This window comes from Zingiber officinale, chromosome 1A (genome assembly GCF_018446385.1).
Source record: "Zingiber officinale cultivar Zhangliang chromosome 1A, Zo_v1.1, whole genome shotgun sequence".
Classification (NCBI taxonomy): domain Eukaryota; kingdom Viridiplantae; phylum Streptophyta; class Magnoliopsida; order Zingiberales; family Zingiberaceae; genus Zingiber; species Zingiber officinale.
Genome location: NC_055987.1, coordinates 128,710,027 through 128,852,035, shown reverse-complemented (window position 1 = coordinate 128,852,035; position 142,009 = coordinate 128,710,027). Strand labels below are relative to the sequence as shown.

Sequence of the window (142,009 nt, the reverse complement as noted above, 5' to 3'; positions counted from 1 at the left end):
CAAGGAAAAGAGGGAGAAAAATAATAGAGATTGTTCACCATGAAGGCACCCCTACCCCTTCTTTTATATTCCTTGGCTTTGGCAAATAAGGAAATTTATTTATAATAAATTTCCTTAACTTTCCTTGACAACAATTAATTAAGAAAAAATTAAATAAATTTTCCTAATTAATTGTATGTGGTCGGCCACCTCATGTAGAGCAAATAGGATAATTTTAATCAACAATTAAAACTTCCTTTTTTGTCTTTGGAAATTTTAAAAAATAAAATTTCCTTTTAAAATCCCTTCATGGTTGATAAAAAGAAATTTTTATAATTTTAATTTTCAACATGTGAATAATTTTCAGAGAGAAAAATAAAATATCTTTCCAATCTACAAATAAGGAAGAGATCTAATCTCTTTCTTTTAATCTTTTGTAGATCTTTTAAAGAGAGATATTTTAATTTTAATTCTCTGTAATAAATTATATCTTCCACATAATAAAAATTAAAATTAAAATTCTTTTAATTTAATGGGGTCGGCCACCTAAGCTTGGATCGGCCACCCATGAACCAAGGCTTGGCCGGCCCTACCTTGAACCACAAGCTAGCTTGGCCGACCCCTTTCTCATGGGTATGAAGGTGGGTATAGGTGGGTATAGTACTTTATAAATAAGAGGCTACGATAGGGACCGAGAGGAGGAATTGGTTTTGGTCTCCGATAAAATTAAGCATCCGTTTGCCCCTAACACACAACTTAATTTTATCAATAATAATTCATTCCACTAGAGAACTATTATTGAACTACCGCACCAATCCCAAATTACATTTTGGGCTCCTTCTTATTATGAGTGTGTTAGTCTCCCTATGTTTAAGATATCGAATGTCCACTAATTAAGTGAGTTACTGACAACTCATTTAATTAATATCTTAGTCCAAGAGTAGTACCACTCAACCTTATTATCATGTCGGACTAAGTCCACCTGCAGGGTTTAACATGACAATCCTTATGAGCTCCTCTTGAGGACATTATCAACCTAGTATCTCTAGGACACAGTTTCCTTCTATAATCAACAACACACACTATAAGTGATACCATTTCCCAACTTATCGGGCTTATTGATTTATCGAACTAAATCTCACCCATTGATAAATTAAAGAAATAAATATCAAATATATGTGCTTGTTATTATATTAGGATTAAGAGCACACACTTCCATAATAACTGAGGTCTTTATTTCTTTATAAAGTCAGTATAAAAGAAACGACCTCAAATGGTCCTACTCAATACACTCTGAGTGTACTAGTGTAATTATACAGTCAAGATAAACTGATACCTAATTACACTATGACCTTCCAATGGTTTGTTCCTTTCCATTATGGTCGTGAGCTACTGTTTATAATTTATAAGATACTGATAACATGATCCTCTGTGTGTGACACCACACACCATGTTATCTACAATATAAATTAATTGAACAACTATATTTATCATAAATGTAGACATTTGACCAATGTGATTCTTATTTCTAGATAAATGTTTATACCAAAAGCTAAGCTTTTAGTATACACTCTAACAATCTCCCACTTATACTAAAAGACTAAGCTGCTATATCTGCTACCATACATCTGATTCCTAACCCTTCAACATGTCCATCAAAAGCTCTTGCCTTAAGGACCTCGGTGGAAGGATCTATAGGTCATCACCTGATGCAATCTAGGCAGCAACAACTTCTCCTCGTTTATATGATTTCTCGTATTGGGTGGTACTTGCGCTCTATTGTGTTTACTTGCCTTTATAGACTTATGATTTCTTTGAGTTTGCTACTGCACCAATATTATTACAATAAATTGTAATAATCTTTGGACAAACCAGAAATCATATCTAAGTCTATCTTGAGATTATTGAGTCATTCAGCTTTTATAGCTACCTCAGAGGCTTGCCATATACTAATCTTCTATGGTGGTGTCCAGAAAAACACCTATGCTTATCACTCTTCCATAGTTATGACTTTACCTCCTAAAGTAAACACAAAACCCCGAGGTTAACTTATTATTGTCCCTATCCGATTGGAAGTCAAAATCCATGCAACCCACAAGGACCAAATTAACTGCCTTGTAAGCTAACATATAATCTCTAGTGCCTCTAAGGTACTTCAATATATGCTTTACTACAATCCACTGTCCTTGTCCAGAGTTATTTTGATATTTGCCAACTATGCCCTTGGCAAAACAGATTTCTTATCTCGTGCATAGCATTCATTAGGCTTCCGACAGCCGAAGCATAAAGAACTGCCTTTATTTCCTTTATCTCCTTTGATGTCTACAGAGACATATCTTTAGATAAAGTTACTCCATCCTGAAAAGGTAAGAAACCTTTCTTGGAGTTTTGCATGCTTTAAAACGAGCAAGGATTTTTCCGATGTATGAAGCTTGGGATAAGTAAAATATTCTTTTCTTGCGATCCCTTATTACTTTGATCTCAAGAATATATTCATTCTTCCAAGTCCTTTATATCGAATTGTTTGGACAACCATACCCTTACTTCTGACAATATTTTGATATTGTTTCCAACTACCAAAAATGTTATCTACGTATAGTACAAGAAATACCACCACGCTTCCATCACACCTTTTGTATACACAAGACTTACCCGGTTACTAAATAAATCCATAGGTCTGAATTACTTTGATAAACCGGATGTTCCAAGACCTTGAAGCTTTGCCTCAGTCCATAGACTGATTGAGCTTTACACAAGATGCTCTTAGCCCTTTGCAATGAACCCTTCTGGTTGCTTTATATGGATGCTTTCTTTAAGACTTCCATTAAGGAATGCTGTCTTGACATCCACTTGCCAAATAGATAAAAGAATCCGGATAGACTTAAGCATGGCTACCAGTGAAAAAAATTTCCTTTTTCATCAAGCCTTGCTTTGAAGGTTTCTACCTCCCTGTCTATCCCTCTTTTTTCCTATTATAGACCTTTTACACCCAAAGGCTTTTACACCACTTGGTGGTTCTACAAGCTTCCAGATTTTATTAGAATACATATATTCTAATTATATTAATCATTACTCTTTGCCAAGATGCTGCATATTTATCTTGGAGTGCTTCGTCATATGTCCGGAGATCAGGTTCATGTCCTTCAGGGATCGAGTTCAAAAACTCTCCCAAAACATGAATCTTTTAAGGTTGCTTAACAACCCTCCCACTACGACAAGGCATTTTCTGCAATTGTGTATCATTTGTGATACGTGTTGCAGTTTTCTTGTGGTATCTCATCTTGTATAGTTGGTACTAGATTAGACATGTCTTTTATTATTTCCTTAAGAACAAATTTACTTATGAGTACGTGGTTCATTATATAGTCCTTTTAAAATCAGTCATTGATGCTAACAATGACCTTCTGATTTTTAAGACTATAAACCTACTTTTGTTTATCTAGGATAACTTACAAACAAGTGAACTCCTATCCAACTTATTATTATCTCTCTTTAACATATGTGCTGGATTACCCGAATCCGAATATGCTTCAAAATAGGCTTACGCATATTCAGCAATTCTATATGAGTAGAGAGTTCTAACTTGGAAGGTACTATGTTCACTTTCGTTTTCAGAGTTTTATCCTTAAAACAAATTTGGTAATTTTCTGAATAACTCATCTATCTAATTATTTCATAAGAGTCCTTTACCTTCTTTCTACTACACCATTCTGTTGGGGTGTACCAGATGCAGTTAGTTGAGATTGAAATCCAACTACTGATAAGTGACTCCTAAAATCTCTCAAGAGGTACTTGCCACTACGATCTTCCATAGTGACTTTTTACTTTAACATTTCTCCGCATCAACCTTGTACTCTTTGAACTAATCAAAGTACTTAGTCTTGCGGTACATTAAGTAAATTTATTTTTATCTTAAATAGTTGTCTATAAAATAGACAAAATATTCAATACTACCTCTTGTCTGGATAGTCATAGGATCACACAAATCAGAATGAACCGATTTCAACATATCTTTGACTCCATACCCCTTGGACTTAAAAGCTTCTTGGTTATTTTCCTTCCAAGTAAGACTCGCAGGTTGGAAATATTTCCACTACCAATGAACCCAAAAGTTCATTAGCTACCAATGAATCCTACTCAAGTATAACCTAGCTTTTAGATGCCAAAGATATAATTGGTTCATTTCCGAAGGTTACTTTCTCTTAAAATTAGAAGATGTGTTACTAATTTTCATTTGTTGCATCGTGGGAGTTATTGGATTATAAATTGTCAACCATCATACTAGAATAGATAACTTCCCTATTTTTCTTGATAACAACTTTGTTATCAAAATAGACACAATATCTATAATAGTTTAGAAACTGAAATCAGGTTCTTTCTAAACTTGGTACGTAAAGACAATTACTTAAAATCCATATTTTATTCTTATCAAAGGATAAACATCTCCCACTGCAATAGCTACCACTTTTACAGTAGTGCCCATGTGGACGGTGATTTACCTTTCATTTAGTTGTCGGGTTTCCTGGAACCCTGCAATGAATTGCAGACATGATTAATGGCATCTTGTATCTACACTCCAGGTTCTGGTAGATAACACCACTAGACATGTTTCAACTAATGAATAAATACACATAAATTGTTCTTAGTTCTAAGAAGACAGTCTACCTTAATGTCCAAGTCCTATTTCCAATCATTACAATTGGGACTACTAAGTCTTTTTCTATAGTATGACTACTAGGGATTGACAAACATCCTAAGAATCACAAAAATATTTGGTCAAGATCAACTCCTTAAAATCTCCATAAATTTTATGATACAAAATCGAAGAGGAGATTTTATTCATTAATTTTATTATCTCGTCAACTTTACTTTATGACGAATAAAATTAATAGTTGATCTGTCTTTGATCAAATATTTGGTCAAAACTCTTTGAATTTAAAATAACATTGATTCCTCAAACAATATTATTTAAATTCACCAACACCTCAAACACCGTGAATTTTGCATGCCACGTTAGTGTGGACGTATACAAATTCATCATTTGTAAGAGGAGGGTTTTACCCATTGACTATCTTGTCAATATAACCTTTTGACAAATAAAATTACCTCAAACACCATGAATCTTGTATGTCACGTTAGTGTGGACGTATACAAATTCAAACATTTGTAAGAGGGGTTTATTAATTTTATTATATTGCCAATCTAATTTTATGACAAATCAATAGTTGGTTTCCCTTTGGTCACACAAGTGATAGTAGTGACTCCGTTGGGGAGGATACTATTAAATGTGTCTAAGTGTATACCATTACTTGACACTAAGTCCATTAATAAGATTATGCCCCTTCCGATGGGGAAGATCACACGCTCTTAATTAACTTCCTATAGTCATCCAAAAATGGAAGTCTGTTCTAGTGATCCACAAACAAGCTCATCCGTTATGGAGGAAGGCACTCATAGCCAACGCGCAAGCTTGTTTGCATCACTTACAAACCAGTAATGGAGACCATGGGATTTACTTAAAAATCCCTCTCCCACTTAGTTATTTATAAATGAGGAATTTTAACTATGCTAGCCTACTAAACTAACATGCACACACAGCACAATATAAAAGCAATAAATAGAAAATCTAATTTTCAACTATTATGACTTTTATCTCTAGTTGTCCTCCGTGTGTTGTCATCCCAAGCTGCTGCCATATTTGGCCACCGCCACCAGGACTAGCTGTCATCCATCTTTTCCGCTGCCCTCTGGTCCTTAGAAGGTTCCACGCTTTGCAAGATTCGATCCATGACATAAATAGAATTTTACATTTTGATCCTATATTCCATAAAAGGAATGTACATGTATCTAGATCAAAATAAAATCCTAATAAAACTAAATACAGCTCCTGTATTTTATAATACAATCATGCACACATATAAATGCCCTTGACATGTCCAAGGGTCCAATCACACACATAATAACTAAAAGCCATAATAGTTGGATCCTGATCCACAAAGTTAGCACATCCTACTATTAACCCGCCTAAATTATGTATGACATGTGCATAATTAAACTAATACCAAATACACAGAGGAAACTCTATCTCGATACCAATTGTTGGTTGCTACTGGGAAAACCGTAGTTCATGCAAAAATTTTGTACAAAGGTCTGAACCTTTTCCAAGCTACCATGTGTTCTTTAAATTAAATTTTGGATCGCTATGAACTTAACACGCTTGATCCAAAACTTATCTATTTGTTCTTTAGGTTTTGACTTGGATCTCCTCATGGAACTTAACACGTTCGATCCAAATCACCTTAAGTTATTAATTCCATTAAATATTATTCCATAATTGGTTCCCAAGATCGACGTGGCGAGGCACACGACCTTCTTGGATATGGGAGCAACCACCACCGACTAGACAAAACCTTTTATAGAAAGCTAATATTTAATTTCCTAAAATAACTTTAGGTTAACCGAAAAGAACAATCAAATCACAAGGAAAAGAAAAAACAAAAGAACACAACATTGAAAAACATATTCGAAATTCTAGAATCGTAAGCCTCTTGTATTTGGTATTATTTCCATAAATAACTAGTATGATGCGGAAAGAAAAATTACTAGTTATACCTTGTAGAAAAACCTCTTGATCTTCTACCGTATTCCTCTTCTAACCTCGGACGTTGTGTGGGCAACGATCTTCCGAGATGAGAAACCACCAAGCACCTTCTTCTTCTCCTAGCTAGGTTCGGCCAACACAAAGAAGCTTCACCAAGGATGAAGAACAAAACACCAACCAAGCTCCAAGGGATACAAGCTTTCTCTCCTTCTTCTTCTTCTCCAAGTAGTATCCGGCCACCACAAGAACTCCAAGCAAGAGATAAGTTTCGGCCACCACAAAAGAGGAAGAAAGGAAGAGGATGGCCGGCCACAATAATTTTCTTCAAGGATGAATAATTTCGGCCACCACCAATGCTCCAAGGGATGCTAGAGATGAGACTTGCTTTCTCTCCTTCTTCCCCTTCCTTGATCCGGCCACAAACAAAAGCTCCACCAAGAAGATAGGTTTCGGCAAACAAGAGGAGAAGAGAGAAAGGGAAGGGCCGGCCACCACACCAAGGAAAAGAGGGAGAAAAATAATAGAGATTGTTCACCATGAAGGCACCCCTACCCCTTCTTTTATATTCCTTGGCTTTGGCAAATAAGGAAATTTATTTATAATAAATTTTCCTTAACTTTCCTTGACAACAATTAATTAAGAAAAAATTAAATAAATTTTCCTAATTAATTGTATGTGGCCGGCCACCTCATGTAGAGCAAATAGGATAATTTTAATCAACAATTAAAACTTCCTTTTTTGTCTTTGGAAATTTTAAAAAATAAAATTTCCTTTTAAAATCCCTTCATGGTTGATAAAAAGAAATTTCTATAATTTTAATTTTCAACATGTGAATAATTTTTCAGAGAGAAAAAATAAAATATCTTTCCAATCTACAAATAAGGAAAGAGATCTAATCTCTTTCTTTTAATCTTTTTGTAGATATTTTTAAAGAGAGATATTTTAATTTTAATTCTCTGTAATAAATTATATCTTCCACATAATAAAAATTAAAATTAAAATTCTTTTTAATTTAATGGGGGCCGGCCACCTAAGCTTGGGTTCAAGCTAGGGTCGGCCACCCATGAACCAAGGCTTGGCCGGCCCTAGCTTGAACCACAAGCTAGCTTGGCCGACCCCTTTCTCATGGGTATGAAGGTGGGTATAGGTGGGTATAGTACTCTATAAATAAGAGGCTACGATAGGGACCGAGAGGAGGAATTGGTTTTGGTCTCCCGATAAAATTAAGCATCCCGTGTTCGCCCCGAACACACAACTTAATTTTATCAATAATAATTCATTCCACTAGAGAACTATTATTAAACTACCGCACCAATCCCAAATTACATTTTTGGGCTCCTTCTTATTATGAGTGTGTTAGTCTCCCCGTGTTTAAGATATCGAATGTCCACTAATTAAGTGAGTTACTGACAACTCATTTAATTAATATCTTAGTCCAAGAGTAGTACCACTCAACCTTATTATTATGTCGGACTAAGTCCTGCAGGGTTTAACATGACAATCCTTATGAGCTCCTCTTGAGGACATTATCAACCTAGTATCTCTAGGACACGTTTCCTTTTATAATCAACAACACACTATAAGTGATATCATTTCCCAACTTATCGGGCTTATTGATTTATCGAACTAAATCTCACCCATTGATAAATTAAAGAAATAAATATCAAATATATGTGCTTGTTATTATATTAGGATTAAGAGCACACACTTCCATAATAACCGAGGTCTTTGTTTCTTTATAAAGTCAGTATAAAAGAAACGACCTCAAATGGTCCTACTCAATACACTCTGAGTGTACTAGTGTAATTATACAGTCAAGATAAACTGATACCTAATTACACTACGACCTTCCAATGGTTTGTTCCTTTCCATTATGGTCGTGAGCTACTGTTTATAATTTATAAGATACTGATAACATGATCCTCTGTGTGTGACACCACACACCATGTTATCTACAATATAAATTAATTGAACAACTACATTTATCATAAATGTAGACATTTGACCAATGTGATTCTTATTTCTAGATAAATGTTTATACCAAAAGCTAAGCTTTTAGTATACACTCTAACAATATCCTGCCATACATCTGTTTCCCAACCCTTCAACATGTCCATCAAAAGCTCTTGCCTTAAGGACCTTAGCGAAAAGATCTCTCAGGTTATCATCTAATGCAATCTAGGTGGCAACAACTTCTTCTCGTTATACGATGTCTCGTATTGGGTGGTACTTGCGCTCTATTGTGTTTACTTGCCTTATGGGCTCGTGATTCCTTCGAGTTTGCTACTGCACCAAATAATTTTGGGCAAACCAAGAATCATATCTAATCCATCATGAAGTTACTGAGTCATTCAGCTTCTATGACTGCCTCAGAGGTTATCATATGCTCAGCTTCTATGGTGGAGTCCGAAAAACATCTATGCTTAACACTCCTCTATTGTTATGGCTTTACCTCCTAAAGTAAACACAAAACCCCGAGGTCGACTTACTATTGTACCTTCTTATTTGAAGTCAAAATCCGTGTAACCCACAGGGAGCAAATCATCTGCTTTGTAAGCTAGCATATAATCTTTAGTCCCTCTCAGGTACTTTAATATATGCATTACAGCAGTCCAATGTCCTTGTCCAGGGTTACTTTGATATCTGCTAACCATGTCTATGGAAAAATAGATATCCAGTCTCGTACACAGCATTGCATACATTCGGCATCCGACAGCCGAAACATAAGGAACTGTCTTCATATCCTCTATCTCCTTTGATGTCTTCGGAGACATCTCTTTAGATAAAGTTACTCCATGTCTAAAAGGTAGAAAACCTTTCTTGGAGTCTTGCATGCTAAAACGAGCTAGGATCGTATCGATATATGAAGCTTGGGATAATCATAATATTCTTTTCTTGCGATCCCTTATTACTTTGATCCCAAGAATATGTGCATTTTCCCAAGTCCTTCATATCGAATTGTTTGGACAACTATACCCTTACTTCTGACAATACTTTGATATTATTTCCAACTACCAAATATGTCATCTACGTATAGTACAAGAAATACCACCACGTTTCCATCACACTTCTTATATACACAAGACTCATCCGGACACTGAATAAATCCATAGGTCTGGATTACTTCATTAAACCGGATGTTCCAAGACCTTGAAGCTTTCTATCACACTTCCCTTACATGGTGGATGTCATTAACTTTCTCATTGCCTCTTTCCTAGCAGTCCGATTCTGGTGTCCGAAGAGTTCTTTGAGATTGTTCATTATATCATAAGTCGTTGGTAAGTCCTGATGCTGATGTTGCAATACATTTGACATCGAAGTCAAAATGTAACACCACGCCATCTCATCTGTTTTTACCCATTTCTTATGATACTCAATCTTCTCTTCACTAGAATCACTATTAGGTGTATTAGGGCAGACCTCTGTCAGTACAAACTTATAACTTTCAGCAGTTAGGACAATATCCAGGTTTCTTTTCCAATCTATATAGTTTAGACCAGTAAGTTTATTTTCTTTCAATATAATGGCCAGTGGTTTGAAAGTCATCCTAAGAATCACAAAATAAACTTTGGTCAAGATTCTAAATTTAGAATAATATTGATTTCTCAAGCAATACTATTTAAATTTACCAACACCTTAAAACACCGGGAATATTGCATGCCACGTTAGTGTGGACGTATACAAATTCAACATTTGTAAGAGGAAGTTTTATCCATTAATTTCATTATCTTGTCATCCTAACTTTATGACAAATAAAATTAATAGTTGGTTTTCCTTTGGTCACGCAAAACAATAGCAGTGACTCCGTTGGGGAGGATACTATTGAATGCGTCTAAGTGTATACCATTACTTGATACTTAATCCATTAAATAGGATTGTGCCCCTTCAGTTGGAGAAGATCACACGCTTCTAAATAATTTCCTATAACCATCCATAAAGGAAGTTTGATCTAGTGATCAGCAACAAACTCATCCGTTGTGGAGGGAGGCACTCAGAGCCAACACGCAAGCTTGTTGCATCACTTACAAACCAGTAATGGAGACCGTAGAATTTATTTAAAAATCTCTCTCCCACTTAATTATTTAAGGTGAGGAATTTTAACCTAGCTAGCACACATCACACACATAATAGTAAATAAAAGTAATAAATATGAAAATTAATTTTCCAACTATTATGACCTTTTCCATCACTGTCCTTCACGTACTGCCAGCCCTAGGGTTCATGTCGTCAGGTCCATCGAGATTCCTTTTTCGCTGCGTCTCTGGTCCTTCAATAGCACCACGCCTCACAAGGATACGATCCGCAACAGAAAATAAAATTTTACATACATCGATCCTATATTCTACAAGAGAATGTACATCAAGTCTAAATCGAACATAAATGTAAAATTCTAGGGCTAATATAGCTCCTGTTATATTAGTTAAATACAATCATGCACACACAATAATATGCCCTTGACATGTCCAAGGGTCCAATCACACACAATAATCATAAGCCATAATAGTTGGAGCCTGCAACCACAGAGTTAGCATATCCTACTATTATCCTACCTAAATTATGTATGACATGTGCATAATTAAACTGAAAACCAAACACACAGAGGCAAACCTAGCTCTGATACCAATTGTTGGTTGGTCCTAGGAAGATCGTATCGGTTCCACTGTACAAAAATTTGTACAAGTCCTGAACCTTTCCTAACAACCTATTGTGTTATTTAGAAATTAAATTCGGAATCACAAACGAAACTTAACATTATTGATTCCAAATTTAACTTATATATTCTTAATGGTTTAGATTTGGATCGCAAACAATACTTAACATTATTGATCTAAATCCACTTATGTTATAAATTTAATTAAATATTAATTTCTAAAATTGGCTTCCAGGATTGCATGACGAGGCACTAGTTCTTCTTGGGTATGAGATCATCCACCACTGCCTAGACAAAGCCTTTTAAAGAAATCTAATATTTAATTTCCTTATATAACTCTAGGTTTAACCAATAGGAACAATCGAATCACAAATTCAAAAAATAAAACAAAAGAAACACAACTTCGAATATCTAATCCGAAAATCTAGAATCTCTAGCCTCTTGTGTTTGGAATTCATAAAAAGAAAAACTAGTATGATGTGGAAAAGAATTACTAGTTATACCTTTCTTTGTATGCAACGACCTCTTGATCTTATACCGTATTCCTCTTTTTATCTCAGACGTTGTGTGGGCAACGATCTACCGAGATGAGAATCACCCAAACCCTTCTTCTTCCTTCTTGAAAGTTTCGGCCAAGCACTTCTCTTTGGGATGAAGAGTTTCGGCCACCACCACCAAGCTCCAAGGGATGCTCGAAACAAAACCTCCTTTCTCTCCTTCTTCTCTTAGCTAGAATCGGCCACCAACAAAAGCTCTAAGAGAGGGATGAAACCGGCCACTAAAGAAGAAGAGAAGAGGAGAAGAGCAAGGTCTAGGGCCAGCACCACCAAGGAAGGGAGGGAGGAAACTAGAATAAAGTTGTGTCTCATGAAGGCACCCCTACCCCCTCTTTTATATTCCTTAATCTTAGCAAATAAGGAAAAATTAAATAAAACCTTCCTTATTTTCTTTGCCATGAAAAGGAAAATTTTAATTGATTAAAACCAATTTCCTTTTCCTAAATATCATGGTTGGCCACCTCATTGCTCCAAGCAATGAAAGTTTTAACACAAAATTAAAACTTCCTAATTCGTTTCCAGAAATTTTAAAATAAAAATTTCTCTAATAATTTTTCCCTTCATCGTTGCCTATAAAAGGAATTTTATAAATTAAAATATCTCTATTAAAACATGTGGACGATTTCCAAAAAGGAAAATTATCTTTTAAAATTAAAATCTTCCTCTCAATCGACAAATAAGGAAAGATATCAAATCTTTTCTTAATCTTTTGTAGAAACTTATAAAAGGAAAAATTTATAATTTTAAAACTCTCTTTTAAATCATGAACATGATTACAAAAAAGGAAAGTTTTCTCAAAATTAAAATCTTCCTTTCAGTCTACAAATAAGGAAAGATATCAAATCTTTTCTTAATCTTTTATATAAAGTTATAAAAGGAAAGATTTATAATTTTAAACTCTCTTTTAAAACCATGGAATCCACATAAGAAAAAATTTTAAAAATTAAAATCCTTTTAATTTGATGCGGTCGGCCACACCAAGCTTGGGTTCAAGCTAGGGTCGGCCACACAACTTGACTCATCCTATTTGCTTGGCCGACCCAAGTTTGGGTTCCAAGCTTGCTTGTCCGACCACCTTAGGATGGGTATAAAGGTGGGTATAGGTGGATATAATTCTTTATAAATAAGAGGCTACGATAGGGGCAGAGAGGAGGAATTGGTTTTGGTCTCCCGATGAAATTAAGCTTCCCGTGTTCGCCCCAAACACTCAACTTAATTTCATCAATAATAATTCATACCACTAACGTATTATTATTGAACTACCGCACCAATCCAAAATTACATTTTGGGCTCCTTCTTATTATGAGTGTGTTAATCTCCCTATGTTTAAGATGTCGAATGTCCACTAATTAAATGAGTTACTGACAACTCACTTCAATTAATATCTTAGTCCAAGAGTAGTACCACTCAACCTTATCGTCATGTTGGACTAAGTCCACCTGCAGGGTTTAACATGACAATCCTTATGAGCTCCTCTTGGGGGCATTATCAACCTAGATTACTAGGACACAGTTTCCTTCTATAATCAACAACACACACTATAAGTAATATCATTCCCCAACTTATCGGGCCTGTTGATTTATCGAGCTAAATCTCACCCTTTGATAAGTTAAAGAAATAAATACTAAATATATGTACTTGTTATTATATTAGGATTAAGAGCACATACTTCCATAATAATTAAGGTCTTGTTCTTTTATTAAGTCAGTATTAAAGGAACTTACCTTAAATGGTTCTGCTCAATACACTTAGAGTGTACTAGTGTAATTTATTAGTCAAGATAAACTAATACTTAATTACACTACGACTATTCCAATGGTTTGTTCTTTTCCATATTAGTTGCGAGCTACTGTTTATAATTTATAAAGAACCGATAACATGATCTTCTGTGTGTGACACCACACACCATGTTATCTACAATATAAATTAATTGAACAACTACACTTAGCACATAAATGTAGACATTTTTGACCAATGTGATTCTTTATTTCAAAATAAATGTTTACAAAAACTAGGCTTTTAGTATACATTCTAACAGATGCGGCGTTGGGATCTTGCCTACCAGGGTCCTCCTCCTCCTCCTTCTTCACATGATGATGCTTCTGCGTAGTGTCTATGTTCTGTTGGTTGGTGTCGGGTGCATTTTTGGCTCTGACTTGTTTCTTATCTATCACCTCGAACACCTTTGATGTTGTTATCTCTTTTGACTATGTCTCTTACGAACTTTGCATATCTATCTGTGTATGACTGTTATGTTTATGACTTTTAGGTTTTTATGGTTGACTGTTAGTTTCTATTCATATGCGCCTGTGCTTACTTAGTTGATGTCTATTATTTTTTCTGATTGGTTATTTGGAGGGGTACCCTGTGTCTTTGGGCTTTCTTTTAGTTAAAAGGCATGCTGGAATTGTTGCTTCCTCTATTTTTTGATGTTTGTCAAAGGGGGAGGATGAGACAAGTTTAAGTTAGGAAGTTATTCTTTTTAATAGAGCATAGGTAAAGGGGGAGTTTGGAGTTTATGTTTCATAATTTAACGTTATGTGGTAGAGCATAAGTAAAGGGGGTTTTGGATCTTATGCTTTATGATTACACTATGCTTACAACTTTAAATGCTCTATGCTTGCTTCATGATCCAAATACGTATGCTTTATGATTACACTACGTTGAACTTTAAATGTTCAAGTTATGGATGTTATGTTTCATGTTTAGAACTTTAAATGTTCAAGTTATGGATGTTATGTTTCATGTTTACATTATGTCTATTTTTTTTATGCCTAACTTAAACGTATTGCCACACATCAAAAAAGGAAGAGATTGTTGATACAATCTGTTAGGGCAATTTCCCTAAGTCAAGTTTGACTAGTTTGATTAAGCTTGAGTTGAGTCAAGCTTGAGTCAGGATTTGAGTTTTGATGTTTGACAATACAAGGAGATTGCTAGAGCAATCGTTCGATTATGGAGATGGTCAAAGGGTTGACCAGGTTGATGAGAATACAAGTCAAGTAGGTCAAGGTTGATAGGAGACTTGACTGGGAAAGTCCTAGTGAGAAGCTAGGCAGGAGAAAGTCCTGGTGAGGAGCCAGGCAATGGGAAAGTCCTAGTGAGGAGCTAGGCGAGAGAAAGTCCTGGTGAGGAGCCAGGCAATTGGAAAGTCCAAGTGTGATCTTGGCAAAGGGTGTAAGTCCTGGTATGACTTGGCAAGGAAGACCCGACAACTAGGATAAGGCCGAAGGAAGCTCCTGAAGGCAAGGCGTGAAGGATGGGGAGATATCCGAGGGACACAAGGCTGATGGAGGAGGCTAGAAGGCTAGTTCGAGGTTGGTCGGGTGTGGTCAAATGCTAGGCATGGAGACCCAACAGGTCACGGTTGATCAGAAGTTGGGTTTGGGACTTTGGACTTGAGTTTGAGTCAAGTCCAGGCTGGTCAATCGATCGGGTGATTGATTGAACCAGGGTCTAATCGATCTACTGATCGATTAGAGTGTGTTGTGATTATGGGAAGGCCCAATCGATCGGTCGATCGATTGAGATGTGGAATCGCGAGCACAGAGGCTTTCCCAATCGATCGGTCAAAGCCAAAAGGTTTTGACTTCTTGGATGATAGAAGTTGAGATTGTGAAAAATTCACATGTTGTTTTCTTATTCCTATTGCCTTTCATTAAATGTTGAGATTGTGAAAATTTCATATGCAGTGCCTTTTCAGATATTTTAAAGGTGAATAAAGGTATTCAGAAACTCTAGCTAAATAGCTTGGGTATAGATGATTATAGGAGCAATAACTACATGATATATGGCACTGCGCCCGAACCTCAAGGGTGTGAATGGAAAGCACTTCGACGAAGAACTATCAAGAAGGCTTTGGGATTTAAGTGAGAAGATGGTTAAAGCCAATGAGTAAAGAACATTCTGTTGATGCAACCTTAGGTCAAGGTTGACCTGGTTGACCCGACTCGAGTTGACCTGACTCGAGTTGTATTTTGATGTTTGACGAGAATAGAAAAGTTCTATTCTGATGTTTGACGAGAGTAGAAAAGTTGTATTCTGATGTTTGACAGAATACAAACTTGGGAGATTGCGGGTGCAATCTTTGGTCAAGGTTGACCTGGTTGACCCGAGGTGAGTCGACCTGATTCGGGAAATCCTGGTGAGTGAAGCCAGGTGAAAGTCCTGGTGAGTGAAGCCAGGCAAGGGAAAGTCCTGGTGAGTGAAGTCAGGCAGTTGGAAAGTCCTGGTGAGTGAAGCCAGGCAAGGGAAATCCAGATAGGTCAAGATTGACCGACATCTGGTGAAAAGTCCAAGCAGGAGCTTGGCACGAGAAAAGTCCAAGTATGGAGACTTGGCAAAAAGTCCAAGCAGGGAGCTTGGCACGGAAAAGTCCAAGTATGGAGACTTGGCACGAAAAGTCCAAGTATGGAAACTTGGCATGGGAAGTCGGAGAGGGCTTGGGAGCCTGTTCTCCGAACTGTGGTCGAGAGGGCTCAGTAGCTCGCTCTCCGGACCGGATGGAGTCGGAGAGGGCTCTGTAGCTCGTTCTCCGACCGACGGTCGAGAGGGCCTCGTAGCTCGCTCGGACTAGGTCGAGAGGGCCGTAGCTCGCTCGACCAAATGAAGTCTGAGAGGGCTCGTAGCTTGTTCTCCTGACTAGGCGAGAGGGCCCAGCTCGCTCGGACCGATGAAGTCGGAGAGGCTCGGAGCTCGTTCTCCGCACTAGGCCGAGAGGGCCTGTAGCTCATTCTCTCGACCGGACATGGAAGTCGGAGAGGGCTCGTAGCTCGTTCTCCGCACTAGGTCCGAGAGGGCTCTGAGCTCGCTCAGACCGTAGGGTTTAGGGCCGAGCTCTAAACCGGATCGGCCGGTGACCGATCTAGTGATACGTTGGCTGTCGACTGATCGGTCGCACCGGACCGATCCAGAGGGGTCCCGATCGGTCCGGTGACCGATCAGTACAGAAGCGAAGAAGATCGGGAGAAGAAAGAGGGGGATCGGTCCACCTGAGTCCTGATCGGTCCACAGACCGATCAGAGAGTTCGACAACTCTCTGTGAAGCGTGCTGATCGGTCTGGGGACCGATCAGCATAGGTCCTGATCGGTCCCCAAGACCGATCAGAGAAGGTCTGGACCGATCAGGGTGGAGCCTGATCGGTCCAGCTCTAGCCGTTGAGTCACAACGGCTAGCTTTCTGCTGTATCCTCTGCCCTCTTTGCAGGTTCGCAGGTTCAGGGATATAAATGGGTCGAGTGCCTCTACAGTAGTAGGAGCCTCTCTTTTCTTTCTGATCTTACTACAATCAGAGCTTTGCTGAGCTCTCATTTTCCTGAAGCTTCGTGGAAGCTTCCTTCGGCTGGTTCCTGCTATTGTAGATGTTTCGTGAAGTTGCTGCTTCATCCAGTCGACGAGAAGGCAAGCTGTGTTTTTACATTCTTACTGCCTTTGTATTGTGTTGTATCTTTGTACTCCTATCTTGCTGTTGCAAGAAGTTTGTGGCGAGGTTTCTCCACCCAGAAGGAGTTTCTATTAGCCGATTTTCCGAGGTCTCATCCACCGACAGATTGATAGGCTTCGTCCACCTTACGGACACGCCGAGGAGTAGGAGTATCATCTCCGAACCTCGTTACATCATCGTGTTTGAGGTTTGATCTTCTCCACTTTCGTTTCTACATTATATTTCCGCTGCGCTAACCTAAATTGTAGGAAGAAACGAAAATTTGGGGTCGGTTATTCACACCCCCCCCCCTCTCTAGCCGCATCCGAAGGTCCTAACAAGTGGTATCAGAGCGAGGTTGCTCTTCGACAGATTAACACCCGGGGGAGCACAAGCTAGAGAATGGATCGACTTGGAGAAGACATCACGATTCCACTCTTCTACGATCGCGACGACTTCGCGTATTGGAAGGTAAGAATGAAGTATTTTCTTATGACTAACCTAGTAAATTGGAATTGTGTACAAGTAGGTTTTATTCCTCCGGTGGATAAAGAAGGAGAACCTCTTGAGAAGAAGAAGTGGACGAAGGAACAAATCCACTAATCCACAATCAACGACGAGGTAACAAAAATCTTTGAATTTTCATTACCTAATGATATCTTGTGTAAGATAGGTGGATACAATGATGCCAAGGAGTTGTGGAACAACTTGGCTAAGTTCCATGAGGAGAGCTCCAATTCAAGTCATGAAGAGGAGTCAGGTGAGCCAAGTAGCTCACATCATGGAGGTATGGAATTAGAAGTTGATGGCTACTCAACATCTAAGGAAGAAGAGGAGGAGAGTTCTTCATCAAGATTGGTGCAAGAAGAAGCCTCTACCTCCGGAAGGGATGAAGAAGAGAGCGTATATCCATCCTCAACCCTAGGTAACTCAAGCAACTTAATTTCAAATAAATTACATATAATGTGCTTTGAGTGTAGGGAATATGGGCATTACAAGAGTAAATGTCCAAAGAGGATTAGGAAGACTCCACCGGCGCCAAAGGTCAAGGAAGCCGGAGTCCCGATACGCAAGGGCAAGGAGCACGTGGTGTGCTTCCAATGCAAGCAAAGGGGACATTATAGGAGCCAATGTCCGAGGGGGAGGCAACCTCACAAGGACAAGAGACCAAGCACATCTATAGGGGGAGCTAAGGTAAACCCTAAGGTACCCTTTAAGGCACATTATTGCAATTCTAATAAGAAACATGCTAGTAGCTTTATTGCAATTGCCAATGATGATAAGCATGATAACCATAGAAACCGATACATGTGCTTAGGTGCCAAACATGTTAGTCTAGGTAAGGATAATACTAGAAATGCCAACCCTAGAATTAATTCATCTAAGGTTAAGGAAAACCTAGATAGGAATCCCAAAACAACTAGACATATGCCTAGGAATACTTCAAAGAAAAATGACAAATTAACACTTGAGGTATTAGAGAAGGAAAATCAAGTCTTGAGGTCAAGACTTGACACCTTAGAAAAGACTCTTAAGAATTTGGAGAAGTCAATTCTAGGGTCTAAGGGTCAAAAGCAAAAGCCCAAGGACATGAGAGGTTTGAGTCACAAACCTAAGTCTCAAATGGTCAAGCTCACTTACCATAATGTTCCATTCGATTATGGAACAAGACCTAGGGCTAGGAAGACCATCACCAAGGTCACAAGGGGAGTCACCCCTAGAGTTGATCTTGATGAGTCCCAAATGACCAAGGCTTTAAAGCCTAGGAGGGTCATTAGGAGGGTTGCTAGGGAAGTCATCCCTAGTGAATATTTAGTGAACCCAATGAGCTCAAATAGGTTTTGGGTTCCTAGGAGCGTGATTTCATCACGCTAGATGGTTTAGGGTGTGCCCACCTTATTTGGATAGGTAGTTAACCTAATCATGGCAAAAGGTGGCATTTTAGGAAGTTTCAAGGTATAACCAAGCCTTGAAAATGAAATTTTAAAAAAAAAAATTATTCCTAAGGTGATTAGGATGTGCCAACCACACTTGAGGAATTTTCTAGGGTCAATCTAATTGGCACATAGTGATCTAAAAATCTTTAGTATATGATTTTAGATCTATTACACTTAGGAATATAGAATTTATGGCAAAATGATCAAAATTATCAAAAATGACAACTAAAGCTAGAATTAGGTATTTTCTATACCTTTATATGTTATTTGTCATATATTGTTTGTCATATGCCATGTCATGACATCATATCTAATTTACTATCATTTGAAATGTCATGATAATGCTTAGGTTAGTTATATGTCATGCCTTATTTAAGTTTCATACTTTATGCCATGACATCATGACATTGGCACATGTTTCCACTTATGATATTATTTTATGCCATGTCATCATCTCTTGCATGTATGATCAATTAAATTGATTTAAGGATAAACACACAATTTGATATGGAGATCAAATTGTTGTTTAGAAAATGCATGAGAAGTTAGCTTAAGATGACCTAAACCCATATCTCACATCAAAATTGACTTGGATGTGTTTGATACACCTTAGATGTGTGTGAGATATTAGGATTACGAGTTAGGATCAAGGTGCATAGTTCTTGTACCTAGATGAGCCTAATTCGAAATTGAGGATCATAGGGAAAGCTTGCGTACAAGTCATGTACACTTAGCCCTAAGATTGTGGTCCTAAATTAAATGGTTTAAAATCATTTCAAAATTGATTTGAAAAACCTTGATGAAGCTTTTCTAGTGATAGCATTCATCATTGAGCAAGTTGATACAAAGATGGATTAACCTTGAGCTATTTCAAAGTTTTTCGAACTTTGTATCAAGATTTAAAAATGGAAGCTATTTTCATAGAAAACTATTTTTCCATGATAATATATGTTATGAGGAATGTATCCTCAAAATTTTACAAATTTTGGAATTTTCTGTGATCTTTTAGGGGTTTCTGAATTTCGGGAGAAAACTCAGAAATCCCTATCAGAGATTTGTGGACCGATCAGAGAGGATGCTGATGTTGATACAGTCTGACCTGGCTATTGTTTTGATGTTGACACTGATTTAAGTTTGTATCAGATATTAATTAAACTCAGACTGATTATTGATCAAGGTTGATCATGAGAAGAGGAAAAGTCCAAGTACGGATACTTGGCACGTGAAGTCGGAAAGGGCTCGGCAGCTCGTTCTCCGAACTAGGTCAGAGAGGGCTCGGTAGCTCGTTCTCTGGACCGGACGAAGTCGGAGAGGGCTCGGCAGCTCGTTCTCTGGACTAGATCAGAGACGGCTCGGTAGCTCGTTCTCTGGACCGGACAAAGTCGGAGAGGGATCGGCAGCTCGTTCTCCGGACTAGGTCAGAGAGGGCTCGGTAGCTCGTTCTCTGGACCAAGAAGACGTTAGAGTTTAGGGCTGGGAAGCTCTAAAACTAACTCAGGGACTTTGGATCGGTCAACAGATCGATCCAGTGATACTCTGTGTGACTGGATCGGTCGACAGACCGATCCAGTGATACTTGAAGTCTCTGATCAGTCTATGGACCGATCAGAAACCACACAGAGAGTTTCTGTGGGTTATCTGATCGGTCTGTGGACCGATCAGTTACCACACAGAAGCTTCTGTGGGCTATCTGATCGGTCTACTGACCGATCAGCAACAATTAACGGAGCTCAGAATCGAAGGGGCGATCGGTCTGTGCACCGATCCACCCATAGTCTGATCGGTCCACAGACCGATCAGACTCCTTCCAGACCGATCAGGAGAAATCCTGATCGGTTCAGAGATCTATGGATCGGTCTGCTGACCGATCCGCAACATGTCGTTTGTGTCTGCTGCTTCTCTGATTTTGCTGATTCACTTCTGATTCACTTCTTATTCACCTGATCGAATTATCTGCTGTGAGATCTTTAAGTTACAGGTTGCAGGTATCATGCCATTGGTTAATTTCAAATGAAGCCCCATCAGAAGAATAAGAACAAGTGACCTTTATGCTGTATTTCGCTGCAAGTGATGCAATTCGAGCTTCAACGTTCACTGACCGCGATCAGTTGGACTCTTGCTCATTGGTTCGAGCTCAGAGACACCAGAGAAGACCATGGATGGTATTGGTGTGAGTTCAGAGAACCAGGTGAGGAGCAAGAGTGATTGGCAACGCCTGGTTTGGTTGCAGTGATCCGATACAGGTGACAGCGATTCTCTACGGTAAGCAAGCAGAATAAGAAGAAGGAAGAAGAGAGGTTTGAAAAAGGTTCTGGAAAAACTCTCTCTGTCGATCAAGCAAGAGGCTGTGTGTGTTGTTGAGCTCTTGGCTGATTCCTTCGGTCTTTGTTTTTCTGCTTCGTGGCTGTAAGTTAAACTGTTCAATCTTTTAGCCACACTCTGTAAGTAATTGTGCTTCACTTTCAAATCTACTTTTGTGATCTTTGTGGAGAGGTTACTCCACCGAGAAGGAGAGATTCTTAGCCGGAATTTGTTCGGGGTGTGATCTACCGAAAGATCAAGGGATCGTCCACCTTACGGACACGCTGAGGAGTAGGGGCAAGTTATCCCCGAACCTCGTACATCATTGTGTTAGTGGTGTTTTGTTTTCTTCCTTGTATTAGTTTGTTTTTGCTTATTTCCGCTGTGCTAACAAAGTTCTGGAAGAAAATTTGTGTAAGTTTGCGAAGAGGCTATTCACACCCCCCTCTCTAGCCATCCGAAGGTCCTAACAAGTGGTATCAGAGCTTGGCGCTCTTCATCCTGACTAACACCCTAAAGAGCAAGAAGATGGCTATGAAGGAAGGCTTTAGCACCAATCGTCCACCCTACTTCGACGGAGCGGATTTCCAATATTGGAAGAGCCGCATGGAGTATTACCTCAAGACCGACATCTCCATGTGGTTCTTGGTCAAGGGAGGGTTCACACCTCCAAAGGACGAAGAAGGTAAGGAACTAGACTCGTCAAGGTGGTCGGCCGAGCAAACCCGCAAAGGACAAGCCGATGCCAAGGCGGTGGTAACCCTACAATGTGGAATAGACAAAGATCAACTTGTCAAGGTAGGCTCATTTGTGAGTGCAAAGGACTTGTGGAACAAGCTCATCGAGCTCCAAGAAGGAACTCGAGACTCTCGGATCGCCAAGAGAGACTTGTTCCTCAACCAACTACAAAATCTTTCCATGAAGGAGAGTGAAACGGTAAGTGAACTACACGGAAGGTTCAAAGAGATCATCAATGGTCTTCATTCCGTGGATGAACGCGTAGAGAATCGCGATCTCGTAAGGTACGCTCTCAAAGCTTTTCCAAGGAATGCCTTGTGGTCATCTATGGTAGATGCCTACAAGGTTTCCAAGGACCTTTCAATTGTTAAGTTAGATGAATTTTTCTGTGAAATGGAACTTCATGAACTTGCTAATAAAGGTCAAAAAGAGAAAGGTATTGCCTTAGTTGCAGGAGAAAAGAGCAAGGATGGAAGAAGAAAGAAAGAAAAGAAGAAGGAGAAAGAGATCCCTACATCCTCATCCTCCTCCGAGTCCGATGATGAAGGTGAATCATCATCAAGCGAGATGGCCAACTTCGTGAGAAGAATCATGAGAAGGAGCCGAAGATACAAAGGGAAAGGTAAGCCTATTGATCAAAATATTGATAAGACTAACGTTACTTGTTATGAGTGTAGCAAGAAAGGACACTATCGGAGCGAGTGTCCGAAACTCAAGAAGAAGGAAGAAAGGGCCAAGAAGAAGAAAGCTCTCAAAGCTTCTTGGGATGAATCCTCCTCAAGCTCATCGGAGGAAGAGAAGGAGAAAAGCACTCGTCAATTAGCACTCATGGCAAGGGAGGAATCAGACTCCGGAAGTGATACATCAGCCGCGGCTTCATCATCTTCGGATGATGAAGAGGTAACTTCCCCACATTTAGAAAAATGCTATAGGACTATTGCTCATTTGTCTACCATGCTTAAGAAATCAAAAACAGAAATTAAATCTTTAAAAGAAGAAGTAGAACACTTGAAGACTCTTAGGGAAGATGAGGTTGATGACCTTCATCAAGAGCTTCTTGAGGATGAAAATAATGCCCTAAAGAGTGAAGTTGAGAAACTCAAGAAAATGCTTGAGAAATTCTCAACTAGCTCTAAGACCTTAGATATGATTCTAAATGCCCAAAGGGCGGTCTACAACAAGGCTGGATTAGGATACCAACCTAAGGAGTCTAGTTTCATTTCCTTAGTGTCTAGAACCCAATTTCATAGATCACATGCTTCTAGGGTTCATGAGACTAGGAAGGGTGTGACCAAGGCATGGGTTCCTAGATCTTTCATTGTAGATGCATTAGGTCCCAAGATTTGGGTACCTAAAACATCTATCTTTCGTGTCTTGTAGGCATTTGTCGAGGGGGAGCATCTATCAACTTGGTTTGTTGATAGTGGATGCTCCAAGCACATGACCGGGGACAAGTCACTCTTTACCACCCTCCAAAACAAAAATAGAGGTAATGTGTCCTTTGGTAATAATGGTAGCCTTAAGGTTATAGGAGTTGGAGATATTCAAATATCCGAATGTCTTCAAATCAAAAATGTCCTAGTCGAGGGGATGACTTTTAATCTCCTAAGTGTCAGCCAATTGTGTGATACGGGTTACACAATTGAGTTTCATTCAAGTCAATGCCTGGTCAAACACATTGACACACTTGACACGGTACTAGTAGGCACAAGGGTAGATAACATTTACCAAGTATCATTTAAAAGTGCTACTAATGCTTCTGCTAAGTGTTTCATGTCAAAAGAAGAAGAATCGTGGCTTTGGCATAGGAGGTTGGCCCACGTAAACATGAAGAACATTCAAAAGCTGGTCAACAAAGGATTAGTGCGAGGCCTACCAAGCATCAAGTACCAAAAGTCAAAACTATGTGATGCATGTCAAAAGGGTAAGCAAACAAAAGCGCCTCATAAAGGTAAGAGCATTGTAAGTACATCTACTGCTTTAGATTTATTGCACATGGACTTGTTTGATTGCAGTAATGTTATTTCATTGAATGGAAGTAGATATTGCTTAGTAATCATTGATGATTTTACTAGATTTACATGGACTTTCTTTTTGAAAAATAAGGACCAAACCATAGATATTTTTATTTCCTTTTGTAGAAGAACTGAAAATGAAAAATCAACAACAATTAAAATAATTAGGAGTGATCATGGTGGAGAATTTCAAAACCATAGATTTTTGAAATTTTATCAAGAAAAAGGATATAGGCATGAGTTCTCTACTCCAAGGACCCCACAACAAAATGGGGTTGTGGAGAGAAAGAATCGAGTCTTACAAGAGGTTGCACGAGGCATGCTCAATGAGTACTCTCTATCGAGCTACCTATGGGCTGAAGCTGTAAATACAGCTTGCTATGTGCAGAACCGAGTCTTGATACATAGGTTTTAGGAAAGACTCCCCATGAACTTTGGTTTGGGAAACCCCCTACAATTAAACATCTTAGGGTGTTTGGTTGTAAGGTGTTTATCTTGAACACCAAGGATCATCTTGGAAAGTTCACGGCTAAGGCTGACGAAGGGATACTAGTCGGGTACTGTCTAACCAGCAAAGCCTATCGAGTCTACAACAATAGGACTAAATTGATTGAAGAGTCCTCTGATGTAGCATTTGAAGAAATCCCTAAGTCAAATGATCAATCAAGGGATGTAGGAGAAATTCAAATTGAACTTAGAAATCTAAGTTTAAATGATCAAAACATAGAAAGAGTCGAAGTTAACTCCGATGACTATGAGCAAAGGCAAGAGAGGACTCAGTCTGATCCTTTACCTGATACTGAGTCCTTGCCTGTGTCTAGTGAGACCATTCATGAGGCACCGCCAACACCAAGGCAATCTAGGATAGCCTCTAGTCATCCCCAAGACCAGATTGTGGGAGACATTCAACAAGGGGTTAGGACTAGGTCATTCTTCAGAAATGAGTCTAATGAGGTCGCCTTGATCTCATAAATCGAACCAAAATTAGTTGATGAGGCATTGCATGATCCTGATTGGATCATAGCTATGCAAGATGAGTTAGGTCAATTTGAAAGGAGCCAAGTGTGGGACTTAGTTCCTAGACCTAAGAAGACCACCATTATTGGAACCAAATGGGTCTTCAAAAATAAGTTAAACCAAAAGGGAGAAGTAGTTAGAAACAAGGCAAGACTTGTAGCCAAGGGCTATAGTCAAGTCGAAGCCTCGATTATGATGAGACTTATGCTCCCGTGGCCCGATTAGAGTCCATTCGTCTAATGCTAGCTTTTGCTGCACATAGAGGCTTCAAGCTCTATCAAATGGACATCAAATCAGCCTTCTTAAATGGTTTCATTAAAGAAGATGTCTATGTTGAACAACCACCGGGGTTTGTGAATACCGAAGTTCCAAACCACGTGTACAAGCTCAAGAAAGCTCTTTATGGGCTTAAATAAGCACCTCGAGCTTGGTACGAAAGGTTGTCAACTTACCTATTAGAAAAGGGTTTTGTGAGAGGTCAAATAGACCCAACACTATTTCTGCGTAGAGATGGTGAAAACATATTTGTAGCCTAGGTGTATGTCGATGACATAATTTGTGGCTCAAATAACAAGGGTTATTTGAATGAATTTATCACTCACATGGAAAGTGAATTTGAAATGAGTCTGGTGGGAGAATTGGCATTCTTCCTTGGACTTGAAATCAAACAAACTCGAGATGGCATTTATGTCCATCAAACAAAATATACTCAAGAGATGCTCAAGAAATTCAAAATGAGTGACTCTAAGGAAGTATCCACTCCAATGGCGACAAACACTCGCCTTGACAATGATGAGAGTGGAAAACCAGTTGATCTAACGCAATATAGAAGCATGATTGGTAGTCTTCTATATCTCACAGCTAGTAGGTCGGACATACTTTTTGCTGTGGGCATGTGCGCTAGATATCAAGTCTGTGCCAAGGAATCTCATTTAATTGCAGTTAAGAGAATATTGAGATATCTTAAGGGCACAATTAGAGTAGGTCTATGGTACCCTCGTACGGAGTCTTTTGACTTAATAGGCTATACCGATTCCGATTATGCTGGGTGCAAATTGGATCGGAAAAGCACTAGTGGGGGTTGCCAATTTTTAGGTTCATCATTGGTTAGTTGGTCAAGTCGGAAGCAATATTGTGTTGCTCTCTCCACGACCGAGGCTGAATACATTGTCATGGGAGAGAGTGTATCACAATTATTGTGGATGATCCACACTCTAGAAGATTATGGACTTTCGTATAAGGCAGTGCAAGTGTTGTGTGACAACATCAGCACAATAAACCTAACAAAAAACCCAGTCCATCATTCAAGGACCAAACATATTGAAGTGCGTCACCACTTCATTAGAGATCACGTAGCTAGGGGAGACATTGCACTCACCTATGTTGAGTCAAAGTCAAACCTAGCCGATATTTTCACCAAACCTCTTCCGGAAAATGAATTTAGTCATTTGAGGAGAGAATTGGGAATGTGTTTGGCTCAATAGGCCATTAGGACTTCATCATGATCAATAAGGACAATTAAAACAACAAGAGAAATAGGAAAATTAATTTGGGCAACTTGGGAACATCTCACACAAACTATAAGGTTTAACAAATGATTTTTGTTTGTTAGAAATGGGGTGAGATGCTAGGATCAACCGAATTATTCAAAATGTATCATGCATCCCTTGAATAATTAGGTTGACGAGACATAAATTGAGTATGGGGAAGACCATTACATAATTCATGTGTATTTGGTTCCTAGATCTTACTCATATATTCCAACCAAGGAAACTTGGTTGGGCCTTTGCCTAGATTTTATCTAACTTTGGTTAATGTGTTGTTTGATATGGCTGTTCGATATTGTTCATGATTTTGAATGAAAAATAAGACAAGCTATTGAAGTAATAATAGCAATTTGAATATATTTTGACAAATTTGAAACTGTACATAACAAAGGTCAAAAATTTCAGTTTTCAGCCTTAAGTTGTTTGTTTTCTAAATGTCTGCAACTTTAGGGCTATAAACAAGTTCAGACCATAATTTTTAGGTAATCGTTATGTTTGTAGATCCTCCAGGTTCTAGGTTCTGAACTTGGAAGTTTTCCTAGAGAAACTTCCACGAACTATCGAAGTTCTCTATGAATTTCAGTTACTGAAATTACTGGAGAGACAGACACTGATCGGTCTACGGACCGATCAGGTCAGCCTGGCACCTACTGATCACTTTCTGATCGGTCTGTAGACCGATCAGAGAGTTCCCTGATCGGTCCGGAGACCGATCAGATCAATCCGGAACACAATTGCCACTGATCATTTTCTGATCGGTCTACAGGCCGATCAGGAAGTTCCCTGATCGGTCCAGGGACCGATCAGTGAGTACTGATCGTCTCCTGATCGGTCTGTGGACCGATCAAGATGTTCCTGGATCGGTCCAGGGACCGATTAGGAGGCTCCTGATACCTCCTGATCGGACAACCGTCCGATCATTTCTTCACTGTACACCCATCTGTAACCCTTAAAACTTCCCGATCCTTTCTTTTTCTCTTCACGCGAAACCCTAGCCGACTCTTCTCTACACCTCACCACTTCTCCTCTCTTTGCACGCCGGAACCCTAGCCGAAGTTCTAGCCCTCCGAAGCTCTAGCCAAAAGTTCAATGGCACCAAGGTAACTCCCTATTTCTCTAGAACTTTGGCATTTCGATTTCATTTCTCACATGTCTGTGGTTTTTGTTTCTGGCGGCTCTGGTGCTCATTTACTTCCCATTGTATCCCATTGTTAACTCTTAGAAAGAAACCAGTGGGTGAGGGGACCTCTAAGTCACCTGAGAAGTCGAAGTCAAAGGCCCCTTCCCGCCCTCAACCATCTATTTCCGGGAGGTTCCCGAACCACAATTTTGAGGAAGCCTTTAGACAAAGAACCTTCAAATTACTCCCGTGTAGGTCTGTAGATCGTAAATTCATGGACGAATTTTGTCCAACTGTGTCTGAAACCATTTCCTACTACAAACTTGACTCACTTGTCTACTTAGAACGGGATATCAACTATGACTTGGTCTCTGAGTTTTACAACAACCTTCATCAGACTGCTAATGATGTAGGTTATAAAACAAGAGTTGCTAAGCGGACTATTGATTTCAGTTTCTCATCCTTCTTTGAGTATCACGATTGTCGGAGGTGTTCCGATAATGTCTTTTCGATATTTCCTGATCTACCAGACCCTCTACCCTCACCTTTTGATGTCACACCTGACTCAGTCTATGAGTATTTCTTCAGACAACCTAGACCGGGTGGCCTTGATGAGCTAGATGTTGACTTTCCTACTTTTGCAGCCTTGAGATTATCTCCTCAAGACTACATTCTTTTTAAAATTGTCACAAACTGTCTTCTGCCTATCACATCTAAACCATTGTCTGAGATCCGTCCATATCATTGCCTGATGCTTTATGGATTGCGTCGGCGTCTCAACTTTGACGTCGTCTCTAGCATCTACTCTTCGATCATCTCCTATAGTGAGCCGAGCGGATACACTATTTATATGCCTTATGGGCATATAATTACAGATTGGCTTGAGACCCTTCAGATTGATGTCTCTAAGGGGAGAATAATCAAGATGGTCAGACAGGATTGCAGACTTGGGAAGCGGGCATTTTCCAAGTCTGGAATCATAGGACAAAATGGGGATGTCCGGTGGAAGGATGGGAGAGCACTAGGTGAGTTACCACGGGGACCTCCACGACAGGTTGCTCCCGTTGCTGCTCCTCCTGCTGCTGACGATGGAGAGGCCAATCCTGATCTGCGCTGGCAGATCGCCGAGCTGGAGAGTCGCTTTGATCGACACGATGAGCTGCTGGTTGCTGAGCTTCACGGGCTGCGCGTCCGGATTGACCAGCGCTACGATGATTTACGCAGTCAGCAGCTGGCGACACATCAGGTGATTATGGATTTGATGGCCAGATACCCACCTCCGCAGGATTTCCCGGGCTATCCATCCTCGAGCAGCGGCGTGCCACCTCAGGGACCCATTCCTCCCGTTGATGATGCTGATGCTCCTCATGATGAGGAGGCTGAGTGATATACATTGTTCTATGATGTTATTTTGACTGTCTATGTTTTTGGATGTTGCTTGTTGGATATTTTATGTCTGACCTGGATGCTTGTTCATTTCATCTATGTTTGCTGTTTATTTTCTTTCTTTATGTTTCGCTCCTTATTGGTTTTTAATATGCTACTCATATGCCTTGTCTTGTATGTCTCTTATTCATTTATCACTGTCTTATAATACACTTAGAGGGTGTTCTAGGTGAATTAAGAAAAAGAAAGTATGAGTTAAGGGGGAGTCTTTTAAAGTTTTATTACCTAATTCGCACCTTTTCGGTGTTTGACAAAGGGGGAGAGAATAACTAAGTTTAGAGATAAATGAAAGTTTGGCTTTAGGGGGAGGACCTTGATTCCCCTATCCTTACATGGTGTTATATTTGTCTTAGGGGGAGGATCTTGATTCCCCTAAAATTAGGGAAATATGGAAATATGAACATTTCTGATCTAAACTTAAATCGTGTTGTCAAACAACAAAAAGGGGGAGATTGTTGATAAAGTCTGACCTGGCTATTGTTTTGATGTTGACACTGATTTAAGTTTGTATCAGATATTAATTAAACTCAGACTGATTATTGATCAAGGTTGATCATGAGAAGAGGAAAAGTCCAAGTACGGATACTTGGCACGCGAAGTCGGAGAGGGCTCGGCAGCTCGTTCTCCGGACTAGGTCAGAGAGGGCTCGGTAGCTCGTTCTCTGGACCGAACGAAGTCGGAGAGGGCTCGGCAGCTCGTTCTCCGGACTAGGTCAGAGACGGCTCGGTAGCTCGTTCTCTGGACCGGACGAAGTCGGAGAGGGCTCGGCAGCTCGTTCTCCGGACTAGGTCAGAGAGGGCTCGGTAGCTCGTTCTCTGGACCAAGAAGACGTTAGAGTTTAGGGTTGGGAAGCTCTAAAACTAACTCAGGGACTTTGGATCGGTCAACAGACCGATCCAGTGATACTCTGTGTGACTAGATCGGTCGACAGACTGATCCAGTGATACTTGAAGTCTCTGATCAGTCTATGGACCGATCAGAAACCACACAGAGAGTTTCTGTGGGTTATCTGATCGGTCTGTGGACCGATCAGTTACCACACAGAAGCTTCTATGGGCTATCTGATCGGTCTACTGACCGATCAGCAACAATTAACGGAGCTCAGAATCGAAGGGGGGATCGGTTTGTGCACCGATCCACCCATAGTCTGATCGGTCCACAGACCGATCAGACTCCTTCCAGACCGATCAGGAGAAATCCTGATCGGTCTAGAGATCTACGGATCAGTCTGCTGACCGATCCACAACATGTCGTTTGTGTCTGCTGCTTCTCTGATTTTGCTGATTCACTTCTTATTCACCTGATCGAATTATCTGCTGTGAGATCTTTAAGTTACAGGTTGCAGGTTGATGTGCGTAGATTATATACTCTTTTATGCATGTTTTTACGCACATTTACATACTTTGAGCATGCTTGATCTATGCATTTTTATACTTCCAGCTTTCCTTTTAACATATTTACTCTTTTGGTTCGGAGATCTGCTTTTTGTGCATTTTCTGTACACAGGAGTCGATTTGGTGAAGAATCTACATCTTTGGGCATGCATTGGAGGAAACGAAGGGAGAAAGCACCGGGCACGGCCCTGCACTGCTATGGAGCTCGGGCCGTGTGGAGTTTGGCACCAGCAGAAGAGGAAGATGACATGGTCGTGTGAACCTCGCAGTGTCAAGATTTAAAGCCAACCAGAGCAGAAGCCTGACATACGACCGTGTGAGACTTCCAGAGACCAAGCGGTGTGGCCGTGTGCACCACACGGCCATGTAGCATTTCCAGAGAGCAGAAGGGTTCGGGGAGTCACACCATGTGGCTGCAGCAGGAGAGGGAATGGACATGGCCGTGTGAATCTCACTGCCGTGTCACGGGCCGTGTGGCGCCGATTCCCTCCTCTATTTAAACCCTTCTTCATGAATTGAAAGGATCTCTCCCTTTGGGAGAAAGCAAGATTTGGTGGTATCCTCCCAATCTTGGGAGGATTTCTGGGCGATTCAAGGGGAGATCTCGACGATTTCGACTCCGGAGCGAGGATTGGATCCGAAGACGAGGCTTCTTCGTAGATAAGTTTTCTCTTTCCCCCTCTTCTTGTTTTCTTGGATTGGGGATTCAAGGAAAGCTTGTAATCTCTATTTCTTCGGATTTTCTTCCTCGATTCATAGAGTAGATCTTGTATTCTAGGATTAAGGGAGTATTTGTATGATGGATTGATGTAATCTCTTATGGATTTGTCATTTTCTTGTTTCAATGACATTATCTTGCTTGTATCAATTAGATCTTGAATGATTGATGGTGATTTGTGATTAATTCTCATTCTTGATTGATTGTTTGGATTTCTTATGGACTTTGTAAAGATAAACTCTCACTCGATCATCCGAGGGATCCACGTGACAGGTGCAAGCCCGTGTAAGGACGTTTGAGAGATAATCTTGAAGAGGAAATAGGGATATTCAAGAGAGTAGGATGGATTTTATGATTAGCTTCTTGTATCTTGATAGATTAATGAGTCGTGGGCTTCTACGTTGATATCCGAGGAAGGCATAGTAATAGGTGCACTTCTGTGTAAGGACAACATAGGTTCATGTCTAATTAATCCTATTTAGATACATTTCTCAGTCCTTAGCCGGTTGTCTATTGCAAGAGGGAACCGGCAACTTTCTACATGTTTGGCAATTGAGGGATAAGAATTGTTGAACCATTTACATTCAAGAAATCTTACAAAGAAACCGAAACTCCTAGAATCTTCCTTTATCATAACCCAAAACTCTAAACTCTTGTTTGTTGATCTTTAATATTAGATTTGTTTACCTTTACTTTGCTTTTGAAACGATTGGATAGTTGTTTAGCTAATTCGCATTGAGACATTTCTAGTGCTTATTCCAGTCCCTGTGGATACGATAATCTTTTATATTACTTGCGACATTTCCGTACACTTGCGGAGAGTAACAAGTTTTTGGCGTCGTTGCCGGGGATTGCGCTATAACATTAGGAATTATCAATTGAGTTAGACTAAACATAACATTTGTTTTCCTTTCATATTGCATAGTTGTAACTAATCATTAGATTTCTGTTTTTTTTTTAGTTTCTTGTGTAACTTTCACTTCTTGTTAATTCTTTTTGTACAAATTCAATTCTGCATTTTTTATTCTTCTAATTTTCTTTTTGTGTTGAATTGCTATCTGCTATCTTGTTCTTGTGTATGCGAAGATCTAACTTTGCAGGGGAATTCTTTCCTTTTGACCCTGAGATTGATAGAACTTTCCATAAAAGAAGAATTCTGCAAAGGCAAATCGAAGAACAAGAATATCTAAACATGGTGTGCAAGTCACTAGGAGATTATAGAGCTCCGAAGTCTGCAAAACAAATGGGAGCAATTGTTTACCCTAACATACAAGCAAGAAATTTTATACTCAAACCATCTTTTGTTTCCATGGTTCAGAAAACTCAGTTTGGAGGATTAGAGATTGAAAATCCTTATTCCCATTTGATGGAGTTTTATAGATATTGTTGTACTTTGAAATATGAAGAAGTTTCATCTGATATTATTCAGCTGCTTGCTTTTCCTTTTAGTCTGAAGGGTGCTGCAAAAAGATGGTACAATTCTCTAAAGTCTCAAAGTATCAGAACATGGGATGAGTTAGAGCAAAAATTCCTTGACCAATATTTCCCTCCAAGGAAAACTACTTATTTGAGAAGTCAAATTTTAAATTTTAAGCAATTGGATGGAGAAAAATTGTACCAAGCCTGGGAAAGATATTCTTCTCTTCTGCAGTTATGTCCACATCATGGAATTGAGAAATGGTTAATTATGCATTTGTTCTATGTTGGGCTTTCTTTCTCAAATAAGAATCAACTGGATTTAGCATCTGGAGGATCATTTTTGAAAAAAAGTCTAGAAGAAACTTTTGAGATAGTTGGCAGAATCACGCAAAATTCCAATGATTGGGCAGAGCAAGATAGTTCATTCTTGACAATGGATATCATTAGAGGAAAGGATGATGTTGAAAAAGGGCTTATCTTGAATCAAAGTGATTTCCAAACATTATTTCCTTGGTGTTGTGCATCATTGTCAAAAGCATTTGGTGAAAAAGCATTTTCAATAGAAAAGGGGGTATGTCTTGGTGATCATAAGGAGGAAGATCTGTCTTTAGACAATGAAGAGTTGTTAGAAGAAAGCTTGGCTGAGGAGGAGACTATGTTGATAGAACAAGAGCCAGTTTTTCCAGAAATAGTACCACTTCAACTTGAACTTAAACCATTACCCCCAAATCTTAAGTATGAATTTCTTGGGCCGAATTCTACTTATCCAGTTATAATTAGTGCTCAGTTAAATGAGTTTGAAACAAAGAGACTGTTGGATGAGTTAAGGTTGCATAGAAATGCCATTGGATATACAATAGATGATATAAAAGGGATTAGTCCATCTCTCTGTATGCATAGAATTTTACTTGAAGAGGGGTACAAGAACTCAATTGAGCATCAAAGGAGATTAAATCCAAATTTAAAAGAGGTAGTAAAGAAGGAAGTGATTAAACTACTTGATGCGGGGATTATTTACCCAATTTCGGATAGTGCATGGGTGAGTCCAGTCCACGTGGTTCCAAAAAAAGGAGGAATGACTGTTATCAAGAATGAAGAAGATAAGCTAATTTCAACACGAACAGTGACGGGGTGGCGAATGTGCATTGATTATCGGAAGTTGAATAAAGAAACAAGGAAGGATCATTTCCCTTTACCATTTATTGATGAAATGCTTGAAAGATTGGCTAAACATTCTTATTTTTGTTACTTGGACGGATATTCTGGTTTTTTTCAGATTCTGATTCATCCTCAAGACCAGGAGAAGACTACTTTTACTTGTCCTTATGGTACCTTTACCTATCGTCGGATGCCATTTGGGCTTTGTAATGCTCCAGCCACTTTTCAGAGGTGCATGATGGCAGTTTTTTCAGATTTAATAGAGAAAATTATGGAGGTTTTCATGGATGACTTCTCAGTTTATGGGAATGACTTTGATTCTTGTTTGTCAAATCTTTCTATTGTTCTAAAAAGGTGTGAAGATACAAACCTAGTGTTGAACTGGGAAAAATGTCATTTTATGGTTAAGGAAGGGATAGTTTTGGGGCATAAAATTTCAGAGCGTGGTATTGAGGTAGATCCAGCAAAAGTGGAAGTAATAGACAAATTACTCCCACCCATCAATATAAAAGGAGTTAGGAGTTTTTTAGGACATGCTGGCTTCTATAGACGCTTTATTAAGGATTTTTCAAAGATTTCCAAGCCATTAACTAATCTGTTGATTAAAGATGTTGAATTTTGTTTTGATAGCGAATGTATAGCCTTCAATAAAATTAAGAGTGCTCTTACAACAGCTCCAGTCATTCAAGCACCTGATTGGGATCTTCCTTTTGAAATAATGTGTGATGCTAGTGATTTTGCTGTAGGAGCAGTTTTGGGACAGCGAAGAAATAAGATTTTGCATGCGATCCATTATGCAAGTAAAACACTTGATGCAGCCCAAGTAAACTATTCTACTACAGAAAAAGAGTTATTGGCAGTGGTATTTGCTATTGATAAATTTAGATCTTATCTAGTGGGATCAAGAGTAATAGTATATACTGATCATGCAGCTATCCGGTATCTACTTGGAAAGAAGGACGCTAAACCTAGGTTAATCAGGTGGATTTTACTTTTGCAAGAGTTCAACCTTGAGATTAGGGATAAGAAAGGAGCTGAAAATGTAGTAGCGGATCATTTGTCTAGAATATCTCAAAAGTCAGAAAATGAGGTGGATGTTGATTTGCCTATTAATGACATATTCCCGGATGAACACTTACTAGCCTTATCAAGTGTGAAAACTCCTTGGTATGCAGATTTTGTGAATTTCCTTGCTAGTGGAGTGTTACCTCCGGTTTTTTCTCATCAACAAAGGAAAAAGTTTTTTTCAGAAGTTAAGAATTATGTTTGGGATGAACCTCTCCTGTACAAGAAATGCAATGATGTGATTTATCGAAGATGTATACCTGAAGAAGAGGTTAGAGATATTTTGTTTCATTGCCATTCTTCGTCCTATGGAGGACATCTGGGTAGTTCAAAAACGATTACGAAAATTCTTCAAGCAGGATTTTATTGGCCAACCTTATTCAAGGATGCTAAGTTGTTTGTTCAATCCTGTGACCAATGTCGAGAACCGGGAATATAACTAGAAGAAATGAAACGATGTTAAATTACATTCTTGAGGTTGAGTTATTTGATGTTTGGGGAATTGATTTCATGGGACCTTTCCCTCTTTCATATGGGAATAGGTATATTCTTGTGGCAGTAGATTATGTGTCCAAATGGGTAGAAGCTGTGGCATCTCCTACGTGCGATGCGAGAACAGTTATCAAATTATTTAGGAGTATTATCTTTCCAAGATTTGGGGTGCCAAAGGCAGTCATTAGTGATGGAGGATCACATTTTATAGAGAAACCGTTTGAAAACTTACTTAGAAGATATGGAGTGAAGCATAAAGTAGCAACACCTTATCATCCTCAGACTAATGGGCAAGCTGAGATATCTAACCGAGAAATTAAGTCCATATTGGAAAAGACTGTATCTACTTCAAGGAAGGATTGGGCGTTGAAACTAGATGATGCTTTATGGGCATATCGAACTGCTTATAAAACTCCTATAGGGATGACCCCATTTCGATTAGTTTATGGTAAGCCTTGCCATCTTCCAGATGAACTAGAACATAAGGCTTATTGGGCAATTGCAAATTTGAATATGGATTTAAAAGAAGCAGGGGAGAAAAGGAAGCTTCAGTTGAACGAACTTGATGAATTAAGGATGGATGCATATGAGCATGCTAAATCTTACAAAGAAAGGACAAAGAAATGGCACGATCAACACATTCTTCGTAAAGACTTTAATGTGGGAGATTTGGTTTTGTTGTTCAATTCAAAATTAAAACTTTTTCCTGGGAAGCTTAAGTCAAGGTGGACGGGTCCATATGAGGTAAAGAAGGTTTATCCTTTTGGAGCTGTAGATATTTGGAACAAAGATTTTGGGATAATTAAGGTAAATGGTCAACGACTGAAAAAATATATTCATGGCACGAAAATAGAAGAGGTACAAAGGTTGTATTTTGCTGAACCTCGCCCTCCAGATTGAATTCTTTTAGCTAGTATAAATTCATTTTGTTGGTTTTTACTTGTTTTTGATTTTGTTTTCAGGTTAAGCCATGACATTCAAGGGAAGTGCTGGGGCAGTGCCACCCAAACACGGCAGTGTAAAGAATCCTGAGGAGAAAGATGAATAGGCCGTGTCCCCAACACGGCCGTGCGAAGAAACCCGTGAAAGAAGATGTTTAGGCTGTGTCTCAGACACGGCCCGTGTCTGGAATCCAGAGAAGAAAGGGAAGGGGGTCGTGTCCCAGACACGACCGTTCGATGAGAAATGATCATGGCCGTGTGATATCACACGGCCTGATCCACATCTTCTTAAGGAATTAGGGCACGGGGTGGGGACGGCACACGGCCGTGTACCGCCGCTTGCTCCTTTTCCCTACCTCCCCATTTCTAAAGGATTGAATTACTTCCTCCAATTTTTCCTTCTCATTCTTCTTTAGGAGATTAGATTTTCTTCCATGGAAAATGTGATTGAGGAGACTTCGGCCATAAGAAAAGGGAAGGAGAAGGTGGTTGCAAGAAAGGAGAGGAATGTTTGCTTTAAAGGTATTTCTAATGACTTTGGTATTGTTTTCTCTAGTGATGAGCAACGGTTTAGATATTCGTCTTTATGTAAACGACCTCTTTTAGGCACTAGGTTTCTTGATGTTGAAACTTTAGAAACTTTGGGGTTTAAGGATGATTTAGTTTGGCTATTTGAAAGGATAGGATGGAGTGGTTTAGTGAACATGAGATATCCTACTTATCCTAGAATTGTTCTTGAATTTTTAAGCTCAATAGAAGTTGATAATGTTCAAGGAGGGGGGAAGTGTAAATTCCGGTTGTTTAATGAAAATTATGAATGGACGTTGGGAGATTTTAATACTTGTTATGAGTTGCCAAAGAATGATGTGTGTGTGATTTTGCCCCAATTTGAGAATTCACGTTTCTGGCAACAAATTTCTGAACAACCGTTATTTGATCCTCATAATTCCAGAGTTTGCCAAATTATCAATCCTATTTTTAAATATGCTTATTTGGTCATGAAAAACACCATATTTGGAAGGGAAGACAAAGAGGGATCGGTAAGACTTGTAGACTTGTATTGTTTGTGGGCAATGGTCGAAAATGTTCCAATTAATTCTGGTTATTTCTTTCTTAGACATTTGGCAAAATTAGGGAAATCAAATTCTACCACACCTATTATTTTGGGGGGATTACTTACTCAATTGGCCTTAGTATTAGGATGTGATTTGAGTGAGTTAGAGGTGGTGGAGAGTTTTTGTACGTTGGATTTCAATTCATGTTTAGCAATGAAAATGATTAAGCATGAAGAGCATGGATTTAGTTTAGTCATTAAAAATGGTTTCCCTTTAAAATTGCCCAATCATGATTTTACTACAATTCATAATAAAGAGAATTGGTGTTTAAAGTTAGCTAGGCAACAATCTAGAGCCTTGTCAACTTTTACTCAAAAAATGTTTCTAAGGGTAACCAAGAGATTCATAGTTTTATGTTTCAAGAACTTAATTCTGCTTTAAAGAATATTCATAGTGATTTAGATTCAACTAATGAATTTCTTGAAGATAAGAAGCTTATGGAGGAGGAACTATTTAAAAAGCTACAAGATTGTTTCAAGAGCGAAAGAGAATTGTGTGATAAGATTTCTAAAATGATGAATGCTTATAGGGCTAAAATGGAATTTCATGAAGATCTTAGAGGTTGTATGAGATTTGTGCAGGATGATATTGATAAATTGTTTGAATATCATAATTTTTTCAGAAACGAAGTTAAATGGTTTGTTAAGGATTTTGCATCTTCCTTCCCTGATTTTCCTGATCTTCCACCTCCTCCACCATACTAATTTCATCGGGACGATGAAAAGTTTAAGTCTGGGGGGGTGTCATGTATTGTTTAGTTTGGTTTTCAGTTTTTAGTTTTTGATTAGTTTTTCATGTTGGTTCTTATTTTCTTTGCTTGTTGCTTTATTTTGCTTGTTTTTGAAATAATCATGGCAAAAAAAAAATTTTGAGAACATCAAATCTTCACTTATATGCTTTCTTGGATTCAAGTGAAATGTTAGCACGATTATTGGCTTGATTCATGATGTTCGCATGATGCTACTAGTAAACTTTGTGTAGTTCTTTTTTTATCTTGGGAAGCATTAATAAGCTAAGAATCTTATGGTGATGAGTTTTAGTTTTGGTTCAACCTTAAGGATTTTATCTTCACTACACATGTGCTTGATGCTTGAATAGTTGATGTCATTGAAATAGTCATGATTCATCTTGTTTGCTTAGTACTTGGTTTCCATGGTGATTTCTCAACTTTCATTTTGGTTACTGGATGAGGCTCAAATCATTAAAGCTCATTTGGAAAAATCAAAATATCCCAACATGTGTGCTAAAAGTACATTTGTGAATAAGTTTTGCACAATGCAAACACTTATAAAAAAAAAAAATGAACAATAAGGGATATAAAAAACAGTTGTCATGAGTGGAATCTAGCAAGTCACCCCTTTGAGACCGAGTTAGGTTACTGGGGAAATGACTGCTTAGCTTCTCTTGAGATTGAGCACACCTTTGAGACCTTGGGTTAGTTGAGAAATATGAACCAAGTGAATGGTGAGTAAGTGCCTATCACTGGTTACTTGTCTTTCACTGGAAACATTAGGAATTCAAATTTGATGACGACTTGACTAGGACATGGATTGAAACTTGAAGGGTGTTGAGTTACTTTTACACTGTGCACAAGATTCTTATGCTTGAACCATACTTTACTTGTTTCCATGATCAAGCTTGTTAATGAAACTTTTTGATAGAGTTAGGAAAGTGCACTGGGTTTTATGAATGTGTTGTAGAACATATGAATTTAGACTGCAATTTTTTTTAACAAGCAAAGTTTAAAAGAAGGTTGTTGATGTGCGTAGATTATATACTCTTTTATGCATGTTTTTACGCACATTTACATACTTTGAGCATGCTTGATCTATGCATTTTTATACTTCCAGCTTTCCTTTTAGCATATTTACTCTTTTGGTTCGGAGATCTGCTTTTTGTGCATTTTCTGTACACAGGAGTCGATTTGGTGAAGAATCTACATCTTTGGGCATGCATTGGAGGAAACGAAGGGAGAAAGCACCGGGCCGTGTACCTCACACGGCCGTGCAATGGTGTGGAGCGCGGGCCGGGTGGCGTTTGGCTCCAACAGAAGAGGAAGATGACATGGCCGTGTCAAGATTTGAAGACAACCAGAGCAGAAGCCTTACAGGCCGTGTGGATCTACACTGCCGTGTGAGACTTCCAGAGACCAAGCAGGCTGTGGCCGTGTAGCATTTCCAGAGAGCAGAAGGGTTCTGGCCGTGTGGAGTCACACGGCCGTGCAGCTTTGGCAGAGAGGGAACTGGACATGGCCGTGTGAATCTCACACGGCCGTGTCACGGGGCCGTGTGGCGCCCGATTCCCTCCTCTATTTAAACCCTTCTTCATGAATTGAAAGGGGATCTCTCCCCCTTTGGGAGAAAGCAAGATTTGGTGGTATCCTCCCAATCTTGGGAGGATTTCTGGGCGATTCAAGGGGAGATCTCGACGATTTCGACTCCGGAGCGAGGATTGGATCCGAAGACGAGGCTTCTTCGTAGATAAGTTTTCTCTTTCCCCCTCTTCTTGTTTTCTTGGATTGGGGATTCAAGGAAAGCTTGTAATCTCTATTTCTTCGGATTTTCTTCCTCGATTCATGGAGTAGATCTTGTATTCTAGGATTAAGGGAGTGTTTGTATGATGGATTGATGTAATCTCTTATGGATTTGCCATTTTCTTGTTTCAATGACATTATCTTGCTTGTATCAATTAGATCTTGAATGATTGATGGTGATTTGTGCTTAATTCTCATTCTTGATTGATTGTTTGGATTTCTTATGGACTTTGTAAAGATAAACTCTCACTCGATCATCCGAGGGATCCACGTGACAGGTGCAAGCCCGTGTAAGGACGTTTGAGAGATAATCTTGAAGAGGAAATAGGGATATTCAAGAGAGTAGGATGAATTTTATGATTAGCTTCTTGTATCTTGATAGATTAATGAGTCGTGGGCTTCTACGTTGATATCCGAGGAAGGCATAGTAATAGGTGCACTTCTGTGTAAGGACAACATAGGTTCATGTCTAATTAATCCTATTTAGATACATTTCTCAGTCCTTAGCCGGTTGTCTATTGCAAGAGGGAACCGGCAACTTTCTACATGTTTGGCAATTGAGGGATAAGAATTGTTGAACCATTTACATTCAAGAAATCTTACAAAGAACCCGAAACTCCTAGAATCTTCCTTTATCATAACCCAAAACTCTAAACTCTTGTTTGTTGATCTTTAATATTAGATTTGTTTACCTTTACTTTGCTTTTGAAACGATTGGATAGTTGTTTAGCTAATTCGCATTGAGACATTTCTAGTGCTTATTCCAGTCCCTGTGGATACAATAATCTTTTATATTACTTGCGACATTTCCGTACACTTGCGGAGAGTAACACAGGTATCATGCCATTGGTTAATTTCAAATGAAGCCCCATCAGAAGAATAAGAACAAGTGACCTTTATGCTGTATTTCGCTGCAAGTGATGCAATTCGAGGATCAACGTTCACTGACCGCGATCAGTTGGACTCTTGCTCATTGGTTCGAGCTCAGAGACACCAGAGAAGACCATGGATGGTATTGGTGTGAGTTCAGAGAACCAGGTGAGGAGCAAGAGTGATTGGCGACGCCTGGTTTGGTTGCAGTGATCCGATACAGGTGACGGCGATTCTCTACGGTAAGCAAGCAGAATAAGAAGAAGGAAGAAGAGAGGTTTGAAAAAGGTTCTGGAAAAACTCTCTCTGTCGATCAAGCAAGAGGTTGTGTGTGTTGTTGAGCTCTTGGTTGATTCCTTCGGTCTTTGTTTTTCTGCTTCGTGGCTGTAAGTTAAACTGTTCAATCTTTTAGCCACACTCTGTAAGTAATTGTGCTTCACTTTCAAATCTACTTTTGTGATCTTTGTGGAGAGGTTACTCCACCGAGAAGGAGAGATTCTTAACCGGAATTTGTCCGGGGTGTGATCTACCGAAAGATCAAGGGATCGTCCACCTTACGGACACGCTGAGGAGTAGGGGCAAGTTATCCCCGAACCTCGTACATCATTGTGTTAGTGGTGTTTTGTTTTCTTCCTTGTATTAGTTTGTTTTTGCTTATTTCCGCTGTGCTAACAAAGTTCTGGAAGAAAATTTGTGTAAGTTTGCGAAGAGGCTATTCACACCCCCCTCTCTAGCCATCCGAAGGTCCTAACAGCTGATCTGTCCAGGGAGGTCTGAATCGGCCACTGGACCGATCCTGGGAAGTGTGGATTGGTCTAGTGACCGATCCAGTAAAGGGCTGAGCATGCCAAAATGCTGATTTTCGACTGATTGTCTGAAATTTCAGCTGGAAGTTGGTATTTTAGATTTCTAAAGGATTGAAACTCTCCAAGACATTGTTGGTGCAATGGTCAAGGGGGAGTTTTACCTATTGGTCAAAGGGGAGTTGACTTTTAGGGGGAGTTTTTACTCGATTTCTGAGGATGAGTGATATGGGATTATCACTAAGTTGATTATTGTCTTTTGTATCAAGGGGGAAATTAAGGGTTTCAATGAAAGGTATGGGACTTTCATTAGGAAGAAACTCTTAACCTTGATTCACTCTTTTTGATGTGTGTCAAAAAGGGGGAGAAATGTTTAGAGAATGTTCAAGGAAGAACATTGGAGTTTGGGGAGAATGTTCAAGGAAGAACATTGATTGGAGAACTATTGGAAAACCTAAGTCAGGTTATCGGGTTAACCTAACTTGATTATGGTTTTTGTCAAACATCAAAAAGGGGGAGATTGTTGGTGCAACCTTAGGTCAAGGTTGACCTGATTGACCCGACTCGAGTTGACCTGACTCGAGTTGTATTTTGATGTTTGACGAGAATAGAAAAGTTCTATTCTGATGTTTGACGAGAGTAGAAAAGTTGTATTCTGATGTTTGACAGAATACAAACTTGGGAGATTGTGGGTGCAATCTTTGGTCAAGGTTGACCTGGTTGACCCGAGGTGAGTCGACCTGATTCGGGAAATCCTGGTGAGTGAAGCCAGGTGAAAGTCCTGGTGAGTGAAGCCAGGCAAGGGAAAGTCCTGGTGAGTGAAGCCAGGCAGTTGGAAAGTCCTGGTGAGTGAAGCCAGGCAAGGGAAAGTCCTGGTGAGTGAAGCCAGGCAGTTGGAAAGTCCTGGTGAGTGAAGCCAGGCAAGGGAAATCCAGATAGGTCAAGATTGACCAGACATCTGGTGAAAAGTCCAAGCAGGGAGCTTGGCACGAGAAAAGTCCAAGTATGGAGACTTGGCACGGAAAAGTCCAAGCAGGGAGCTTGGCACGGGAAAAGTCCAAGTATGGAGACTTGGCACGGAAAAGTCCAAGTATGGAAACTTGGCATGGGAAGTCGGAGAGGGCTTGGGAGCTCGTTCTCCGAACTGTGGTCAGAGAGGGCTCGGTAGCTCGTTCTCTGGACCGGATGGAGTCGGAGAGGGCTCGGTAGCTCGTTCTCCGGACTAGGTCAGAGAGGGCTCGGTAGCTCGTTCTCTGGACCGGACGAAGTCGGAGAGGGCTCGGTAGCTCGTTCTCCGGACTAGGTCAGAGAGGGCTCGGTAGCTCGTTCTCTGGACCAGACAAAGTCGGAGAGGGCTCGGTAGCTCGTTCTCCGGACTAGGTCAGAGAGGGCTCGGTAGCTCGTTCTCTGGACCGGATGAAGTCGGAGAGGGCTCGGTAGCTCGTTCTCCAGACTAGGTCAGAGAGGGCTCGGTAGCTCGTTCTCTGGACCGGACATGGGAAGTCGGAGAGGGCTCGGTAGCTCGTTCTCCGGACTAGGTCTGAGAGGGCTCGGTAGCTCGTTCTCAGGACCAGGTAGGGTTTAGGGCTGGGAGCTCTAAACCTGGATCGGTCTGGTGACCGATCCAGTGATACGCTGGTTGACTGATCGGTCTGGTGACCGATCAGTGATACGCTGTGTTGACTGATCGGTCCGGTGACCGATCAGAAGCGAAGAAGATCGGGAGAAGAAAGAGGGGGATCGGTCTGTGGACCGATCCACCTGAGTCCTGATCGGTCCACAGACCGATCAGAGAGTTCGGCAACTCTCTGTGAAGCATGCTGATCTGTCTGGGGACCGATCAGCATAGGTCCTGATCGGTCCCCAAGACCGATCAGGGTGGAGCCTGATCGGTCCAGCTCTAGCCGTTGAGTCACAACGGCTAGCTTTCTGCTGTATCCTCTGCCCTCTTTGCAGGTTCGCAGGTTCAGGGATATAAAGGGGTCGAGTGCCTCTACAGTAGTAGGAGACTCTCTTTTCTTTCTGATCTTACTACAATCAGAGCTTTGCTGAGCTCTCATTTTCCTGAAGCTTCGTGGAAGCTTCCTTCGGCTGGTTCCTGCTGTTGTAGGTGTTTCGTGAAGTTGCTGCTTCATCCAGTCGACGAGAAGGCAAGCTGTGTTTTTACATTCTTACTGCCTTTGTATTGTGTTGTATCTTTGTACTCCTATCTTGCTGTTGCAAGAAGTTTGTGGCGAGGTTTCTCCACCCAGAAGGAGTTTCTATTAGCCGGTTTTCTGGGGTCTCATCCACCGACGGATTGATAGGCTTCGTCCACCTTACGGACACGCCGAGGAGTAGGAGTATCATCTCCGAACCTCGTTACATCATCGTGTTTGAGGTTTGATCTTCTCCACTTTCGTTTCTACATTGTATTTCCGCTGCGCTAACCTAAATTGTAGGAAGAAACGAAAATTTGGGGTCGGCTATTCACACCCCCCCTCTCTAGCCGCATCCGAAGGTCCTAACACATTCAAGTCAAGAGGATAAGTAGTATCTATCAATATCCTTTAAGTTCATGCAATAAGATGTAGTCGATAGGAGTAGTTTTGAGTGTCTCTTAATTAAAATTTCTTTGCATGCAAGTAATTATGTTTGCTATAGAAGTATAAGGATAATAATTTGTATATTTATCTTAGTTGTTTATTTAATAATATGTTGTTGATTGAAGTAGATTTGTTTTCATTTATCTTTTATTTGTCTTTGATATTAAAAGACAATAGTTTAAAATCTCTTGTCTTTTGCTAAAAAAAATAATACTTTTTTATGCATTATGAAACTGTTGTCTTTGCTAAAAAAGACAATGTTTTTTATGCATTGTCTTTAAAAAAGACAACGCTTTTTATGTGTCGTCTTTAATAAAGACAATGCTTTTTGTGTGTTATCTTTGTAAAAAATGGCAACGCTTTTAAAGCGTTGCAAAAACGTTGTCTTTGCTATAAACGACAACACTTTTAAAACTTTATCTTTGAGCAAACTTTTAACAACGCTTTTTCAGCCACATAGACAACGCTTTTAAAGCGTTGTCTATTAGTTTTTTTCTTGTAGTGCAGGCTCGGTGCATCCAAAAGATAAAATGTTGCGGAAGAGTACATCGGTGGATGAGAAAAATGTGTGCGGCGATCCGAGGGACGAGAAGCTAGGGAGGAAGGTTGCTCGAGGAGAAGGCCGGAGTTTAGTTCGGGTGAGCTCAATTCCGGCCGACCGGAGCATCACTCAAGTGAGTGGAGCAAAAAATGGTTAATAAGGGAAGTTAACTATTTTCAAATGAACATTACAAAGACACTTTCAAAGGCTTAGAAGGTGTCTTCTATGAATAGTAAAAGACACCTTCAAAGGCTTAAAGGCGCCTTCAGTGAACAATACCAACCTAAAGTAACCATTTGTTGTCATTGAATTGTGGATAAAACTTTATCCACTTGAAGGCGCCTTGAGCCCTTTTGAAGGCGTCTTCCACCCATGGATAGGATTTTCCAATAGCTAAAAAAAAGCCCCTAGATTTAGGAAATATTCAACAACTTCTGTATTATCTTTCCTAGTCATTTTTGAGCTGTCAACGTGTGTAAAAAGCTTCTTCGCCTTCAACGAAGAAGATCTTCTATTATTTTTCAATGCATTGGATTAACAACCACCTAGGTTGTAACAAAGTAAAACTCTGGTCTTTTACGTACTCTTTTTAAGTTGTTATTTCTTTTATTATTGTTATTTTTATTATGCTATTAATTAAATCAAAAGAACGAGAAGGGGTATTTTTTTCTTGTAGGTAATTCACTCTGCTCTTGCCGACACCGCTGCACCAACAATATTAACTAACAAAATATTAAAAAAAAAAAAAAAGACAGCCCGGTGCACGAAGCTCCCGTCATGCGGGGTCACGGGGAAAGATCCATTGTACGCAGCCTTATCCTGCTTTTTACAAGAGACTATTTTCAAGATTCGAACCCGTGACCTTTTGATCACATGACAATAACTTTACCGTTGCGCCAAGCCTCCCCTTTATTAACTAACAAAATATTATCAAAAAAATAATAATAATATTATTATTATTATACTACTAGATGCTAAAGCAATATAAAACCGAGCAACTTTTAAGGAATTATTCCAAGAAAAAAAAGTCGAAATTCCTCAATTAACGATGGATTATTTATAGTCCAAATCATGGCAAAAATCAATATTCACAAATTATATATTGATACTTATACACCCTTACCTTGTACATTTATGAGTGACGATAAATCTAGACACTCAGAAGCCTATTCGAGCGCCCTGATCTTCAGGGCGACCCGATTTACTTTTGAGGTTCAGTGCATCTGGATGAACTTTAGGGCGCCTAAATTTACACTTAATCACTTATGAATGTGCAAAGTAAAATTTATATATATAACTATGAATACTTTCCAATTTATTCAAAAGTAAAAAAAAAAATCTCTAAGTGGAAAATATCATATTCTATCATTTATTTTATTCCGGGGGAAAGGTAAAAAAACATCATCCTGATCATCCTGATTTATTAACAAAAAATAAAAAAGAGATGGTATCAAATATTTTATCCCGAGAATATTTCTTATTTCAATATTATTGAAGCTACGTATAGTTGGTACAATATGTAAAAATTATAAGGAGTTGCTATAATATTATTTATTATTTATAGTGATATTGTGTAGCTATATATAACTAATTGCTATAGCAGGTAGAAATTACGCTATAATTGTTATAATATATATCACCTAATATTATATTATTATGGTAACTTCTACACCAGTAATTTTGATTAATTTAAAATAATTTTATTAAAATTTAAATAATTTTGATCTATCAAGAGCTTTTTTATATATATAATAGTGTTTAAGAGGTATGATGATAAGTTTAAAGTATTTAAATATAATTATAATTGTGTAACAACTGTCAAGTAATTGTTACAATATAAAAAATTATCTATTACACTTTAATCAAAATTATTATACATAAGTATACTATTGCCTAGTTAGTTAAAATTATATAAGCTTCATCAAAATCATTTTAAATGGATCAAAATCATTTTAAAATAATTATAGCTTGTAATTTCTATGTTATGTGATCATGTCCGAACGCTGACTCAACGGGCGCTGGGCACGTGTCGCTCTCCTAGTCGATGACGTGGGCCTCCGGCTAGTCGTATGCAGCTCCGGCGAACCTGCACAGAAGTCGAGCCGGGAAGGGGTTCCCGGCGGCGACCCTCCGACGCTCAAGTCAGGCAAGCAAGCAATGAAAGAAGTTGCTCCAAAGGTGTTGAACGCGTATCTCCGGCGAAGGGTGAGGACCCTTTATATAGAGCTGTGAAGAGGCTCGGGGCACACATACCGAGGTGCATACGTGTCCTCTGTCCATACCTCGGTATGGGCTTGTCAGAAGAGCTTACCTGACCCCTTACTGCTACAGTCCGAGCACGTCTTTGATGGGACAGCGGACTCCTATTATAAGATCCTGCGTATGGCTTGCTCCTCGAACATACCCGCTGTCAGAGGATGTTTCCTTGTCCTGTTATCTATTCTTACTCCGTCTCGAGTGTCCGTCCGGTCGGCAAACCCCTTACGTCCGACCGGTCTTATGTTGTGTGGACTGTTCGCAGTGTTGCTACTTTGTGCCTTCGGCCGAGCGGGCTACCCGCTCGGCCATACGACTCTGTTCAACATGAGCGTCAGAACCCCGGCTAGGGTCGGGTTGCCTTCCATTCGGCCCGGCATGCTTCCGTTGGGCGCGGCATCTTTCCGTTCGGCCCGGCATGCTTCCGTTTGCCCCGACATGCTTCCGTTCGGCGCGGCATCCTTCCGTTCGACCTGGCATGCTTCCGTTCGGCCCGGCATGCTTCCGTTCGGCGCGACATCCTTCCGTTCGGCCCGGCATGCTTCCGTTCGACACGAACTTGGGGTTGACCTCCACGTGTCTTTGACCCTCCGCCCATGAGGGTCCCCCGTCCTTACCACCGGATCATATGCCTCCCCTTCAAGTCTAGTCGAAGGAGGCGCATAGTCCGACTGACTGGACGCCCGTAGTGCCGAGCGGTGCATCCAAGAAACCATCCTCCGCTTCTCCTCGTTCATCGCCTCTCATCCTACCTCTCTTGCGTTTTGCAAGGGATTTCTCACGAAGTATTTTGCGTAGCTTTTCCACTCGGCTTAATATATCCTGCCTCGACAAAAGAGGTTGTTCGCTCGACGTTGACAAAGTACTTTTGGGTACTTGGCCGATCGAATAAACGACTCACCAGCGAAACCTTTTTATTGCATTCGTCCGGCCGGAGGGTTTATAGAGGCCGGTTCGTCTCTCGATTTTTAACGTCGGAGCTCGACGGTCTTCCGCTCGGAGGGTTTATAGACGCCGGCTCGTCTCTCGATTTTTAACGTCAGAGCTCGACGGTCTTCCGCTCGGAGGGTTTATAGACGCCGGCTCGTCTCTCGATTTTTAACGTCAGAGCTCGACGGTCTTCCGCTCGGAGGGTTTATAGACGCCGGCTCGTCTCTCGATTTTTAACGTCGGAGCTCGACGGTCTTCCGGCCGGAGGGTTTATAGACGCCGGCTCGTCTCTCGATTTTTAACGTCGGAGCTCGACGGCCTTCCGCTCGGATGATTTATAGACGCCGGCTCGTCTCTCGATTTTTAACGTCGGAGCTCGACGGTCTTCCGCCCGGAGGGTTTATAGACGCCGGCTCGTCTCTCGATTTTTAACGTCGGAGCTCGACGGTCTTCCGCTCGGAGGGTTTATAGACGCCGACTCGTCTCTCGATTTTTGACGTCGGAGCTCGACGGTCTTCCGGCCGGAGGGTTTATAGACGCCGGCTCGTCTCTCGATTTTTAACGTCGGAGCTCGACGGTCATCCGGTCGGACGTTTATAGACGCCGGCTCGTCTCTCGATATTTAACGTCGGAGCTCGACGGTCTTCCGCTCGGACGTTTATAGACGCCGGCTCGTCTCTCAATATTTAACGTCGGAGCTCGACGGTCTTCCGCTCGGACGTTTATAGACGCCGGCTCGTCTCTCGATATTTAACGTCGGAGCTCGACGGTCTTCCGCTCGGACGTTTATAGACGCCGGCTCGTCTCTCGATATTTAACGTCGGAGCTCGACGGTCTTCCGCTCGGACGTTTATAGACGTCGGCTCCTCTCTCAATATTTAACGTCAGAGCTCGACGGCCTATTTAAGGCTAACTTTAGTACCGCTGCTCGGCAAACCCATTGGCCATCCTTTGAATTAATTTTGCTTCCTGCATTACAAGGACATAGGCGACCGAAATGTATATAAATTTACATTTAGCGCACCTTTCACCCAGCTCGGATAACATACTCCAGGCCGAACGGCGCGGGGTCTTCCTCGTCAAGCGTTTGGCTCGAATATTATACCTCCGGCCGAACGGCTCGGGGCCTTCGGCATCGAGCGCTTGGCTCGGATACTGTACCTCAGGTCGAACGGCTCGGGGCCTTCATTATCGAGCGCTTGGCTCCGATGATATACGCCCAGCCGAACGGCACGGGCCTTCGTTCTGAAAATTACGATGAATTCTATGCCCGAAAGAAACTATATCTGAAAGACTAACCTGCCGATCAACATAAGATCTGACTCAATTTCTCAACTCCCGAATACCCGTGGAGTGAGGTGGATACAATGTACTCGTCGAAATTTATCAAGGCCAGGAGGATGGCGAAACTCTCCAGTCGGTCCTCCATGGCCGCTCGGCCCACCAGAGGTGGAGGTGGCCTGCTACGTTATCCTTTAACTTGAGCCTTCTGCTCCCGTTGCTCCACGAGCCTTCGTCATCGAGCGCTTGGCTCGGATACTATACCTCCAGCCGAACGGCTCGAGGCCTTCTTCATCGAGCGCTTGGCTCAGATATTATACCTCCGGCCGAATGGCTCGGGGCCTTCGACCTCGAGCGCTTGGCTCGGATCTTATACACCATGAAGATAGGCCGCTCGGCCGATAACGCCAATTGCGCACATTATAACATTTTGCCTTCTGCATTTCAAATATACAACCAAACGGAAAATATACAGCACATATTCTATTGGTGCACCTTTCACCCTGCCCCGGACAGGCTGGAGATAATTTGCGCTTCATGGTGGATCCAAGTGCCAATCCATCTTCATCCGCTCGGCAGCTCGTCCACCCAACTCCCTCGTATGCGGTCGATTCATCGCCTGACATCAAACTCCCGCTCTTGAGGTTCCAGAAGGAGGGGCTTGCTATAAGTTGAATTCGGGAGATGAAGTATCTGCTTTTGAGGGAAATGAGACTATAGCAGTCGGTGCTTCCGCTCGGGAGAAGCGTTCGCTCGGAGGGCCTTGCCTTTTCTGTTGTCCCGTATTGGTATTTCATCTGACGAAGATCCCCGATTGCGATTCACTGCTACAGCATCAGGAGGCGTCCAGAATAGGGCCCGACGGAATAGCACGGTAGCCGGTGGTGTTTCCGCTTGACCACCAGACGCTGACGTTGCTTGCTTCTCCGGCCGCTCGGCTGTTGCTTTCTGTTTTTGCTCCACAAGCGTGGCGGCCCTCCACTCGATCAGAGCGTCTAGTTCCTCCGTGGAAAGCGTCACCGTGTGTTGTCGTCCAGCCTCGTCCATTGTTTCCGTTCGGATGCAGGAGCATTCCCACAGACAGCGCCAATTTGATCATGTCCGAACGCTGACTCAACGGGCGCTGGGCACGTGGCGCTCTCCTAGTCGATGACGTGGGCCTCCGGCTAGTCGTACGTAGCTCCGGCGAACCTGCACAGAAGTCGGGCCGGGAAGGGGTTCCCGGCGGCGACCCTCCGACGCTCAAGTCAGGCAAGCTAGCAGTGAAGAAGTGGCTCCGAAAGTGGTAGAACGCGTACCTCCGGCGAAGGGTGAGGACCCTTTATATAGAGCTGTGAAGAGGCTCGGGCACACATACCGAGGTGCATACGTGTCCTCTGTCCATACCTCGGTATGGGCTTGTCAGAAGAGCTTACCTGACCCCTTACTGCTACAGTCCGAGCACGTCTTTGATGGGACAGCGGACTCCTGTTATAAGATCCTGCGTATGGCCTGCTCCTCGAACATACCCGCTGTCAGAGGATGTTTCCTTGTCATGTTGTCTATTCTTACTCCGTCTCGAGTGTCCGTCCGGTCGGCAAACCCCTTACGTCCGACCGGTCTTATGTTGTGTGGACTGTTCGCAGTGTTGCTACTTTGTGCCTTCGGCCGAGCGGGCTACCCGCTCGGCCATACGACTCTGTTCAACATGAGCGTCAGAACCCAGGCTATGGTCGGGTTGCCTTCCATTCGGCCCGGCATGCTTCCGTTCGGCGCAGCATCTTTCCGTTCGGCCCGGCATGCTTCCGTTCGCCCCGACATGCTTCCATTCGGCGCGGCATCCTTCCGTTCGGCATGCTTCCGTTTGGCCCGGCATGCTTCCGTTCGGCGCGACATCCTTCCGTTCGGCCCGGCATGCTTCCGTTCGGCGCGAACTTGGGGTTGACCTCCACGTATCTTTGACCCTCCTCCCATGAGGGCCCCCCGTCCTTACCACCGGATCATTATGTATGATCGTACCTAAGGGCATATCGGATGAAATAGATTCTTCTTTTTTATCAATAAAAATCCCTTCCCAAACTATACAAGCTTCTTCCAAAATATACGACTTTCTAAATGTATATGATGATATCCAGACAGATGGATCTTATATAAATCGTATGATGAAGTACCACATGAGTGGATATATAGGAATCCAAATCTGCTGAATCACTCATGTTATGATCTTCTACATCCTAAGTCTCCCCGTTCCGTCATCTGGCTTATGTTCTTCATGTAGCATTCAGACCGAATGACTCTATAAAATTATGTCTATACTTCCACATATTATGGGTAACGTAGGAGACATCTCTCTTTTTCCCCGGGATATCTTAATTACTACTACTACAATGGTAACTAAAATCAAAAATCTAAACCTTCAATTAAATCATAAAATCTTTAACCCTAAATTATTAAATTCTAAAATCTAAATATTATTATATTAAAATATCCTTTACTAATTTAGTTAAAATTATTTAAATTTTATCATCTAATTTTAAAAGTGTTAGAAAGTGCTAGTCAGCTGCCACACAATTATAAAAAGCTAGTATATAATTGTTATAATACTAGAATAATATTATATGTTATAATACTAGAATAATATTATATTAAATGTTATATATGGTAACAAGTATAGAATTTTGAATAGTTGAATATCAATGATGAGGATAAAAATGTTGTGTTTTAATTCAAATTATTTCATTGCTTAGTGTAATGCATAGAAATATACATTTAGTCTCAAATTATTAAGTAAAGAAAGATTGGAAGGTCTTATATATGGAGCTCTTCTATCTTTACTTAGCAAAGTTAAGGGGGTCTACATGCATGCGCGGGCCGAGCCTAAATTAGGTGGTTTCGGGGGATTCGAGCGGAAATCCGTAAACCAAGTGTGACGCACGCGATCATCGCGCGCAGGGGGGTGCAAATCCCCAGCTTGTGGGCCTCGCGCTTGCAGGCGGACTGATTTGGTCTGGTTCTTGGTTTAATCCAGTACCTCTGTTCATCATTCCGCACACCCTGTTCTGAGATTTGGTTTTTAGCGATCTGAATGCGACGTGGTTGTCGGATCTTGAGAGAATTTTGTCGGAGAACCTCTACACCGTGGGCGGCAATAAATTCTCTAAAGACAGTCGGCAAGTCGGCACGCCGGTGCTTCAACCAGAGATACACGATTTCTCAACCTTACTCTTTTCATTTACAAATTTATTACATGCTTGCTATTTTTGTTCAAATAGATTACTGTATTTGCGTAATCAGTACTACAACAAAAAAATCCAACTATTAGTTAAGATTTATTTTTAGATATTATGATGACAACATCATTTGTGGTTCAGAGGATATTTTCTTTATATATATTAGTGAAGATGAATGATCTTCATCTATTTTATAATTGGAGATCATTCATTCCTATCAATACATTTAAAAAAAAAAAAAAAAAAACATCCTCTCGACAGTAAAAAATAAAAATAGTTCAAAGAATTTCCTCTCCCTCGAAAGGGCTACAAAATAGTTATTATAGGATCTATCAGTAGTCGTTACAATAATATTCAAATAAAGGTTATTTTTAAACATACGATATAACGCCGATTTACTTAATTTGTGGCGGTTTTTGATTTTTTTTTTAAAAAAAATTGAATATACTTGAAAATGATATTTTTTTAAAAAAAAATGTAAAAAGGGTAAAATTGTTTAAAATTTATAACATAAAAAACCCTACAACTTCCTCTCCTGACCCGGCGTTCTGTGCTGTGTTCGTCGCCGCCGTTGCCTCAATTCCTCATAGTTCGTCGGCGGCGTCGCGTCGCCGTTAATCTCACCGGAAACGTGGCGGAAGCTGCTCCAATTTTCTGACCCTCGTCGGTGTGAGCGGCGGACGGCCGTTGTTGTTGTCTTTTATCGAAGATCAACGCCTGGTAATCCGTTGCGTTGGAGAGTGGCATCCTTCTTCATTTCTTCTAAACGTCCGTTGTCATTTCGCTCTGCCCTCACAGGTATGATACGAACAACTCGATCAGATTCACAAGAATATAGTATTTAGATTATTAAGCTAATAACAACTGGATTTTTAAGTCAAATTTAGTGTCTGTGCTTGATTAACAAGCAGCATGTTCTTGAAATTCATATCCTGGGAAATTTCACGAATTCATAACATTAGGACATCTTCCAAGTACTATTAGTCTTTGTTAGAACATTGTTTCAAAGTTAGAATTGATTGTTCAGCTTAGTTTGCAGCCTTTGCCTCTTTTCTACACCCTTGCCTTTGCTTGGTTAGTAGTTAGTTACATATTTTACAACTAACTGTAGCTTTTCTTAGTCAGCAGTTTAACTACGTAGTTTGATATTAATCCAAACTAAATCAAACCAAATAGGAAAATTAAATTTTAGCAACTTATCAGTTGATACAATATGGTTTATCAGCTGATGGATTGCTGATAATTAAACGTGGGAGGTTAATATTTTCTTTTATTTTTAATTGAAATCAGATCAAATCTATTGGTTCATTTTCAACAATTTTTATTTATCTTTAGCTTAAATATTAATTTTCAATCGTAATTGTAATAGTATGAATTTCTATCACCTTAAATTATTTATCTTTGGCTTATTTATTATTAATTGCTTCTTTATAACTATGATTCACTATTCTTTTGTATTTCTTGAAGTATATCAGCTAGTATACTATGTCAGGTTTCATAATTTATGATGGTTGACTGTTCTCTTGCATTTTACATCCAAGGATCTAATCCTATCCTTTTGAAAGGGCCAGACAGATCCTCTTGCTCCTGTCATTTATCAATCTCTATTGATTCCTTGAAGAAATCTACCTTAAGAGATGCAGCACGATGATTTGATATGGCAGGTCATAAGGAACAACCACTGCAGCTATATGTGCAAGTACAATCTCCTTGTCTCTTGCCTTTTGAATGTACCAGTCCAATCAAGTTTGATGAATGAATTCTCCAAGTCCTAAGATGTTGTTGCTTTTGGCCATTGGCTTAGGATCACAACAGGGACATTCTGTAGAAATCTATATAATGTCACTGGAATATGCAATCGCAGCTCCTGCCCTCTTGCGAACAGTCGATATGCTACTATTCGTGATCACGATGGTATGGAGCTAGATCATGAAATAATTTTTTGATAAATTTTTTTATTTTGATGATTGTTCTACACTCATCTTTACGTTTTTTGTATTCATGCTGCGAATAGTAGTAACTAAAAAACAGATAAATATAATATGTAAACTTTAGCAATTCTGGTGGGAATATGGTGTATGGAAGAAATGTATTTGTTATAAAATGGCATGTCATATTGCAAACAATGTAAGAGATTGGTGGATAAGATGTGTGAAATTCAATTGTATGCATTCTGATCAAATAGACTATGTAGGTTTGATTTGTGGTGGATTTTGTGATTCTATTTGGGGTTAACTATAATCTCATCAGCCACATAGTTCACTCTGATCAATTAGTTATATATTGAACATTGTCAACTAAGCAAGATGTCTCAATTAGTGTGTATATATCGAAGACCAAAGTTAGCAACACCAGTGATTTTCATTGTATAAAGTTACTAACTTCAATCTTGCAAAGTACTAACTTCCTTCAGTCTTGGAAGAACTGTTACAGAGTGAGACAAGCTAGGTCAGAGGGGCAGTTAACAACAACCTAGTATAAAACACGTGGAGGAGTTAAATGGGCAAAAAAATGACCATGTTAACAGTATTATAATTTCAAAGCTTGAGGAGTTCAAGGGGAAATAGAAATGCACGGTTGCAAGTGCATATAAAAGTTAACATAAGCACTTGTAGGGCACAATAGTGTAGCCACAGGGCAATGAAGGGGACAACTTGTATACTGATGTGGTAAAATGAAAATCATGAGAAGGATAGGATGCCTGACCACAACAAAGAAAATCAAATTTTGTTGTATGGGTACTTTAGGGTGGAAGTGATTTGTACAAAATTCTGAATTTTTGCAAGCATTGACTGTTTCCTTAATATGTAATTGGGCGATGCAAGAGTGAAAATTTTCTCAAAAAGCCTTAACACTAATGTTTGCAAGGTATGTTTAGGTTATTGGCTATATCTTTTTACAGTTTCCTGGACAACTTAGTATTGTTCACACTGATAAATATCAAATAATTGAATTACCACTAAGTTTGGAAACTTCATTACAATTGACCTAGACTTTCTAAGAGGAAAACAAGCTGTTTCTAGTAAGCCTAAGATGCAAATGGCGAGGTGGAGAGAATAATGCATCAGTATTAACAGAAAATGTTGGTGCAGGAAACACTAGATGATCGAACCCGAGTTTTGATAATGGTAAAGGTTCAAAATTAGGGATTATTGTGGTTCTAATAAGTCTGACCGAGTGTGCAGGAAAGTCCTAAGTGAGTTTAGGCAAGGTAAAAGTCCAACTGACTTATTAGGTCTTTCTTGTCTAGTCGCAACTAGGGCTTCTCTGCATGGTGTCTGGTCCTCTTGATCCAGACGCGGGAGCCCTCACTTCCTTTGTTCGAGGTCAATATTCTACTCACATAGCTCGATTAGACCATAACTATTGTGCTCAGTTGACGGTTAGATCTTCTGGCAGTTTGAGCTCTAATACCAATTGTAGGATCAAAAAGTGCTAGAGGGGGGTGAATAGCACTCATGGTTTTTTCAAGTTTTTCGCAAGAACTCGGAGAGAATAACGCAAAGTAATAAATGCAGCGAAATAAAATAAAACTTGACACAGGTTGGTTTTTTTTTTATTCGGAGCATGTGACGACTCCTACTCCAAAGCACGCGATCATTAAGCACTTTCGTTGGGCAATTCACTATAAGCTCGAAGAATTACACTGAATATAGAATTTAACTTGTATGAAAATAAAACAATATACCGACAACTTACTGAAGAAACTTGAGTGTAGTCATCGGAGAAGTGTTTTAGCATCGTAGATAAGTTTTTGGAGCAACCCATAAGGATGAAAGTCGTATGAGTTGTTCCTCTTGAGGTGCTAGTCAAACCCTCCTTTTATAGCCTTGTCCGGGCACCCCCACAAGGCTGATGTGGCATGACTTCAACAAAACTCTATCCGACAAACTTTATCCATCTTCGGATGCCCGGACCTGTCCGGGCACCTGGACTGTGATGTATGCTAGCCAATCAGCGTGCACCACCTCAGCTCTTGCTAGTCATTCATTCGGTCCCTTCCCGAGCGCCTAGACTAACTCTGGGCGCTCGGACTATCGGGCGCTTGGACTGTGTCCGGGCGTCTGAAGCCCCTTTTTCCAACCACATGATTTCCTGCATCATAAGGTTAGCACAACAAACAATAACGTGAAAATAAAATATTTGATAGTCTTCGGATTGTCCGGTTTTGACTTTCGGATTTTCATGAAACCCTAGGTCGAATCGACGCCTACTGTTCCTTTTACGTGGCAAGGAAGACTTAGTAAGTCAGTTGGACTTAGGGGCAAGGAGTCCTAGTAGGTCGGTTGGACCGAGGATCAAGAAGACCTGGTGGGTCGAGGATCGGACGTCAAATGGATAGACTTTCTGCGAAGGGGGGCCTGTGATCCTTTGTTTGAGGGGGGATTGTTGGATTTGCAAGGTTGTAAACAAAGTCTCACATTGGAAACATATGGAAAAGATCATGGGTTTAAAAGAGAAAGATATCTCCATTGGTATGAGGCATTTTAGGTAGAGTCCAAAAATAAAACCATGAGGGTTTAAGCCCAAAGTGAACAATATCATACCATTGTGGAGATATTTAAATTCTTTTGGTCCTAATAGACAGAGAATATTGGAGAGAGCTACAGGGAGGAGATGAACAACTAATAGTTTCAAGGTTTCTAGTCTGAATATCGTACTAGCGAAAAATTAGTTATTTTTTTCTCTATGATGATTTTGTGTTGCTTTCTCTGTAATTTTCTGATTCATAATATCCCAACTTATCTTCTGCAGGAGTCTTTTACTTGTATATGAAAACAATTGAAAGAGCTCATAAACCAAATGAACTGTGGGAGAGAGTTAAACTTCCAAGAAACTATGAGAAGGCTATTGAAATTATTGACAAGCATATGGTACTGTTACTCTCACTGACTAGTTCTTGAAATCTATCTTTGAAGTATTGAATGATTTGCTGTTTTTGTTTTTCTCAGGAGTTCTGGCCTAAATTACTCGTGCACAAAATAAAACAACGACTAACCAAAATGACTCAATGTCGAATCCGCATGAGAAAGCTCGAATTGAAAGTGAGGTATGCAGTAGTCTTAGTCAATGTCCAGAAAGGAGAAGAAATATTCTTATTTTCATTATCATGGTCGTTATCATCATCATCATGCCATTTATGTTAGGGAATGATTGACATTGCAACCTTATGCCATTTACTTAGGGAAAAGATAATGACAGTGCCCAGAAAGGAGAAGAAGAGAGAAGCTAGGAGGGAGGAAAAAGCTGAAAAGGCTGCAGTTTTGGATAAGGTTACATTCATTGCTTTGTGACTCTTCATCATCTGTAGCAGTCCATTTAGTGTAATTGGTTATTTTGTGACAGAGCATTGAGACTGAACTGCTAGAGCGCCTGAAGAAAGGTGTTTATGGTGACATATACAACTACCCTGTCGAGGCATATAATAATATCTTGGAAATGGAAGGTCTCCAACCAAGTGCAACTGAAGAAGAAGAAGAAGTAATGATCAGGCTCATTCTACCTCATCTTCTTTTCTCGCAACTATTTTTGGTAGACAATCCAGTTTGTTCTTATTTTAGCAGGAGGCAGAAATAGAGTATGTTGAAGGCTATGATGGACTTGAAGAGGAAGAGGACATGGAAGATTTTGATGGTCTCATGAATGATGAATCCTTTATGGTCAATGATGAAGGTAAAAACTTTTCCTCTAATCCCTTTATCCTCCGGGTATTTAGATTTGATGTAACAATAGCACAAACCAGCAATAAGTAAATTTCTTAATGACTATAGGGAAGATATATAAAATGTAATAGCTGTACTGAACTCCATGATTGGTAGTATGCAGAGCTTGATTAATTCATCAGTTTGGACTTCCTGAGCAATAAATTAATTTGGTACAGATGGAATGCAAGAAGATAATGAAGAAATGGATCGTTTAGAACAACACATTCCCAAGAAACTACGAGCACTGTTGGAATCTAAATCACAAAAGACAGATGGTGACTATGCTGGCAAAAAGCCAAATAGAAAGGGCCGGGTAATAACTGAGGTATGCATCATCTTCTTAATCAGCTGGCCCTACTAAATATCTTCTAAAATGCTTTTACTGATAATTAGCTTCTCAGCACCAGTCACCTTCGTTAGTCCTGATTATAACACCTATAAATCATGTCTGAAGTTCTTTCCATTTACTTGTTTGTGGCAACTGCTTAGTAGAGAATATTTAAAAATAGGGAGATAGTCGGCTGTTTTGATACAAAAGAGCCTTATTTGGCCATTTGGCCTTTTACCCTTATTGTTTTCACTTTGAAATGAGACCTTGGAGGTTTTATGTTGCCATACGATATCAATTTGAATTATTGTTCTATATTTCAAATGATTCTTCAAAAAAACAAGCTGTTAAATGACTACCGCTATGCTTATATTTGGATTACAGGTTGAGGAGGAAGGAGATCCAAAACAGAAGGCACTTTTGTTAGATTGATTTCCTGCATGTATTCCTCGACAGTCATCAGTCATTTGTTAAAGATTCGATGCAGAGTTTGGAGCCTACAACTAGACTACGCGACTAATGCAACATCTAGTTTAATTTTACTCGAAACTCAGTCATGCGCTATGAAGAGCTCTTGTTTCATAAATTCTCTAGTGATGGTATTGAATCAATGCCTCATGGTCTGTTGTAATCCCTTCAAAGACATTGTTTTAGACTTCGTCTGGGTTGCATCAGGAAGCCACATGTCGTCTTGTTTTAGATCGTTGGGGACTCTAGAACTCGTAAAATTGTAGCCAGAGGTACTATTTTTGAATTGTATCTTTCCATTGTTTTGTTGTAAAATTGTTATTAGGCCGTGTGAATGATTGATTTGACAGTATGATTGCCTACTACATGTCGGCAATCATCATTTGAAATATCGAGTTTGTAGTAGGCAATCATCATTTGAAATATCGAGTTCTATAATCATTCTCCCACCTATGGTCGGCTATAAGCTGACTTCGGATCTGGGATGATTAGATTGTAAAGCATGTTCAAAAGAAATTTTAAATGTAATAATTTATCGGACCATCTTATGGTCGGCTATAAATTAATTGACTTTAGATTGGGGGTGACTAGATTAGAAAGCATGTAATAATTTATGGGATAGATAATTTAAACGTAATAATTTATTCTCCTGAATGACTAGCTCGTAAATGATGAGATTTTGGCATTTCTTTTCAAGGAAGATATTAACTGCAGTTAAAAAATAAAATTAAACAACCTTCCGATAGAATCTTTAAAAAAATGAAAATAAATAATAACGTTAATTATTCAGTGTTGTTATTTTTATTATATATTATTATAATAAACTGATATAATAAAATTAAACAATAAAATAAGCGTGTTCAAAATCCAAAACTGGATGGGCCTTTCAAAGTGCAGATTTTCCATATAGTCGATTCTTAAACGGCGCTTCTGTTGTGCAGTGGCGTGTCTTCTAGGGTTGTCGGCGATCGATCGCTCCTTCGCTTACTTCGACATGGGACTTTTGGATTCCTTACTCAATTGGCTTCGGAGGTACTACCTTCTTCGTTTTCTCGCTCTCACCTCTGTTCCGGACAGGATGCTTGTTCGGAGATCCCAAAAATCTGGGATTTTTCTTGTGTTTAAGTGCGTTTCATCTCGAATTCCGAACCTAGGACTTGTGGATGATTATCGGCTTAATTTTTAGGGTTTATAGAAAATAAGGATTCCAATAGATATTAAATTTTGCCAAAAAGATTTGATTTTCGTTGGTGTTTGCTTGAGTATCCCGCTGGATTAGAGGGACCTCATCTTCAATACCTTCTTGTGGAATGTGCCTTGGTTGGATCGGGATGGGAATTGTTATTCGCATAGAATCTCGCATATGAAAATGTCTCCTTGCCATCAGAGAATTGTTATTCACCTTCTGTTTTATTATATATATTTTTTCCTTCTAGGAAAAATGATTATCTCAACTCTGTTCCGTATTGGTTTATACAAGTAAACTCCATCGCTTAGTTCATTGTTCAGACTGTTTAGTATATCCGTGCAAATGCCCGCTTGATTGGCCATCAAAGAGTATCCATTCTATACATATTAACGTGATGTGTTGCTTTGATTGAATTTTCAATTTTCCAAAACTTTGCTTAAGTTTTGGAGCCTATGTGAATGAGTAATTTTTAATATTTATTTGAAAACTTTCATTAAAAAAAAACTTGTTGATTAAACATTAGAATTTGCATAAAGGAGAGGTAGCTCCGTAGCTGTGATTGGGATCATCAAAGAATCTAAGTCAGTTTGCCTCACCATGTATCCTTTATTAACAGCAATACATCGGTACCTTGTGTGGCATATAAAAGTTATATATTATCAGGCATGAAAGGTATAGTTCATTCACATTCACATAGAAAAATCAACTCGTAGCATTTTTCATGGATGAGGTACGAGCATTTAGTCTCGTGTGCAATATATATTTTTTCTTCTTAATTTGCTTTCTTCAACCTAGCTATGTGTCATACTAACTATACTCTGTTCGATTAAATCCATATAGAACTTAGAACCCAAGACCAGAAATGCCTTACGTTCACAAATCACGATTTAGTTCTATTCTTAATTGTTCTCTCTGCAGCCTTTTTTTCAAACAAGAGATGGAGCTTTCCTTGGTTGGCCTTCAAAATGCAGGAAAGACATCTCTTGTCAATGCAATTGCAGTGAGTTTAATTCAGAAAATCATTTTCTATTTTGTTAGTTTTATTCAAGTTTATTCTATTCTGATTGTCGCCCGTTTGAAATCTATAGACTGGCGGCTACAGTGAAGATATGATCCCTACGGTATGCACCTTTAGCTCAACATTTTCTTTTGATGCTCAATCATTTAGCAACTTATTAAGTCGTCCTAATTCTTTCTCTTGAAACCAGGTTGGCTTTAATATGCGGAAAGTCACAAAGGGAAATGTTACCATAAAGCTATGGGATTTAGGAGGTCAGAGGAGATTTCGCACAATGTGGGAGCGATATTGCCGTGGAGTCTCTGCAATTCTGTAATTTTCTTTCACTGTCTCCTCCTTGACTGTGTTTCCCCTTTTGCTCGATGAAATGCATTCTTCGTATTATATATTTGCAGCAAAATCTTCTTTAGTTAAACTATGTGTAAATAAGTCATGAAAATGGATTAACTATATAGCAAACTCTATAGTCAATAAAAGAGGAACAGGCAGGTAGGGCTTGGACAAGCTGGATGGACGTGTGAGTGAATCGAATGAATCAATTGCACTGGGCTCGCCAGTTGGGTCATACGACTTGGATTTGGCTAAAATATCCCAGTCCATCAAAATATTTTATGCTGGAATATCTTATCATTCTAATGAGTAATAGCTTTCGAATAAACTAGAGCATAGGAATTTATTTCATTTTGTGAATCAAGCTAAGACTGATTTTACTCAGGTGAAAAGTTTGGAATTCGCAAAATTGCACATGGGGTTGGATAATTCATGCATATTATTGGCTCATGTTTACTCTCCTCTAGCTTGCTACTCGAGTAAAGCCAGCCCTAAGAAAAGTTTTTCCTATTTCATTTCTAATCAATTGCATTCCCCTTTGACTAGTTATTTTTTATCAGTTTCATTCCATGAAACAAACACACGAAAATGAATACTAAAGGAAAATTTTGCTCTAGTTATTTAGTTCTAAGTTCTACTTGAGTTTTTTTATCAGTTCATGTTCATTCTCTTCCATAATGTCGACAGATATGTTGTGGATGCCGCAGACAGAGATAGCTTACCGATATCAAAAAGTGAACTACAAGACCTTCTACAAAAGCCGTCACTCGGTCGAATCCCCCTACTTGTTCTCGGCAATAAGATTGACAAGTCGGAAGCTGTCTCTCAACAAGCTCTTGTTGACCAACTGTTAGCACACTATTTTTTTTCTCGTCTAATTGATTTCCCCTTGCATATCGTTCTTTTCGATATTGATTTGGTTACCAATATGCAGTTCTTTGGAGGACATCAAAGATAGGGAGGTATGCTACTACATGATCTCATGCAAAGAATCCGTAAACATCGATATCGTTATCGACTGGCTCATCAAGCATGCTAGGAAAGCAAAGTGAAAAAAAATCAGCACTGCCATGGTATGGTTGTATTGGTTACTTGCAATAATATGTTGAATGTAAGTATCATGTTTATGTGAAATTATCACTTCACCATTCAAATATCGAAGTCTCGCGGAACTTCTTTCGTCTATCGATATCTCGAGGGTTCGCCGATTCGTAAAATGGTCTTCTATGTGTACAGTGAGGTTGTAGATCAGATGCTGGATTTGTGAATTTGGCACAATTTGTTGCCCCTTTCATAAGTGTTAAGGTCATATTGAGAAAATATGTACTAAAATTATCCTAATTTTATTGCCTTTTTAAAAAAAAATAATTTGTTTTGGTTTATTCTCATGGCCATCACTTGACCCAATATTCTCTCACGTGCTGTCACGTGTTGTTATTCTCTAACCAGCTCATTGCTCTATCACTTCTCTTTTTTTTTAAAAAAAAAAAATCTTCTACAAATGCCCTCGAAGTTTTCACAATACTCAATATGACCTCGGATATTTCTAATTACTCTACAATATGACCTCGTTATTTTACGTGAAGGTTCGCCTTTAACTTCTGAACTTTTGATGACCATCGTGGAACTTCCCCAAACCTCACTTGCCATGTTCTTAATCAAATCTAAAATTTAATTCGCTGATATAAAATAAAAAAAGATTTCTTAATTAATAATACTTCTAGTGCCGAAAGTTGCCCCAAACCAATAATATAAAACAATTAATTAAGCCTAAGCATAATAGGCCTTAATTGTCAAGTAATTTTCATTTTGTTTTTTAAGAACACTTTTTAATATGCTTCAAATTTCTCTTTCTAGAGTGTAGCCTTAATAGGGCATGTTTGAATGAAAAAACAAAAAAAGAGAGTTAAAGTTGAATTGAAGGGTACAACTTTTGCCCAAATAAAGCTAAAATTACTTAAAAGAAAAATGGAATATCCCCTATAATTTTTAGGGTCAAGAGAGTTATCAACCAAGGGGACTACACTGTCCTGATAACACACAAAGCACCAAAAGATTCAAAGACAATGACCACAAAACACAACTCCTTTAGACCACTAGACTAATTCCATTTGCTTGCTACATTCCAAAACCCCATCAACATCCCACAGGCTCATCATCCCACATTCAACCCTAAATCACAGTAATTTACTGATTCAAATTCAAAACAAATAGGTAAATGAACAATAACTGACTGTTTACTTGGGCGGTAGAGAGCTCCCATTTCGAAGAGCTGTCCCTCTTTGTGAAAACTGAGTAAACAATGACCACACAACACAAAGTGAAGACTTTTTTGTATCTGTAAAGCCACGAAGTAAACAGAGACTAAAATGCAGTAGTTTGCATGCAGAGTTGCACGAGAGAAGAAGAGTGAAGGAAGCACTGCAACAGTTTTGGTCAGTGACTTTACGTACAGCAGAAAACTACAAACAGCTCCACATAATTTACATGCAGATTCCAAGCGCCACCATTGACCACGAAGGTCCATCTCTAGATTACTACCAACAACGCAACAAAGGAGGAGAGAACAGTTGAGATATCAGCATTAGCAGTTGACTTTGCAGTTTGATCATGCCGCGTCAGTCACTAGAGCAGGCTCGGCGGCGGGCTTCACCTTTGGCGGCCGCCCCCGCCCTCGCTTGACCACGCCTCCGGCGGCGACGGGAACACTGGCGGCGGGACGCGAGGCGGCGGACTTGGGCGGGCGGCCGCGCTGCCGGGGGATGCCGGAGGTCACCTTCGTGACGGAGACGGAGAGAGAGTCCTTGGGCTTGGGCGGCCGGCCGCGGGGACGCGGGGAGGGGGCTTCCTCACCGAGGGTGGGCGCTGGCTTCGGCTTCGGAGGGCGCCCGCGGCCGCGCTTCGGCGGCGAGTTTGGGCCCGGCCGGAAATAGTTATTCTTCAAGAAGACGAGCTCGCCGGTTTCACGCAACCGGGCGAGGTGCGCCGTCAGCAGCGACGCGTGCGACGGCGGCAGGTCGCTGTACCTGGCCTCCAAATACTTGGACAACGCCGACTTGTTCGACCCGTTCTTCTCGTTCAGAGCATCGATCGCTTCCATTATCATCTGCCGACAAAACCACAAGCATCAAGCTTAGGATTCTACACTGAAATCGCCGGTGAAACATGCTAAAAATCGGATTTTTACGCACCTCAGGGTACGATTTACCGGAATCTTCATCGTTGGCGGCCATGGCGAGGGCGGATTGGCGAAGGCAGTGGAGGAAGGAGGAGGATCGAGACGGCTTTTTAATGGACGAGAAAGGGAAAGAGAAGAAGAGCAAAATAAATTAAAAAAACAAGGGAAAGAAATTGTAAAAAAAAAAACACATAAACAGAAGACGATAAGCCAGAGAGGGAAGAGGGCAAAGTGTTTGTTTTGTTCGTCGAGGAGGGATAACCAACGGTGGGGATGTTCCGAACGGCAGGGGAGCGAAGCTCGATGAACGGTGGGAATAGTAGTCACACGGATCAATGACCTGGCAGGCTCGGAGAAACATAATCGGGCGCAGGTCTTTTTTGACGCTGCCCGGATCCGCTAAATCCCCGAACTATCTGGCGTCACCGCCTTATTCTCTCTATGCAACCCTAGTCGACGGGTGACCTTGATTCGCCGGCTCCGGCGGAGGAGAGCAATTGCGGACTAGGAAATGTGGAGGATTCTACTGATGACGAGTCATAGGGAAGACGGGCGATGAGTGGTCAGTTTGAGTTACCGGTCCTGGAGATCAAATATGAGGATGACGATCAGAGTTGCAAACTTTGGATTGTACTAAAGAAAAGCTGAAATTGGACTGAAATAGAAGGAAGATTTCAGATAAAGCTTCTCCAAGCGAAGATTTGGTATGAAAATTTTGTAGTTTTATTTGATATATTAATAACGCATTGTCTTCTCCTTTTGTGCTACTACTTCCTAGAGCACCTTGTCGGGAAGCTCTTCCTGAGTTCTTTCTTGTGACAGCGATTTTATTTTTTGTAAATTTGTGGAACATGCACTCTAATTCCGAAGCAACTCAATTGACGAACTTTAAAAGTTTGTTGTTTGAATTAATGTGTGTTGCTTACTTATGCATGGTCAAAGATTACTCCTTTGTAGTTAATGTTTCCTCCTGAAATAAACATACACAGTGAAATGGTTTGATCCATTGTATATATATATATTTTTGTGTTATGTTGTGTTCAAATTTTAACTGAGTTAGTGTTTATCTTTAATTACATCACCTTTCTCATTGTCTTTATGCAATTAGGCAGTTAATTATAGAGAAAGTCTGAGGCTATCTTCATTTTTTCCTTGTAGGATAGAAATGTCTGTTACAGTATGTTGTTCCTCATGATTACTGATCTTTCAATCATTGGTTACATTTATGTTTTTTTTTTTTCTGAAAATGTTTAGTTCTTCTTTCCCATACACTCGAAGTTGTTATAGAATCTTGTGTGTTCTTTTGAATGCATGCTCTTGCCTACACAAGAAACTGAATGAGGATAAATTATGCTCAATTACTAGAGAATAGTTATTCTTCTGACTCCTCTTTGTATTGACCTCTATAACTTGTTATCCTAATGACATTTAAGGAGTCTAGAGTTGAAATCGCTTTGGTAGAACATGGATATTGTATGTACTCTCTCAAGCATGCAGAAGAAGAGGAAGGTGCAAACACATCTTGCAGTTCTTAAACTGTGATCAAGGTATCGGCACTTAGCCATAAGAATAAGGTGCAGGTATCGCACTTGGTGTGCTGAGAAGCAGCGTTGGAAGCTGAGGAGGGGAAAGGAATCAGGTAGGAGTAAGATGTAGAGGAAGGGGGAGAACTTGATGGAATCATGCATGCAAACATGATCCTCGATTGCAGCCTGGCCTTGCTAAGGAAGCCTAGTCATTGAACTTGCTTCGTGTGTCACTGTGTGTAAAAAAATAATTTTTAGTCACACGGATGGACACAAAATAGGTTCTAAAACTGTGGTTGCCGAAGCTCCCAGAATGGCTCCATGGAATGGAAAGGAGAGGGATTCTCTGTTTCATTTTTCCTGTGTCCCCATATCGTATTCACTATCAGATCATCAGATCATGTATCCTTGAGATCTGACATGATCTAATGGGACACGGGGAAAGTTTGACAGAGGATCTCATCTTCAAAATCAATACCTCGTTGCGGAATGGGTTTACATCTGCAGGAGTAAACTCACCCCTCAGGAATGGTAGGATGGATCCATCAGAGAATATGCAATAACAGCGCATCTTTATCAGTTTGTTTTTAGTATTTGGATTTTCATCCGTTTAAGATCGTGTTAATAATGAAAAACTAACCATCTTTATAACGTGTTTGCTAGTAGTTAAGAGCATACCTTTAGGTACTCATTCTCTTTCTTCTAAATGTATCTCGTAGCCTCACTCTTATGCTGTAAATTCTTCTTTTAACCAAAAGAAAAAATTGTTAGCCTCTCTTGATTATCTTTCATTGTTCATAGAATCTACAGGAGCAAATCTTTTGAACTTGTTACACTATTTGATTGTCTATGAACATCATAAAGCTTTTTTCATATTATGAGCCTAGAAGCCCTCCTTTATTAGAGTATCAGATAAAGCCCAAATGGGAGAGAGCACAAATTGGAGGGGGTTTTTGGTAAAAGTTTGGCTGGCAGTAGAATCCTTTCCCGAGACTCATTGTGCCCTTTCACTAGTTCACGCCGGCGGAAGCGCTGCCTCCGCCACTGAGGCGAGATTCTGCAGGTTGAGCCGCACGACGGTATCCGCGAAGAGCGTGGTGTCCTCCACCGTGTTCCCCTCGGGCACGTCCACCACGTACGACTCCAGCACCACTGTATTCCGCGACTCCTCCCCGTCGCCTCCCCCGACCTCGTCCACCGTCGTCACCGATCGGTAGTTCCGGAGCCGGTGCTCGCCGCCTATGATGGTGAATCCGATCGCGCGCCGGGCGTCGTCGAGGAGGTCGAGCCGCTCCATGCTGGTGCTCGCCGGGAGGCCCGTGATGACGCTGAGCTCGCGGAGGCAGCCTGGGCGGAGGTCTTCGCCTCCGCCGGCGTCCTTGAGAGCGCAGCTCCGGATGAAGTGCTTGTAGACCTGGGGGCGGTCGAAGCGGCGGACGAAGGACCACACGGTGGCGGCCGGGGCGCGGATCCGCTGGGCGAGGATGGATGAGCACTGGCCGGGCCCAACGTCGTAGCGGTGGTGGGCGTCGATCACCGGTCTTAGGGCGGCGTAGTCATCCTCCGTCAGTCCCGCCAGATGCTCCTCCTCCGCCGGCGTGGATCTTCTCGGGCCGCTGTCGCCGTCTTCCATGGTGGAGTTTTGCGGTGAAGGGACTCTCGATTCAATTAGAAATAGGATATTATTATTATTATAAAAAAAACAGAATAATAAAGAAAAGTGGCACATTCTCAACCGTCAAAATACAAAAAGGATTTTTTTCAAAAAAAAAATTGATTAAAAAGCGATATGATTGATTGGATTGGGGGTATTGGTCCAAAGTGGTGGGGCCCAACAGAGTGCGTGTACTTATTGCCTTTCGAACAACTCAATAAGACGGTCCACCATCAACGATACTAATCGCATTATGTTATTTATATTGCTTTTTTTCAAGGCGTATGGTTTTAATTCAAATTTAAAATAAAATAAAAAATTCTAATATAAGAATATGTGTATGTCTATAATCATAACTATTAAATTTCATATAAACATAACAAATATAAGCAGTACTAAAGTTTCCAAAAAAAAATAGGTAATAAGGGAACAAACTAACCAAATAGAAGAATTAAAGAGTACAAAAATGGACGATAACAAGGAAAATTTTCCTAGATGAGCAAAACTAGAGAAGTATAGTTTTATTGGATATTCCATTCTATTATTGTCGAAGTTGTGGAGTTGGGTAGAGGTTGGTGGAAAAAAAGAAGTTTGTTTCCTCACACAACGAACGACTAAAGACAAACGTAACATTGTGATACGTAAGTTGTTTCGTACCTTTTGACACGGTAATAAATTTGGCATGTGATTAAAATGGTGGTGAGAAAAATAAATTGTATATGTTTAGCTCAATAAAGCATGCATGGGAGACAAAGATTAGCGCCGTGACTCCTTTTTATTATATTATGATTAGCTTGATTATAGATTGTGATGCGATGATGATGAGGATGATGAGGAGCCTATCTCATAACAAGTGGTTAAAGTTAAAGTGGTCAACACGTAGAAGATATCTGTCGGTCAAACGAAACATGCTCTGATCAGCCAACTAGCGAGGCCTAGCCTCAATAGAGTTCAACTTCGGCAGAACGGTTACTCCTGCTCAGCCTGACAACAGACTCGACATCAGCCGAGTACGTGGACCGTGGACTTCCGACCGAGCGGCTATCCTGCTCGACCCAGCAACAGACCATGTGGACAATGGACTTCCGGTCGAGCGGCTATCCCATTTGGCCCAACAATAGAGCACGCAGTCAATGCACTACCAACCGAGAGGCTATTTCGTTCGGCCCAGTAATAGAGCACGTGGGCAGTGGACTACCCGCCGAACGACTACCCACGCTCTGCTTGACAACAGACTCGACATCAACCGAGCACGCGGACAGTGGACTTCCAGCCGAACGACTATCCCGCTCGGCCCAGCAATAGAGTACGCGGACAGTGGACTTTCTGCCGACCGGTTATCCCACTCGGCCCAGCAACAGAGCACACGAACAGTGGACTATCGCCCGAGCGGCTACCTCGCTCGAGCCAATGAAAGAACATGCGGACAGTGGGATTCCGACCGAGCGACTATTCCGCTCGGTCAAGCAACAGACATAGTAGATTATCTTTTGACATCTTTTTGGGAGCTAGTGTCGTTGACAGGCGGTATGGTCAGACAGAGTATCGTATGGCGGAAACTTCCACTATCACTTCAGAAATATGCTCGACACGTTAAAGTATTGTGTTAGGGATACTTTACTGATAGGTCTTTTCAGGAAAAGCTTTGAGACACGTGCTCATCTTGGGAAGCATGCACATATGCTACCGGAGCTCTATATAAAAGGAGGGTCCAAGCATTGACGGAGGTATACGATATTTTACTGTTGCTACAGTTTTGTTATTGCTCCACTTACTGCTTCTTCTTTTTCGTCGGAGATTGACTTGAGTGTCGAAGGACCATTGTTGGAGATCCCTTTCCTGACTCGGCACTGACGCCACTTGCGCTGCATGTCGCAGTGAAATTCACAGGAGATCAATGAAATCGTCACATCCCTAATATCCATCTCATCAATTTTCAAACAGAATTACATTACTTATCCAATTTCAATCGATAAATTTGTAGATTAACTAGTGAATTTGATCCAAGCAACCTTCTTATTCATAAACTCTTTATAATTTGATAGTTTCTTAAATCTGGAACTAGAGGTTCTATATTCTAACCCCAATTGAAGATAAATAATGGCTAGTCATAGAAGAGCATGTGTCATAAGGTTTAGTCGACTGAATGAATTGATAGATGTGGGGCTCACATGGATGATGATTTGGCGGCCGAGTCATCCCTCGTGATCGGTGGTCCTCCAACTCGACAAGATCGTTTTATCGTATTCTCACGAATCAATGGGTGGCGCAGATTCCATCTTACAGCATCAAAAGTCACATTTTCTAGATCCCAATTAGATTTATTTATTTATTGATAATCTAGGTTTTGGACGTAATTAATTTGGGAGACGGATGAATTTCTTCTTGATTGGTTCGTCATAAATTTGAAAGTGCAAAGGACTCCTTACATTTTAGATTTATCATTATACAATCGAAAAATCCCCTGTAGTAAAATTGTAGTTGAGATTTAAATTATTTGAATAATTTGCTAAACGTTTTGTTACCATACGATCTTGTTCGAACTATGAGTTGATAAAAGCTGGGAACGTGGCGTTCTCTACTGGCCTCGTGTAGACATCGAGATGAGTTGGACCTCCGACGAACCTGCAACAAAGTCGGGCCGGGATGAGGTTCCCGATGACGACCCTTCGGCGCTCAAGTCAGGCGAGAAAAAAGCTGGAGTAAGATAATGAGAACTGTAGCTACAGTGTGGATCATTGCATACCTCCGCTGAAACTTAGGGGTCCTTATATAGGATACCGGGGAGATGCGTGCACGCTTCCCGAGACGTGTACACTTCCCCAAACATACCTCAAACATGGATGTCAAAAAAAACATGTCTGACGTCATTCTGCAGCCGTCAGAGCATATCCTTGACGGGACAATGAAAACTTCCATCGTACAATTCTGTATACGGTTTGGCCGTCGACCATGCCGATTGTCGGCGGTAGCTGTCTCTAAGCTGATCTCCCCAACTGTCCCTTTTGTCCTTTTCTGTCTTTCGTCTATTCCTGGGCCGGCCGGGCCGGTCGCCCGACGCTCCAGGCGCGCGAGGATGTGAGTGTATCAGACCGAGCGGGAAGGCCTCCGGTCATGTGCTCGGATGAGATTGCGCCACCTTGATCTGCGACTCAACCGGGCGGCTTGGCCGCTCGTCACAGAAACTCATTTACCTTACGTCGAAAACCCAACCTATGGTCGAGCTGTCTTTCGTCCGGCCTGGGAGATTCCACTCGGCAGGACCTTAGGGTCGACCCTCTTGACCTTTGACTCCTACGTGTCACTGACCTCCTCCTGGGCGGGTCCCCCATCCTTACCACCGGATCACGTGCCTCCCCCTCAAGTCTAGTCGAAGGAGGCGCTAAGTCCGATTGACTGGACTGCGAGTCGGGCCGAGTGACAGCCGTTCTCCCACTTTTGAAAATGTCATTCCGCTCGGCCAATATGGAGGCCACCTGTATCGTCGTTCGACCTCCTACTGATGATTGCCCTACCGACCCGCTGGCGGTCAACGCTAACGTCCCTAGGATCTCCCTTGAATGCGTGCAAATCCTTACCATTAAGGTTGGGCACGCGGCCTCTACCCCGTAATGGGGCTCATTAAATTTGCTCCTGTGACCTGATGCCACGTGGCGCCACTGACGTCATCGTACGACGGTAGCGTCGCATCCGATGGGACCTTCGGCGGTTTGAAATGAGTGGTTAGATATCGGCCTCGGGCCCTGTGACCTGAATCTGACGGCTCGGGAGGATCGGGCCCAACCTTATAAAGCCCTCGTCGCCCTCCTCCGCCGTATTTTCGCAGTCGTGCGTTCAGAAGCCTCCACTTGCGCTCAGTGCACCGGTGAACTTGCTCCCTGGCATTCTGGCGACTTCTCGTCCTCTTTTTTCGACCGTCACTACAACAAAAATATTAAAAGACAATGGTTAAAAACCGTTGTCGTAGGCCCTTTAAAACCGTTGTAACTGGCAGTATTTTTAAAAGCGGGGGCTACGACAACGGTTTAAAACCGTTGTCGTAGAATGAAATGACAACAGTTTTGCAACTGTTTAAAACCGTTGTCTTTGAATGAAAAGACAACGGCTTAAAACCGTTGTTGTTTAGAGCATTTTTAATAACGCTGCTATCAATTACAACAGTTTTTGGGGCTACGACAACGATTTTTAACCGTTATCTTTTAGGGTGATAGACAACAATAATAACAATTTTAAATCGTTGTCTTTTAAACTATTGTCTTTTAATACCAATATATCATATTTCAATATAAATATATAATAAAAGCTTATAATCACAAAAGAAAGAATATTCCCCATATCAATGTCATTCAAAATGTTACTTATACAAGAATTATAATCATAAAAGAAGAAACATGTCTCATATTCAAATAAAATTTATCTCAATACAAATAAACAAATAAACTCCATCTACAACTGCTTCCTGTGGGGCAACTCCCTGAACATTTGTGGGCTCATTTGTGGACTCTCTTCCCTCAACGTGTCGTTGAGTATGGCCAACTCCCTGAGCTGTTGCTTCTTATAGTAGTCCATTGACTTGTCCTGCAAGATTTGGAGTTTGAATAGTGACTATGTTTCGATAATAACATTCGCGTCGACATCTTGTAGAACAATGAGGAGGATGCAACCTAGGTGAAAGTTTTTGTTGCCACAAGCTTCAGAAGATCTTCAAGGGTGGCAACAGCTTAGTTTAAGCGAGCATCAATTATGTCTGGTGTAAATTCTGCCTCCAATAATATGTGCAGCGGTTCGTTTAAGTGTTCATATCCAGATTTATCCCATAAGCTTTCTTCCTGTTCAAAAAAAGGAGAGAAAACTTGAGTATTAAGACAAGAAATAATGCACCTTAGCTTTTGAGTTGATAATAACAATCCATTAATTAAGACATATTATAGGATGCTAATATCGAAAATTACATAAGTTCTAAAATGCACGGTTAACTTAATGTCGATGTAACTTGTACAAAGAACAGCATACTCTAGCAGAAACAAGAGAAGAGAAACTCATATCACATTCAAAAACATGGATTATTTTGCCTTCAAACATAAAGACAAAGATCTATTTTTTATGTAGGTAGGCCTTAAAAAGTTAATAGTGAGGATAATACATCAAGGTTTGGGAGATTGGAATATACTCATTTTTCATTAAGATAAATATTACATGATATCCACATACCATTATAGAATCATTCACTGAACCTCGACCTCATATATAAACCCTGCATTGAGTTGAAGCTTCAACTCTTTTTAAGGAGTTCCCACGTGGTCCTAGTAAACAGCCAACAAAGTTGTACTAAAACGCATGAAACCAGCAGTTTAATACATGTTGAGAGATTAACTAGTTGAATTGATTTAGACAATCTGTCGACAAAATCTTGCTAAAGAGACCTGTCATCAGTTGCATTGCCTGCAGAACCTTGGTCTCTGGAGTCACTGTGATTAATTTATTCTGGATATAGGAAAAGAATCGGCATCAGATTGGAAGCAAAATAACAAAATCTTGAAATAATACTTCTACTCAATTCAAAATTTTCAGACATTGTCTGTACAACTTGAGATTGAAATTTACCTCTTCAGTCATTATGTCACCAACTTTAGTTGACTTGGAAGATCTTCCCTGTACAATCATTTTACAGAGATAATCTGAAGAAGAAGGAATCGTTAAGAACACAAGTAATGTGCACGGCAAGTATAATTGCATAAAAGAACCATTATCAAAACTGGTTCTTAGTTTTCAAAAAAGATATTGAATAGAGGTGAAGACCAAATTTATCTGCTAATCAACTGCTCTTGTAGGATATTAAAATTGTCTTAAACTTATTTTCCTAATGTCTTGAAGAGGTGAAGAACAAATCTGCTGCTTAGAGAGAACTGGCACACACATTGGACCATCACACAATTGATTTGCATCAAGTAAATGATTGTGTTTGAGACAATGTGATTATCAAAATGTCATGAAAATAACTTTCAGGATAATTAGATAATTTTTAACTTAATTGAAATTTAAAACTTCACATTGGCGTACACTCAGTTGTAAAAAGATTGCCATAAAAATGAAGCTGCCGAAGAACATCTGAAAATCATCTACCCAGTTGAATCTACTGGAGCAGCCATAGAATTGAGAAATTTACCAACTAATTGGAAAATATCTTATGATTTCACATAAATGTTTAGCTTTATCCATGCACCCATGAGCACATTTAATACCATTTCACAGCCAACAAAAACAAACATGGACAACCAATTACCTCTCTCAGTAACAATTCCAGCAATTGTCTTCTCTTCTCCGGGTCTCACCACCACTAAAGCTCCAACATTGTGTTGTGTCATCTAGAAATAGTAGAGCATAAGCCATCAGTTAAAACTATTTAAAGCTGGATGGTAATCCCAAACAAGATTGACACAATGGCCATTTACAGATTTGATAGCATCATAAACAGTGTCATCAGTTGTGCACCACAGCTAGGAACCATCAGCATTCTTCCCCTTAGCTGTAAGAACATCCCGGATAGTCGTGCTTTCAAAACCATGCTCTTCCAACTGTGTAGGCGAAACTGACTCAAAACGTGAAAACACAATAGGTAACAAAAGTAAGCTACTTAAATTAACGTTGAACTCATAGAGATCCAATCAATACAGCTTGAAATCCAGGAATTAGAAGAGAGAACCAAAATGACTTAGTATGGCTTATATCTGCGTCCACGTCCACTGTCATTGTTCTGACCTCCACTTGAGCTGCCACTATATTTTCCCCCATGTTGCGGTCTTGAGACAGGTGCTTCAGGCTGTTGCCTAAGATAAATGGAGAATGTATTGATGATTTAACAATCTTAGTTGCAAAACAAGACAAAAAAACATATGGAAGACAAAAAACAAAGAGCTTTTGTTACTCTACGAGAATGTTTATCTGTTGAAACAATTGTTAGCTCACTTACAGCACATATCCAAGTCGTCCATCGGGTAAGACCATGGGCACCATTGTCATGCCAGTAGGGATCTGTCCCCTTCCATAAGCCATAGATTGCAAAGTAGGCGAAATGAGATATGCAAAACCCTCTGAACAGAAATATGAGAAACAAAAGGTAAGGCAAATAATGCAGTAAAACAATGAGCCTTTCGCATTTTCCTTAAAGAAGCATGTTGTACTTTATACCTGCTGAAACCTTGAAGCTAGAGCACCATAAGCACCTCCCAACACACCGTACCCCATTTGAGATAAAACTCCCAAGTACTTGAAATTCAAAAACCAAGTTAACCACCAGCAGCTAAGATTGTGGAATTACTAACCGGGATCGCATTGTTGATAGAAGTCCTCGAAATCTGCACAGGCGAATAACTAGGAAACAACAGAAGGTCAATGATGATAACATTGTTGAGAAAGGAAAAGAAGAAAGAAGCAGAGTAGAGTTACTGGTGGTGAGCGCCCTGATGATGGCGGCTCGCCGGCCCTTGATGTCACGGAACACCTCCTCCACCAGGCGGGAGTTTTGGGCTGTTGATCCACGGTCCATCTCGGCGATCGAGGGGGCTCCTAATTGGTCACGGAGCTGAGAACGTAGCCAAGAGAGAGAAGGGCGTCAAGCTTCATGAGCGAGGGGCAACTCGATCAAAAAGGGAAAACCAGATCTTTCTTTCAGATCTGAGTTTTACCGCCATCCATACCTAAAACCTCAGATCTACAAGAGGGAAAGAAGAAGGAGACTCACGAAGTTGGTCCTTGATGACGCCGACACCGGAGTAGGGGAGGGGGTTGATCGAGGGAAATAGATGGCGGCGGAAGGAGTCGCAGATTGTTGATGAAGTCACCAAAGGGATCAAGGTTTGGTTTCAGCGCCATGTCGCGCAGCCGTATGAGGAGAAAGATCGTATGAGGGGAGAGGTTTAGGGTTCGGGTAGGTTAAGGGGGGAAAATAGAGCGCCAAAAAATTTTCTGAGAGAGGGAAGCAAATCATTGCTACAACAAAAACAACGAAGGAGAAAAACGGCGAAAGAATAAAGTCAAAGACAACGGTTTATTAAAACTGTTGTCTTTGACCCCTAAAAAAATGCTTAAAGACAACAGTTTTAGAAAACTGTTGTAAAAGGTGTTGTTGATTTTATAAAAAATCGCTCAACAACAACGGTTTTTACAAACTATTGTCTTTTATTTTTTTCAGGCGCTCAAAGACAACGGTTTTGTCAAAAACCGTTGTCTTTAACCAAATTAACAACAGTTTCTTTTAAAACTGTTGTCTTTATGGTATTGTCTTTTAACAATTTTGTTGTAGTGCGTCCTCCTTTCTGTAAGGATCCTTTGCCTCTTGCTCCTTGGTTCTCGTGTTTTCTTTGCATTCTTCACCGTGTTCTTGCTTCTTGGTCACTGTTCCGTTCATCTTCCCCATTGAGCCCCTTGCTTTTTCTTCTGACTTCGCCTTTTTCACTATTTCAACCATGGCTAGTTCTTCCCAGCCCTCATATCTCGCCCCCGGCCCGTGGTATACTACCATGGAGTCACGGTTCGATCAGCGTGACGCAGAGGGCTTAGTTAATGCTTTTGATCTTCCCTCTGATTTCGAACTTATTCTGCCCTCACCTTCCGCCCAGCCGCACAAACCGTCACTTGGCACTATTTGTTTTTTCCGCCATCAGTTTGTGGCCGGTTTGCGCTTTCCTCTTCATCCCTTTATCGTCGAAGTCTGTAATTTCTTCGGTATTCCTCTCGGCCAATTGGTACCAAATTCCTTCCGCCTTTTGTGTGGAGTTGTTGTGTTATTCAAAATCCACAATATTCCCCTTCGCCCGGAGGATTTTTACTACTTCTATTACCCCAAGCAATTCGAGCTAGACACTTATCTGTTCCAGTCTCGGATCGACTTGGTCTTTTCGATAAGATGCCTACCTCCAACAAACATTGGAAGGAATACTTTTTCTTCAGTCGTCCTCCCGGACGGCTCCCCTTCTTGACTAAGTGGCAGGTCGGACCACCGACCTCTCCCGAGCTGAAGAGGTACAAGACCCGGCCGGACTATCTGCAGGCCGCAAATATGCTGGCCGGCCTCAAGCTCGATATCAATAAGCTTCTACCAGAAGGGGTGATGTATATGTTCGACCTGAGTCTGAGCCGAACCGAACCAAGCTCCCGAACACCTTCGGTAAGAAGTTCATCTTTGTCTGTAATTTGTGTCTAACTGATTTTCTTATTTTTCTTTCACATCTAACATTGTGATGGAGTCCGTCCTGTTCGGTATCCTGAAGAAGAAGAAGGCAGCAATTGAGGCAGTAGCAACCAAGGAAATGGAGCAGCTGAACATCGCCCTGGTCAGCTCTCACGAAGGTGAGAGCGAAGCGGATGCTAGGGAGTTGGCCGCTCAGACCGCCCCTATGGAGGCGACGGGCAAAGCAACCACCAGCAGGGGTCCGACCGCCGGCGATTCCGAACCGGAAGATGATCTCCCCCTCAACCGGAAGAGACGCAGAATGGAGGCGCCCCTGCGTTCGGCCACTTCCGCGATACAAGCGTCCGAGCTGGCGAGCGTTCCTTCTCTGAGAGGGCAAGTGTCGTCTGTTGAGGCCCTCTCTTCCGACAGAACCCCCTCCCAGCTGGAATTGCCGGCAGATCCCATCACGGCTCAGCCGATCTGCTCCCTGCCTCTGGCGTCTCGGAGGCCTCGCCGCTCAACCATACTTTCCGCGTCGTCCGCCCCAACATCTGATCCCTCCGCATTCGCTCACACGACGCCAGGCAAGCACTGCACCATTAAGGCCACTCTGCATCTTCCGACTGAGGATTACCTGGCGAAGTCGGATCGCCCCACGACCCCTGAGCACATGATCGCCCTCCGGGGGCCGCTCGCCGAGGTATGGGCGGATGCCCGAGCTCGCGTTGTTGTAATGCCTCCCGGTCTGCTAGCTAACAGTCACATGCGGCATGCCACCGACGTAAGTCTTCTGTCCACCCAAACTTCTTTGCATCGCCTCCCTGTTCGGCACTAAAAGCTCCTTTTTCGTTAGCGTTGGGTGGAAGACGTAGCGGTTGCCTCTCGTCTGGCAATGCTAGAAGAAGAGCAGAAGCATCTCAATACTTCTGGCGGGCGACGTCCTCTTCTCAGGGCCCTTCATATGCCGAGTTGCAGAAGGAGCTGGCCAAGACCAAGGAGCTGCTAGAGGTCGAGCGGAAGAAGATGGCCGACCAGACGTACATGCTGGGCCAGCTCGAAAAGCAGGTCAAAACTTATGACCGCAAGATAGAACTTGCGACCACTCGGAAGAATAACGCTATCGTCGATCTGGAAGCGAAGAATGTGGAGGCCCGCGCCCTGGAACAGCAAGTAAAGGAGTTGGCGGATCTGTTGGACGGTGAGAAGAAGGGTCGTTCGGTCGATGTGGCGGCTCTCAAGGACGAGCTAAAGATCCTGCAAGAGTCCCTAGTGGCCTCTCGCTCTGCTATCAAGGAGTATCAGGAGCCTGAGCCAAGCCGGTTCACCATACTGAGGCAGAAGTATATCCGCTCGGATGAGTTCATTCAGAAGGTCTACGATCGGCTCGTCCATGCCTTCGAGTTGGCTATTACAGCCACGGCGGATTATTTGAAGGCAAAGGGTCATCTTCCAGAGTCCTTCCTAATTCCCGTCTGCGAGCATGCTGCCCTTCTTACCATTGTGCCGAAGGATGTTTTTGACTTTCTAGAATGAAATGTTTTTGTAGTTATGCCGCTCGGGTCGGCAAACTTCCCCTTTTGTTTTATGAAAGTTTTCTTGCGCTTTGCCGGTTTACTCTTTCTGGTCTAACATAGATAATCGTGTATCCCGAGTGGGTTGTGTTGATTTCCTCCTGACTTCTAATGATTGTTGCTCGTCTCTTGTTAGCTGTTGCGTTTCAATGTTGCCGTTGGGCGATCTTCAGACCGGGGGGGGGGGGGGTTATAGTCGCCGGTCCGACTTTGGGATTTAACGTTGCCACTCGACGATCTTCCGAGTGGGGTATTTATGGTCGCCACTTCGACCCTAGAGTTTAACGTCGCCGCTCGACGGTCTTCCGAACGGGGTATTTATGATCGCCGCTCGACGGTCTTCGGGCGGGGGGATTTATAGTCGTCGGTCCGACTCTAGAGTTTAACGTTGCCGCTCGACGGTCTTCCGAGCGGGGTATTTATGGTCGCCGCTTCGACCCTAGAGTTTAACGCCGCCGCTCGACGGTCTTCGGGTTGGGGGGTTTATAGTCGCTGGTCCGACTCTAAAGTTTAACGTCGCCGCTCGACGGTCTTCCGAGCGGGGTATTTATGGTCGCCGCTTCGACCCCAGAGTTTAATGTCGTCACTCGACGGTCTTCCGAGCGGGGTATTTATGGTCGTCGCTTCGACCCTAGAGTTTAACGTCGCTGCTCGACGGTCTTCGGGTCGGGGGGTTTATAGTCGCCGGTCCGAGTCTAGAGTTTAACGTCGCCGCTCGATGGTCTTCCGAGCGGGGTATTTATGGTTGCCTCTTCGACTCTAGAGTTTAACTTCGCCGCTCGACGGTCTTCCGAGCGGGGTATTTATGGTCGCCGCTTCGACCCTAGAGTTTAACGTCGTTGCTCAACGGTCTTCCGAGCGGGATATTTATGGTCGCCGCTTCGACCCTAAAGTTTAACGTCGCTGCTCGACGGTCTTTGGGCCGGGGGGTTTATATTCGCCGGTCCGACTCTAGAGTTTAACATCGCCGCTCGACGGTCTTCCGAGCGGGATATTTATGGTCGCCGCTTCGACCCTAGAGTTTAACGTCGCCGCTCGACGGTCTTCCGAGCGAGGTATTTATGGTCGCCGCTTCGACCCTATAGTTTAACGTCGCCGCTCGACGGTCTTTGGGCCGGGGGGTTTATAGTCGCCGGTCCGACTCTAGAGTTTAACGTCGCTGTTGACGGTCTTCCGAGCGGGATATTTATGGTCGCCGCTTCGACCCTAGAGTTTAACGTCGCCGCTCGACGGTCTTCATGCGAGTTCGCCGTTCGGCGCACATGGCTCATATCCTTTGCTTTATTTCTAATCTTTACTCCAACAGCTAAAGGATACAGACGAACGAAACATACATGAAATGCATTACACTGGCGTACCTTTCACCCAGTTCGGTACCGCTGGAGATGATTTGCGCTCCATGGTCGCTCTAGCCGTCGTCCGTCCCCATCTTCCAGGTAGTAGGCGCCCGATCGGAGCTTCTCGATGACTTCTCACCGACCGGTTTCACCTTCTTCCACACCAGGTCGCCGACCTGGAATGCTTTGGGAATTACTCGCCTGTTGTAGTTCTGCTTCATCCTCTGTCGGTACGCCATTAACCGGACGGCTGCTTTGGCTCGTGCCTCGTCCACCAGATCTAGTTCGAGTAATCTCCGCTCGACATTGTCTCCGTCATAGTTCCGGACTTGATCGGACTCTATGCCCACTTCGACCGGGACGACCGCCTCTCCTCCGTATACCAAGTGGAACGGAGTAACACCCGTTCCTTCCTTTGGGGTCGTTCGGATCGCCCAGAGTACGCCCGACAGCTCGTCCACCCAACTTCCCTCGATGTGATCGAGCTGAACACGAAGAATTCGAAGGATTTCCGGGTTGGCTACTTCGGCTTGACCGTTACTCTGAGGATATGCCACGAAAGTGAAATGCTGCTCGATGTCATACCCCGCATACCACTCACTGAGCTGCTGATCGACGAACTGTCGCCTATTATCAGACACGAGCCTACGAGGAACGTCGAACCGACATATTATATGTTGTCAGATGAACTTTTGACCATCTGCTCAGTTATCTTTACCAGCGGTTCGACCCCGACCCACTTGGAGAAATAGTCGACCACCACTAGTAGGAACTTCCGCTGCCCGGTCGCTATGGGGAAAGGTCCCACGATGTCCATGCCCCACTGATCGAACGGGCAGGACACTGTAGATGTCTTCATCTCCTCCGCTGGCCGATGGGAGAAGCTGTGGTACTTCTGGCAGGATAAACAAGCAGCGACGGTCCGCCCGGCATCCTCGTGTAGGGTGGGCCAAAAGTACCCGGTTAGTAGAATCTTCCTCGCCAATGATCGACCGCTCGGGTGTCCCCCACAAGTCCCCTGGTGCACTTCCTCCAGTATATATTTTGCGTCTTTCGAGCTGACACACTTCAGCAATGGTCGAGAAACAGCCTTTTTGTAGAGCTGATCCCCGATAAGGGTGAACCGACTGGCTCTTCTTCTCAACAACTAGGCCTCGCCCCGATCGGATGGTGTGGCTCCCGATCGCAGGAATTCGACTATGGACGTTCTCCAGTCACCTGTGAACGTGAGGCCCTCCATCCTGTCGATATGAGCCACCAAGGATACTTGCTCGATCGGCTGCTAGATCACCACCAGTGTTATCGAGCTCGCAAGTTTAGCTAATTCGTCCGCCGCCTAGTTCTCCGTTCGGGGTATCTTCTGTATGACTACCTCCCTGAAATTGGGTTAAAGCTTTTCGAATGCTTCCGCGTAGCGCTTGAGCCTCGCATTATTTGTCTCAAAAGTGTCTGAGAGCTGCTAAGCGGCAAGCTAAGAATTTGAGTAAAGGATTACTCGGTCAGCCCCCACATGCCGGGCGACCTGCAAGCCAGCTATGAGGGCTTCATACTCTGCTTCATTATTTGTTGCTCGATAGTCCAACCGGACAGACAGATGCATCCGCTCTTGCCGAGGAGAAAGTAGCAAGATATCAATCCCGCTTCCGAGCCGAGTGGATGATCCGTCTACAAATACTCTCCATAAATCTTCGGGCTCGGGATTCTGTACCTCCGTTATGAAATCCGCCAAGGACTGCGACTTAATCGCTGAGCAGGGTTGATATTGGATGTCAAATTCACTGAGCTCCGTTGTCCACTTGATGAGCCGCCCGGATGCTTCTGGATTTAGGAGCACTCTTCCTAGCGGGCTGTTCGTCATGACGATGATCGTATGTGCTAAGAAATAAGGGCGGAGCCTCCGTGCGGTCAAGACCAGTGCGAAAGCGAGCTTCTCGAGACCGGTATAGCGCGACTCAGCGTCTTTTAAAGTGTGGCTAAGGAAATACACGGGCTGCTCTTCCCTGTCCTCTTTCACCAACGCCGAGCCAACAACATGCTCGGTTAATGACAAGTATATGCGGAGCGGCTCACCTATGTTCGGCTTAGCCAGTACAGGTAACGAATTCAGATAGACTTTCAAATCTTCAAACACCCGATCACACTCCCCGTCCCACTGAAACTCGGGAGTTTTACACAGGATCTTGAAGAAAGGTAGGCTCCGGTCGACCGTTCTGGAGATGAATCACGATAACACCGTTATCCGACCGGTAAGACACTGCACTTCCCTCAGGTTTTTGGGAGGCGACATATCCTGTAGCGCTTTCACCTTGCTAGGGTTCGCCTCTATACCCCGCTCGATCACGATGTAACCGAGGAAGCGTCCGCCTTTTGCCCCGAACAAACACTTTTGAGGGTTCAGCTTGACTATGTACTTCCTCAGCGTTCGGCAGGTTTCCTCTATATTTGTACAAAGATCCGCCGCCCAGAAATATTTAATAAGTATATCATCCACGTATACCTCCAGGTTGCGCCCGATCTGCTCCCGGAACACTTTGTTCATTAGCCTTTGGTATGTAGCCCCGGCGTTCTTCAGCCCGAACGACATTACGTTGTAGCAGTAAGTCTCGTCCACAGTAACGAAGCTCACTTTTTCCTGATCTTCCCAGGCGAGCGACACTTGGTGGTATCCCTGATATGCATCCAGCATGCATATCAGCTCGGACCCAACGGTGGAGTCTACCAGTTGGTCGATTCGGGGCAGAGGGTAGAAATCTTTTAGGCACGCTTTATTCAGGTCACGGAAGTCGATGCAGACCCTCCATTTGTTGCCTGGCTTGGAGACTAGCACCACATTTGAGTGCTAGCTTGGGAATTGCACCTCCCGTATATGGTCGGCCTGCAGGAGCTTCTCGACGAACAGACTAACGTTGGCCTTCTGGTATCGCCTGCTGCTCGCGAAATGATGGAGGAAAGCCGTTTGGAACCCCTTAAAACTGGTGATCGATCCATCCGTCAACCTCCGGAACCACCTTTGCACCGATCCTGAAAGGGTGGTGAGGAACACTCGGCACTTTACACCATCTGTATATTGATGTAGTGTGACAGTGTTGTCAAACTTACCCAGATGGTCATCCGGGTCGCTGGTCCCGTTGTATTCTCTGATCACCGGGGGTGTGTAGTACCTCAGTAGTGGGTCTCTTAGGATGACTTCAGAAAATTGACGGTTGATCCGCTCGGAGGATGACTCCGTTCGCGGTGCCTTGTCTTTCCGGGTGTCATGGATAGGTGCCTCGTCGGATGAAGCCCCCCGGTCGAGGTTGGCCTGCGCGACTTCTGATGGTGTCTGGAACAAAGCCCGATGGAACGGTATCGGGGCGGGCGGTGCTTCCACTTGAGTGCTGGTCGAACCTTTGTTTTGCCCCCATATCGAAAGCTGCTCCGGTCGGTCTCTCGGGGCTGCTCGGCCGCTCGAAGCCGACGTCGCCTGCTGTGCTATCTGCTCGGCTTGAGCCTTCTGTTGTTGCTCCACAATCTTAGCCGCTCACGCTTGGATGAGCGTGTCGAGTTCTTCGGGAGAGAGCGTCACCATGAGTTGGCGTCCAGCTTCTTCCATCTTCTCTGCTCGAATTCAGGTGCATTCCCACAGACTGCGCCAATTTGATCCTGTCCGAACTATGAGTTGATGAAAGCTGGGGACGTGACGCTATCTGCTGGCCTCGTGTAGACGTCGGGATGAGGTGGACTTCTGGCGAACCTGCAACAAAGTCAGGCCGGGATGGGGTTCCCGGCGACGACCCTCCGACGCTCAAGTTAGGCGAGAAGAAAGCTGGAGCAAGATAATGAGAACTGTAGCTACAGTGTAGATCATTGCATACCTCCGTTGAAGCTTAGGGGTCCTTATATAGGACCTCGGGGAGATGCGTGCACACTTTCCGAGGCGTGCACACTTCCCCAAATATACCTCAAATATGGATGTCAGAAAAAATATGTATGATACCATTCCGCAACTGTCCGAGCATATCCCTGACGAGACAGTGGAAACTTCTATCGTACGATTCTTTGTACGGCCTGACCGTCGACCATGTCGATTATCGGCGGCAGCTGTCTCTAAGCTGATCTCCCCAGCTTTCCCTTTTGTCTCTAAGCCGATTGTCGGCGACAGCGTCTATTCCTGGGCTGGCAGGCCGGCCGCCCGACGCTCCAGGCGCTCGAGGATGTGAGTGTATCGGACCGAGCGGGAAGGCCCCTGGTAATGTGCTCGGATGAGATTGCGCCACCTTGATCTGCGACTCAGCCAGGCAGCTTGGGCGCTCGACACAGAAACTCCTTTACTTTGCATTGGGAACCCGACCTATGGTCGAGCTGTCTTTCATCCGGCCTGGGAGATTCCGCTTGGCAGGATCTTAGGGTCGACCCTCTTGACCTTTGACTCCTATGTGTCACTGACCTTCTCCTGGGTAGGTCCTCCATCTTTATCACTGGATCATCATATATTGAGGCAAATTAATTATTTTTCTTATTATTTATTGATATTTGTTTTTTTTAGAATTTATTGAAAAAAAAATTGTGATGGACGACGATTGGTTTGGCAGTTTGGGGAATGGTCCAAGCCAGTGGGACCCACGACAGCTGTCTCCAGTTGTTGTCTGCATTGTGGCCGTCGCTTTTGTGTTGATAATTGCATTATTAGTTTACTTAAATTCATTTATTTTTGTAAGGAAATGTCCGGATTCAACAATTCGCAATTCGCACCTAAATTTGGGTTCCTATTGGCCCAAATATTCCGTAGTTGGTTTTTGTTTTGTATATTTAAATCACAACGCATTTATTATCTCTTTATTTCAAAGGTTGACGTCGAAATTTATTTCGTAAGAGTCGTATTTGACGATTTTATTAAAATATAGATACATACTAACTAATTTTGATGAAATGTATAATGAAATTAAATGTTTTTTTTCACTATTTTTTTAATTTTTTAATAATTTTTACAGATTATTTTATATAAAAAAAATATGTATTATCATGATTCCTTTTGGTCTCACATTTTTTAGATTTATAATACTGTGAGTGAAAAATTTCTATAAATATATGGATTCGTGACATTAAAAAATATATATTTTTTTAATTTTTTTAACTAAAATCAAGTGTAATATTAAATTGATTTTTGAGAAAGATAATTGTTACACTAACTTGCTACTCTTGAGGGTATGTAGTGCAACGCATTTAATATTTGTAGATTTAAAGAAATTCTTAAAATTATGATGCAGTGAAATGACATTTAACTGAATTCATATTTTTTTATATATAAATTAGAATACTTTTAAACATCTTAATACATAAATATCGATATTATTAACTATATTAAACTTAGTTTTTGACTTTCTCCTCTTATTTTTGTCTATTAGTTTCTATTATTAATATTAATTTACTTAACATAATAATGACGCAATAAATATAGTCATGTGTGCTTTGTAAGTTTGTTCACATATTAAATTAACATTGCTAATATTTAGGAGTTAAGGCGACAATAATTCGAAGCATTTTTTTGTTTAATTATTTTTTAAATTAATAAGCAAAAGAGACAAACGTTATCCAAAAGATGTCCGTGATTATTTTTCTTATTGACTTCTATTATGTTACAGCGAGTCGTTATTTAACATTCAAGTTTATTGATTTTTTTATGAATTTAAAGTGTTTTTTTAATCCATTAATGAAATATTTGTTTACTAAATAGTATTTCTTTAGTATTTAGGTATATATAATCAATGTAGAAAAGAAAAAAAATACAAGCGATTATTTAAGCAATAAATGTCAACGTATTAGGACTAAAATTCTAAATATGTTAACAAATCAATATTTCATAAATATATAGTCCAAATAAAGTAAATAATGATCTTGTATTAATATTGCCCGAACCCGGTCTAACTCCATCGGGTTGAACCAAACCGAGCCGGAAATCCGTGGAAATAAAGCAAAAAAAAGCTCGTCTCGGAACACCGTCACAGACACGCATCAGGAATTGTATCTACAAGAAATGGGCAACGTGTGCCTAACGTATTTTCCTTTCCGGACAAGCTATGGTTTATGACGTAATCAACGCGTTTGACGAACACCAGATCTGATGTCGGTGGCAGTCTCGTAATTTTATTGAAAGAACGGGGGTGTGTTCGGGAGATCATCTCGCCGTCTCGGTGCTTTAGATCTCCGCCGTCGATGTATAATTTTGTAATTATGAAACCGATAGAAGTATAAAAATCTCATCTTTGATCTTGCATTCGTTGTGCGGGGAAGAGAGAGATAGATAGGGAGAGGGGGAGGCGATTTCTAGGGTTTCGGCGAAGGTTTCAGCTCCTGCGGTAGATGGAGGAGGCGAGGGGGGCGTACGTCCTGTGGCAGGAGGTTGTGGTGTCCAACGACAAGGGGCGGCGGGTCGTGCACTACTACCTCAAAGGCGCTGGCGGCGGGGCGGATCTGGCGGTGGTGGGCAGGGAGAAGAGCGTGCGGCACATGTCCTACACTGTTCCTAACCAGTTCGCTAGATCTCTCATGTCCAGGCCGCATCTCATGCCCTCTTTGCCATCTTCGTCGTCTCCGCAGCCTCCGGGGCTCTCATTCAAGTTGCGCTCCAGGAGGGAGGTCGTCGACTGGCTGTCTTCCCTTGTGTCAGGTACGCCGTCCAAAAATTTAACTGAGGTGTGATTTGGTACGAATAACCTAAGGTGTTCTAAAGAAACAAATAAAGAAGAACAGTTATGGAGGAAATTCGGTTTTGCGATTGTTTGTTTTGTGTTGGCGATTAGCTCTTTCGTTTGTTCCCCAAAGTTTCGCTTTGCTTACATCTTGTAAGAAAAATACTTTTTTTGTGGATGAATCTAAATCCTATGCGCGATAACACACAGAATGAAGAAAAAGCAGACCCTTTTATTTAATTCACGATGAGTTTTTTCTCGTATTCGATTTGTCGGGTTAGTTTTTTTTCATCTTGTTTCCTGATCTTCCCTTGAAAGATAAGTTCGCATCGTCTCACGTTGTATGACCATATCATCTTCTATTAGGAGGTTGAAAGTCACGAATTTTTATAACCAGGAGCTATTTATGAAAAGATTTGCCGTTTTATTTTGCTGTGCATGATTGGGACTCTGGATTATCATATATTCCTTTATTTTTATCCCTTTTGTTTTTCTTTCTTATAATATCCTTGTTCTTTTCCTTTGTTCTCTTTCTCCAATTATCCTACTTGCTATCCTTTGTACTCGATTTTTATGAGCGTTTGGAAATATTTCTTCGCTTTTTGCCATAAGTTCAATATATAGTTATCATAAACCACATGGGTTGTTCATGTCTTTGTTTTTTTTTTCCGATTTAAATATTTCCTTGATTCTCTTTTTATGTTGATTATCTCGCTTTATGATTTCACCTTTTTTATATGTCTACCGTTTGTTTTTATGGGGTTTACCTGAAATTCGAATTATACAACAGGCTAAACTAAAGGTAGCCTGACGATCCCTTGCTGTTATATGATTCATTATTTTTGTTTTCTATTCATACACGATCTTGTTTCCTTTGCATCTGTTGTTTTATTTTCTTTAGATCTATAACTCTTTCAAGGTTTTTAGCTTCTATATTATATTCCTGAATTGCTTCTATATATATTATTCTTCTTAGAACGACGAGTGTTTCCTGTTATAACATTGTTTCTAGGCCTGATAATGATAATACAGGACGTGTCATGTTCTACAATCTCAAAGATAAGCATAATGATAATAACCTTTTGCTGATTTTTTTGTGAATTAAATTGTTTTGTTGCGATGTGTTCAACCCCTATTCTAATTTTAGTCTTTGATATAGTTTCTTTAGTTAATGGGTTCCTTGCTTTTTTTCTTTTACCTAATTTGCAATTTGTTCCTTATAGCATTTTGATTAACAATGTCATATTCATATTTCCAGATCCCCTTGCTACTGCTTCTTCTATTACCTGTGATAGGTATGGAGATGCTGATATTTATGAACCTGGAGATATGCCTGATTTCAAGGTACTGAAACTAATATGTATCAATTATTCATTTCCGTATCGATGTTGATAATTTTTGTTTTCTTATCGTCTATGTCACTGCTGTGTGTGCAGTTTCCTTTGAAGAAAACAAGACATTGTTCAATTGAATTTCAATGGTTAGGTGCCCCATGGCAATGCAAAAAAAGGAAAAGGCATTACCGTTCCTTCTCGAAGAATGGGGTTACGATTTCAGTAAGTACAGTCGCATTCTTTTTTTTTTTTTGCTATATTGCTATCACTTGCACACCCTAATCTGGTGGATTCTTGCATAGGTTCATGACTTTGTCTTTGTAATGGTGGAAGAGAACAATAGGCTCGTTGCGTATGTGGATGATTTATACGAAGACTTGCAGGGTCACAATATGGTTGTGGTACGATGGTTTCACAAAGTTGATGAAGTTGGTATTGTTTTGCCTCCCGACACTAATGACAGAGAGATTTTCTTTTCTCTTTGTCTTCAAGATTTCAGTGTTGAATGCATTGACGGATTGGCCGCAGTGCTAAGTGCTCAGCACTTCGAGCAGTTTCAGAATGAGGCACGACTCAGCACTTGTAGACCGTATATGTGCCGTAGGCAAATCAATAATGATTGCGTCAAGCCTTTTGACATAACGCAGCTCCAAGGATACTGGAGCCAGGACTTAGTGCGGTCTATGCCCATCTTTACCTCTCCCTTTAAGTTGCGATTGAAGATAAAGTGTGGCAATTCTAGTTTATCCGTTGTCAGAAAAAGTGACAATAATTCTCTTGGTTGTTTGAAGAGGATGCCGCTTACGCATCCTGAGGACCGGCATTCTGCAGAATCATCTGCGAGGAATAAGATGAGACCTACGAGTCTTAGTGTCAGCAGCAAGTTCAGAAAGTGTGCCACCAAAACCCTTTCGGGTTCTGCTTTGATAAGAAAAGAATTGTTTAAACAAAAACTTCAGCAACAATTTTGTGCGGGGTACCATGTCGAAGTTCTTTCTCAGGACAGCGGAATGAGGGGATGCTGGTTTCGGTGTGTGATCCTGAAGAGACATCAGGATAAGGCGAAGGTTCGGTATCTGGACATTCAAGATCCTGATGAAAAAGGCAATTTAGAGGTAGGTATTAACTTTCCTGATGCAACTATTGTTATATCTCGCATGATTGTTAACTGTATTTTCCCCTCTTTCAGGAGTGGGTATCTCTGTCCAGAGTTGCAGTGCCTGATAAGCTCGGTGTTCGGAATGAAAGGCCCATCGTCCGTCCAAATCCCGCGCAATGCGACATCATCCCCAATTTTGAGATTGGGGCTATTGTCGATGCGTGGCAGCATGATGGCTGGTGGGAAGGCATTATGATACGAAAAGAATCCGATGGGCGACTGCACGTGTATTTTCCAGGTAAAGTTCGTGATGCCACGACGAACAGCATATGATATGTTTTTACCCTTTTGGAAGCATATGCTGTGAAGTTCTCTATGTTGCTGATCATCAAATGTAATGTATTTGATCGATGCAGGAGAAGACTGTTTCTCTATCTTCAGCGAAGGGGAGCTGAGGCAGTCCCAGGATTGGATCTGCAACAAATGGAATGTGATACCGAAGAGAGTGGATATCGCAATTTCTTTATCGTCGCGCATCAAGGATCCAACTGGTGCTGAACTGACACATTCTAAAGCACCCTCCCTAGAGCATCTCAGCAAAGTAGTTGACAACTCACCTGCTAACACCATCAAATACGAGAACACGTCGAGTGGGGATTCATCCAGCGATAAAGATGCCAACAGCTCAGACCTAACTAGCGGCTTTCAGTTCAAACTGAAATGGAGTACTTCAAGGAAGAGGAAACATAGGAGGGAAGTAATGCCCGACGACGTTTCCTCCCCCTTAAAGAAACAACACTGCCAGACTAGCAGCAGCGGTAGCGAGAATTCAGAGGAGCAAGATGCCTGCGGAGGCAGCAGCTTCGCGCTGCCTAAGTCATTGGCTGTCGATCGTGACAACTGCAAGACCGGAAGTGACCATATCTTCAAACCGCCACTCTCCAGCCTGGTCATGTCCCAGTGAAGTTCCATGATTGTACAGCCTCTCGAATCCGGAGTAGGGATATCGAAGACTTAATTGGAGGTTCAAGGTGATTGCAGTTTTCATGCATTGCCGTGCTCTCCCAGTAGCTCTTCTGATGCAAAGGGGTTTTGCAGGTGAGCCCTCACGCACTCCAGCAAATGCTTGTTGCTGCTGCTGCTTTGTATTTATGGTTATTTAGGGGGCATTAACGGGGATGAGGAAGATGAACACTTTAAAATGATGGTTGTAACCCCAAATTTTGCTTTGCTGACCCAATTATTTTAGATAAACGTCCTTATCCCGAGCATTTATTACACTAACTCTTGTACTAGCATTTTATCAATCAAAAAGACATTCATTGTTGATTGGTAACGTAGTGGGAATTTTAAATTTTAATTTATTATTATTCTTTTTTGTTGTGACGCGAGATGTTTACTTGGTCGTATTTGGTGAGCGGAACGATGGTTCATGGTTGTATGCTTTGAAACGTTTCCTAGTTGTTTTTTGTTTTTTCCTTAGTGGTTGACCCATCCACCCATTTTTGTTTGTGCTGGTTGTTTTGGAACGGTGACCTTATTGGCAAAGAACACCTTGGATTAACAAAGTCAGTAGGGGATTCTTCTTCGAATGGGTGATGATTTGGTGAAGTTTGCGTCTTGGACTTAACATTTGCATCAAAAGGTGGAATCCTCGCCCCCAGGGCCTCCACCGACCGGACCCACGGTCATTATGAGGGAGGTAAATCGCAGCACCCGAATTAACATGGGACGGATCGGGTGGGATACAGGGATAGGAGATTTATTTCCCGTTGTCACTAAGTTTCGACCCGACGGCCTCCTTGTAGTAACTTTCGTCCCATGTCATCTCGGATGACCCACGGGGTCACATCTTGGAGTTAACATGATTTGGTTAGTCCAAGGGAAGGAGAGAAAGAAGAGAGAGAGGGAAATTATGAATTGACTATAATATCCTATTTTCTTACGTGACCTTAATTCAGTTTTTTTCATAAAAATAAATTATATAGGAGTTGAACAAAGACTTACTCGTGGATCTGCCCACGGGCTGAGTCGCGTTCGGACCCAATTCAGACTCGGTTCAAATCCGGCTCGAGATCGTTACAATTGATTTTTTTAATGTAGATTATTTATTTATTAATTTTAATATAGAAGATATATTTTTATTGATAAAAATTTGTTAAAAGGAATAGCCGAGATTTGAACTTAAAAGAAATTTTTTATCCATATGGTCTATTATTTAGTAACTATTAATAATTTTCTTTTCTTATATAAAAAAAGTAACATGTAAATAATAATAATTTATAAATTATTAAATAATTAAAAGAGTTTTGTTAGTTAATTTATAAATTTATAAATTTTAAAATATAATAATAATTTTAAGCCATGCAAGTACCATGAATTGACACTTTCAGATCGTGAATCGTAACTGTCTTATACGGTTAAAGTTAAGGGTTGACCCCTCAAAAATGGTAGAACTGACGAGTTTGAACTGTGATCGGATCTACTTACACGAACATTCAAAAATCTAAAGATATAACCTTGCTAAATATCCACTCAATATTTGATACATCCTCTTCATATTGACATCAATGTTGAATTTGCCAAATCAAATAGATCATACACGGTGATCGGGTCTACTTAAACGAACATTCAAAAATCTAAAGATATAATCTTTCTAAATGTCCTCCCAATATTTGACACACCCCTTTCATATTGACATCAATTTTGGATTTGCCAAATCAAATAGAGCATACAAAATACATGCAAGTGACAAAATTTATTGAGTATGCTCCCTCCATGATATCACTGATGGAACGTCTCCAATAAGGCTGTCACTGTCCCCAAGCTATGCCTAATGTGTAGTCAACTTTGTGCCTTGTCCCATAGAGGTTTAATGATGGAACACATGAAAAAAATATAGTCCGCTGTCTCATTTGCCTGCTGACACAACAGACAAGTTTTGTAGTCTACATATGATAATCTATCCTTGGTGTGCACTTTGCCATTTGCGAGATGCTATACGATGAACTAGTGCTTCAGCATGATGTAAGACTTCCATACATTTGCTGCCCAAACCTTCCTGCTTCTCTGCAACTTGAAGAAGTCATATGCAGCAACTCCGCGCCGCAATTCTGAATTGAACCATAAGCCTAGCATTGTTGCAGCCTGCTCAATAGAACTGACCCCCTTATTGGACTGTTTGGTGGTTTTGGATTAGTTTCTAGATGCGAGGACTATCAGATGATTTCGTTTGCCACTCCCACATGTCGGTGCGTTAGAGGTATTGGTGGTGAACCCACCACATCAAAAGGAAGTCCTCCTTTCACTGGATGTTCCACAAGGACTTGGATAACAGTGCAAAATTTCATATCTTGACATCACATTGTCTGTATCCCCGTTCATCTTTTGCCAAGCACATGGTAGCTCAAGAGATGAGCGGATGTCGGGTGGATTATACAAAATTATGCCAAATAACATATATTTTGTTGGTCACTGCACAAGGGATTGATAAGATGGAAAGTCAAAAACATTTGATCCTTGGAGCATCGTTTTCATCGATTTGAGCTTGTCGATGATACAGTGTGCTTCAGTCATAAAACAAATTTTCACAGCATAGTCTCCGTTAAAGGACCATAATTGCAGGTCCTCAACTATCTTTCGCAAGGGGCCTACCCAAGTATCGAAATGAAAAAGAACCTCTCTAAAAACCTATGATTTCCATCAATACACTTACTGTATGATCATTAATTCTAGCCATGAACAACTTGGATTTGCTAAGGCTAGGATGCAACCCTACAACCTGTCCAAACCACCTCAAACAATCCACAATCAGGTTGATTGTTGGTTTATTGACCCTAACGAAAAGTAAGAGATTATCCGCATACACTAGGTGAGTGATACTGGTGCCGACGCACATAAGATGATGGTGAAAGGTCGGCTTCATAACAATAGATCTGAACATCCTCGAGAACACCTCTAAACATAATCCCAACTATAAGGATGTGTTTGGTTGGGGTAATCGTTAATAACTTTGGTTATCGAACTAAGGCTATATTATTTATCTCTGTTTGATTTAGTTAATAAATAATTCTCCAGTAATCAATCACTCCCGCCACATCATCATATGTCATCAAAACTCGGAATAGGATTACCATTGAAATAGGTAGTTTTTGATGATTTTAGAGTTAACAAATAAATGTTTTCAAAGTTCTGCGCATGGAAGTAGATGTCTAGGGCAAGGAGTGAACGCGGGGTAGGGGAAGACGAAGGGTGTCTGGGGCGAGGAAGGAGATGGGTGTGCCATGGCCAGCATACACGCTCTCGGTGCTCCTCTGCGCCGAGGAGGAGCTTTTGACGGCACTATCTGCCTCTATGAGTTTGATGCCGCCAATCGATGAGCTTCGCTTGCTACCCGTCTACAGACACGCCTTCCACCTCGCCTGCATTGACATGTGGTTGCTCTCCAACTCGACCTGCCCCTTTGTCGTGACTCCCTTTTTCCTTAGAGATCTTCCAATGAACACATTGCATTCAATTAAAAACAACCGAACCAAAGATGACGAGGAGGCCACTGGAGATCCCCACATTTCCGCCGTCAAAGAAACTGCTATCGAGAAGGGGTTCCTGGTGAGGTCAGCAAGTTCATCAACTTGGGAGATAGACACAGAGATGGTGAGGGCACCACCAATGGCGACTCTAGCGTCAAAATTGTGATGAAGAATTGGAGATTGAAGGAATGGGAGATTGAGGTGCTTCTCAATGGGGTCATACTAGTACGTGCTGGCCGACACCGAGCTCCACGTGGCCTTCAAGAAGTGCTGCTCTTCCATAAATAGGGGAATGGGAAGTGATCAGCGATTAGGGGAAGAGACTCGGCGTCGTTGGGTGGCGAGAGAGCTTCTCCGTGTCAAATATCCGGTTTTGGAGTAACAATAAAGGGAAGGTCCTTTATTCCAACACATCTGATCAAGAAGCAAACTCGCAATGGAAGAAGATAAAAGTGAATTGGTGATGCTTGTAACAATTCTTCTCAATCACAAATTTTGCTAGGATTATTCTCATATTCACTTCCTTGAGAAATCAAATATCAAGCACAGTCATGGATTAGTTTTTTTTTTCAATGGCTGAAAGTTCTGCACGGAAAGCTTTTCAAACATGCTTGTAAGTTTCTCTCTACCGGAGTTGGGATTGTTTTTCAACGAGTAGGATTGCTTATCTGGGAGTATTTTGTCGAATTTGTTCCTATGTTTTTAAGTGGAACGAAAAGTAAGCAGAGGTTTATCTCGTCGGTGATTTGGATATAGTTTTGGGAGCATCTTGTTTATTTTTGATGTTTTTGAGTTAGATTTGGAGGAAAGTAGAAACTTTATGTGGTTCTGCTTGCGTTGAACTCGTTTTCCGACAATTCGAATGGTTTCATGTATTATGTTGCTTTTTGATTTTCTTTTGCACCTCTCGCCGCATGTAAGGTTTTTTGTTGGCGATGTTCAAACTATTTTCTAACGACTTGGATGTTGTGTCATGTTATTTCTTGTGCACCTTTCTGTGCCGCCTAGTCTGACGAAAGCTTCTCTCTCTGTCGTTGGGATTATTTCCAGCGAACTTGTTGTTTGATCAGGTTGCTGCTTATTGATTCTCCAAGGGTAATATAATAAATGCCAAATTAGATTATGCATTGCCTAGAATTGAACTAAACAACATTAGGTTATATTTTATTTCTCATAATCTTGGTTATATAATTACTTATTAATCACATAACTAAGGTTATATATATATAAATATATGATAACTTGAATCAAATGGATAACCTTGCCTTAATCTCCTCCTCCCCTTGAAGAATCCATGCATTGCTAATTAATATCCACCAAGTAGGAGATTGTGGTTACACATTCCTCTATCTAATGACGTGTCACTATGGAAATCCAAACTGTCGGAGTGCAACAAGCAAGAACTACCAATCGGCGGAATCAAAAACCTTTTAGAGATTGACCTTGAGTACACACTGTGAGGAAGTCCTCTTACGTGTGTACTTCCTCAAGAGTTCTTGGTTAAGATTGATGTTCTCCATAATGGACTGGTCCGCAATATAAGCTGCTTGTGCCGAATTAATGATGTTGGGCATCACCTCACACAACCTTCTTGCTAAGATTTTGGAGATGATTTGAGCATAACAGTGTAGCAAGCAATTAGTCTATAGTTTGTAACCCTTGATGTGTAATCCGACTTTAGTACTAACACAAGGAGAGTATAATTCCATTGTTTGAGGAGCTGCTCTGTTTTGAAAAATTCTTGGACTGCTGCATAGACATCAAAATGCACTGTGGTTCAGCCTGGTTTGAATAAATTTGAGTAGCATCCATCTTGTTCTAGGGCCCTAACACTGCCAATGTCGAAGAGGGATGCATGTATGTCCTTGAAAAAAATTAGAGCGACCAAACCTTGCTATTGGACCTCTATAAGAACCGACCCATCAAGCGGTATGCTACTATCCAACAATGTGTCTTCTTTTGCCCAACAAGCTCTTGAAATGTGATATAAATTGTTCTGCAACCTCAAGTATACTAGCGGTTTGCTCCCCTGACATGTTAATGGTTACCAGTGCATTTTTCTTGTTATTCCTCTAACCAAATCGTGGAAAAACTTATTGCACCAGTCATATTGCTTGAGATATGCACACTTGACCTTTTGTTAATAAAATGATTGTTCCACCTCTGCTAATCTGGTTGTCGTTGACCTTAAGCCGCTGTTGTGCTCTATTGCGAGCTCACCTGTAAGTATTTTCTAATGAGTAGCCTCTAGCTCAGCCGCAGCTCACTTCACCTTCTTCAAAATGTGCTAGAAATGCAATCTGTTAAGGTTTCACAACTGCGGTTTGAATCTGACCAACTTCTGTTTGAGGCGGAATTGAGATATCTCCTCCCTTGATTCCTCAAGCAATCTATGAAGGCCCTCATGCAATGTTCACATGTTGTGGAACTTGTTCACATGTTGTTGAACTTGAAAGGTAATGACTTGTATTGTTCTTTGCACAATAGTGAGACAATGTAACATGAATGATCCGAAAGATAACCCGACAGAAGATATTATTGGCCCAGGCAGGCCGGAGGAAGGGAAGGTGAACTGGCTGTTAAGAAAAATCTTCCTTGACTTTTAACTCAGATTAGTAGTGCAAAAAATAACAGAATAAATGAACAACTAAAAACAAGGCTAAAAAAGTTATTTGGTTACAACCGGGGAGGTTGTTAATCCAAGGCAAGTAAACACACTAAAGATCTTCTTCTTTGAAGGCGGAGAAGCCTCTTACACTCGTTGGAAGCTTAGAAAGTAGCTAGAAAATGAATACAAAAGTTGTTACATATTTCCTAGGTCCAGGGGTCTTTTTATACCCCCAGTAGAATCTCATCCGCAGCTTGAAGTCGCCTTCAATAGAGGTTCAAGGCGCCTTCAAAGGATACAACTTTATCTGCCGAGAATAAAACATTATCCTCAACAACGTTCAAATATGTCAGATTGAAGGTGCCTTCGATCAAGATTGAAGGCACCTTCGATCAAGATTGAAGGCACCTTCCATGTGGGTTGAAGGCGTCTTCAATGCTGTTGAAGGCGCCTTTCCATTGAAAGGCGCGGAGGCGCCTTTAACTCCAATGAAGGTGCCTCAAACAGCTCCGTAGCTTCTTTTTAGCTCTTCTGTTGCTATGTTTGCTAGGGTGATTTCGACCAACCGGAATAAGGCTCACCTGAACTCATTTTTCGGTCTTCTCCTCGAGCAGACTTTCTCCCCGACTTCTCATCTCTCTGATCGGCGTGTGCGTCCTTCTAGTCTGCTGTTGTACTATTTCGCAACACTTCGTCTCTCGAATGCACAGAGCCCGTCGGCTCTCTCCCGTGCCGTCCTTTTCGCTAGTCGCATCCTCTGCTCGACTGCCTGTGTTCCTAAACTCTTGTTCACTTAAACACAAGGGTTAAACACTAACATGACCTAACCTGACTTGGTTGATCACATCAAAACTACCAAAGGGTATCAACAATCTTCCCCTTTTTGATGTGATCAAACCCAAGTTAAGTTAGGGTAAACCACAAATAAAAAATAATTATAAAAATATTTTGCAAGTAAAAAATTTTACAAGTACAAAGATTAAAATTTGTCGTACTACTCTCCCTCTAGAGTTAATCTTTTACTACTCCCCCTCTAGACTTAATCTCTTATTACTCCCCCTCTAGATCACATTAAAAATGGTGTACTTTTAAAAATCTAAGAGTAAAAATGGTAAAAAATATTCTAACTGTTTTAAAAAGATAAAAATTAATTTAAAAATATATTTAATTAATTTTTAAACAAAAAAATTAAGGTATTTTTATAACTTCTAAATGTTTAACAGTTAATCAATTAAATACTTATTTCAATAATTGGCTTTTAGGCTGTGACGAGATATTAGACCTTCTTCGATATTGGAACAACAACCACTTTATAGACAAAGTCTCTTAAAGAAATTTAATATTTAATTTACTTTGAAAGCTATTATTAAAAACATTCAATCCATATATAATTTTGGAACCCAATATAAGTTTCTTCTTACCGGGTTAATTAAAAGTTTCTTAGGTATGCAATTCTATGAAATTTTCCTAATATGACCCTTATGGTATTTAAGGTACTAATTCAATCCACTATATTTTCTAATATATTGAATATTTGAGCATGCACAATTTTTTAATTTTTCGATTTCATTTTTCAAACTCATTTTTATTATTTTTATTTTATTAAATTCTTTTAATCTATTTAGCTAGAGTTGATTTCAATTCTTTAATTTCTTTTTCTAATTTACAGTAATTTTTTTATAATAGTTTTATAAATTGAAATAACTTGTCAGGAGAAAGAGATCGTACCTGATTTACCTTGTCGATCCCGTGATTCGAAGCTTCCCCTGAAGTACTGTTTTCTTCCGATGTCGCTCCCCCTTCATCGATGTTTTTGATGCTCATTTCGGACGAGCTTGCTTCATCTTCTTCTTCTTGGTGACTTGCCACTAGCGAACGTCCGACGATGGCTTCAATTTCTGATTCGAACGACGTTTCATCCCAGATCGCCTTCATATTCTTGTACTTGTTCGCTTGGGTCGGCTTCTTGTTCTTGCTCTTATCATTGTCTTTCAATTTAGGGCAGTTATCTTTCATATGTCCTTTTTCATTGCAGCAGTAACATCTTATCCTTCTTTTTCTACCTTGCACTTGATTAAATCTTTTAATTTTAAAGAACTTTTTAAATTTACGCACCATTAGTGTTGTTTCATTATCATCGAGAGAAGATTCTGAATTTTGTTCATCCACCTTTACCTTTAAGGCAATGTTATGCTCCTTCTTCGGACCTGCACATCTCGTTTCATGAACTTCAAAAGCTGTAAATAATTTTTCTTAAGTAGTTGAATTTAGATTCTTAGATATATAATAAGCATATACTAATGATGTTCATTCAGTATTTCTAGAGAATGTATTAAGAGCGTACCTTAGTGAATCTCGATTACTTACCTTTTTTCCGAGATTCGTGAGTCCAGTGATGAACTCCTTGATCCTTGAGTGAAGGTGTGCAACGGTTTCGTCTTCTTCCAGTTTGATGTTGCTAATATGGTTTCTGAGCAGATCCCGTCTCGCGAGTTTCGCTTCCAAGGTTCCTTCATGTAGTTCTAGGAATTTCTCCTAGAACTTTTTTGCAGACTCGTAGGCTCCAATCCGGTTGATTTCTTGTGGCGGTAAGACGCTTAACAGATGAAACTTTGCTTTGTCATTTACCACGAAATCTGCCTGCTCCTTTTTTGTCCAGTGGTATTTTTCTTTGCTTTCGGGTGCTACAAAACCAAATTTCATTATTAAAAGCAAATCAAAATTAGTTTTGAAAAATACCTCCATCTTCTTCTTCCAGTTGGCGAAATCCCCTCGAACTTCGGTGGATAGATGCTTGATCTGACCATCTCGTATGCTTCGTTCGACGGTTAGTCCTCCTGAAGCGAACCTCGTTCTGATACCAATTGTTGGCCCAAGTAGGCCGGAGGAAAGGGAGGTGATCTGGCTATTAAGAAAAACCTTCCTCGACTTTTAACTCAGATTAGTAGTGCAAAAAATAACAAAATAAATGAACAACTTAAAAAAAATGAGGCCAAAAGAGTGAGTTAATTGATTATAACCGAGGAGGTTATTAATCCAAGGCAAGTAAACACACTAAAGATCTCCTTCTTTGAAGCCGGAGAAACTTCTTATACTTGTTGGAAGCTCAGAAAGTAACTAGGAAATGAATATAGAAGTTGTTACATATTTCCTACGTCCAAGGGTCTTTTTACCTATAAAATCTTATCCGCAGCTTGAATGCACCTTTAATAGAGGTTCAAGGCGCCTTCAAGAGATAGAACTTTATCTGCCGAGGATAATGTTTTATCCTCGACAACGTTCAAATCTGTTAGATTGAAGGCACCTGTTGAAGGCGCCTTCCCACTGAAAGGCGCGTAGGCACCTTTAACTCCAACGAAGGCGCCTCTAGCAGCTCCGTAGCTCCTTTTTAGCTCTTCTGCTACTCCGTTTGTTAGGGTGATTTCAGTCAACCATAATAGGACTCACCCGAACCCATTTTCCGACCTTCTCCTCAAACAGACTTCCTCCCCGACTTCTCGTCTCTCGAACCACCACATGCGTCCTTCTCATCTGTCGATGTACTCTTCTGCAGCACCTAATCCCTCAAATGTACCGAGCCCGTCGACTCTTTCCCATATCGTCATTCTCACTAGCTGTCTCTTCTGCTTAATTTTCTATGTTCCTAAACTCCTATACACTTAAACATAAAGATTAAATACTAACAAAACCTAATCTAATTTAATTGATCATATCAAAACTACCACGTGCCAACAAAAATACTACATAGTTTTTATATTCTTCAAAGAGCCACTATGTGTTGATCACTAACTGATCAAGTTTACTTGAAACTGAGCAATTAGTCAACGTCAACTGATAGTCAATTGACCGAAAGTCTACCAAGTTGCATTGTTGCACAATAGCTGCTAGGTCATTGATTTTATAGTGCGACACAGGCATGCCACCTTTGTCTTGAGCTCTCATAAAGGCATTGAAGTTACTAATTACCATCCAAGGATTTGTCATATCCTCCGTTGTATAAGAGCCTTATCCTCCGTTGTATAAGTGAGAGATGCCTACAAAGACCTCACCATAGCACTATACAGTTCATAGACAATTATCACCAAAATGCTCCTTGCAGTGATTTTGCAGCTAAGCCGACAGTGAATGAAAATGCTTCTTGCAGTGATTTTGCAGTTAACCGACAGTGAATGAGTTATTCTTCAGTCCGCAACATGGCCAAGTCTACACGATATAGCTTCCAAAATAGCAAGATGCGTCCATGATTAGAGAATTCAATCCCCATATTTGGAAACTGTAGTTAGAGAGAGTTGTTGACGTCTTCTTCCAATAGTTCAGTCTCTTTACTTGCTTTACCTCATTTACATCCATTTCAACATACCAATCAATTCAAAACAATACATTTCGACCATGCCAACCATCGTTGAAGCGATTGAAATCAAGCAAGTTAATCTAAGCAGAACAAATTGATATATATCTCTAATTCATCTGTTTAACAGACTTCATCATACATGAGTACATCCACTAAAATATTGACCATTTTCTCAAAATAATTAAATAAATAAATAGAAAGGAGTCAATCATCTTATATTTACTCACATAATATAAACAGCTTAAGTAATGCAGAACCTTCATCCAACGTAACAAAATTAGTTCAAGTTTCTTAAAAAGAAACATCTACCATGACTGAAACCAAACGTCCTCTAAAAACACACAACAAATAAATAATGAGAGAAAAAAACAGGCATCCTAACTTTGTGGCAGTATGGATCTTATAAATTGATTCAGCTTTATGCAAGATTATATCACTAATATACCCATTGCTATCCCCTGTAATTTCTTTACTATCAGATCATTCACTTTGATCGATGCAGTACGTCTAACTTTGTAGGAGGCTTTAAACAAAATCACACCGTCTTAATTTTTTCTCTCATTCTATCTCACTGATTGAGGCTACACTTAACTACTCAAGAAACAGCATGCCCATCTCGACATTCTCATTATCTGTATCAACTTTATCTAAAACTAGTGCTTTTCTAATGACCCATCACTTTGTCCCATAAAGTATGTTGTCACGACACAACTTCATGAAGTTTAACATTTCCTATAAGAACATGAATCTATTCTGAGTACCGAATGGAATAAGCAAAATGGAATTATCACTCTTTGCAGTCGAAGGTGAAGGTTGACACGAGGAGACTACGTGAGCATTGAGTGATCAAAAGAGAATGCATGCATCAGAACAATTTTTTTCTTCTATAGTGCAACAAACCAAGAACCAAAATTTGAAGAGTGGAAGAACTGGTGATTAATTAAACAATGTACCATAGACATCATATTTTATTCCCACAGTTGATATTCCTAGCCAATGCCGCATGATCTGGATGAGAATCAACAAAATACACTCCAAAGGATTGAGAATCAACAGAATGTGTCCAAGGTTGGTTACCTTCAATTTCTAAGTTTCATAAATCAAAAGGTCATTATCAGACTCGACACTTGTGTCACATTTTAGATTAGTTTTACCACAGAATCATCCAAATATGACACCCTCATAGAGGACCTCCAAGTCGTTCAAAAGTTAAACATGGTAACAAAAACCAAACTAACTTCAAAGTAGAACAAAACAGTTTGCTTGTATAACAGCAAAAGACCATTGGACTTCAGCAGCACAGCTATGAGGAAAATCTTAACAATGAAAAGTAATCAGACAGCACTCACAATAAATTCATGTCTCAAGATCATAGTATGCGTAGTCTTTTGCCATATATGCATGTACAAATGCATTTCTTCTTCCAAGACGTTTCTAATCTTATAATGTCAAGGCATGCATTTTATACTTTACCATAGACAAGATTATGTATGGGAATCTTGATCAACTTTTTAGTTCAAGAATGGCAACCTCAATGCGTAATTTTAACATCATGTAATTTCATATTTATTAACTATCACTTCAATATTCTAAACCATAAAAAATAGCTGATATTTTGAGTTAAACACTGCATAACTGTCAACTTCAGAAAATGCAGAACAAATAAAATTCCTTTCTTTCCACAAGATAACAGAAATATTTGCAGTAACAAAGCTCTTCATAAACATTGCCAAAGTATTGCAATGGCATTCTAATGAAACAATAGAATCAAGTTATTGATTGCTTGTAACAATTGCAAATCTTTAACAAGTCAGAATTTTGTGAACTAATCCACAACACAGGAGAGAAATGGCAAACTGTCAGAATAATATTTGCGCAATAGGCAGCAATTAGTGTAAAATAATAATCAAATGCAAATCTATGAGCAAGTCAATCTTGCAAAAATGACCAGTGTCACTACAATAAGGCAAAACAATTATAGCATCAATCATTCAGTCTCGCACGAAGCTGAGAATGTCATATTATGCGCAACAGGAAGCAACAAGTTTATAATACTAACCAAATGCAACTGTGCCATAATGAAGGACAAAGCTAAGTCTTTATTCCCTAGCAGAAGGAAAGGAGTGGCAGGAAACAAGAACAAGACTTCGTTATTCGAAGGATCGGCAACACCGGCTACGCCTTCTTATAGCGGGCCACCTCAGCCTCGTTGGGGAAGAAACCCATGAGTCGGCCGACAGAGTTCTGGTATGCATACATGAAACCACCCATAAGCCCGATGATGCCTCCGGTCACCATGGAAGGTCCGCGGACGTTGGGCTTGATCCCTACCAGCGAGATCTATTATTTTCCATCCCTAACCGTGATCGAGAAATTGAGGCGGAATATACTAGATTGGGAGGGCGTGGAGGTACCGGATAGGTAGCCAACGGTGACGGAGACGGCGGTGATTGTGGAGAGGCGGAGGTAATCGAGGGTGTTGAAGTTGGCGACGGTCTTGGTGAAGGGCGGGTTGCGGTCTATCACCGGGTATTCCGGCTTCGCCCCAGCAGTGATGTCGATGTTCATCCCGTCGTCGTCGCCGCCGGAGCTTCCTCTCTCGTCGATCGAACGTGCACACTCTTCTTGATCAGTAAGATCGATCTCTCTCCGACGGCCGCCCTTCTTATGGAATCCCTATCTCTTAGCGAGATCATCATTTGTTACAACTTGGGCCGTCGTTGGAGGCCCATTAAATAGGGTTGTGCCCAACATTTAGTCCTATTTCTTCTTTTATTCTTACGAGCCCAATTTGAGATATTTGCTAAAATTAAACTCACTTCTTCACCTGTTATCTGACCCGGTAATTACGTTAGCAGACCGCGTACCCAATTGTTACCACTTACCAGACCAACTCTGGTAAGGTGACGTGGCCCTATGCTAAGAGCCGTGCCGGTAGTTAGATTTGACTACCTCTTTGGTCAAGCGGCAAGCATAGCATAGTTTGGGATAAAAGGCAAACATCCACAAAAAGCACCCATTTCCAACCCGCTCTCCCAATGGTTGATGAGTTTGATCGGGGATCTCAGCTATCTCTCTTGTTCGTCTTTCCCGCGGCTTCTTTACAACTGCGAGCCTGAAAAAAATCAAGCAAAAAAAAAAAATAAATAAAATAAAAATTGTCAACAAAGGAATCGGTCAGAACGAGATCGATGGTTTGACTCCCTGTTCCATCTCGATCGCCGGCGCTTTTTCTCCTTCTCGATTCGTATGGCCACGAGAAGCAAGAAGTTCTTCAGCGGCATCGTGAAGCGCTTCTTCGGAGATCGCCGCCACAAAGGTCGGTCTTTTATCGTTCTTCCTCTTCTTTCGCACCGGATTTTTGAGCTTGCGTCGCCATCTGATTCCTCGATTCTCTGTGGCGGTTGTAGACGGGAAGAAGGAGAAGGAGGACTTGGCGGCGATCGCGGCGACGGAGCAAAGGGTGTTCCGGTACGAGACGCTGGTGGCGGCCACCAGCAACTTCAGCCCCAAGCACAAGCTTGGCGAAGGGGGATTCGGTCTAGTCTACAAGGTATTGTGGCGAAGACAATTGATGAATTGATTCAGAAGAAGATGAGTTGGGTGTTGATTAGGGTTTTGGTTGATGCGGAAGCAGGGGCGGCTCGAGGACGGGCGGGAGGTGGCGGTGAAGCGGCTGGGGCGGGGGTCGCGGCAGGGCGCGAGGGAGTTCGAGAACGAAGCGCTGCTGTTGTCTCGGGTGCAGCACAAGAACGTGGTGAACCTCTACGGCTACTGCGCCCATGGCGACGACAAGCTCCTCGTCTACGAGTATGTCCCCAACGAGAGCCTCGACAAGCTCCTCTTCTCCCGTAAGCTCCACCGCCATTAATGCCCCTTCTTCCTTCAGGATTCCCTTCCTTTTGTTATTCTTCATCAAATTGGGACTTAATTATCAAAGATGCAACCTTTCTTCGATCAGCAACTTTAAATTGAAGTCCTTTTGTTGCTGATGGAATTGAGCAGGGGGAGAAGAGGGGGTTGATCGGAGGAAGAGGAAGGCGGAGCTGGACTGGGCCCGGCGGTACAAGGTAATCCTTGGGGTGGCGCGAGGGCTGCTTTACCTCCACGAGTCGGCGCAAACCACTATCATCCACCGCGACATCAAGGCCAGCAACATCCTGCTCGACGGCCGGTGGACGCCCAAGATCGCTGACTTCGGCATGGCTCGGCTGTTCCCGGAGGACCAGACCCACGTCAACACCCGCGTCGCCGGCACCAACGGCTACATGGCCCCCGAGTACGTCATGCACGGCGTCCTCTCCGTCAAGGCTGATGTCTTCAGCTTTGGCGTGCTCCTCCTCGAGCTCGTCGCCGGCCGCAAGAACTCTACCTTCGCCTCCCTCCCCGACCCCGACGTCGGCAGCCTCCTTGAATGGGTATACGCTACGATATTAACAGAAGTTATATGAAATCACAGGTTAAAAATTGTTTCTTTTCTGACCAGGCATGGAAGCTTTACAAGAAGGGGCAGAGCGTGGAGCTGTTGGATCCGGCCCTGTCGCCGGCGATCAGCGTCGCAGAAGCGGAGCAGGTAGCGATGTGCGTTCAGCTAGCTCTCCTCTGCACCCAGGCCGACCCGAAGCAGCGTCCCGACATGAATCGCGTCTTCGTCGTGCTGTCAAAAATTACCACCACGACGACGACGACGACGACGACGACGTTGGTGTTGGAGGAGCCAATCGCGCCCGGACTTCCCGGACGCAGGTACCGAAGGAGATCCCACGGACTCACCACCACCTACACCCGGGGATCCGCCGCCGCAGCACCCACCAATACAGCCGGCGAATCTTCCTCCGCCTCCTCCGCCACCACCTCCACCACTAGCACTACAACCACCAGCGCCGCTCGTTCGAGCACGACGCGCGTTGCATCGCATCCGTAGGTTTGTAATTGCATTAGTTGTGTTTATAATTCTTTCGATGTAAATTTTGGCGGATTATAAAGTTTTGCTCTTGATAATTTTGGTAATTCTTGATGATTTCTCTGGAAATTTCAATCAAATTTTCATCTGAGTCGTCTTTAAATCGAGCTTTCGTCGCTACCCACGGCTGCCTCCGCATCCTGGTCTCAATTTGGAAAAATATGGGACCCTTCCGCTGAACCAATAGATTTCCCAAATAGAGGAGGTAGAAAAGTGTGTTCTGTAGTATTCGTATGCTTTCCTTTGTTAGTCTCCTCGTTGAGGTCGTTAAATCCGCCAAAGCATCGCTTTGTGTTTTTCTAATCGAGATCTGCTTCGGCCTCCGATTAGGGTTGTGAGGGTTCCGCGCTGATCCATCGATCTTGCTTCCATGGCTCTGGAGTGGGTGGTTCTGGGCTATGCGGCCGGCGCGGAGGCCATCATGCTTCTGTTCCTTACGCTTCCGGGCCTCGACGTCCTCCGCCGAGGGCTCGTCGCCGTCGTCCGCAGCGCCCTGAAGCCGCTCCTCGCGGTGGTGCCCTTCTGTCTCTTCCTCCTCGCCGACATCTACTGGAAGTACGAGATGCGGCCGACCTGCGAGGAGGAGCACGCCTGCACCCCTTCCGAGCACGTCCGCCACCAGAAGTCCATCATCAAGAGCCAGCGCAATGCCCTCCTCATCGGCTCCGCGCTCCTCCTCTACTGGCTCCTCTTCTCCGTCACCGGGCTTTTGGTCCGCATCAACCAGCTCAACCAGCGCATCGACAAGCTCAAACGCTCCGAATGAACACAAGATGTTCCAAATGCAGGCTTGGCCTCTCTATCAGTTCGGTTGTTGTCGCCCAATTTGATCTTTTGATTTTAAAGAATAGTTTCATTTGCATCTTGTTATTGTTGATCCATGCATCGTTTGATTGTTAAGATAGCACAATATAAGATCTTAAATAACCAGATGATTGAGGTTACTCACAGCAAGATTATTCACTTAGATATTGTACTTTTGATCAATCTCATCCGGCTGAGTATTATAATATGTTTTTGATGAATTAGATCGTTTATGGTTATTCTGTTTCTTCATTGATTCTTTCACATATGCTGGTCGCATAAACAATCAATTCCTTGTTTTTATGGTTACATAACTATCTTTATTTTACAACTTATGACTTGAAGTGGTAATTGTTTCCGGAATAATTTTAGTAAACTTCTTTGCTTGTTATCTCCCTTGCGAGTTGTGATGAATGAGAAGTTCATGCAGTCAGGACAATAATGCACTTTGAGTTTTCGTTGCTATTTTCATAAATCAAACACAACCTCCTATATCTGATACATTAATCGATGCTTGATTAATGGTTATGTTACCTTGTGTCCACAAATTTGTTGAAGTTCTTACAAACACTTAAGTTCTTGTGTGCTTCTTCCCTTGAGTGGAGATGCAACACTTCATACTGTTTCAGATTGATACCGCACTTTGAGGTTTCATTGCTAAATAAACTTCCGTGTGTGTAAATTTGTTGTTCTTGTAAACATTTTAGATCTTCTTTTTGACACTAGATGTACTTTATGAGAAACTTCAGTGCTTCTATACTTCTTCCCTTGGGTGGAATTGCAGAACCTCATTCTTTGTTAGATCAATAATGCACTGCACTTTGATCTATTGTTGCTATTTTGTCAGATTTAAGCCCTTGCATACATTGCAATCTTCCTTTTGTACACCATAGCTAGTTTACTGAAAACTTAAGTGTTTGTATACTTATTCCATCGTTTGAAAATGCAGTAGCTCTTACTTGGCGTGCGATTTTGTTGCCACAATATAGAAAGTTTAATCAAACTTAATCTTTTGGAACAAATTTCACTACTTGATTGATCTTTCTTTTGATCTATGGATGAGTGAATTTGATGCATTGCCGATCATTACATCACTTGTTTTGCAAGGCCTTTTCTTTTCAGACTTTTAGTCCAAAAGTATTTAAAGACAGATCAATTATGGTGGTTAACCCTCCACAAATTTCAATACTTCATGCTGATCATTACACTTCAGTTCTTGAAGTATTTTGAAGTCCCAAAGACCAGGAATTTCTGATCAATTATGGTGGTTTACCCTAAAAGCTTTCTGATTATTATGTTTTTTCTTCCCTACTAGTACTAGAGCTTTATGATTTACTTATTTTGATTTCGATAGTATCGATCGTGTTTAGGGGCATAAATCTAGCAGCTTTAGTTCATAACTTTTGCTTTGTGCAATGAGCTTTTTTATATTCTCATAAGGACTTTGTTGAGAGTTATAATCTATAATATAATCTTTGTGCAATTGTTAATAGAAAATAAAGTAAAAAAAAATCAAAATACAAATATTGATAGAGTTGGATTTTTGTAGAGAATTGAAAGCCAAGAAAGCTATAGAACAAAATGTCATCAATCATTATATTCTTAAGAACCTACAACTACAAAACATTTGTCGATCAATTTCAATCTAACACACAAAAAAAAAAGCAAGAGGCTTATTATTCAAATATCCATCACAAAAATACAAGCAACTCAATAGATAAGAGGATCCGAGTTTGTCGCCCAAAATTTCCTTACTTTTTTAAGTTTGCCACTTGACATTTAGTAAATTACATTTTACCTTGGGATTTTTAAAACCAGACGACCTTGGTCCCTCCTTTGATGTCGTCTAGTCTAGTGAAGATAATGTTCAATGTGATTTGTGTCCCATGTAGAACTCATGGACAGGCAGGCTCCTTAGGGTGAAGACGATAACAATATATGGTTGAGGTAGCACGGAAATATAAAGATTGTGATTTTTTTTTAAGTTGATGTAATATCAATTTATGTCGATTAATTTTGAAGATAATTAATTTTAGAGATGATTGATCTATTTATATAAAAAATTAGAAAGCATTTGCAATAGATAGTTCATTAGTCCAATATTTACTTAAACCTACTTTTGGAGATGTTAACTTAAATGATAATGATGATGAGAAGGAGGAGGAGGACGAGGATGTGGGACACGTAAAAACCTACTTTTGGAGAGAAAAGTTGGGCGCAATTTTTACATAAGATTTGAAGCTATTTAATGAGGCATGGAATTATTCCAAAATTACAACAAATTCTTTAGTGTACTACTGGCGGGCTGCCTTTCCCCGCCGGCGAGCTACCAGCGGCGCAGCACCCACCGCGTCTCCCGCCTCGCCGCATATTCCGGCGGGGTGGCACGCCCATTTCCTCCTAGCCTTCCTCGTTGGAGTCATCGAAGGGGTGGAAGGCGAGGGCGGCGAGAGAGATGCAGTGGCCGTGGCCGCAGCCGACTCCTTTCGCAGGGTCCCGCCGTCGCCGCCGATGAGCCTCTCCAGCTGCCTCGTGATCCTCTCGATCTCGTAGAAATCCAGCAAGGGGACGGCGACGCCGGTCGGCCCCACCTCATCTGCCGCTGCGGCCACGGTGTTGGCGGAGGCAGCCTCCTGCTTGTACCGCGAAGGCGGCGGCCGCCGGCGTATAAAACGGCCGAGGTCGGACTCGGGGGAGGCGCGGGAGTCGTCGGCTCCTGATCTGCGCATGTACCACGCCCATGCGGCCGCCTTAGCCATCGCCCAGTCGTCGTCGGCGTCTGCGGTGACGGCCGCGGTGGTGGCGGAGCTTCCTCGTCTAACCCAATTACAATTCATGGAAGCGAAAAAAAATGGGTCGAGATACTTTAAATTCTAAATTTATTGTCAATTCTTTCTTTCCATAAAAAATAATGCCAATTTTTTTTTAAAAATCACTAATAATTTTTATAATTTAACATCCACAAGACAGCTCTTCCAAGTTGAGATCAAGTCACATCATCACTTGGTGTGTAGTTTTGTCACAAGCAGGATCTTATGATCCGCCTGTCCTAGTCCATCCTTGACTAGGAATAGTAATTATAAGGATTCAATGATCTCATATTTTTAATAAGTGGGTGATACTGTTGGTAATAGAGAGACCCAAGAGAAAATGGTGAGAAGGGTCAAGGTCATATAGCGGTCAAAAGTCAAGAGTACGTGATGGTCAATAGTCAAGGTGACTCGGTAGTCAATAGTCAAGCTGACTAGGCAGTCAGAGGCAAGCATATGGGGTGGTCAGAGGTCAGGTAGACTTGTCGATCAAAGGGGCAAAGTAGTTGAAAGATAAAGGGAGACGACAGGCGGAACACCGGGCACAGGTCAGAATCGGCAGAGCTGGGTAGAGGCAGCTCGATCTCCGGGCACAGATCAGAATCGGCAGAGCTGGGTAGAGGTAGCTCGATCTACAGGCCTGTGATTCGAAGGCCCGGAAGTGCAAGTCACAAATCACAGATCGGAATCGGCAGAGCTGGGTAGAGGCAGCTCGATCTACAGGCCTGCGATTCGAAGGCCCGGAAGTGCAAGTCACAAATCACAGATCGGAATCGGCAGAGCTGGGTAGAGGCAGCTCGATCTACAGGCCTGCGATTCGAAGGCCCGGAAGCGCAAGTCACAAATCACAGGTCGGAAGCGGCAGAGCTGTGTAAAGACAGCTCGATCTACAGGCCTGCGATTCGAAGGCCCGGAAGTGCAAGTCACAAATCACGGATCGAATCGGCAGAGTGGTGGCGGCTCGATCTGAGCTGCGATTGAAGGCCCAAGTGCAAGTCACAAAATCATATATCGGAATCGGCGGTAGGCGGCTCGATCTGAGCTGCGATTCGAAGGTCGCGCAAGTCACAAATCACGATCGAATCGGCGAGGCTGGGTAGAGGCTCGATCTACAAGCCTGCGATTCAAAGGCGAGCGCAAGTCACAAATCACGGTCGAGCGGCGGTGTGTAAAGACAGCCGATCTGAGGTTTATGGTGGCGCAGAAATACAGTGCTGAGGTGATCGGCATTCAGGGTTAGCCCGACTAACAAGTAACGCTTAGAGGCGGGATCTGGTCAAGGGGTGTGAGGTAGATGCAGACCGCGATAAATAGGATGAGCTAAGCTGTGCAGGAGTCGGAGGATCACAATTGTCCGTCAACGGTAATCATTACATACCAGTGAGATGTGCGAAGGCGGAGGTCCCTAAACGAAAAGATGCCCTCATAACCAATAGTAGCCTGACAGATGTCCTTCGCTACAAGACAAAGCCCATGTGTAAAGGCGGAGGTTCCTAAATAAGAAGATGCCTTCACGACCAATAGCAGCATGACAGGTGTCCGGGATATACGACAAAGCCCGGCGTCTAACGTTTTCTGACAGGGTTGCAGGTTCTGGAAGCAAGGCGGGTGCATAAAAAGGAGGGGATTCCTCGTACGCGGATAGGCTCTCTGGTCACTTTTTCCACAACTTTTCATTTTCAGTCATTTTCTTTCGGCTCTCTGCTTTTTCTGGGGAAAAAGGACCTGACTTGAGCGTCGGAGGGCCTGATCCGGGGACTTTTTCCCTGGGTTCTGGTCTCTAACGTGAGGGGGGGAGATCGTCTGAGTGTGTGCAGGATCCTGCAGCATCGTCAGCCGCCCGTGGGAGCCGAATCACCCACGACTTTCCTTCAACAACCAGGCCGTCGCGACCAGCCTTCGTCCGACTCAGCTTTCAGACAGGATCAGTGGGGATCATTAAACTTTTTTAATCATTATAATGGACTAGGACCTAATCCGCTTTTGACTTGGTCTGCTAAAAATGAATCAGAGGATCCTACTCAGTTTTGTCAATCCAAACTAGCCTTGAACCAAACAAGTAATGAAATAATTCATTTTTTTCCCAACTTCATCTCACCTTATTAAGACATAGTCTAATATGAATACTCATCCTATTTGAAAGTCAATGGGATGGATGTTGGAGATGCAACACTTCTATTGACCTCCAGTGGACTTCGCTCCGCCTGCAACACAAGCAGCATCAGCGCTGAACCAGGAAAGGGGTCCCCAGCGATGGCCCTCCGACGCTCAAGTCAGCTTCCGGCGAAGCAAGAAATAAGAAGAGAGAACTGTAGCGCAACAGTAAATATCGCATGTAAAGCATACTGATCCTGTTCGAGTGCTGAGTTGACAGACGCTGGGGACGTAGCGCTCTCGTTGACGGCGTACGATCCTCCGACTGGTGTGAGCCTCCGGTGGAAACCTGCAAGCACAAAATCGGGCCGGGAAGGGGTTCCCGACGACGGCCCTCCGACGCTCAAGTCAGATCCGGCGAAAAGAGATCGAAACAGCGTAACGAGAGCGCCACGTCCCCAGTGTCTATCGACTCAGCACTTGGACATGATCAAATTGGCACCGTTGGTGGGAACGCACCTGAATCCGAGCGGAGAAGATGGAAGAAGCTGGACGTCAACATACCGTGACGCTCTCCCAAGAAGAGCTCGACGTGCTCATCCAGGTGCGAGCAGCGAAGATAGTGGAGCAGCAGCAAAAGACTCACGTCGAGCGGTTGGCACAGCAGGCCACCTTAGCATCAAGGGCCCGAGCGGCACTAAAAGACCGACCAGAGCAATTTTCTACGTAGGCGCATAATAGAGGGCAGATCGGCATGCCAGGAGAGGCACCCGCTGCCCCTATTCCCTTCCATGGGGCCCTGTTCCAGACTCCGTCCGAGTTGGCCCAAGTCAACCGGGGATCATCCGATGAAGTGCTCGTGCTGGATGCTAGGAAAGGAAAGGCGCCTCGAACCGAGTCATCCCCCGAGTGGATCAATCGCCAGTTCTCTGAGGCGATTCTACAAGACTTGCTCCCAAAGCATTACGCTCTGCTAGCGATCGGAGAGTATAATGGGACAACCGACCCGGACGACCACCTCGGTAAGTTCGACAATATCGTCACTCTTCATCAATGCATCGACGGAGTAAAATGCAGGATCTTCCTCACCACCCTGTCCGGCTCCGCACAACGTTGGTTCCGGAGGCTGCCAGACGGATCGATTCGGAGTTTCAAGGATTTCCGAATGGTTTTCCTCCACCACTTTGCGAGTAGCAGGTGCTACCAAAAGACTAGCGTCAGTCTGTTCTCCATGAAGCAGGGGGTCAGAGAGACTCTCTGAGCATACATCCGGCAATTCAACCAGACCGCTCTGGACATTCCTGCAATCTCATCCGAAACCATGATACACGGCTTCACCCAGGGGCTGATGGATGGCGACTTCTTTCGCTCGCTCATCAGGAAACCGCCGCGTGATTATGATCATATGTTGATGATCCGGTGGTAAGAAAGAGGGACCCGCCCGGAGGATGGTCAACGGCCCTGTGGCGGTCGTAGTCAAAGTTAACCTATCTGAGCAATCGGCGCGGATAGCGTCCGAGTCGGCGCTTTGACAGCTCGGCCGTTATGCCAAGCTTCCGACGCTCACAAGCCAAGCAGGACTCCTTTTGTTCAAAAGACCGCGCCAGTTGCCCTCAGCCGAGCGGACAACCCGCTCGGCTCAGCCATGATGTCCACCAAACTACCGGGTGACCGACGGGCCGAGCGTCTTTTCCTTTCAGTCCAGTACATGTCCCTTCTCGGACGACAGTGAGTCTAAGCACCTCTCCCGTTCAGACTAGCAGCAGACAAAAGGGGCAGAAGAAGACGAAGGGGACAGCTGGTGATATCCTTCTCGAGACATGTGTTGCCAACAAACAGCATGGTCGACGGCCGGGCCAGACAGAGAATCGTATGGTGGAAGTTTCCACTGTCAAGGTAGAGATATACTTGGATAGTTGCGGTATGGCGCTAGACGTATTTTTCTGACACATCCATTTTGAGGTATGTCTTGGGAAGCGCGCACACCTCGAGAAGCATGCACGCGCCTCCCAGGGGTCCTATATAAAGACCCCAGGCTTCGGCGGAGGTATGCATTCTCATCTACTGTAGCTCTTGGTCTCGTTACACTTTTTCGATCTCTTTTCGCCGGAGCTGACTTGAGCGTCGGAGGGCCGTCGCCAGGAACCCCTTCCCGGCCCGGTTTTGTGCTTGCAGGTTTCCACCAGAGGCTCACACCAATCGGAGGATCGTACGCCATCAACGAGAGCGCCACGTCCCCAGCGTCTGTCGACTCAGTACTCGGACAGGATCACATACCTCCGTCGATACTTGGACCCTGTTTATATAGAGCCCCAGAAGCGCGCATGCACACTTCCCAAGATGAGCACACATCTCAAAGTTTTCCCTGAAAAGACGTGTCAGTAAAGTGTCCTTGACACAGTACCTTAATGAACCAAGTATATCTCTGAAGTGACAATGGAAGCTTCCGCCTTATGATCTTCTATTTGGCCATGCCGTCTGTCAACGACACTAGCTCCCAAAAGGATGTCGAAAGATATCCCGCTATGTCTGTTGCTTGGCCGAGCGGAATGATCGCTCGACCGGAATTCTGCTATCCTTGCGCTGTCTGCTATCACGCTGAGCGGGATAGCCGCTCGGTTGAAAGTCCGCTGTCGCGCCGAACGGGATATCTGCTCGGCTGAAAGTCCTTTGTCCAAGTGTCGTCTGTTGTCGGGCCAAGCGAGATAGCCGCTCGGCCGGAAGCCCACTATCCATATGCTCAATTGATGGGCCGAGCGGGATAGCTGCTCGATGGGTAATTCATTGTCTGCATGCTCAACTGATGTTGAGCCTGTTGCTAGACCGAGCGGAGGGGCCGCTCGGCTCGACTTCTACTCGTCCCTTGAGCGTCGGTTTGATTACTCCCTGTGCCGAAAAAGGTGGGGTCGGTGCTTAATCCCCGATCGACGTATGACTCGCCCGACCGGCAAACACCGTCCAACCATTGACCGTCTTAACTATGACTACCCCTATGACAGCAGGATGGGACCCCTCATCATCACCACATCAAAGATATTCACTAATTTATTTTCATGTAAAATGGAAAAAACAACCACATAAAATATACTCTTGTAATTAATCATGTCCCTAGGGCGTACCACAGCTGAGGGCACATGACTTGATGGTCGAGAGGTCTAGAGTTCGATCCTTGATAAATGTGATAGTTCTATATTTTTTTTAATTAATCATTAATTGAAATTATTAATGGAGAGCGAAGAATAAAATTTCAAGGTAAATATTTTTAATTATGGTGGCAAATATCATTAAAGGCGCCTTTAAGATGCGTGTTTAATTGTTATCGTGATTATGCTTTTTAGGAATTTATTTTTTTATTTTGAACTAATTCTTTATTTTGAGAACTAATTTTTTTTATATTCTTATCCAATAAATTGTTCACATTGTATAGGAGAATCGTGAAGAATTTATTATTATTTTTTTCCACTAACGTGGCCACCTTGTTTACCCATCCTTTTCAGCATCGGTAAAATCTATCACGACTATCTTACTTTATTCTACTTTACTATAAGGTGTAAATAAGAAAATTACAGATGATCCTCACGGAGAGGATATGACCGTACAATTTTACCTAGATTCAACCCTTGTACAGTAATTCTACCCGTCATTGTTGAGGATGGGACCCTTTTCAGCATCGGTACAATTTTACCTAGATTCAACCCTTTACAGGATGGGATCCCTCACAGAGAGGATATGACCGTACAATGCTTTAATGATTAAGGTGCCCTACCATTGATTAAGATATCCACAGCACCTAATTAAAGTTAACTTATATGTGAACTAAATATAAAACATAGTTTTATATATTTATTAAGTATAAAACTGTTATTAAAGGGTATATTACTCTTAGGGACGGATTCATAAATTCAATGTGGACTAAACTGAGCTTAAGTTGATTAAATCTGCCAAATATATCATAGAAGAGATCTGACTTAATTTTAAGTGAACATATTACCATCTCGTTGTATAAGAGAATTTGAATTGTCCAACAGTGAGAATGCTATATTTAAAATCTAAATCCATAAATAGACATCAAAATAAAAATTATATTGATTTAAATCAAAATTAATTTAAATATAATTTAATTAAATTATAATCGGACTAAATATATGGATTAATTATTAATTTAAAATGACGTACATTATTTTTTTAAACTCTTTTTAGCTTTTGCTCTCCACGTACACAGCAACCACAACGTTGACTCACAATGTTGACTTCTCTTTTCTTTTCTCTGTTCTTCTCAAGTGTAGCCTCTGCTTTGTTCTTCTTTGACAATAGCAGCAACCTTGCTGTTTCTTTTTCTTCTTCCAGCCACCCTTCCCTCTCCAACTCTCCTCTTCTCAACTTTAGAAACCCTAGATGGTCTCTCATCCTTCATCTCGAATAGCAGTCATTGTTACCCTTTCTCAACAACAAAAGCAGCAACTTACTGTCCTCTTTTAACCATAACAGCAGCCATCTTTCGGTAGGTCAGCCAATAGCTCAACAGTAAGTTTCTTCCAAGTTTCCTTCAAACCTTAAGCAACAGGTTTCACTGTCATTTTATTTAACAAGAGCAACAATAATAGTGATATTCTCTTCTTCCATTTAGTTTCTTTTTTTTTTCTCCCAATCCAAAATAGTCGACTCTAATTCTCTTCCTTTGTTTTCTGGATGAACATAGCAACAAGATCCAATGATCCACCATCGCTGAACATTGTCAAAGCCTACCGACTCTTCATGATTGGTTGCTTTCCATCGTAAGCTAAAGAAGAAGAAACACTAACCTTGTTTTTTTTTTAATTTCAAAACAATAGTAGTTACTTGTGTGCGAGAATCGATCGATTACTTTTTTTTTTCCCTTGATGTTGTACTTAGGCAAGGCTGGGCTATAGCCCAGGACAGCTCCTGGGTGGCTCCGTCTCTGATTACTCTATTTTAATTCACAACTAAACAAGTATTTTTACGTGCTCCACATTGTCATATCTATAAGGTGACCTCTCTTGCCCCAGGATTATCATGTCGTTGTTAGGTCCTTCAATAATATATTAGATATTTAGAATTCAAGATCTAGGTATGACGTATTTTTTAAAAATTTTCCCCTTAATGATTAACGAATCTTAAAACATTGGCTATCATGATGAACCTTTAAGTATGCTTACCCAATTTACTTTGATGATAAGTGAGAAGTTTTCGTGAGACCGGATCGATAACTCTAATATTAGTCGGGCCACCACTAAAATTGGGCCTAACGGGCTTTCGTCCAAACAAGTATTACCATCTATGTCACTATGAAAAAGAAAAGATCTTCCACTACTAATTCTTCCTTTGACCTTCTCTCGTCTCTAAAGCAACACAGTTAAGAGTCAGAAAGTCAACGACGAACTTGCAGCATTTATAAGCCGGCGACTAAAGTCAGCGTAGAAGGAAACGTACATCAATGGGAGTAGTAGACATTGTCTCCCACCGTCTTCTCTCCCGTCCCTTCTAATCTCATAAATAAGCAAACGCCGTTCATTACCTCCCGCCAGCTCTTCCCATTCAATAAAAAAGGAGGGACCTTGGGAGACTAATTTCCCGGCCGGCGAAGAGAAGATGGAGATGAGCAGCAGCATCCCACTGTGGCAACCGCTCACCATCGCTTTCGTCCTGGGATGGGTGGCGGCCGCATCCTCCTTCAGACTCTCCATGAGAGCACGGGCCTTGACGCAGCCCTGCATCACCCGCCGCGTTCTCGCCGGAACCCCGACTATCCTCTGCCTCCAGGTTAACTCTATAGATAACACACACACACACACACCCATGTATAAGAAAACCAATGGAGTATCTCTTAAAATGATGCAGAGGGCACAACATGGTTTCTTGGACTGGATGTTTTCAATGATATCTTGTATCGTTTCAGTGCCTTTCTACACTGGATTTCTTCCCATTGTCTATTGGGTATGACTAAAACCTTTCGTAGTCAAATTCAAAAACCAGATCAAAACACAAGCTTGAAATTATTCTTTGTTTTCCTTTCATTGATAGAGTGGGCACAGGAAACTAGCGAGACAAATGACACTGTTGATTGCCTTCTGTGACTATGTAGGGAACTCTATAAAGGTATGTTTCGAAGCTTAAATCACATACTGAATGAGTAATATATGGTGTGCTCTACTGCTTAACATTTTTGTGATGAAAAAACAAAAATCTATAGAATATAGTGTCAGCTCCTAGACCGATTTCTCCTCCTGTGAGGAGAGTGAATGCTACAGAAGAAGAGAAAGAAAACTCAATGGAATATGGTTTTCCATCCTCACATTGCTTAAATACTGTCTGTCTCCTGGGGTAATAACATTTTCCTTCTCTTGTTTGTCTTTTTTTTAGCACTTCCTCATATTTAAATTGTTTATTTATTTATCTGTGCAGATATTTTTCACACTACTTTCTCACACAAGATCCTAAGGCTAGTGATGCCATAGTTGCTGTTGTTGTGGCTTTACTTTCCTTTTTCACTGTACTGATTGGCATAGGTATGATCTAATCCCAGATTGCATAAGAATAATATTTTGGGGTAACTGAAATCCAAAATTTACTCTTCTTCTTTGTCAAGGGAGGATGTACCTTGGAATGCATAGCTTGATAGATGTAGTGGCTGGAATCATCTTTGGAGTTCTTCTCCTTGCTCTTTGGCTCACAGTTCATGAACATGTTGATGGCTTCATTACAACTGGCCACAATGGTATGGTGATAATCAGGATGCATTCATTCAATCAGAAAAATACTCCTTATCAGCCAGTTCAATCAGAAAAATTTAATATTTTGACATTAACCACAAATACCTCTGAATATCACATATATTGCATATGTAGTATACAGTGAGTCAAATAGTTATGCTTTTCAAAACCTTCATGCCAAAGAAGAATTTTTTTCCCAGAACTAATTGAGTTGTGTTTTTACCTTTTCTGGTTCTTGTTGCAGTCACTTATTTTTGGGCAAGTTTATCATTCTTGTTATGCTTTGCCTATCCTACTCCAGAATTACCTACCCCAAGTTTCCAATACCATACAGCCTTTAATGGGGTTGCATTTGGACTGGTAAATACCTAATCTAGCACGATAAATTGTTTCTACAAACTATGTTCTTACACTTTTAAATCCAATCCAGGTAAGTGGAATCCAGCAAACACATCTCCACTCTCAACCAGAGAATATTCAAATCTTATTTAGTTCTGAACTTTCAATTGCAGTCTTCTTAGGAAGACTGTCGGTTGGCATTCCAACCATACTAGTTACTAAGATTTGCAGCAAAGCTGTTGCTCAGAAGTTGCTCCCTATGGTATGCAACACTTTGAGCATCCCAATTATATCATCATGTTATGTCCCAGAACTCAAGGGCAGATCTAAGGGCAAGCCATCAGGCCATCTAGCTAGAAGGGTCGGGTTTGGGCGACAGGAAGCATACAATGTTGACACTGGAATAAGGTTTCTGCAATATGCTGGTCTCGCATGGTCTGCAGTGGTCTTGGTTCCTGCATTCTTCTCTCTTCTCAGACTGTAGTAGTAAGATTAAATTGTAATCCACTGGAAATGACAGTTTCCCAGGTTCCAAATATGGAGTTATACTTGTTTGTGAAATCAATGTACATAAGAAAAATGAGTGTTACCTAGGACACCTATGTTTGCACTTACATGGTTAGTCGGACACTGAAGGATACCTATGAAAATTTGCTCAATATTTATGAGATTGCAGTTTTTTTTATCATGCTATCTGTGCAGTGCTTTAAAATTGTCCTAACTAACAATATTTAACATGATAAACATGATCGTCATCACTGTTACATTAAATGAAGTCAGAAATCCAACAAGAAATATTTCATTGTAGAGTTTGCGGTTCTGTAAATTATACGTGTATTGCAAATATACTGTTGAGAGGAGTAGATATTACCAGAATGATGCCAAGTTGCAATGATAGCCTATGAGTTATTTCAGAAAACCACATTTCCATTAGATCTCGCTGAAAGCATCTCCAACATATCCATCATATGGGTGGTTTGGAGTTGCAGGAATAAAGAAGCAACAAAGAAAAAGAGTTCAGTAGTTTGCCAGATAATTTATAATCATACAATGACAATGAGCCAGGTCTAAACTATATGGAACGAATTGCAAGTAACAATTATCATTTGAATATCATCCATGCAGTGCAGTATGAATGAATGGCATACATAATCCCAATAGGAAATAAGAACCCCTGTACTCATTTCAGAGCATCATGGACAAGAGATGCTAACCTTAACTAGAGAATTTCTTAGTGATCCTGTCCGAACTGTGAGTTGATGAAAGCCGGGGACGTGGCACTCTCTGCTGGCTCCGCGTAGACGCCGGGATGAGGTGGACCTCCGATGAACCTGCAACAAAGCCGGACCAGGAAGGGGTTCTCGACGACGACCCTCCGACGCTCAAGTCAGGCGAGAAGAAAGATGAGGCGAAATAAGGAGAAATGTAGCTACAGTATATTTGATTGCATACCTCCGTTGAAGTCTGAGGGTCCTTATATAGGCCCCCGGGAGGCGCATGCACGCTCCTCGACACGTGAGCGCTTCCCCAAACATACCTCAAAATGGATGTGTCAGAAAAGCACGTCTGACGTCATACCGCAATCGTCCGAGCATATCTCTGACATGACAGTGGAAACTTCCACCGTACGATTTTCTGTCTGGTCCAGCCGCCAGCCATACTGTCTTACTGTCTGTTGGCGGCACATATCTCGAGAAAGACATCTCTGGCCATCCCCTTTGTACTCTTCTACACCTTTTGTCTTTTATCGGGCCGAACGGGAGGGACGCTCAGCCATAATGGTCGGCCGGGGGGGGGGGGGGGGGACGCAGGCGGGGCCGAGCGAGTGGGCCGCTCGATCATATGCTCGGATGAATAGCACCTATGTTGGCCTATGGTCCAGCTGAGAGGCCGCTCGGCCCAATCAACTGTCGTATGTGGATTCCTGAGCGTCGGAAACTTGAGCCTTAGCCGAGTTATCTCCTTGCCGACCTGGCCTTCTGCCGCGGCCGATCGATAAGGTGGCCTCCCGCTCGGCTCACCTTTTACGTCTATCGTCTCGACCTTGACCTCCACGTGTCATTACCTTATGTCCGTACGGGACCCCTCCTTTGCTACCGGATCACGTGTCTTCCCCTCAAGTCTAGTCGTAGGAGGCTACAAGTCTGACTGACTGACTATCGGCCTGGCGACATGACAACTGTTCTATATCTGATAAGAGTGTTGCTCGGCATGGAACCCCCTGACACTTGGAGAATTCGACTTGCCGGCGGTTGTCTTGTCGACCCAACGTCGGTCAACATTGACGTCCTCCGAATTTCCTCAGAATTCGTACAAATCCCCGTCATTAAGGCCGAGCACGCGCCCTCGTCTGCGTAATGGAGGTCATTAAATCCGCCCAATGGGATGATGCCACGTGGCCGTCATCGCCTGCTCGAGCTGTCAGGCTCGATGTGACCCCTGGCGCTTTGAATTCAACGGGCGGATGCGCTCCTCGGATCCCGTGCCCTAGATCAGGTGGTCCCTGCAGCTCGAGCCCAACCTTTATAAGGTTGCTTCCTTTCCTTCCGCCGCTTCCGCTCTATCGCGCCCGTGCTCTTGAAGGTTTCTGCTTCGTTCTCCGGCGAATCGATTCTCGACATTCCGGCCATTCGCTCTCTTCTCCAACCATCCCTTTTTCTATAAGAACTATCTGCTCATTACTTTTTTTGTTTTCTCAGCATTTTTTCTTCGTATTTCGGTGGTGTCTGTACTCCGCAGGCACTATTCCATTCATCTCCTCCGTTGCCTTTTCTGTTTTCCCTTTGCTTTGCATTCCATCGTCAATGGCCAGTTCTTCTGTCCCCTCTCCCGGTCTTTGGTATCAAACCATGGAGAGTAGGTTCGATTCGGGAGATGCCTTCAAACTGATCAATACCTATGACATCCCTTCTGACCATAAACTTGTTTTGGCCGACTCGTCCAACCGGCCACATGACCTGCCGACCAGGACTGTTACCTTCTACCGCAACCAATTCGACCAATTCGTAGGTGGCCTTAGATTTCTGATCCACCCATTCATCTTAGAAGTTTGCAATTATTTTCGTATTCCGCTCGGCTAGCTCGTACCAAATTCCTTTAGGTTGTTGTGCGGCGTAGTCGTGCTCTTCCGGGTTCACAATATTCCACTTAAGCCCCAAATCTTCCATTATTTCTACTACCCCAAGTAGTCCGAGCTGGGCACCTTCTTGTTTCAAGCTCGGATCGGTCTAGTTTTCTTTGATAAAATGCCTACCTCCAATAAGCATTGGAAAGAGCATATTTTCTTCTTGCGTTTTCTCGAGCCACCCTCCTTCCGGACTAAATGGCAAACTTCGTTGCCGACTCCTCCCGACCTGAAAAGGTATCGGACTGAGCCTGCTTTTCTGCACGCGGCGAACTTGCTGGCCGGGCTGAAGCTGGACATACACAAGCTGCTGCCCGAAAGGATGATGTACTTATTCGGATTAAGCCCGATCCGAACGCGGCTTCCGAACGACCCGGGTAAGGAATAACCTTCTCTCCTTTTCTTGGCTTCTAACTGATTTCCTTTCTTTTTCTTGCAGCCGAGACTATGATGAAATCGGTGGTGTTTGGCATGTTGAAGCGCAAGGCCGCTGAGATAGAAGCGGCTGCCGTGCAGGAAGTGGAGAAACTGGGCCTCACCCCGATCGGCTCTCACGAAGGTGAGAGTGAAGAGGTTCAGACGGCGGGCGAGGCGTCTGCCGCTCGGACGACTACCACTGATGCAGTTGAGGAGACTACTCCACTGAGTGCGCAACCGACCACTCGACCAGAGGAAGTTGAGTCTGCTAAAGATGAAATTCCATTGGCTGGGCGCAAACGCCGCCGCAGGGGCACCCCCACCCGGCCGGCCACTTCTACTGTTCACGTGTCCGAACAGGAGGGCAATCTTCCCGCTACTGTGTTTGTGGAAGCACTATTGTCGAACCGGACCTTGTCTAAAGGAGACTGGCCTTCCGACCCTGTCGCCGCTCAGCCTCTTAGCTCGCTCCCTCCAGCTCGCCAGATAATCAAGCGCTCTCTCATCCGCTCTGAGCCGGTCGGACAGACTTCTGCTCCTTCCGCGTCCGCTCAGTTCACTCCGGGCCGGCACAGGACTATTAAGGCTCTGCTCCACCTGCCGACAGAGGAATATCTGCAGAAGGCTGACCATCCATCGAACCTCGAACACTTGATAACAATTCGGGGGCCGCTCGCCAAAGTCTGGGAGGACGCCCGAGCGTGCGTGGGCGTGATGCCACCTGGGATGCTCGGCAACATCCATCTGCAACAAACTACTGGGGTAACTTTTACAAGCTTTTTCTTCTTATCCTCCGTTCGATATTTTACGCTTTTAACTGAATCGCAGCATTGGGTCGAGAGTATAGCAGTGTGCCACCGCTTAGCTTTCCTCGAGGAGGAATTTAAAAAGCTCAAGGTCTCCGGGGGGACCCCTCTTCAAGGCCCTTCCTACGCCGAGCTAAAAGCCGATCTGGAGAAAACAAACAAACTGCTGGAGGCCGAACGACATAAATCTTCGGGCTTGCAAACCATGGTAGACCGGCTTGAGACCCAAGTCAAGACCTATGATAAGAAGATTACTCTGGCCACTAATAGGAAGAATCAGGTCGTCACTGACCTGGAGGCGAAGAATGCTGAAGCTCGGGCTCTCGAGGCCAAAGTCAACAAGTTGACTGACCTGCTGGCTGCCGAGAAGAATGGCCGTTTGGCGGAGGTGGTCGCCTTTCAGACTGACCTAAAGACACTCCAAGAGGCGCTGGATGCCTCTCGCGCTGCCTTCACAGAATATTAGGATGCCGAGCCGAGTTGAATCATTGTCATGCTGCAGCCGAATTACATCTGCTCAGAGAAGTTTGTAGAGAAGGCTTGCGCTTGGCTCGTCCACGCTTTCGAGCTAGCTATCACCGCCACGACCGACTATCTGAAGAAAAAGGGCCAGCTGCCTGAAGACTTTACTGTTCCCGTCCGCGACCATGCCGACCTCCTGACCACAATTCTAGACAAAATTTTTAACTATTTAGAGTGAAGTCCTGAATGTATGTTGGTCGTCCGGCCTATAACACCCTTTTGTAATCGCCGTTCGACTATTTTTGTTGAATGAATTTATGCTCGTCTTGTTGTCTAATCATGCCTATTTGGACCGCGTTGTTTGTGAGCCCGTGCATCTCGAATTTCACGTTACCGTTCGACAGTCTAATGCCATATCATCTTCGTAAGTTTCCTTGGGCTTTTGTGATGCCAAGGCTGGACCCTCTAATTGTCGTTCGTCAATCTATAAGTCATGTTTTCACGCTCCATGAATTCTGAACTGAGGGGCTTATAGTCGCCGGTCCGACTCTAGGATTTAACGTTGCCACTCGACGGTATTCCGAGCGGGATATTTATGGTCGCCATTTCGACCCTAGAGTTTAACGTCGCCGCTCGACGGTCTTCAGGCCGGGGGGTTTATAGTCACTGGTCCGACTCTAGGATTTAACGTTGCCGCTCGACGGTATTCCGAGCGGGATATTTATGGTCGCCGTTTCGACCCTAGAGTTTAACGTCGCCGCTCGACGGTCTTCAGACCGGCTCTAGAGTTTAACGTCGCCGCTCGACGGTCTGGAGAAGCTTGGACGTTTGGCAAGCCCTTTTACCCGGCCCGATAAGGCTGGAGGTGGTTAGCATTCCATGGTCATTCTAGCCGTCGCCCGTCTTGATCTTCGAGGTAGTATGCACCCGATCGGAGATTCTCGACGACCTTGAAGGGTCCTGCCCAGGGAGCCTCCAGCTTGCTCACATTACCGACTAGCTTTACCTTCTTCCATACTAGATCGCCGACCTGGAATGCTCTAGGGATTACTCGCCTATTGTAATTTGTTTCATCCTCTGTCGGTACACCATTAGCCGAACAGCTACTTTAGCTCGCGCCTCATCAACCAAATCCAGCTCCAGCTGCCTCCGCTCGGCGTTGTCCGCGTTGTATTGTTGCACCCGATCGGATTCGATCCCGACCTCTACTGGCACGACCGCCTCTCCTCCGTACACCAAGTGGAACGACGTGACCCCCATTCCTTCCTTAGGAGTCGTGCAGAGTGCCCATAAGACGTTGGGGAGTTCGTCCACCCAGCTGCCTCCGAGGTGGTCGAGCCGAACCCTCAGAATCCGAAGAATTTCCCGGTTAGCGACTTCAGCTTGTCCGTTACTCTGCGGGTATGCCACTGAGGTGAAGTGTTGCTCGATGTCGTACCCTTCACACCATTCTTGGAGCTCTTGTCCGACGAATTGCTGCCCGTTGTCGGACACGAGCCGCCTTGGGATGCCAAATCGGCATATGAGATGTTGCCAAATGAATTTTTTGACCATCTGCTCGGTGATCTTGGCCAGCGGCTCTGCCTCAACCCATTTCGAGAAGTAGTCCACCGCTACCAGTAGGAACTTTCTCTGCCCGGTCGCCATAGGTAAGGGTCCCATGATGTCCATGCCCCACTGGTCGAACGGACAGGATATCGTCGATGCTTTATTCTCTTCCGTCGGTCGGTGGGAAAAACTGTGGTATTTCTGGCATGAAAGGCAAGTACCTACGGTTCGAGCGGCGTCTTCATGGAGAGTTGGCTAGAAGTACCCGGCCAATAGGATGTTCCTAGCTAATGATCGACCGCCTGGGTGTCCCCTGCAAGATCCTTGATGTACTTCCTTCAATATATATTCCACGTCCTCCGAACTGACGCACTTTAAAAGCGGCCGGGAAAAAGCTTTCTTGTAAAGCTGGTCCCCGATGAGGGTGAATCGGCCGGCTCTCCTTCTCAGAAGCTGGGCTCCATCCCGATCGGACGGAGTGGCTCCTGACCGTAAAAACTCTACTATAACCGTCCTCCAGTCACCTGGGAACATGAGGCCCTCCATCTTGTCGATATGAGCCACCAAGGATACTTGCTCGATCGGCTGTTGGATCACCACTGGTGTTACCGAGCTTGCAAGTTTAGCTAATTCGTCTGCCGCCTGGTTCTCCGTTCGGGGTATCTTCTGTATGATTACCTCCCTGAAGTTGGGTTTAAGTTTCTCGAAGACTTCCGCGTACAGCTTAAGCCTCGCATTATTTATCTCAAAAGTGTCTAAGAGCTGTGAGCGGCAAGCTGGGAATCCGAGTAAAGGATTACTCGGTCGACCCCCATATGCCGGGTGGCCTGCAGGCCAGCTATAAGGGCTTCATACTCTGCTTCATTATTTGTTACTCGATAGTCCAACCGGACAGACAGGTGCACCCGCTCTTCCTGAGGAGAAAATAGCAAGATACCAATCCCGCTTCCGAGCCGAGTGGATGATCCGTCTATAAATACTCTCCATAAAGCTTCGGGCTCAGGATTTTGCACCTCCGGTACGAAATCCGCCAAGGACTGCGACTTAATCGTCGAACGGGATTGATATTGGATGTCAAATTCACTGAGCTTTGTTGTCCACTTGATGAGCCGTCTGGATGCTTCTGGATTTAGGAGCACTCTTCCCAGCGGACTGTTCGTCATGACTGTTAGGACCAAAAGTAGCTAGAGGGGGGGTGAATAGCTCGTCGCGTGTTCGTTGCTCGGTGTTGCTTGTTTCTTCAAGAATGCGCAGCGGAAAATACAGAAACAAACACAAACACGCTAACACTAGGAGTTTACTTGGTATCCACCTCCAAAGGAGATGACTAATCCAAGGATCCACACCACTCACGCACCCTCCACTATGAAACACTCCTTTTCGTTAACTACCGAGGGCGGAGAAGCCCTACAAGACTCTCAGTACGAGAAGAAAGGAAAGGGAAACAAAATACAAGCGCAAAGCTTACAATGAGTACAGAAAACTCTAACCCTAGCTTCTCTTCTTGCCTTTGATCCGCCTCTTAACTTGGAAAGATTCCAAGATCCTTCAAGAACTGGCGATCTGAGCTTTGAGAGCGCTGTGGAGGAGTTGGCGAGAGAGCTGAGATGAAAACGGTGGAGAGCTGCTGAAGGAGACGCCCGCCTGTAGCTCAAATACGACGCAACGGTCGGATCCCGATCGATTCGAGTATTCCCAATCGATCGGGGAGGCTTTGGATCGATCCACAGATCGATCCAGAGTGCCTCTGTGCTCTGGAGAAACGCCTGGATAGATCCATGGATCGATCCAACGCTTATTGCGCGAAACAGCAACGTCCCAATCGATCCACTGATCGATTGGGACCTCTGGATCGATCCACTGATCGATCCAGAGGCTCTATGTTCGCTGGGAAAGGCCTGGATCGATCCACTGATCGATCCAGCTCCTGGTTTTTGCCTAAAACCAAATCCTAAGCCTCTCAAATCAACATCCGGTCAACCTTGACCTGTTGGTACATCATGCCTAGCATCTGGTCACTCCTTTGACTTGCTAGGACTTCCCACCAAGTGTCCGGTCAATCCCTTTGACCCACTTGGACTTTTCTCTTCGTGCCAAGTATCCGGTCACTCCCTTGACCTACTTGGACTTCCACCAGATGTCTGGTCAACCTTGACCCAACTGGATTTCCTCGTGCCAAGTATCCAGTCAATTCTTTGACCTACTTGGACTTCCCAACACCAGATGTCCGATCATCCTTGATCCATCTGGATTTACCCTTACCTGGCTTCACTCACCAGGGCTTTCATCTAGCTTCACTCACTAGGATTTTCCATCTGCCTAGCTTCACTCACTAGGACTTCCTTCTGCCTAGCTTCACTCACTAGGACTTCCAATCTGCCTAGCTTCACTTACTAGGGCTTTCCTTCTGTCTGGCTTCACTCACCAGGACTTCTCTTCTGCCTAACATCCCAGTTAGGACTTTCTAGTCAGGTATCCGGTCACTCTTGACCTACTTGACTCTTCTTCAATCACACTGATCAGTCCCTGATCAGAATCTCCCCACATGAACAACTGCACCTGCATTGTCCATGTGTCTACATGTATTGTCAAACATCGAAACTATGACCAAGACTCAAGCTTGGTCAACTCAGTCAACCTTGACCTAAGGGATATTGCACCAACAATCTCCCCTTTTTTGATGTTTGACAATACCTTTAAGTTTGGACCATTCTGAGTTAAGCTAATCCCATAGCCTTTACTCCATTCATGCCAAAAGTATGAATGTTGGTTCCCTTCATTCTCCCCCTATGACCTCCCCCATAGATAATGAAGGCCTAACTTAAACCACACATTCTCCCCCTATTGGCACACATCAACCCATCTTTGAGCACACATCAACCCATGCCTCAATTTTGGGCACACTTCAACAAATTCATTGTTGAAAACTCTCCCCCTGAAGAGTTGCGCCTCATTGTTCACAACTTTACTTGTTGTGATCAATACGATAATGAAGGTCCCATACCCTTCATTTATCCCGCTATATTCTTCCTCAATGTAGACAAATGCCCAACCTTGAGCATTTTTCAACCACTTGAAACCACTTGAAATACTGAGGATATCCACTCCCGATTTCAAGTTCAAACACTCATCCATGAGCATTTTCTTAACGGAAGGTTAACCACCTTTCAAGGTTCATGAAAAATAATTTTCATGCCTTTAAAGAGTCCCTTCCCCTAAAGACATGGTGGTAACTTCTGTCATTGCACCAACAATGACTCGGAATCCCTACACCTTTAGGAAACCCAAATTTAGAAGTTTTGAGGCTCAAATGTTCAATGTTTGAAACAAACCTCAACCTAAACTTCAGGTTAGTCTTCCTTAACCAGTCCATCCTTGTTTTCAAAGCGAAAACACCCTTTTTATGTATACAAATGTATTTTAAGGGTTTGGAATGGTTACATGGACTAAACATGGTTTAAAGATGCTGAAATCAGGCCTTCCCAGCCAAAATCAGCACCTTGGATCGATTGGAGTTGGGTTCCAATCGATTGAACCTTTCTGAATCGATCCACTGATCGATTCAGGACTTGTGGATCGATCGGCTGATCGATCCAGCGAGCTTCTGCTCGCGAGAATTACCTTCTGAATCGATCCACTGATCGATTCAGGAATTCCAATCGATCCATGGATCGATTGGAGCTCTGATAGTTGCTGAATTTCAAATCCAGCCAACTTCCGAAACCCCTAGAAAAGTCTACAAAAATCCAAAAATCATGAAATTTCGTGTAGACATTATTTAGGGCATACTTTATCATGGAAAAATATTTTTCTATGAAAATACATCATATTTTCAAAGATTGACACAAACTTGAAGACTTGTAAAAACTTTAGTGTTTTCTTCAAGTTTGTGTTTAACTATTCAATGGTGAATACTATCAAAAGATAGCCTTCACCAGGGTTTTCCAAAAACATTTTAAAACATTTTTTAAAACCAATATCCCACCATGTTCCTTGGGCATAATGCACATGACTTGTACATTAGCTTTCCCAATGATGGGAAAACACATAACTATGTGTTTTGATGAACTTAAAACTCAAAAGAATGCACTAAATCAACATCTTGAGTTTTGTTCATCATCCTAACATCTCACTTGTATCTAATGTGCACTAAAACACATACAAGTCATCTTATAGGTCTTTGTGAGATGTAAATTTTGGTTTTGCCCTAATCTAGGGATCATGCATATGTATCTAGACATTTTAAGTGATGAACATCCACCAAGGATGTTACTTGTTGATTCCACTTGTGTATAAATACCACTTGTTGGTATACCATTTGTTGATATGCCACTTGTTGGTATAACTTGTACATAAATGTCATTTGTCCTTAATTACAAGGAATTAAACTTAGTGCATGATTATGTTATGACATACATCAAAATAAAACAGCTTTCAAAAGAAAGATTCCTATAACTACATGATGTATGTATGACATGACATGATATTTTTATATTATTCATAATAAAGAAATGAATGCAAAATACAAAACTAAATATGATGTCATAACATATGATGGGCAAATAATCATGGCAAGGTTTAGCATAAATAAAATATACCTAGATTACCTATCTAAGTATCCTTAAACATTTAGCTAAGTCAAAATACACCATTTGTTTTAACTTAAAATGTTAGACCTAGATTGCCCTAAATGTTTCAAAGAAATGCCCAATCTAAATTGACATTTCTATCTCTCTTGATTTGTTTATGCCACTTGAAAATTAAGCATATCCTCAAATGTTGGCATATTCCATTTTTCTTCAAGAGTAGCACTTCAAATTTAGGCTTAAATTGCCTTTAATTTCTAAGAAAATACTAAAATCCCAACTTGGTATTTCTTATATTTTCCCAAATTTGTGCCATTTAAAATAAAATCAAGACTTCTCAAATTTTGGCACATTTTACTCTTTCCAATGAGTAAATAATAATTCCATTTCATTTTCAAAGGTTAACAAAAACCTTGAAAATGCTCCTTGAGTGTTAATTTCCTCAAAGTTGGGTTAACTACCCTTCTAATCGGAGTTAACACTCTCTAACCCATCTATGGGGTAGAGAAGATGCTCCTAGGAACCCAACACCTATTGGTGCTCCTTGGATGCTCTAGGTACTCACTAGGGATAACTTCCCTAGATACCTTCTTAGTGACCTTGTTGGGCTTCTTAAAAGCCTTGGTCACATTTTCTAGGTCAACTCTAGGAATAGCCTCCCTTGTGACCTTGTTAGTGACTTTCTTAGACCTCTTAGAAGTTTTAGTCACATTTATTGCAAAAATACTCTTAGGGATGACTTCCCTAGTATTCTTGACTTGACCTCTAGACTTAGGGTTTGTTCCATAACTATATGGAACCCTATGATAACTAGGCGCATCCTTCTTAGCTTTGGGTTTGTATCCCAAACCTCTATGGCCATTGGATGACTTTTGTATCCCTAAACCTAGGTTATGCCCATTTTGTCCTAATAGGATATTTTTCATCCTTTTTAGGGTCTTTTCCATTTTATCAAGTCTTGACCTCAAGACTTGATTTTCCCTCACTAAGTCCTTTGTATTTGATTTTTCATTTGTTCCATGAGCATTTTTATTCTTGGGCTTGTATCTATTATCCTTAGTGTTCTTGCCCAAAAGTCTATCTACCTTCCTAACCTTAGGTTGGTTGGTCTTGGCATGTAGGGCCACATGCTTTTCCTTAATGCCCTCATGCTTTCTATTCTTATGGTAAATTTCATTAAAATGATAAAAATTTGAACTATCATACTTTTTACCATAATGTAAAGGGGTAGGCTCAATAAATGTTACCCTCTTCTTTACCTTAGAGGCTCCCCCTTTAGTTGAGCTTCCTCCATGAGCCTTGACCACCTTCTTCCCCTTAGGGCATTGACTTCGGTAATGCCCTTTTTGTTGACACACGAAGCACACAATATGCTCCTTGCTCTTCTTTGTCCCGGGGGTAGTCTCCTTGGGCTTCTCCTTGCCCTTTTGTGTCACTTGGCCTTTCTTCTTGACCAATTTAAGGCATTTACTCTTGTAATGCCCATGTTCCCTACATTCAAAGCATATAATATGATTTTTATTATTTATTGAATTATTTATACCTTTGCTTGTAGGAGTGGCATCTTTTCCTTTGGATCCGGAGGTAGAAGCTTCTTCTTGATGAGACCTTGATTCTCCACCATTTGATTTTTCTTGACTTGTGGAGGTAGAAGCTTCTTCCTCCTCTTCTTCTCTTGACCCGGATGTGGAAGCTTCTCCTTCTTCTTGATCCGGCGTCACCAAGGATTGCTCCCCCTCAATCCTAGAGGTGGAGGCTTCATCATCTTGAACGTGAAACAAGGAGTATGCTCCCTCCTTGTTCCCTTCGTTGCATTCCCTTGAGGATGAAGCTTCTTCTTGAACTTCTTCTTCGGGAGTTGAGCATCTCTCAACCTCGGAGTCCTCCTCTTGGTCTTGCTCCAAAGAGTCACCCTCTCTGGATTCTTCTTGGGTTGGTACAGTGGAGGGGATCTCTTCATGAAGCTTGGCCAATTTACTCCATAAATCCTTTGCATCTTCAAATTCTCCAATTTTGCAAAGGATGGTGCTTGGCAATAAGTTGACCAAAAGCTTGGTCACTTTGTCATTTGCCTCGCACCTTTGGACTTGCTCTTGGCTCCACTTGCTCCTCTTGAGAACTTTGCCCTTTGAGTTTGTTGGAGCCTTGAAGCCTTCCATTAGAGCAAACCATTGCTCTATCTCCATCATAAGGAAATTTTCGATTCTTGATTTCCAAGAATCGAAGCTTGTGGATGTGTATGGTGGAGCCACCCTTGTGTCAAATCCAAGTCCATCTTGGAATTGCATCTTAAGTTGAGCTTGATAAAATCTTGAACTTGAAGAATTTGCTCCAACTTCTTCACCCTCTAGCTTGGCTTGTTATGTTTGACCCTTCCGGCGATGATTCCGGTGAAGAGCAACCTTGCTCTGATACCACTTGTTAGGACCAAAAGTAGCTAGAGGGAGGGGGGGGTGAATAGCTCGTCGCGTGCTCGTTGCTCGGTGTTACTTGTTTCTTCAAGAATGCGCAGCGGAAAATACAGAAACAAATACAAACACGCTAACACTAGGAGTTTACTTGGTATCCACCTCCAAAGGAGATGACTAATCCAAGGATCCACACCACGCACGCACCCTCCACTATGAAACAGTCATTTTCGTTAACTACCGAGGGCGGAGAAGCCCTACAAGACTCTCAGTACGAGAAGAAAGGAAAGGGAAACAAAATACAAGCGCAAAGCTTACAATGAGTACAGAAAACCCTAACCCTAGCTTCTCTTCTTGCCTTTGATCCGCCTCTTGACTTGGAAAGATTCCAAGATCCTTCAAGAACTGGCGATCTGAGCTTTGAGAGCGCTGTGGAGGAGTTGGCGAGAGAGCTGAGATGAAAACGGTGGAGAGCTGCTGAAGGAGACGCCCGCCTGCAACTCAAATACGACGCAACGGTCGGATCCCGATCGATTCGAGTATTCCCAATCGATCGGGGAGGCTTTGGATCGATCCACAGATCGATCCAGAGCGCCTCTGTGCTCTGGAGAAACGCCTGGATTGATCTATGGATCGATCCAGCGCTTATTGCGCGAAGTAGCAGCGTCCCAATCGATCCAAATCGATCCACTGATCGATCCAGCTCTTGGTTTTTGCCCAAAACCAAATCCTAAGCCTCTCAAACCAACATCCGGTTAACCTTGACCTGTTGGTACATCATGCCTAGCATCTGGTCACTCCTTTGACTTGCTAGGACTTCCCACCAAATGTCCGGTCAATCCCTTTGACCCACTTGGACTTTTCTCTTCGTGCCAAGTATCCGGTCACTCCCTTGACCTACTTGGACTTCCACCAGATGTCTGGTCAACCTTGACCCAACTGGATTTCCTCGTGCCAAGTATCCAGTCAATTCTTTGACCTACTTGGACTTCCCAACACCAGATGTCCGATCATCCTTGATCCATCTGGATTTACCCTTGCCTGGCTTCACTCACCAGGGCTTTCACCTAGCTTCACTCACTAGGGTTTTCCATCTACCTAGCTTCACTCACTAGGACTTCCTTCTGCCTAGCTTCACTCACTAGGACTTCCAATCTGCCTAGCTTCACTCACTAGGTCTTTCCTTCTACCTGGCTTCACTCACCAGGACTTCTCTTCTGCCTAACATCCCAGTTAGGACTTTCTAGTCAGGTATCCGGTCACTCTTGACCTACTTGACTCTTCTTCAATCACACTGATCAGTCCCTGATCAGAATCTCCCCACATGAACAACTGCACCTGCATTGTCCATGTGTCTATATGTATTGTCAAACATCGAAACTATGACCAAGACTCAAGCTTGGTCAACTCAGTCAACCTTGACCTGAGGGATATTGCACCAACAATGACAATGATCGTATGTGCTAAGAAATAGGGGCGGAGCTTCCGTGCGGCCATGACCAGTGCGAAATCGAGCTTCTCGAGACCGGTATAGCGGGACTCAGCGTCTTTTAAAATGTGGCTAAGGAAATACACTGGCTGCTCTTCTCCGTCCTCTTTCACCAGCGCCGAGCCAACAACATGCTCGGTTGATGACAAGTATATACGGAGTGGTTTGCCTACGTTCGGCTTAGCCAGCACAGGTAACGAATTCAGATAGACTTTCAAGTCTTCAAACGCCCGATCACACTCCCCGTCCCACTGAAACTTGGTAGCTTTCCGCAGGATCTTGAAGAAAGGTAGGCTCCGGTCGGCCATTCTGGAGATGAATCGCGATAACGCCGTTATCCGATCGGCAAGACGTTGCACTTCCTTCAGATTTCTAGGATGCGACATATCCTGCAGCGCTTTTACCTTGCTAGGGTTCGCCTCTATACCCCGCTCGGTCACGATATAACCGAGGAAGCGTCCGCCTTTTGCTCCGAACAGACACTTTTGGGGGTTCAGCTTGACTCCATACTTCCTCAACGTTCGGCAGGTTTCCTCTATATCTGCACAAAGATCCTCCGTCTGGAAAGATTTAATAAGTATATCATCCACGTATACCTCCAGGTTGCGCCCGATCTACTCCCGGAACACTTTGTTCATTAGCCTTTGGTATGTAACCCGGGCGTTCTTCAGCCCGAACGACATTACGTTGTAACAGTAAGTCCCGTCTGCAGTAACGAAGCTCACTTTTTCCTGGTCTTCTCGGGTGGGCGACACTTGGTGATAGCCCTGATATGCATCCAACATGCATATCAGCTCGCATCCGGCGGTGGAATCTACCAGTTAGTCGATTCGGGGCAGAGGGTAAAAATCCTTCGGGTATGCTTTATTCAGGTCACGGAAGTCGATGCAGACCCTCCATTTGTTGCCTGGCTTGGAGACCAGCACCACATTTGCGAGCCAGCTTGGGAATTGCACCTCCCGTATATGGCCGGCTTGCAGAAGCTTCTCGACTTCAGCTCAGATGATGGCATTTTGTTCAGCGCTGAAGTCCCTCTTTCTCTGCTTCACCGGCCGAGCGTCCGGCCAAACATGAAGCTCGTGCTGCGCTATGCTTGGCGAGACTCCCGGCAGCTCGTGAGTCGACCAAGCGAAGACGTCGCAATTCTGTTGAAGACATTCGACCAGCTTTTCCTTCTGGCTTGGTTCCAGGTAGGATGCTATGAACGTAGTGGAGTCCGGTCGGGCAGGATGGATCTGCACCTCTTCCTTTTCTTCGTAAACTAAAGTTGGAGGCTTTTCAGTTACGGTATTTATCTCGAGGCGCCGTGTTTTCCGCGCGGACCTAGACTCGGCTCGGACCATTTCCACATAGCATCGCCCGGCAGCCAGCTGGTCTCCTCGGACTTCGCCCACTTGGTCCTCCACGGGGAACTTGATCTTCTGGCAGAAAGTGGAGACAACCGCTCAGAATTCGTTGAGTGCGGGTCGCCCCAATATGACATTGTAAGTAGAGGGTGCATCGACCACTATGAAGTTAGTGGTTCTTGTTCTTCGTAGTGGCTCCTCACCCAGCGATATAGCCAACCTAGTCTGGCCAACCGGCAAGACCTCATTGCCGGTGAATCCATACAAGGGGGTTGTCATTGGGAGCAGCTCGGCCCGATCAATTTGCAGTTGGTCGAACGCCTTTTTGAAGATAATGTTGACTGAGCTGCCTGTATCAATAAAAATGTGATGAATAGTGTAATTGGCTATTATCGCTCAGATGATGAGGGTGTCGTCGTGTGGCACTTCGACTCCCTCCAGGTCCCTACGTCTGAAGCTGATCTCGGGACCCTGTGCTCGCTCTTGACTGCAACCCACTGTATAAATCCTTAGTTTCCGAGCGTGTGACTTTCTGGCCCTGTTGGAATCTCCTCCTGTAGGGCCCCCAGCGATAATGTTGATTTCGCCCCTAGCGGTATTGCTTCGATTTTCCTTCTCCCGAGCGGAGGGCCTTGCTCGCTCCTGTGAGGCTCTGGGGTTGGCCCTCGGCGGATGATGGTGTTGCCGCTCGACCGACTCCCTGGCGCCACGCCGCCCGGTGTCCTGATGTCGGGGGCGCCGATCAGGTGAAGGGGATTGGCGGCGATAGCTCCTAGGCGCGGGGTGAGCGATCGGTGGAAGGCTTCGATAGTCTCGGGTGTTGTGGGTGGCTGACTGGTGAAGCAATCAGAACATGAGAGTCCATACCTTTCCCTTCTGCTTGGGTCGATCAACCGCCACATGCTGGACGGCTTGCGATCTCGGTTCGTGGTGTGGACGTAATCCTTCGGCCCGAGGTCCCCTTGGCAGTTGATGGCTGGTTGGTTGCCTCCACTCGGCTGTCGGCGGCGGCTCGGCCTGTGCTTCTTTTCTTCTCACCGCCTGGGCTTCTTCCACATTGATGTATTCATTGGCTTTGTGTAGCATATGGTCGTAGCTCCGAGGCGGCTTTCTGACGAGCGAGCGGAAGAAATTGCCGTCCACAAGCCCTTGCGTGAACGCATTCATCATGGTCTCCGAGATGACTGTCGGGATGTCCATGGCCACCTGGTTGAAGCGCTGGATGTAAGCTCAGAGCGTCTCCCTCGGGCCTTGTTTTATGGCGAACAGGCTGACACTGGTCTTCTGGTAGCGCCTGCTACTTGCGAAATGATGAAGGAAAGCAGTGCGGAACTCTTTGAAACTTGTGATCGATCCGTCCGGTAGTCTCCAGAACCACCGTTGCACCGATTCAGAAAGGGTGGTGAGAAATACCTTGCACTTTACACCATCGGTATATTGATGTAAAGTGGCCGTGTTGTTGAACTTACCCAGATGGTCATCCGGGTCGGTGGTCCCGTTATATTCTCCGATCGTTGGGGGTGTGTAGTGCCTTGGCAGTGGATCCTGAAGAATGACCTCAGAAAACTGTCGATTGATCCGCTCGGGGGATGACTCAGCCCGAGACGCCTTCCATAGCATTCCATACGGGCGCTTCGTCTGATGACCCTTGATTGGCCTGTGCCAACTTGGACGGAGTCTGGAATAATGCCCGATGAAACGGAATAGGGGCGGGCGGCGCATTCCTCGGAGTGCCGGTCTGACCTTTATTCTGCGCCCATGTGGAGTATTGCTCCGACCGGTCCTCCTCCGCCGCTCGGCCACCTGACGCCGAAGTCGCATGTTGTCCTAACCGCTCGGCTAGCGCCTTCTGCTGCTGTAGCTCCACGATTTTCGCCGCTCTTGCTTCAATAAGGGCGTCGAGCTCCTCCTGAGAGAGTGTCACGGTGTGTGGTCGTCCAGCTCCTTCCAATTTCTCTACTCGGATTCAGGTACGTTCTCACAGACGGCGCCACTTAGTAATGTGGTCGCATCGGTGATTCCCTTGTCGGTAAGTTGTTTAAACACTGTTTTCCTTGAACACCGATGCTTGATCAAGCATCAGTGTGCATAACAAAGATGGATGACATTAGCACTGATTTCTTGGGCTAGTAATGAATCCTACAGATAATCAAAAAGCGAGAGTGGACAGCAATCCTCAATGAAATGGAACCTAAATTCAGGGAGAAACAATGACAAGGCGAGGTACACCTGCTGGACAGATCTCAACGACCAATTCCTAACTAGCAAGAGGGCAACATAGGTTTATCTATCAAGGGGCAGATCTCTCTCTTTCTTAGGGCATTGCTGTTCCACAAATCTTTTCTGATTGTTATACTTCTTTGCAGGAACTCTCTTCCAGTACAGGGTTTAATTAAAACCTAACCGAAGCAATTGAATTGAGCACACAAGCATAATTCCAAACCAGCGGCATAGATCATTTGAGGTCAACAACTACAAAAGGTCGAGAAGATTTTTTTTTTTTTTTTTACATCCATAATTTGGTCAAGAAATACAAAAGGTGTATGGCAAGACACTATCGAACAGAATCCAAAGACATGGAAAAATGCAACACAAGCTCATACCTATAGGGACCAATCGGAAAGCTCCGTATTCCCACTGCAGGATTGCATTACCTGAAACTGGTCGACCCCAAGCTTGCGCGTGATTCACCTGACCTGGAAGTATACATACTGTGAGGGTGGGAGGTCGACCTTGATGGCGTCAACGTCCAACCAGATGAGGAATCGGCGGACCTTGACCCCTTTGAGGTCATCGATACCGCCATACTTGACGACGCCGGAGACCCTGGTCTCGTAATAGACGAGGTACTCGAAGTCCACGTAGCAAGGGCCGTCGAGCTCTACGGAGAAGCTGCCGTTGGAATCCAGGAAGTATTTGACCGAGGTGCCATTGGAGGGAGAGGAGGCGGCTTCGCTGGCGTCAATGGGAAAAAAACAGAGAAGAGAGTAGAGGAAGAAGAGGCGCGAAGAAGAAGACGAAGAGAAATCGCCATGGCGATATGGAGAAAGATACTTCGGGATGAGATTTGAGGAGGCAGCTTCTTCCTTCGCGTTTTGAATTTGTTTTAGAAAAAAAGTTTTAAAAAAATTGGATAAATATATTAAATTATTTAGTCGTAGCTGTTACAATGGAATTATCATATAGATATAGTAACTACGTTTTATAACTCCTATGTGAATAAATTTTGAAAGATTATAATTTTTAATTCGGGTTAAACTTCAAATGTATAATGATCCGGTGGTTAGAACAAGGGATCCTCATTTTGAGGGGTCAATGCCACGTGGAAGTCAAAGGGTCAGGTAGTCGACCGGAGAAGGGCGGACCGGTCGGCCGACCGGAGAAGGGCGGACCGGTCGGCCGACCGGAGAAGGATGGGCCGACCTCCCGGCCGGTCGATCGGTGAATAACCGATGGCAAAAGGCGCCCCGACAGGGGTCGGGGTTCCGGCGCTCGATTGAACAGTAACGAAGGGCCGAGTGGAAGTCATGCTCGGCCGTAGACATAAGGTAACATACTGCTAGCAGTCCCCACATAGCACCTTACCGAGGATCTCCCCAGCATACCGATGCATACGGAGGGCCAGACGTGAGGTGAGTGCCGGCCGGCCGGACATGAGATGAGTGCCGACCGGCCGGACGGGAGATGAGTGCCTGCCGACCGGACGTCCCAGCATGGAGTAGGGAGAGAAGGACAAGGAACATTTTATGACAGCTGTCAAGTCCTATGATTAGGCCATACTCCAAATCTGGCGGCAAGGTGTTCTGCTGTCCCATCGAAGACGTGTCTGGACTGTAACAGTATGGTGTCAGGTAAGCTTTCTGACAAACACATACCGAGGTATGGGCTAATGACACGTATTTGCCTCGGTAGGTATGCGTGAGCTCTTTCACCGCTCTATATAAAGAGCCTTATACTTCGCCGGAGGTACGCGTTCTACAATTTTTGCAGCCACTTCTTCACTGTTAGCTTGCCTGACTTGAGCGTCGGAGGGTCGCCACCGGGAACCCCTTCCCGGCTCGACTTCTGTGTAGGTTCGTCGGAAGTTCGCACGACCCGCCGGAGATCTACATCAGCGACTCGGAGAGCGCCACGTGCCCAGCGTCCGTTGATTCAGCTTTCAGACAGGATCAATTTGGCGCCGTCTGTGGGAACGCTCCTGCATCCGAACGGAAACAATGGACGAGGCTGGACGACAGCACACGGTGACGCTTTCCACGGAAGAACTTGACGCTCTGATCGAGTTGAGGGCCGCTAAGCTTGTGGAACAAAAACAGAAGGCACCAGCCGAGCGACCCGAGCAGCAAGCCACATCAGCATCAGGTGGCCGAGCGGAAGCACCACAGGCCACGGTTCCATTCCATCGAGCTCTATTCCGCACTCCTGAAGCCGCAGCAACTAATCGAGATCGGGAATCATCCTCGGATGAAATGCCAAGACGAGATAGCAGAAAAGGAAAAGCCCCCCGAGCGGACGCATCGCCCGAGCGGATCAACCGTCAATTTTCAGAGGCTATTCTACGAGACCCTCTGCCCAAGCACTATGTGCCTCCGACGATCGGTGAGTACAATGGAACCAGCGACCCGGACGATCATTTGGGTAAATTTGATAACACTGCAACCCTGCATCAATACACAGATGGGTTGAAGTGTCGAGTTTTCCTCACCACCCTCTCCGGATCGGCTCAACGGTGGTTTCGGAGGTTGCCGGACGGATCTATCACAAGCTTCAAAGACTTCCGTACGGCCTTCCTCCACCACTTCGCAAGCAGTCGGCGCTATCAAAAAACCAGTGTTAGTCTGTTTTCCATCAAACAGGAAGCCCGCGAATCGCTCCGAGCCTACATCCAGCGGTTCAACAGAGTGGCCATGGACATTCCAACGGCCACCTCGGAGACCATGATGAATGCCTTCACACAAGGCCTCGTGGATGGGGATTTCTTCCGATCACTCATTCGAAAGCCGCCCCGAGACTACGACCACATGCTACACCGGGCCAACGAATACATCAACGTGGAGGAAGCGCAAGCGGCCCGGAAAAAAGAAACTCCAGCCGAGCAGGCTCCTCCTGCCGAACGGAAGCCGCACGCTGCTCATCAGCCACCCAGAGGACCAAGGGCCGAAGCAATCCACTCCCCCCATGCTAGGTCCCACGTGCAAGAGGTAGCTGCCGCGCGGCCCAAGCCGAAGAAGAGATGGACCCCAATGTTCTGCTCATTCCACCGAATGGACACGCACAATACCAGAGATTGTCGGAGTCTTCCCCTGATCGCCCATCCCGTTCCCCGGAGTGGCGGTCATCGGTCGCCATCAGCCGACAGGCGACAGAGGCCTCGTGAAGCCAATCGGACGATAGCTGATAGGCGACAACAACAGACTCCCGAGCGGCATCGCTCTCCGAGGCGGGAGAATCTCCGTATGTCTAGGGAACGTCCCAGACCGTCCACCCGGGAGGAAGAAAATAAAAGCAACACTTCCCGGGGCGAGATCAACATCATAGTTGGTGGGCCGACCGGAGGAGACTCCAACCGAGCAAGGAAGGCGAGCGTCCAGCAACTCTAGATCCATGCAGTCGGCTGCAGCCAAGAGCGGGCGAGTGGACCCGAAATCAGTTTCAGGCTCGAGGACTTGGAAGGAGTTGAAGTGCCCCACGATGACGCTCTGCTCATCAAAGCGGTAATAGCCAACTACACTATTCACTGCGTTTTTATTGACACAGGAAGCTCGGTCAACATCATATTCAAAAAGGCGTTCGATCAACTACAAATTTACGGACAATGAAGTCCTGCCGGTCGGACAGATCCGATTGGCTATCTCACTGGGAGAAGAGCCGCTCAGGAGGACACGGACAGCAAACTTTGTGGTGGTTGACTCTCCCTCATCATACAACCTCATTTTGGGACGACCGGCGCTCAGCGAGTTCCGAGCGGCCGTCTCCACCTTCCACCAGAAGATCAAGTTCCCCGTCGAGGACAAAGTGGGAGAAGTACGGGGAGATCAACTAGCAGCTCGGCGATGCTACGTCGAGATGGTCCGAGCAGAGGCCAATTCCGCTCGGAAGTCGCCACGGATCGAGGTGAATGCTATAACTGAGAAGCCTCCCTCTCTAGTTATGAAGAAAAAGAGGAAGTGCAGATTCACCTGACCCGAACGGAGGCCACAACGTTCGTTGCGTCCGACCTGGAGGCAGGCCAGAAACAGGAAGTGATCAAATGCCTTCGAAGAAACTGTGATGTCTTCGTCTGGTCAACGCACGAGTTGCCCGGAATTTCGCCGAGCATAGCGCAACACGAGCTACATGTCCGACCGGACGCTCGACCGGTGAAGCAGAGAAAAAGAGATTTCAGCGCCGAACAGAATGTCATCATCCGAGCAGAAGTTGAGAAGCTTTTGGAGGCCGGCCATATACGCGAGGTTCAGTTCCCGAGCTTGCTGGCGAATGTAGTATTAGTCTCCAAGCCGGGCAACAAGTGGAGAGTGTGCATAGATTTTCGGGATCTCAACAAAGCTTGCCCGAAAGACTTTTATCCTCTGTCACGAATCGATCAGCTGGTGGACTCCACCGCAGGCTGCGAGTTGATATGTATGCTCGACGCTTACCAAGGCTATCATCAGGTGCCGCTCGCCCGTGAAGATCAAGAAAAAGTCAGCTTCGTTACAGTCGACGACACCTATTGCTATAATGTGATGCCGTTCGGATTGAAGAACGCGGGAGCCACATATCAGCGGCTGATGAACAAAGTGTTCAAGGAGCAGATGGGGCGAAATTTGGAAGTATACGTGGACGACATTCTTATCAAGTCCGTCCGAGCGGCCAATCTCTTCGAAAACATGGAGGAAACTTTTCGAACGCTACGGAAATATGGAGTCAAGCTAAACCCCCAGAAGTGTCTTTTCGGAGCAAAAGGAGGGCGTTTCTTGGGTTACATAGTGACCGAGCGGGGTATCGAAACAAATCCCAGCAAGGTGAAAGCTCTACAAGATATGCCGCCTCCAAGAAATCTGAGGGAAGTGCAGCGTCTGACCGGTCGGATAACTGCTCTGTCCAGATTCATCTCCAAGACCGCCGACCGGAGCCTGCCCTTTTTCAAAATATTGCACAAGGCCACTAAATTTCACTGGGATGAAGAATGCGATCGGGCGTTCGAAGAACTGAAGGCATATCTGAATTCTCTGCATATGCTAGCCAAGCCAGCCGTAGGTGAGCCTCTTTGTATCTATTAATCTTCAAATGAGCAAGCAGTCGGCTCGACATTAGTGAGGGCGAGCGGAGAAGAGCCTGTATATTTTCTGAGCCATATTTTAAAAGATGCTGAATCTCGCTACACTGGGCTCGAG

General features: G+C 42.8%; 10 protein-coding genes and 1 long non-coding RNA gene across 17 annotated transcripts; 8 read left to right on the top strand and 3 right to left on the bottom strand.

Annotated features, from left to right (window-relative positions):
* Positions 1-53,156: 53,156 nt before the first annotated feature.
* On the top strand, positions 53,157-59,475 carry LOC122032491 (protein MAK16 homolog). 6 transcript variants are annotated; one of them, XM_042591805.1, is made up of 10 exons: positions 53,157-53,439; positions 54,217-54,340; positions 54,446-54,555; positions 57,397-57,515; positions 57,594-57,691; positions 57,827-57,914; positions 57,988-58,122; positions 58,203-58,314; positions 58,523-58,671; positions 59,059-59,475. In XM_042591805.1, the coding sequence occupies exons 2-10, from the start codon at positions 54,279-54,281 to the stop codon at positions 59,104-59,106; spliced, it is 921 nt and encodes a 306-aa protein (XP_042447739.1). In that variant the 5' UTR covers positions 53,157-53,439; positions 54,217-54,278; the 3' UTR covers positions 59,107-59,475. The 6 variants fall into 6 exon arrangements, with proteins under 6 accessions (XP_042447739.1, XP_042447755.1, XP_042447717.1 ...); XM_042591821.1 differs by having other exon boundaries at positions 54,213-54,340; positions 57,988-58,119; XM_042591783.1 differs by having other exon boundaries at positions 54,213-54,340.
* A 548-nt stretch (positions 59,476-60,023) lies between these two features.
* Positions 60,024-62,864, top strand: LOC122032532 (ADP-ribosylation factor-like protein 8c). Of its 2 annotated transcripts, XM_042591841.1 has the most exons (6): positions 60,024-60,174; positions 61,250-61,331; positions 61,420-61,452; positions 61,540-61,661; positions 62,367-62,528; positions 62,614-62,864. In XM_042591841.1, exons 1-6 carry the CDS (start codon positions 60,137-60,139, stop codon positions 62,729-62,731), a joined length of 555 nt encoding a protein of 184 aa, XP_042447775.1. In that variant the 5' UTR covers positions 60,024-60,136; the 3' UTR covers positions 62,732-62,864. The 2 variants fall into 2 exon arrangements, with proteins under 2 accessions (XP_042447775.1, XP_042447784.1); XM_042591850.1 differs by lacking the exon at positions 61,250-61,331 and having other exon boundaries at positions 60,046-60,174.
* Positions 62,865-64,033: 1,169 nt separating this feature from the next.
* Positions 64,034-65,052, bottom strand: LOC122032547 (HMG-Y-related protein A-like). Its single transcript, XM_042591858.1, has 2 exons — positions 64,871-65,052; positions 64,034-64,785 (listed from the first exon to the last, which is right to left on the bottom strand). The coding sequence occupies exons 1-2, from the start codon at positions 64,910-64,912 to the stop codon at positions 64,288-64,290; spliced, it is 540 nt and encodes a 179-aa protein (XP_042447792.1). The 5' UTR covers positions 64,913-65,052; the 3' UTR covers positions 64,034-64,287.
* A 2,294-nt stretch (positions 65,053-67,346) lies between these two features.
* LOC122032524 (abscisic acid receptor PYL10-like) lies at positions 67,347-68,045 on the bottom strand. Its single transcript, XM_042591833.1, has one exon. The coding sequence runs from the start codon at positions 68,014-68,016 to the stop codon at positions 67,399-67,401; it is 618 nt and encodes a 205-aa protein (XP_042447767.1). The 5' UTR covers positions 68,017-68,045; the 3' UTR covers positions 67,347-67,398.
* Positions 68,046-86,363: 18,318 nt separating this feature from the next.
* LOC122032481 lies at positions 86,364-90,554 on the top strand. The gene is made up of 6 exons (XM_042591773.1): positions 86,364-86,763; positions 88,044-88,129; positions 88,222-88,341; positions 88,422-89,234; positions 89,309-89,516; positions 89,635-90,554. Exons 1-6 carry the CDS (start codon positions 86,457-86,459, stop codon positions 90,180-90,182), a joined length of 2,082 nt encoding a protein of 693 aa, XP_042447707.1. The 5' UTR covers positions 86,364-86,456; the 3' UTR covers positions 90,183-90,554.
* Positions 90,555-93,423: 2,869 nt separating this feature from the next.
* LOC122009820 (RING-H2 finger protein ATL46-like) lies at positions 93,424-94,566 on the top strand. The gene has a single exon (XM_042566125.1). It carries the CDS (start codon positions 93,491-93,493, stop codon positions 93,911-93,913), a length of 423 nt encoding a protein of 140 aa, XP_042422059.1. The 5' UTR covers positions 93,424-93,490; the 3' UTR covers positions 93,914-94,566.
* An 8,029-nt stretch (positions 94,567-102,595) lies between these two features.
* On the bottom strand, positions 102,596-103,690 carry LOC122032471 (NADH-ubiquinone oxidoreductase 20.9 kDa subunit-like). The gene is made up of 2 exons (XM_042591763.1): positions 103,121-103,690; positions 102,596-103,033 (listed from the first exon to the last, which is right to left on the bottom strand). Exons 1-2 carry the CDS (start codon positions 103,272-103,274, stop codon positions 102,882-102,884), a joined length of 306 nt encoding a protein of 101 aa, XP_042447697.1. The 5' UTR covers positions 103,275-103,690; the 3' UTR covers positions 102,596-102,881.
* A 59-nt stretch (positions 103,691-103,749) lies between these two features.
* Positions 103,750-105,842, top strand: LOC122032453 (putative serine/threonine-protein kinase). Its single transcript, XM_042591742.1, has 5 exons — positions 103,750-104,025; positions 104,117-104,259; positions 104,344-104,557; positions 104,712-105,124; positions 105,193-105,842. The coding sequence occupies exons 1-5, from the start codon at positions 103,956-103,958 to the stop codon at positions 105,628-105,630; spliced, it is 1,278 nt and encodes a 425-aa protein (XP_042447676.1). The 5' UTR covers positions 103,750-103,955; the 3' UTR covers positions 105,631-105,842.
* A 92-nt stretch (positions 105,843-105,934) lies between these two features.
* On the top strand, positions 105,935-106,632 carry LOC122032462. The gene has a single exon (XM_042591751.1). It carries the CDS (start codon positions 106,040-106,042, stop codon positions 106,433-106,435), a length of 396 nt encoding a protein of 131 aa, XP_042447685.1. The 5' UTR covers positions 105,935-106,039; the 3' UTR covers positions 106,436-106,632.
* A 10,637-nt stretch (positions 106,633-117,269) lies between these two features.
* Positions 117,270-117,727, top strand: LOC122009817. The gene is made up of 3 exons (XR_006119662.1): positions 117,270-117,332; positions 117,420-117,494; positions 117,589-117,727. It is a non-coding gene; the product is annotated as an uncharacterized LOC122009817 (long non-coding RNA).
* Positions 117,728-117,810: 83 nt separating this feature from the next.
* LOC122009808 (lipid phosphate phosphatase delta-like) lies at positions 117,811-119,077 on the top strand. Its single transcript, XM_042566104.1, has 3 exons — positions 117,811-118,113; positions 118,353-118,468; positions 118,539-119,077. The coding sequence occupies exons 1-3, from the start codon at positions 117,990-117,992 to the stop codon at positions 118,929-118,931; spliced, it is 633 nt and encodes a 210-aa protein (XP_042422038.1). The 5' UTR covers positions 117,811-117,989; the 3' UTR covers positions 118,932-119,077.
* Positions 119,078-142,009: the final 22,932 nt, after the last annotated feature.

What these genes read in the sequence shown, in the direction of transcription:
- LOC122032462 (XM_042591751.1), top strand. Translation starts at nt 106,040, where the DNA reads ATGGCTCTGGAGTGGGTGGTTCTGGGCTATGCGGCCGGCGCGGAGGCC.
- LOC122032481 (XM_042591773.1), top strand. Translation starts at nt 86,457, where the DNA reads ATGGAGGAGGCGAGGGGGGCGTACGTCCTGTGGCAGGAGGTTGTGGTG. An exon ending in GAGATATGCCTGATTTCAAG is followed by an intron (nt 88,130 to 88,221) that starts GTACTGAAACTA and finishes CTGTGTGTGCAG; the next exon opens with TTTCCTTTGAAGAAAACAAG. An exon ending in ATGAAAAAGGCAATTTAGAG is followed by an intron (nt 89,235 to 89,308) that starts GTAGGTATTAAC and finishes CCCCTCTTTCAG; the next exon opens with GAGTGGGTATCTCTGTCCAG.
- LOC122032491 (XM_042591805.1), top strand. Translation starts at nt 54,279, where the DNA reads ATGCAGCACGATGATTTGATATGGCAGGTCATAAGGAACAACCACTGC. An exon ending in TACTATTCGTGATCACGATG is followed by an intron (nt 54,556 to 57,396) that starts GTATGGAGCTAG and finishes TATCTTCTGCAG; the next exon opens with GAGTCTTTTACTTGTATATG. An exon ending in AGGGCCGGGTAATAACTGAG is followed by an intron (nt 58,672 to 59,058) that starts GTATGCATCATC and finishes TTTGGATTACAG; the next exon opens with GTTGAGGAGGAAGGAGATCC.
- LOC122032532 (XM_042591841.1), top strand. Translation starts at nt 60,137, where the DNA reads ATGGGACTTTTGGATTCCTTACTCAATTGGCTTCGGAG. An exon ending in CTCTTGTCAATGCAATTGCA is followed by an intron (nt 61,332 to 61,419) that starts GTGAGTTTAATT and finishes TGAAATCTATAG; the next exon opens with ACTGGCGGCTACAGTGAAGA. An exon ending in GTGAAGATATGATCCCTACG is followed by an intron (nt 61,453 to 61,539) that starts GTATGCACCTTT and finishes TCTTGAAACCAG; the next exon opens with GTTGGCTTTAATATGCGGAA.
- LOC122032471 (XM_042591763.1), bottom strand. Translation starts at nt 103,274, where the DNA reads ATGAACATCGACATCACTGCTGGGGCGAAGCCGGAATACCCGGTGATA. An exon ending in CACCGTTGGCTACCTATCCG is followed by an intron (nt 103,034 to 103,120) that starts GTACCTCCACGC and finishes TCTCGCTGGTAG; the next exon opens with GGATCAAGCCCAACGTCCGC.
- LOC122009808 (XM_042566104.1), top strand. Translation starts at nt 117,990, where the DNA reads ATGTACCTTGGAATGCATAGCTTGATAGATGTAGTGGCTGGAATCATC. An exon ending in CATTACAACTGGCCACAATG is followed by an intron (nt 118,114 to 118,352) that starts GTATGGTGATAA and finishes TTCTTGTTGCAG; the next exon opens with TCACTTATTTTTGGGCAAGT. An exon ending in ATGGGGTTGCATTTGGACTG is followed by an intron (nt 118,469 to 118,538) that starts GTAAATACCTAA and finishes AATCCAATCCAG; the next exon opens with GTAAGTGGAATCCAGCAAAC.
- LOC122032524 (XM_042591833.1), bottom strand. Translation starts at nt 68,016, where the DNA reads ATGGAAGACGGCGACAGCGGCCCGAGAAGATCCACGCCGGCGGAGGAG.
- LOC122032453 (XM_042591742.1), top strand. Translation starts at nt 103,956, where the DNA reads ATGGCCACGAGAAGCAAGAAGTTCTTCAGCGGCATCGTGAAGCGCTTC. An exon ending in CGACAAGCTCCTCTTCTCCC is followed by an intron (nt 104,558 to 104,711) that starts GTAAGCTCCACC and finishes GGAATTGAGCAG; the next exon opens with GGGGAGAAGAGGGGGTTGAT. An exon ending in TCGGCAGCCTCCTTGAATGG is followed by an intron (nt 105,125 to 105,192) that starts GTATACGCTACG and finishes TTTTCTGACCAG; the next exon opens with GCATGGAAGCTTTACAAGAA.
- LOC122032547 (XM_042591858.1), bottom strand. Translation starts at nt 64,912, where the DNA reads ATGGCCGCCAACGATGAAGATTCCGGTAAATCGTACCCTGAG. An exon ending in CCGGTAAATCGTACCCTGAG is followed by an intron (nt 64,786 to 64,870) that starts GTGCGTAAAAAT and finishes TTTTGTCGGCAG; the next exon opens with ATGATAATGGAAGCGATCGA.
- LOC122009820 (XM_042566125.1), top strand. Translation starts at nt 93,491, where the DNA reads ATGGGTGTGCCATGGCCAGCATACACGCTCTCGGTGCTCCTCTGCGCC.